The 128,797-nt window shown below is 37.3% G+C and overlaps 3 protein-coding genes across 3 annotated transcripts; all 3 read right to left on the reverse strand.

The window, feature by feature from the left end:
• Nucleotides 1-4,496: 4,496 nt before the first annotated feature.
• On the reverse strand, nt 4,497-10,097 carry LOC140164546 (uncharacterized). The gene is made up of 4 exons (XM_072187851.1): nt 10,023-10,097; nt 7,306-7,882; nt 6,680-6,762; nt 4,497-5,760 (listed from the first exon to the last, which is right to left on the reverse strand). Exons 2-4 carry the CDS (start codon nt 7,780-7,782, stop codon nt 4,848-4,850), a joined length of 1,473 nt encoding a protein of 490 aa, XP_072043952.1. The 5' UTR covers nt 7,783-7,882; nt 10,023-10,097; the 3' UTR covers nt 4,497-4,847.
• A 12,986-nt stretch (nt 10,098-23,083) lies between these two features.
• Nucleotides 23,084-106,294, reverse strand: LOC140164545 (uncharacterized). Its single transcript, XM_072187850.1, has 20 exons — nt 106,075-106,294; nt 104,314-104,451; nt 100,647-100,736; nt 96,827-96,909; nt 94,764-94,832; nt 94,164-94,226; nt 93,133-93,274; nt 90,119-90,334; nt 89,706-89,909; nt 87,476-87,547; nt 81,302-81,502; nt 41,428-41,499; nt 40,191-40,946; nt 36,305-36,369; nt 31,476-31,623; nt 27,136-27,351; nt 25,990-26,061; nt 24,108-25,104; nt 23,495-23,559; nt 23,084-23,146 (listed from the first exon to the last, which is right to left on the reverse strand). Exons 1-18 carry the CDS (start codon nt 106,204-106,206, stop codon nt 24,124-24,126), a joined length of 3,720 nt encoding a protein of 1,239 aa, XP_072043951.1. The 5' UTR covers nt 106,207-106,294; the 3' UTR covers nt 23,084-23,146; nt 23,495-23,559; nt 24,108-24,123.
• LOC140164547 (V(D)J recombination-activating protein 1-like) lies at nt 52,580-73,749 on the reverse strand. Its single transcript, XM_072187852.1, has 3 exons — nt 73,642-73,749; nt 68,527-69,486; nt 52,580-52,722 (listed from the first exon to the last, which is right to left on the reverse strand). Exons 1-3 carry the CDS (start codon nt 73,648-73,650, stop codon nt 52,702-52,704), a joined length of 990 nt encoding a protein of 329 aa, XP_072043953.1. The 5' UTR covers nt 73,651-73,749; the 3' UTR covers nt 52,580-52,701.
• Nucleotides 106,295-128,797: the final 22,503 nt, after the last annotated feature.

Raw genomic sequence — 128,797 nt, forward strand, 5'->3', positions numbered from 1 at the left:
GATATAAAATTGATCGATTGAGCCCATATTTATTAGTCGAGCTATGAGTTTAAAAATATTGGACGAGACGTAGTCGAGTCCAATATTTTAAAACTCATAGCGAAACCAATAAATATTGGGCGTAAAGCATCCAATTTTATCATTATTATGTTTTGGATTCAATATTTTTACACACTTGGATTCAACAAAACATAATAATGTTGAAAATGGGTCAAAAACTAAAGGTGCTCCGATTTCAATGAAAATGGTATGAAATTGTCGGTCATGTAAAATGAATGTTTTGTTACCTAGGAAACATCACATGGTCAATGGGTGTTGACCTTTATTGTCAGAATTTGGCAAAAACAAAGCATTCTAAACAGTGCAAATTATTTTAATGAGGTGATTTTACAAATAATTAAAAAATTATTTTTCTTAATTTCACATTCATGAGGAACAATTTCACACCATTTTTGTTAAAATCAGAACCCTTTCAAAAAAACTGCCCCCCTCCCATTTTGACTTTTTTTGATAAGTCAAGAACAGATAGTTCAAACAAACAAACATAAGCAGTACACCTCTCCAGACTGTACCTTCCTCCCCTCTCCCCCAAAATATCACTCCACTTTTCAGTTTAAGAACAGCCTAGGATAGAAACGTCCATGACGGTCAAAATGGGAAAGAAACGTTTACAAAGGGAAACGGTTAGAAAAGGGACCACTTGTCATGTGTCAAGCAATCTTTTAGAGGGGGGGGGGAAATTCTGCCTGCCCTTCTCATCCTGAACATTGAGTATGTGTTCGACTAATATTTCCATCGTAATAATTAAACAACGGTTTGTGTGCTTTATTCAAAATCTCGGGATATTGATTTTTGCAGGGTATGTTAGTTTAATAAAGTACATTACAATTGTGTAAAAAGCAGAATTTTGAAAAATATTGAGGGCGTCCTCAGCAAATGGTACAATATGGCTTTAAGTAGAGAAATTAGGGACTGTTCACAAGCAATTGTTGGGGTACCTGATGCAAAAATATTTCATGACAATTTTTCGAGCCCCCTTTTTTCAGATCTCAAAAATTTCAAGCTGTCCCCCCTTTGACATGAAAATGAAAATTATGGGTCAACCCCATAGAAAAGCATATAAACTCAATTTTCCCAGGAAAATTTGTGGTCAATTTTTCTCCCCCCTAAGAGGGTCAAAACTTTTAAGGCCCCCCCCTTTTGCATCAGAACGATCCCTTAGCTACTACTACAATTTGTATAGAACTTGGTCAATAATGCTGTCACTGCTGTTTTCCTTGTTTTTTGCTAAATGTTTTATTTCAAAAATCCCTGATGACAATTTTAATAACTTACATTGTATCCTTCACTTTTAAACAATTTATACACAACTCTTTTTTTACACTGGGGTCACTGAATAAGCCTTCAAAAGTAAGAGAGGGGAGATTGTTGCTGGTTGTGATCTTAAAAGTTAACACCATTTGTTTTAAACCAGACATGACCAACTTTGAATTCACATTTAATACACATTTTATCCCAGATCAAAAATGGGCCATGAACTAGCCCCACAGGGCCTTTTTTTAAACCAACTATATTGTATTCCAAGACACCATCCGGAGAACTGAAAAACTGAAGAACAGCTCACACTTCACAATCATTTTGCATGGTGTCTTGGAGTATATAGTTTGTTAAAGAAAAGTCCCTGTGGTAGGGCTACCATGAACTGGGTAGCAACCGGTAAATGCTGATTTTCCACCAGTTTGGGTAAGTGTGCATTGTATAGAGGCTAATGTTTGAGTAGAAAATGGCGCCGGCTTTATGGAATGTTTTCAAAGCATGAGGCCATTGGAAGTTTTGAGCAACATTGAAAGCATGATGGAATTAGCAGGCACCGTCTGGACCAAGTGATGAGATTTTGTTCCTTGATCATGAATGGACCCGAGATTGCTTGGATTTTCATCCTCAGGGGAGTAGGCCTCATCTACTTGAATCTTTTAATTCACACTCCCTGATCCCTGTGTGGAAGATTAAGGTCATGTCTTCCATAGGGGGATGTATGAATTTCAACTGGAATAGCACAATGCTCTGTCTTATAGTAAACATCTCAAAAAAAGTAACTAACCCCCCTTAAATAATGACCATTATTCAAAAACAGGTGATTGTATTACAAATCTGTAAATTGCGTTTGAATGGATCACACCACTAAATCAAGTTCCTATTCTTTTATGTGTTAAGAGGTACCTAAGAAATCATCATTTTCTCATGGTTAGAACGTGCTAGGGCATTCAAAACAAAAAATTTCTAAAAGATTGTAATTATATTCTACCCTAAAACCACCATTATTTTGGTAGTTGAGTGGCTCGATTTTTCGCAGTGGTGCATTGAACATGATGTACACCAAAGCCTACATCTCAGCGCCTCTATGCTGTGATGTCATTTGGTGCATGGAAATAAAAAACCTTCCTAAAATGTCAGAATTGTAATATTTATTTATTATTTTATGCTTGGATGATAAGAAAAACATCCACAGAGCACAACTATCACCAAAAAATGGGCACATCAGCCTTCATTTCAAACTTTTTTGCCATTTAAAATGCACCTGGTATGGTCAGCGCATAAAAACACTGGTTGTTATTTCTTCAGTCAGATAGGGTTGGACCTGATTTAGTGGTGTGATCTCTTAAGGGAGCAAAAATTGTTTAAAAAGATCATTTTACATGATATTCAGTCTTTGAATAATTCAAGTTTAAATATAATTCTGACTCAAATTAATGCAGCATGTGCATTGCTAATCATGCGCTATCTACTGAAGATAGCAACATTAAGATATGATGATCAGGCAGGGCCTTAAGTTTTTGCTTCTCAACCTTTCAGATGTTTTTAATTTAGTCACAGGACACATGTAAAAGTTGAGACAAATGTTTATATATCCAGATCCATTGTCAAGTAGGCAATGCCATGTAGGTCAAATTACTAATGAAACCCAGCATCCCTTTTTAAAGGGTTTTCTTGTTTGGTGTTTTCTTGAGAAGGAATGACGGTATTAAACAAAACTAAATTAACATTTTATCGATGACACCAGTTGAAATAGGAACGAAATCCATAATTTTAATGTCATCGTTTAGGAATAAATAATGCTCTGAATACGAGGGGGTATCCAAAAATTTTTGAACCATAATGTACATAAGGACCAGTGATTACACTGACAAAATTTCATCGGTATAGCTCTTTCACTTCTGGGTGATGTCAAAAACTTTTGGATACCCCCTCGTATAAATACTAAAACGCAATCGCGCATACCTTGCGGAGCTTCACCTAATTTCGTGCAACAAAAACCGGTGGACCATCATCACCATGATCACTTATAGTAGACCCTATCCAATAGCCGGAACGGTATAACAATTGAAATGGCAGCCATGACAGAGTTAGAAGACGAGGTTTTCTAATGTTTTCAAATCAGAAACGAGTCTCCGAGTATTTCTATTTTATAGTACTGGGGCCCGAGCACTGATGAAGACCTCGGCATCGCTGGATTTAAATGTTTTTACTGACTTGGAACTTTTGCCATGTTTAAAGACCTTTGTCTGACTCTGCATTTATTTTATAGACCTATTGGTCTAATGGCTCGCATCCAACACCTTACTTGGAAAACCACTTTTATTAGCCATGACAGAGGCTCTTGGTGGACAGATTTTTGTTGTTAAATTCGATAGGGTCTATCTAAGTTGAGAATGGACTGTCCCACTCGATTTGCGAAAAGGTCGCGATCCATTCTGGTGGACCCCAGTAACTGCCTAAAATGAGGCAAAATTGAAAAGAAATGGGGTTTCAAATTGAACTTTGGAATTTGAAAAGTATAAATCATGTTGGGTCTAAGGCTGTGCTGACACTTTTCTTTGATATCAAACTTTGACCACAATTTTTTACTTTTTCAAATATCTTTAAAAAAACAAGAATCTAAAGACAGTAGAAGCTTTTCTGATGCAGAAAATGTATTGCAAGTTTACACTGGACTTCTTATCCCCCAGCTATTTCACTGTATTGTGTCTATCCATCACTTCAACATTAATGGAACCAATTTAGAAAATTGAAAACACCCTGGGTGCACGTGGGCGCTTGTTGGGGCATGGGCGCTAAATGGAATGAATACAGTACTTGCTGCAATGATTGCATTTCCCCATGCAATTTGGTGGGACAGTCGCTTGATCATGTTGATGAGTTGAGCCGCTCTGAGTGTTCAAGATGCATTTGTGGCCATAAAACCCTGAAAGGTTTAAGAAACGCTTCTTGCATTTATCGCACTCGTATGCTGTTTTGGGAAACTACAACTACTTCATCTACACCTACATGCATTTTGTCCCGGCCCCCCAACTCAACACAGATGTTGGCAACCATAAGAGTTACCAAAAAGTGCAGAAAAGGGGTAATTTTTTACCAGTGGCAAGGACATGAAATTGGCAAAATAGGGGTATTTAAGTTGGACTGTCTCGTAGATTTGACTGTGAAATCAGCAAAATAGGGGTATTTAATTTGCACTGTCCACGAAATTTGGATAAAAGGGGTACTTGAGAAAATCGACTTAATTTTTTGGCAATATTTAGTGTCATTGAAAAAGGGGTGTTTGAAATGCTAGTCATTTGAAATGGGTGTTTGACATTCTAGTCATTGAAAACCACCAAAAAGGGGTTGTTTTTGGCCCAATTTTGTCGATGTCCTCGATTTTGTATGAAAAAGGGGTTAAATTTGATGAAAAATCATTGCAAAAAAGATTTGGTAACTCTCATGGTTGCCAACTTTTGTGTTGAGTTGGGGGGCCGGGCATTTTGTGTTCATTTAGGTTGTCGTTTGTGGCAAAACCCGTTTCACATTTACTGCACGTCCATCTGAGCAGCGAATGTTGCCTTGCGACTCATCACATGTCTGACAGCATCTACGTAAGAATGCATAATTGCTTTGTGTTCAAATAGTTTGTCATTTGTGGCAAAATCCATTCCACATTTATTGCACGTCCATCTGAGCAGCGAATGTTGCTCTTTCAAATGTCTGACGACATCTGATGCAGTTATAAAACGCATGTTGCAACAACTGCAATAATTTGGTTGGATGACTCTTGCTTGTTGAGTTGGACCACTTTGAGTGTCCGAGGGCCCATATCGCGCCCGGTGTGTTTGAAATGTCTGTTTTGTTGCCTTGATACTGCTTGGAACTGCTGTTGGTAGTAATCTTGGTGGATAAGTTCTAGTTCCTGTGACATACTGAATCACTTGTGATTCTATGAAGTCAGTTTCTTTGAAGTGTCCACTGCAAATATGGATGTGTTTGTTGTGAAAATCTTTAACACTTTGGTCCATGAAAGTTCGCCAAAGCTTGTAAACACCTTTAGGAGCTTCGAACACACTAAATTCCCCATCTTCGCTTCGATTACTGCATCCTCCAACCATGCAGCGTCGCCCAACATTCTTACACTTTCTTACACTTTGAGTGTCCGAGATGCATTTATGGTCATCAAACGCTGAAAGCGTTAATAAACGCTTCTTGCAATTGTCGCACTCATAAGCTAAAGAAAGTTCCTTTGTTTGTTGAATCCAATTTCCCGAAACAATAGAGAGTCCTCGGCACAGTGTGATACCTTTACACACTTTGGAGATTATACCTTTCCATTTGGAACGTCTTCTTATGTGCCTCCTGTACCTCTCAAAATCGGGCCACCATCGTAAACAGCACCTGCATTCAAATGGTTGTAGAATATTCTTGGTGATTTTAGATGGAGGCGCTTGGATTCTGTGAGAAAACAGATAACAAAAGGTGTTTAATAACACAATTAAATCATGCATCTGCTGCTTTCAAAGAAACTTGTGAGTGCCCCTTTAAATCATTGAAATTGATTATTAATGGTGCCACTTTAAGGGATCTGATATTAACGTTTAGCGATGTTTTCCTTGTATTCAGAGTGCAATTCGATGTCTGATGTCCACAAAAAACACTGCCCAAATGCTCATACGCCTGCCTCTTAATTTCACCAATCAGCTGACCGCAACTAGCAATCAGTCTCAAGTTACACATTCCTGCGTGGTTATAGGTATAAAGAATGATCAGTCAACAATCGGTCTTTCAAACCAAGAATTTTTCCGGGGGGGTGCAAAATGAAATCTGGGGCAATAGAAAATGAAACTTTGCCCTTGACAAAAAAAATGGAAGGGGATATTTATTTCAAATTTGGGGCCCCAACAATTGAAAGAAAAAAAATGTAAAAACTAAAGAAAAAACTAAAAAATTCAATCCATACAGAATGAAATCAAACCATCCTACTAGTAAATTAATGTAGCTCAGCAAGTCAGCCCTGATCATCTACATGTTACTAGTAGTAGTGGTGCAGCTAGCCTAGGGAGCCAATGGAGGGCACATGCCCTTGGCGCTGTCTTAGAGGCCCAAACCGACCAATTCAGCACCCTCTAAATCAATTCTATGCCCCTCCAAGTGGTGAAACACAAAATTTCCATGCACTTTACGTGCTTCTCATTTGAAATTCCATTTTTCAAGGTCATTGACCTTGATGATCTATCTTCAATGGCTTCCTCATGGTGAGTATGGGGCCTCCAAATTTTGACCTGGCCCATGGGCCTCCAAAAAGATAAATTCGACCCTGCATGGAATGCTCCCTCTTAGCGCCACCACTTCTTAAAAAGTCACATCCACCTACCTAATTTGGTTTCCTGGCATTCTGTACTTGGCTTCTATGGTTGGATTATTTGTTGATAATACTTCATGGGCTGGTGCCACTCCCTGAAGAACAGAAAATGAACAGACAAAATAGTGTAAATCTAAAAGTGACATGCAATTTGCACAACAATCATTGCCAAACTGCTCACTATGAGATATGAGTAAACAATAGTACTGTATTCGTTCCAATAAGCGCCCATGCCCCAATAAGCGCCCATCTGGGGTATTTTCAATTTGCTAAAAGCTACTAGAATGTCTCGGGACCCTTTTATAATGTAAATTTTTCTCTATAAATAAACGCCTGTTAGGAAAAAATTAGGCAAACAATGTAAAAAATAAGCGCCCACCCAAAATGACTTTGTTAAGCACCCTGGGCGCTTAAAAAAATTCCTGGTGCCGCCACTGGAGCTTTCTGTGATACTTTTTAATATTGACCTATATTGTGAGTTTTTGTCATTTTTGCCCATTTTGCAACTTTGCTGGCAAAAACCGAACCCTGCCAGGGGCAGAGACTGCAACTGACAGCTGCATAAATTTTATGATAAAACTAAGACTAACATTAACAAAAAGACTTGAGAATATACACAGACAGTGAAAAAGACTAACCTTTCTTCTTGTACATACATCCACTCTCTGCACCGTGTCTGCGGTGGTGCTCACAAATGTTGATCTTGTCGTGCAGGTGGGTGTAGTAGTGACAGGCGATGGAGACATGGGAGTAGTACTCGCTGGCATGTCCATGATGTCTGGGGGATCCAAGCGCCCATATCGCACCCGGTATGTTTGAAATGGCTGTTTCCTTGCTTTGATGCTGCTTGGAACTGCTGTTGGTAGCAATCGTGGTTTAAGAGTTCTATGTCCTGTGACATACTGAATCACTTGTGATTCTACAAAGTCAGTTTCTTTGAAGTGTCCACTGCAAATATGGATGCGTTTGTTACAAAAATCTTTGGTACTTTGGCCCATGAAAGTTCGCCAAAGCTTGTAAACACCTTTTCCAGGTTCGTACACACCAAATTTGCCATTTTCGCTTTGATTACTGCATCCTTCAACCATGCAGCGTCGCGCATACCTCCGAGACATTTTGGTGTGAACTTTGTCCAGCAAGCACAATCGTGACAATGCAATGTCCTGGACCGAATAATCCCAATACAAAATTCACCTGCTGATCTGTATATTCTGTCTAAAAAGGAAAAAAAAATGGTTTTATTTCAAACTCTATTGGTGACCCACAGGTTAAATTGCTAAAATTTACATTAAAAAAAACAGGCAATGCAATTTGACTAATTTGAAAGCAGCAGCTTAATCAGAGCCAATATTGCAACATTGAAACAAACACCAGGGCTCGAATTAACCGAAGGCCACCGAGGCCATGGCCTCCAGTGCCCTTAGACTTGGCACTGATGCCTCAGCACTGCTTCAAGTTTCAAAGTATTCTTCAGCACTAAATGGCATTGGTGCCTTTGCAAAGGATTTGTTGATGGCCTTGAAATGGATGCCCTTCAAAATTTCTAATTCGAGCCCTGCAAACATCTATACTGGTAGTCTAGTAAACTAGTATACATGCAAACATCCAACCCCAACCCATCCTCCCGTAGGCAATGAGGATAAAGAGCCTTACCCAAGGACCAAGCCTCTCATTTTTGGGGTAATTTTGTGCCGGGTACCCTATGTAATTTATGGCGGGTACCCAGGTAGACTATGCCATAGTCGAATTTTATTAAAAATATGTTATTATTAGTCATGATGAACCCATTTCGTTGAACTCAAAATTATACTGATGTTTATTAAAATTAAAGTATTCAATAGTAAAATGGTCATAAAGAATTAAGAATATCAGATGATTAGTGACAATAAAAGTAATTGAATGCAACATTATCTTGCATAATTATAATGGCTCACTTTAATACTGAACAATTCTGATTTTGGAATCTACCAGTTTATTGATAGTGAACCACGAAAATCCGACTATGGACTTGCATTGTCTTTCAGGCCTTTGGCTTTGTAATGCATCTACCTCATCACATCATTATTTTCGACATTGCTTATCTCTGTTATGCTGTTTATATGTATTGATGATGATGAAAATAAAATGAATGAAAGATATATATCATAATTCGTGTTCAGCCTTGCCATCCCGTGATTAATAGCACAGCTGAAAGACTAGTGCAGGAAGTTATAAGAAATCTCTCAATGAATGCGGTTCCTTTTTTACGCATAAGATAAACTTCCTGCTTATTATCTTTTGCAACACTCCGTGTACATTTACAATTCGCACACCAGCGGAAAAGTTTACCAACACTCAGCAATTGACCATGGAAATATCAATTTACGCGCGCCGTTATATAGCGGGTATGTATATGAATGCTAGGATCATTCATGGATGACATGGTAAAATAATAATACACAAAACTTGCAAGCATTTTTTTAAAAATATTTTTTATGTTTTGTGCTGCCATATTGGTGGATTCTTTACGGTTTATTTCTCCTCCACATATACACAATATTGCGCTATAAAGCAAAATAATTACGCTATTAAAACATGGGGAAAACATGCAAAGAACGACGTGATCGACGTCAGTTTGACCAGTGTACGCAGACTACGCACAGTACGGTGATCGTCCGGGTGATCAAAATCCTTATGGGGGCCGCCATAGGGTGCTAACGGGTGCCAACAGCGCGTCCGTTAGCACCCCTGCTACGGCTACGTGTACAGTTACGCGTTTCCAACTCAACTGTCAATCATCGGGGGTCAATCACCTCGATCTTGACAACAATGATCTAAATAGACTATTGTCAAGTCTTACGTGTAGGCGTGTAAATTAGGGTTAATTTTCGTGTTTGAAACAGTTTTTTCTTGGCCAGGATCAGGTCAGGATAGCGGGATTGTTGGTAACGTTTGGATGTAATCAATAAAAAAATGTCATTAAAATATTAAAAATAGCTGTACAACATTTGAAAAAAATGCACTGTAGCAGGCTTGAAAAAGTCTAACCGTGGATGCAGCAAGCCGCGATTTTACGGGTTATTTTCATTACTGCAACGCGGTCGCGGAGCACGGGCGCGATGCAGCCGGTAGAAATCGCGGTAGTGTTCCAGGCGGGCCTACGCGATGGCAAGGTAATGGCGGCTTCCTAGTTGTATTACTTTTTATACCGGGTTTTTATATAATATAGAGTGACACTTCCCAATCTTTATTTATTCCCTGGTACATATGGCCATTATGGGAAGTATTAAAGCTTATATATATCTGCATCTGACATTGTATTTGGGCCTACGTAGGTAAACATTTTAATGTCACTTTCGTGTTTCACTTGTCTCACCTGCATATATAACGCATTCAACACTAATAGACAATAATACACTCCAAATTCTTGCTTGTATAACACTAACAGACAAGGTTTGAGTGAACAATCGACGTCAAAAACTACAAATCTATTTTTTAAAGAAACCTAATTTTAGAGAGGTCAAAGAAATATGTTGACCTTTTTTTATACGTCCATTTCCCCAAATAGGGGTGTTTCGGTAGGAGGGGCTGGTCAGGATATCATAATTCGCCATTTTGGTACCAGAATATTTACCAGCACCCTCAGATTCTTCCAATCATAAAACTTTAACCCAATCAAACGTTACTTAGGGGGTTGGCATTTTCTTCAGAAGGGAGGGAGGAGGGTCCCAAAAATACAGGGGAGGGGGTCATAGAATTTTCAGACCAAATATAATTTTTTAACAACCAAAATAGGGGGGGTTATAGAATTATTAAGGGCTGGTGACTCAAAATTCTTTAACTTCACAATCAAAATGTGCAATTTGTACACGCTCCACACGTCTTCTTTACACTTATGATAAAAATTTTAATGCGCTCCGCGCACTTTCTTCCCTCTTACATGTCTTAGGTTTTGTCTTGAGTCTTGTGTAGATGGAGGGGGGGGGTCATAAAATTATCGACCAAAGATAGGGGGTCGTAAAATTTTTTTGCCGCGATAGGGGGTCATAATTGGGACCCCCTTCCGAAGAAAATGCCAACCCCTTACCTAAATCTTACTTTTTTTTATCAGTTTTATAGATCCCTGAATTTATTTAGGGACCATTCACAAACACTTGTCGCCTATTAAAAAAAAAAAAAGGGGGCTGAAATTTGCATCCCTCTGAAGGGGTGGGCCTTCAAAAACATCACCTTAACTTTTCTTGTAGAACATGAGTTTAGGCCCTAGGCCTACACCATTTTCTATTCATGGCCAAAAGGGGGGGGGGGCTGAAAATAGTTTTGGGATTTACTTGCATCAGAGAAGATGAGAATAGCATCTTCTCTGCTTGTATGGTCATTTTCACGGTAAAGGGTGTAACTTTGGATTTTTAACATTATAATCCGTAGTGTTCTAATAAAGCCACAGAATTCCATAATTTTTTGGCCACATAAGTCATCTAGTTAGCAGCTACCTTGGGTAGCATAATCAGCGTTGGGAGTTACTGCGTTCAGTTTTAGCAGGCTTAAATGTACTTAATATTGCCATTTTGAAAAACTATAAAAACAGTAACATTTTTGTAAAACCCTGTGTTTTCTTCAGTTAGTTCATGGATAATTTTTCTTATCCTGAAAGTACAGTCATATGTTCAGTAAACACTGCCACATTAGATTTAATTGTGAACGGCCCTGTATTTTTGAGAACCGGACTTCGATATTTGTCGTTTCGAGGCTTCATTTTCCGTTAACAATTGTTAACAAACTTTGTGGGTGTAGCTTTGGTTCATAATTCTTGGTTATTTCTTCACTTCTTCTTGATTTATAACAGTTGTTATCTTAACTTGAAATGGGTAACAAAAATTAGCCGATTTGCAAGCTTTTAAAATTTTTATAAAATCTTGACTTCAAATAGCCGTTTTTCCGTTAACTTTTTGAAGCCTCCGAAACAAACTGTTCAGCAAGCTTGTGCAAATATAAATAAAAGAGCTCATCCAATCTATTTATCAAAATGTAGCAAAGTAGATCCTCAAGTCACATGTTTTTAAATCGTGGAGATATATATCACCGTTTGAAAATGGGACCCAATACAAACTTTCCGTTAACAATTGAAGCCTCCGAAACAAATGAAGCCTCCGAAACAACAGTAAACTTAATTATCATCTATGCATATCTAAATTGGTGTGTTTCATAATGATATCTGCATTGTAATTATTACTTGATATGTGCAGAATGTCATAAATTAAAAAAAAAATTGACATTATGGTTAATGTTTGAAAAATATACTGATACCTTAAAAAGCCTGTTTCGGAGGCTTCACATGCAAAAAACACCATACTTAACAAATGAGTGAAAAAATTAATGTGTGATAAATCTACAATATCTGCCGCATAGAATCATTGATTCAATACACACAAGAAAATAACAGCTTAGATGATCCCAACACTGTTGTTTTCAAAAAAACTACTTCTGCAATGTTTAACAATTGTTAACATGAAGCCTCCGAAACAAAAAAATGACTTGCTGTGATAATTTAATTTTGTCACAACTGAAATTCAATACTTAGAAGCAAAGCATGAAAATTGGTAATTGTGATATTTTTACCTATTTTTTATGTCAACTTGTAGTAGTTAGCTAATATTTTACTTTTATGATCACCTGTGTTGTTAACTGAAGCCTCCGAAACACAAATCACTTGAATTGCCAATTCTAAAAAATAACTCCAATTTCTGTGAAACTTGGCTGGGAGGTTCCTTTCATCAAGTAGTATTTGTACATGAAGTTAGACATTCAAATTATTTTAGGAACCCAATTAAAACTTAAAAAATATGTTTAAGGTTTGGAAATTTCCATTGTAAATGACACTTGATGTTAAAAATTTTCAAAACTGCAATTACAAACATAGCAAAACATGGTATAAAATTTAACTTATATCTGTTGACTTACTTTGGAATGGAATTTCACATGTATTCCAGCTTTCATGTCAAAATTTTCTAAGGTTATGTAAAATACATTTTTTCTTATATTTTAACCAAAATGTTATGCAAATGTCAAATTTTTATTAGAAATCAAAAGGTTTAAGCCTTGAAACATTATTTTACTTGAATTTAAGTTGCTTCTATGCATGATTTCAGTAAACAGAAACATATTTAAGTGGTTTGAAATTTTGACCCTAAAAATCAAAAGTTACACCCTTTACCGTGAAAATGACCATTAATACTATAAATAGTATTGTAGGCTTACCACTCCCTGGATTTACTTGCATCAATACTAATAGTATTAATGTAGACTTACTGCAGAACTGACACCTTTAGTACAGGTTTGACGATCACGTGACAAATCGAATCTGTGACGTCAATATTAATATCGATATCAATTTAAGGCTGTTCTAGTTAAATTACATACCCATTGGCATTTTGGCTGTTCCATTTAATTTACATACTCAACATTTCCCTGTGCACTTAGTCCATGAATTGATCCTGATTTGCATTGTCGTATGGAGTTATATTTTTGTACACAACAGGGATGTTACTATTGTTTTAACTAAATGAAGCATAGGCCTACTTTTGCTTTTATCTTTCTTTGTCCTTTATTAATTATAAATTAGGTGATTTAATTAATATAATTCTTTGTTTCAGCGACCCAGGGGTAAACAGACAAACAAAAACATAGGTCAAAATCCTTCAATTTCTGTGAAAATTGAACAAAAAGTACCCAAATCCCTACATTTTATATCTCCCTGTGTTATAGACAAATTGTATACATCACATTTAAAATGACTTATAAATTGCCTTATGCTAGTATAATGGGGTCTTATACATTTGTATTGTGTGAACTTTGTTTTTAAATGCCTTTGGCTTCCAGGTTAGTTTCTCGGAGCTGGTGAGGTGTATCTGGGTGTAATTTGGTAGGGTGGTGGTAAGTTAAAGTGGCTGCCCTAAGACTTGATGCATTTTTGGCATAAAATATGCAAATTAAGTAGCTAATTTGCATATTTAACTTAAAAATGTTTTTTGGTGTTTTTTTTGCCATTTGAAGAACTGGTGAAGTGTATAGGGATATAACTTGATGAGGTTGTGGTAAGCGGCAGTTTCACGGAGCTGGTGAGGTGTATTGGGGTATAACTTGGTAGGGTGGTGGTAATTAAGTGGCTGCCCTAAGACTTGATGCAATTTTTAGCATAAATTAGGTAGCTAATTTGCATATTTAACTTAAAAATTGTTTTTGGGTGTTTTTTTTTTTTTATTTTGAAGAACTGGTGAGGTGTATAGGGTTGTAACTTGATGAGGTTGTGGTAAGCGGCAGTCGTAAGATCCGATGCAATTTTTGTCGCATAAGATATGCAAATTAGTCACCACATTTGCCTATTTTTTATTTGTCGAATTGCTTTTGGCCATTTTTCGGAACCATCTTTAACATTACATTCAAATAATAATTACATTGTAAATTGGAACTGACACCAATTTTTTTCAGGAATATCTTGTTTAGCTAGTAGTCAAAAATTATGGAATCAAAACGGAAATTCTGACAAAACTATGATATATCGCTCACGGTGATGTGCGTTAGAAAGTTGGGAAAAATCCTTCTTTAGCGAACTATATTACTTTGAAAAGCTAAAAGATTGATCCAAAAAAAAAGGCTCATGGGCAGAGTTGAAGCCTATCAAAATCGAAAATCTTACACTAAATGACTGAATTTCACGACTAAGTTTTAAAAAAAGATTTGAAAAAAAATACAGTATCAAGCATTACAGTTTTTCCTGACATTTACTGAAAAAATGAAAATTATTGCTTTTCATTTGGCGAGAAAAAAAAATTTACACTGAAAAGGTGTAACTCAAAATTTTGTTCATTTGAATACCAAATTCGATCGTTTGTATTGCCTTATTAAATGACTGAGTGAGCCTTGCAGAACAATAACAATCGGTAGTCCCGCGTCCTAACTGTGTGTGCGTGCACTCACACACGTATTGTCTATGGAGAAACTGATCGATACAAGAAATCCCAGGCCTGTTAAATGGCGTACATACTTGTTTTTGATCCAAATGTAGGCCTATATCAGGGTGTTTCAAGAAATTCCTGATTCCACGGAAAACATTAACCAAACTTTTTCCTGATTGGTCAGTAAGAGAGGACCTTCCTCCATGCAGAGATCAACTTTTTTAATGAAAAATTTAATGAGATGAGAACTACAACAGGTTGAAGTGACACCATTCCGTGCATCAGGTGTTCAAGCGCAATTATTTCGAATTTGGAGTGAATCAGACAAGCAAACTTACATAGTCATAAAATGTAACTATTTTTGAAGACAAAATGTACAGGATGTTAAGAAATTTAAGAATGTTTAAGCCTACCCCGGCCCATCTCAAATCATGCACTTCTCACTACCATGTCCATTTCATATGCTATCCATCATCATTGCTCAATGTATTAAAGATAACCTTTGAGTTGGAGCAAATTTCTCAAAATTGGTAGTGATTAATATTACCAAACGTATGCCATGATGAAATATAATAATTTTTGAAGATAAAATGTGCTGACCGTAAAAGATTGAACAATGTTTAAGACTACCGCCATTCATTTGAAATAATGCACTTATTGTTTCACCAAACAAACCATGGGTTTTGAGGTCTTATATTTTTTGTTGTATGTCAACAAAATCGATTAAATTTTCAGGATGATCTTATTTTCATGTTGTTATAAGCAAATATAATGTTCCAGATAACGCTAGTTAATAAATACATTAAGAAAAGGTACCTTCAAATTGCACTTTCTGTTAGTAATCCTTTTTGGACTTTAACTTTTTAACATGTTCTAGCAGCCCTATATAAAACCGTAACACTCAAAAGGCCATATCTCTGGAATGAAACGTCCGATTAAGATTATTTAAACGCCAAAATGTTTCTTTCATCAATTCCCAGCCAATAAGTTAGGTCTGAATCAATTTAAAAGTACTTCAATTTTTAGTGGACATGCCTACTAATAGTAATGTAGGCTTATCACTCCCTGGATTTACTTGCATTAATACTTATAGGAATGTAGGCTTACCACTCCCTGGATTTACTTGCATTAATACTAATAGTAATGTAGGCTTACCACTCCCTGGATTTACTTGCATTAATACTAATAGTAATGTAGGCTTGCCACTCCCTGGATTTACGTGCATTAATACTAATAGTAATGTAGGCTTACCACTCCCAGGATTTACTTGCATTAATAGTAATGTAGGCTTACCACTCCCTGGATTTAGTGCATCAATACTGATAGTAATGTAGGCTTACCACTCCCTGTATTTACTTACATTAATACTAATAGTAGTGTAGGCTTACCACTCCCTGGATTTACTTGCATTAATACTAATAGTAATGTAGGCTTACCACTCCCTGGATTTACTTACATTAATACTAATTGTAATGTAGGCTTATCACTCCCTGGATTTACTTACATTAATACTAATAGTAATGTAGGCTTACCACTCCCTGGATTTACTTACATTAATACTAATTGTAATGTAGGCTTACCACTCCCTGGATTTACTTACATTAATACTAATAGTAATGTAGGCTTACCACTCCCTGGATTTACGTGCATTAATACTAATAGTAATGTAGGCTTACCACTCCCTGGATTTACTTGCATCAATACTAATAGTAATATAGGCTTACCACTCCCTGGATTTACTTGCATTAATACTAATAGTAATGTAGGCTTACCACTCCCTGGATTTACTTGCATTAATACTAATAGTAATGTAGGCTTACCACTCCCAGGATTTACTTGCATTAATAGTAATAGTAATGTAGGCTTACCACTCCCTGGATTTACTTACATTAATACTAATTGTAATGTAGGCTTATCACTCCCTGGATTTACTTACATTAATACTAATAGTAATGTAGGCTTACCACTCCCTGGATTTACTTACATTAATACTAATTGTAATGTAGGCTTATCACTCCCTGGATTTACTTACATTAATACTAATGTAGTAATGTAGGCTTACCACTCCCTGGATTTACTTACATTAATACTAATTGTAATGTAGGCTTACCACTCCCTGGATTTACTTACATTAATACTAATAGTAATGTAGGCTTACCACTCCCTGGATTTACGTGCATTAATACTAATAGTAATGTAGGCTTACCACTCCCTGGATTTACTTGCATCAATACTAATAGTAATATAGGCTTACCACTCCTGGATTTACTTGCATTAATACTAATAGTAATGTAGGCTTACCACTCCCTGGATTTACTTGCATTAATACTAATAGTAATGTAGGCTTACCACTCCCTGGATTTACTTGCATTAATACTAATAGTAATGTAGGCTTACCACTCCCTGGATTTACTTACATTAATACTAATAGTAATGTAGGCTTACCACTCCCTGGATTTACTTGCATTAATACTAATAGTAATGTAGGCTTACCACTCCCTGGATTTACTTACATTAATACTAATAGTAATGTAGGCTTACCACTCCTTGGATTTACTTGCATTAATACTAATAGTAATGTAGGCTTACCACTCCCTGGATTTACTTACATTAATACTATTAGTAATGTAGGCTTACCACTCCCTGGATTTACTTGCATTAATACTATAATAGTAATGTAGACTTACCACTCCCTGGATTTACTTGCATTAATACTAATAGTAATGTAGGCTTACCACTCCCTGGATTTACTTGCATTAATACTAATAGTAATGTAGGCTTACCACTCCCTGGATTTACTTGCATTAATATCAATAGGAATATAGACTTCCCACTCCCTGGATTTACTTGCATTAATATTAATAGTAATATAGGCTTATCACTCCCTGGATTTACTTGCATTAATATCAATAGGAATGTATAGGCTTACCACTCCCTGGATTTACTTAATTAATTAATTAAATTAATACTAATAATTCAAAACAGCATGCAATCATGTGACACAACATCCAATCGGGATAAAAACAAATAAATACACAAAGTTAAAAACCCAATGTTGAATACATGTTTTGATCCTTTATTTTCAACCCCTGTATCAATGATAAGTATGATTGATATTAAATGTGGGAACATTATGAGGTGTTAAACTAACCATTTAAAATAATCTGATATTTAAAGAATCAACATTTATCCAGGTAATTTTCAGAAGTAATTCTGTTACCATTTTTTGTGTAATTCCGTTACCGTAGCCTGTTTGGAAAAACGATTGAGTATGGAGTATTCGCGAGAATATAACACAATAAATTCCTGCCAGGATATAGTTGATAACATAGGTAATAAAGACCAGAATCAACCTGAGGTCAATGTGTTATAGATTTCTTAGAAATTCTATTGAAAGTTAAGGCAAAATATAAAACCCAATTTTCTGATGTAATTCCGTTACCAACACTTGCCAACATTCTTTAAGTCTTGGACCCTTCCATATATGTGACACGATCAAGGGAATGAGTCGGATGTCGCTAACATTGATTTTGAGATATTGGCAAAGAAAGTGTTGAAATTCTTTTGTTTTCTGCGATTGATAAAGTGACATAACTTTTCAAAAGAAGTCGTATCAACTTGGGGTTTTCAGTTTCTGAAAGCTTTAAATGAATGTCCTCTTTAGAAATATATGTATAACTCATTTTCGACCACAGTCGACAAGTGACTCATTCCCCTTGATCATGTCACATATGCAGAAAGTTTTTGATATATCATTTTGATATGATAGCAGGGGTATCACCTAACCAGATCAAACTTAGTATAATCAGTTAGGCCTTAACACTAATCCATAGCATGTTACATTATGGCCAAAAATGTCTCTGAATTGTAATTCCATTACCGTGGAATTGCCCAGATAATTGACCACATTGACTCATGTAGTTAAGTCTATGTTTCACTGGCCATTGATTTCAATGGGGTGCTAATTGGAGTTACTTCTATGTGTTTATTAGGAAGTGCTCATGTTTCTCAAAATTTTGATATCAAATTCAAAATCTCATTTTCGCAAAAAATAGAGTTACATCTTTGTGTCACTGACCCCTCGACATGTGGTAGATCAATTGAAGAGCTTATTTCCAAACCGTGTTAAGTCCACCCACCTTCAAAAATTGATGTTTTGATGAAAATGGGTAGTGAGTAACTAGGGCTATGCAGCAATATGTGTGTTTTTTCCCAAAATGAGTTAAGTCCCGAAATATTGACACTCAAAGTATTGATTTTTTTCCAAAACGTGTTAAGTCCAACCAAGTTTTGTAGCAAACCGTGTTAAGTCCACGAACACTGCCCTCGTGGCCAATAATCCAATCAGAGCAAGAGAACTGTGGCAGCTTGTAGGCAAGTAGCACGGCACAGGGCTTCCAATAGTTAATCGCCCAGTTCTGCATGATTGATAACACTGCCTTGCTTTGCGTCTTCATTCTTTTTTGGTCTGCATTTAAATAATAATATTAGTAGTTTGCATGGGATTTCAGAAATATTTGATAGATACCTCCAAAAAAGCTACTAAATTCCAGTGGCGGCGCTTACGGGGAGGCAAATATTTTTCTTGCCCCCCCCCCACTTTTGAGGCAAAACCCCCAAAATCACGTACATTTCCACTTTTTGCCGTAATTTTTGCATAAAATTGGTCAATTTTGCCCCCTGAAATTCACTTTGCCCCCACCCCATGCCCCCGAAAAAAAAAAAATCCTGGCGCCACCACTGCTAAATTCAAGGTATTATTTTTAACTTGAAGGATTAAAAACTTTAAAAATAAAAAATGACTGTCAATATGGGGGGATTGTGATTATGGGATAAAATAAGTAGATATTTCAGGTCATCACTTATTGTCAGTGAAATGATGTTTATTCAATTCTGAAAAATGAAATACAATCACTAAGTTTTGAATTTTGAAATATTAAACGTCAAATTTGGGTCACAAATGAGCGGGAGGAGGGGGTTCGAGATGCAAAGTGTTTTGTGGCAAGATTGTGTTTGATAGTATAGAGAGAATTACATTTTGTATGCTTTAAATAAATTTGTTACCTTTTAAGACTAGTTTGAGAAAAATGAGATTAGTTCTGTGTTACAGATATTGTGTTTTGTGTCAAAACGTGTTAAGTCCATGCCAGAAATTGCGTTTTGTGTCAAAACGTGTTAAGTCCATGCTATTTTTAAAATAAATTAATTCATTTAAAAAAATCAAAAGTGTCTAGATTTTAACTTTACATGTTTATATGGTCCTATATATGTCACCTTCACTTCACTGTAATTTTATAGAAATCGAACTTTTTTTCATTGCTATAAAGAAAATTCCTGATTTTCTTCAAAGTGAATCTTGTGGACTTAACACGGTTTGGAAATAAGCTCTTCAATTGTAGAAAGTGCTCAATTATACTTAAAATTAATAAATAACATTAATTAATTAATTGACCTACGTTAACAATCCCGTAAGAATCCAATATCTTCAGTTTCACCAACTGACGCACGATCAACATACGCCACTATGTGAAACAGCAAAAATCGGATTTGATGACCTTTAGGCACATCATAACTTCGTAAGTCAATAATGTGGCATATGCCTCAGGAACAAGCCGAAAACCACAAAACCTCCGTTTCACATAATGACGGATGATGTGTAGTATGGTACAAAAACACATTGAAAGTCTGATATGCTCCATGTCACTGTTGTCACATAGTGGCATATAAGTTTAGAGCTAGATATATGCTGTAAAAATTATTCCTTTTTAGCTATTTAAGTTAAAGTTTAATAGTTAAATCCATTATATTCAATTTCAAACGTAATCGGTCCACTAAGAGATAACATTGGAGGAGTACCGACTATGTTATTAGTAGCATATCCTTCAAATGCATTTTTCTCTGAAATGTATTTTGCATTTATCCTACACGTACACCACTATGTGTTGCGACCAACAATTTTAAAAAAATACTTTAGCACTCACCGATGAAGCCTTTTCAACTTTTCAGTTTCTCTGTTATATACTTCTTTCATAGGCTTAGGAACCGGGGGCTTGAGGGGACTCAGCCCCTTCAATAATTTTGGTGCAGGGGCTGGAATACCTTTCAGTGCCCCCAATAATCCTAGGTGAACTTAACAAATTGTGAGTAAAATAGAGGGAAAAGGGGTCTTTGTGACCTATATTTTGCAAAATTTTCTGACTGCAACGGGGGTAACCCCCTCATGCACCCCCACCCCACCCCCAAGTTTCAGCCCCCCAATGTTGAAAATCTTCCTAAGCCTATGTCTTTAATGAACTTGAATAAAACAGTATTCGTCATAATAAGCACTTACTATCATACATGTAAGTATACATTTCAAAAAAACATTTGAACCACTAAATGAACAATTTGAAAGATCACAATGATGAAATCAAAAGCAAAGCAAAAGCATGTTTTAACTCTTAATACACAAATTCCAACAAACACATCAAATCGTAAAGCAATCCACATACAGCCTAAAACTAATACAAATTACAATCAAGATGTTGATACAGGCCATTTGATTCAGTGAGCAGAGAAAATGAAAACTTAATATGCTTCATTGTAATCAGTGAGAACTTTAATTAGTTTGTTTGGGTCAACGTTTATCCTGTTTTGTATCTGTTACTGTATTTTACTATTTATTGCTTGCCTGCTTTGTAAAATCATCACATTTGATGAGTTTCAGTCTTTTTCGCCTTGTTCTACTTGTTGTTGTTTTTAACCCCCTGGGCACTACCTGCCGATCTAATATTGCCTCTGGTCAATTACATGATATCTTCACTTTAATCACCAATCAGAATGGAGCTTTGGAAATAATTCACCCCAATTTATGTGTGGTGAAATTATTCTAACAATGTTGCTGATTGGTCCAATTGATAATGAAAACTTCTTTTTGGCCAATCGGCAGGTAGTTCTGATGGGGTTAATGTTTATACTTGTTTGTGCTGTAAAGCGCATTGAGGCACTTTGTAATAATGCGCTATATTAAGTTAAGTATCTGTTTATTATTAGGCAAAAAAAAAAAGGTTAGTCTCAAAGCTCGCGCGCCCATTTGTAAATTCGTGAGATTTGGAAAAAAAGAAATGCGAAATTTTTTTTAGTTTTTCCATAAAAAGTCGGGAATAAAAAAAGAAAAAAAAAGAAAAAAAAAGCATTTCGCATTTGTTTTCAAACCACTCGTGAGCTTTGAGACAAACCATTATTTTTTTTTGGCCTTATTATTATTTTAGATGATGGGTTTTACTGTGCTTAATCAGGTTTTGCTGGCTAAAAAAACCCTTGAAACAAAGGAAACATACATGAATTGTTTTGTTTTTTCGTACAGATGAATCAGTTTCACTGTTTCTAATGTCATCATTCTTGTTTGTTTGAATTTGTTTACTAAGACACTTCCTCTGTTTTGTTTTTGAGATGGCGGCTTTTACTGTGCTGAACAAAATCGTCTTGGCTAGAAAAACCCTTGACCTCATTTTCTGTACGCTGTTTCATCTCCGAAGGGCCGACTAGCGCCGACTAGCTTTATCTCTATGCATCGATTCATGTTCAATTAGGTTGTAGTTAGTTTCAAAACCCATTCCACATTTACTGCATATCCATCGGAGAAATGAATGTTGCTTTGTCGTCGCATGTTGGGCAAAATGTTGGACGACATCTGATGTACTTGCAAAATCCGGGTGCAAAATACATGTTGCAATAATTGCATTTCCCCATGCAATTTGGTTGGACGACAGTCGCTTGATCATGTTGTTAAGTTGAGCCGCTATGAATGTTCGAGATGCATTTGTGGCGATAAAAATCTGAAATCGTCTTGCATTTGTCGCATTTGTCGCGCTCGTATGCATCTGCATGCATAATTGTGTGTTCATTTAGTTTGTTTTTTGTAGCAAAAACCATTCCACTACATTTACTACACGTCCATTTGAGCAGCGAACGTTGCCTCTTCGGTCTGACGACATCTACATGCATAATTGTTTTGTGTTCATTTAATTTGTCATTTGTGGCAAAACCCATTCCACATTTATTGCACATCCATTTGAGCAAAGAATGTTGCCTCTTCACATGTCTGACAACATCTATGTGCATAATTGTTTTGTGTTCATTTAATTTCTCGTTTGTGGCAAAATCCATGTTGCAATAATTGCATTTTGGTTGGATGAGTCTTGCTTGTTGAGTTGAACCACTTTGAGTGTCAGAGATGCATTTGTGGTCATCAAAAGCTGAAAGTGTTAAGAAACGCTTCTTGCATTTGCCACACTCATGTGCAGAAGAAATTTCATTTGTTTGTTGAATCCCATTTCTCATATCAACAGATAGTCCTAGAATATGAGTTGTTTGCTCTTCATGTTGATTTTGGCACAGTGTGATATCTTTACGCACCTTTGAGATTGTACCTTTCCATTTGGAATGTCTTCTTAAGTGCCTTCTGTACGTCTCAAAATCGGGCCACAGTCGTAAACAGTACCTGCATTTCAATGGTTGAAGCAGTAGAATATTCTTTGTGATTCTAGATGGAGCCGCTTGGATTCTGTGAGAAAACAGATAACAAAAGGTGTTACCAAAAATCTAATGTATCTGCTGCTTTCAAAGAAACTTTGTGGGAGGGGAAGGGGGCAGGGATGCAAAATGAAATCTGGGGGGAAAATGGAAACTTTGCATTTGCCCAAAAAATTGGAAGGGAAAAAAATGCAAGAAATCTGTTCTCAAGGTCATAGGGTATCTCATACTTTTGGCCACTTGAGTGCACATGGCTTCCTCACGATGAGTTTTGGGCCTCCAAATTTTGGCCTGGCTCAGTGCCCCGAAAAAGGCAAATCCAACCCAGTGGGGAATGCCCCCGCTTAGCACCCCTGCTTTAAACTTCACATCAACCTACCTTATATGGTTTCCCTGCATTCTGTATTTGGCTTTCGTGGTTGGATTATTTGTTGATAATACTCCCTGAAGAACAGAAAATTAACAGCAAAAATAAGAGTAAATTCAAAAGTGACATGCTAACTGTACAACATTGTAGAATACATTTGTAAAGTGCCTAAACGTAAATAAATTCTCTATGCAAAGTAATGGGACATGTCATGTTTTGCAGAAATTAGAAAAAAAATTGATCGACCAATGACAGACCCATAGAGGTGTTGCTGTTGAGACCTTAAATGGCAAGTCAACTATTTTTTTAGCCAAAATAATCTCACTATATAATATAATGTATAATGGATGTGAGACATGTCCAAGCTGACCAGGTATATCAGAGCTATATACATGTATAGCTCGTGGTGTGCCTGTTACAATACTTTTATTCCAAAAACTTCCTATAGTCAATAAAAGATTCATGACAAATAAAGGGCCCTACAGTATAAGTCACGTGTGTTTTAATAACCGTAAATGTTCGCCTAATGGCACACATGGGCTCCTTATTTGCTGGCGTTTGCCATGGTGGGCCCTATTTACTCATGTTGGGTCACATTTCATAATTTTATTAAATAGATATTCACCTTCTTTGCTCCTGGATTACTTTTCAGTTGTGCCATTTGAATTGGTAGCTGTTATTCTGTGTTTCTTATATGCCAGCTTAAATAGGGTTGTTGGTTCCCTTATATCCCCAAAGCGTATGTTCTGTTTACATGTGGGACATGCAATGTCCTGGGATCGTTGATTTTGGAAAAGTATGGTTAAACATGTTGCACAAAAGAAGTGTTCACACTGGGTCATCACCGGCATGTTCAAAAGGGACGTGCACACTTTGCACTTAAATAGTTGAGCCAATTCCTCAGTATTATGATTCATTCCAGTGACGGGGAGTGCTGTGGAGTCGAGTATTGACTTGAAGATATTTGGAGTTTCGCTTATATCCTCAAAGCATATGTTCTGTTTACATGTGGGACATGTAATTTTGTGGGATCGTTGATTTTGGAAAAGTTCGGTTAAACAAGTTGCACAAAAGAAGTGTTCACACTTGGTCATTACCGGCATGTTCAAAACGGACATGCACACTTTGCACTCAAATAGTTGAACCAATTCCTGGTCCTCAGTATTATGATTCATTCCAGTGACGGGGAGTGCCGTGGAGTCGACTATTGACTTGAAGATATTTGGAGTTTGTAGGTTGAATGGAAGTGAATTTTGCAGATGAGCAAATCTGTTTTTATTTGAAGAATTCCTAAGTTGCCTACTGTCTGTAAACACACATGCGCATGTTTGGCAGTGTGTGCGTACATGTGGTTGCCACTCTTCTGGTTTGGTTAAATGTTGGTAGTGTTGGTACGCATTTGATTCTTTCACCTTCAAGCATATCCTGTAGCAAGCCGTACACATGTGAGATGGGTGCTTGTCACACACATCATTCATGCAGTTTAAACTAAATGCTGCATTTATTTCTCGGATGTATTTTGAACAAGGCTTCAGTGACTTGGCCCTCTTGTCAAGTTGCAGTCTTGAGCCACATATGCGACAAAAATGGCGTAAGGCCTCCTTATGGTAATCCATCGTGCCCTAAAAAGAAAATTAAATTGAATAAAAATATTTTAACCTGTAAGCTTCTGAGTTTGACAAATGGTATGGCTTGAGTACCAGTACCTCCAACAAAGGAAGGGAGAGGGGATAAGGGGATGTGTAAAGTGACGCCAAAAATTTGTGGTCAACGATTTTAATCGTTGACCATAAATTTCTAATCGTTGACCATAAATTTTAATCGTAGACCATAAATTGTTAAAACAATTTATAGTCGAGGCAATTTGGGATTTTGAAATTCCCCCACCCTCGTCTTGGTAGATCCTTGGGGCCAATAATGGATCTCGGCAGCCCTGTTGGGTACATGAAGCCATAACCCTTTTGTGGAAAGACAAAAGTAAATATCAAACATGGTCGCATGTCATACGGTGGGTACCCAAAAAAGGTGCAGGGATTACATTTTTCCAAAAGTTACCGCACAATTTTGATTGGCATTTCGCAGTCCCTTGTCCTACTGAACTGGTTGATGCCTCATTTTAAACCTAATTTTATATTATTTCAGTGTGCTAAAACTTAAAACAATGCAGTTTGCAATATAAAAACTACATTAATGTAAGTGAAAAATGTCAGGGGTGGAGGAGCAGGTGGCTGCGGAGCAGGTGATGTGGTAATGGTGCTTTTTGGCAATGTTTTTAAGGTTATATAATGGATTTTTCACTGGCTTGATTCCAGAGGGGCATAAGTTAATAATAGAAACAGCCATGCAGAAAAAAATGAACTCAAGCGTACTTGGTGTATCAATCTACATGCACAATGTGAGTTTGTTTTAAATAAAACCAATGTGATTTGTGCTTGTTTTTCTAACATTGCCGGAATGTTCCTTTCAAGAAATTATCACAACAATATAACTGTATAATTGTTACTTACATTTGAGCACTGCTTCATTTTACAGCATTGTCTCAACCATCCTGGGCCACCATTATACTTGGTAGGCATCAACTTCAAATAAGAAAATGTTAAGTTTAAAACATGAAATACAAAGTATAAAAAACTTATAATACAAACATCTACAACACTCAACTAAATGATGATTATTCATAAAATGATGATTTATCCAGGCCCGTAACCCCCCCCACGTGCAAAAGTATAACAAAAGTCCAAAAATATGACAATTTGCGAAAGAAAAATCGGGGGGTTTACGCTTTTTTGGTCAAAAAGTTCCAAATCTTGAGTAAAAGTCCACATTTCACAAAATCGCCCCCACCCTGGAAAAAAGGTCCTTTTTCAAAATCAGCACCCCATAAAAAATCCTGCATACAGGCCTGGATTTATCACACAGTATATATGATATTTTGAAGTAAATTTAATATTCCTTGATCATTACAACGCCCCAATTGCTTTGCGGTGCGGTGTATTGCAGATATAGACAAATCCAAGGAGCCAGGTGATGGTCAGAATTCAGGTGGCCATTACTGGGTCCCGTCTGCACAAAACTGGTGTTGTTACTGCCCAATTAAATCCCCTTAAAAATCGATGTTGAATTGTATTGTGTTGTAAACTTTCATCATTCTTTTGTCTATACGTATAACACTGGTGATAGAATGCAGTTTAATATTCCCCGCCAAGGCCACATCATTTCACATTTTAGGTGGAATAGGCCAAAGGGGGACCCACTTATGGCAGCTATTGAGGTATAGGAATGCATGAAATTGGATTCGTCTATATGTTGATTACTTTATACCGCAACTCAACACATTTCCAAGTTAAAATGTATTTAACTTTATTGTGATACCGCAAAGCAATTGCAATGTAGTATGAACGGACCTTAACTCCAATGCATACAGCATTTTAATGAGTTAGAATGATTCCTTAATTGCCTAAGCCATTGATTGCATAAGGCATATGGGTGCAGGCATATGGCTGACAGGAAATTCCAAGGAGCATAGCCATTTTTCCTGGCCTTTTTACCTGTCACTTGATCAACCTCAGTGAAAAGAATGCAACAATTCTTCCTTTGACATTTTGAATTTAAGAAATAATTACATCAATATTCCTGTATTTATCGCTACTTACATTTGAGCAATGCTTCATTTCACACTTTTGCTTGTGCCTCCCTGGGCCACCATACTTCTTCATATCCTTGCAGTATTTACACTCTCCACAATCATCTCGCAGACAGTTGTCGCATATGCCACATTTTGACCGTCGTTTGTTGCTTGATGATTTTCTTGTCTTTGAAGGTGGTCTTGAAGCCAATGACACTTTGTCCCTTCTTGACATTTTGTTTTCCTGTGTGTTATAACAAAAAAAATAGGGTACCACCGGTTAACATTGTTTATGCCCGGCTCTTGAACAATTACTCATAGATTTGAGGGCATGGTCAATTGTTTATGCCCGAGGTGAAGACACACAGTCCCAAACATTTAGTGATTGTTTTTATCAAACAATAAATAACAACTAGAATTACGTGGTTCGTAATTTTAAGGTGGCCCCCACACAAAGGTGTGTAAATAACAACGGTTTGTAAATACAAATAATATAAATATGCAAACAACATGACACAAAACTATACCGCATATCAGGCCACCATATACTATCACCATACTAAGTTTGATATAAAATTGGATGGATTGAGCGTGATACCTGAATTTATCGGTCGAGCTAGAGTTTTCAAATATCACGCGAGACGAAGTCGAGCGTGATATTTGAAAACTCTAGCGAGATCGATAAATTCAGGTATCATGCGAAAAGTATCCATCCAATTTTATCATGAATATTATGTCTTCAGAATCTTTTTTGGTCAAAACACGATTTTTAGTAAAAACAATGATTTTTGGTCAAAATATGATTTTGCTTAAAAATGTGATTTCTTTTCAAAAATGTGTTTGGTCAAATGTGTGATTTTGGGGTCAAAACTGATTTTTTGTCAAAAATGACATTTTTGGTCAAAAATGTGATTTTTGGTCATAAATGTGATTTTTGGTCAAAAATGTGATTTTCGGTCAAAAATGTGATTTTTGGTCAAAAATGTGATTTTTGGTCAAAAATGTGATTTTTGGTCAAAAATGTGATTTTGGTAAAAAAAAAATGTGATTTTTGGTCAAAAATGTGATTTTTAGCCATGGCGTGTCACATTTACAAAATATAAATCGCACCAAAAGAGACTTTTGCACATTAAGTATATGAACTATGCACTCTATGAAGAGGCTACAGATATATGAAAAAACCCTGTAGCTCCAGGTGACCGATACACAAATTTATCAGACAGCCAGGTTATGTACAAAGGTATAGGAGGCAAGATTCTGAAGACATAATAATGAAGTTGATCGGTTAATGCGTTTAAGCTGCAGAGTGGGTTAATTAATTTGCCTCCACCCGGACAACCAGGCAGCCAAACAGCCAGCCAAACAAACAGACATTTGGATGATAACACAAGCGGGGACAAGCCCCGCACATGTGTGGGGGCCAAAAAATAAGATGTAAGATTCTTAGAAACACAATTTTCCTTTGTTTTTTCTATATCGAAATAATCACCCGAAGCAGGTGGGCATTAACCCCCTGGGCACTAACTGCCGATCTAACATTGCCTCTGATTGTGATGTGATATCTTCACTTTAATCACCAATCAGACTGGAGCTTTGCAAATAATTCACCCCAATTTTTTTGCATGGTGAAATTATTCTTACAATGTTGCTGATTGCTCCAATTGATACTGAAAACTTCTTTTTGACCAATAGGCAGGTAGTTCTCATCACAGAGTTAGCATTGTATATGCCCTGTCGAATTTCCTCGACAGGGTACACAAAAAATGTATTTATCTAAAGAAGAGGCTTGGAATTTCATTTTGGTGAAATTGACATGGCCATCATTCAAGTAAAATTGTGTTAAACTTACACATGGAGCTCTGTATGTGAAACAATTTTGTACTCTGTCGCTATATTATGGCTATATTTTTCTTTATGTATAGATCTTATGGAAATAAGCTCTGAATAGATCTGTATGTGATGCATCGTTCGCGGTATGAATCTGTTTATGATATGGTCATGTTTTTTATGTTGGGCACCAGTTACGTTGCATGTGCATTTTTCAAACAAATCACATGCTTTTACAGGTTTGGTACTATAACTTCAAAAGTTTACATTAGAACCCAATAAAAGTATATATTATGAGAGCATATACTCAGACGATTTCAGAAACCATACAATGGGAGTAATTATACAGGGTGACCCATATAATATACAGGGTGTAACAAGCAAAATAAGAATGAAAATATTAATTCAGTTAGGGTGTCACCCTCGGCATTACATTGATAATGTAAAGTTTTGACACATGTTTAATATAGTTAACTTAATTGCCCACCTAGCCATATGAAACTTTTAGCGGTCAAGTACTTCAATTATGTAGATACAGGGTGGTCAAAAATCTGTCAATATTTATATAAATTTCTTTAAAACACCCCTTATCTGGCACTGGAGATGCAAATTTTCATGATTGAGGCATGTAACTAGATGTACAATAAGCTCAACAATCCAGTTTTGAAAGTTAAAAGAGAATTTGACAAAGCGTTTTCGTAAAAATGGACTTTTTGGATCAAAATTGAGCATGAGGGCGCTCTTTCAGATTTGTCGCAAACTTTCTAGGTTTTACTAGGTTTTTAGTTTACTGAAGTCAAGAGGATCACAAACAAGGTCTGCTTAAGAAATTTGAGCCTTTTATCATGTTTCGTTTGTCCGTAGCATCCTTTTGAATGTTGCCTACATTAAATCCCTATTAAATACATAGAGGTCAACGAACTTTATTAATGTAGCAACAAGTAATTAGTAATTTTTAATTGTCTAATTAACAAATACTGATGCAATGAATGCTAAACATGATATCACTTGGCCGAGATCAAATACAGAAACAAGTAGAAATCCATCAATAATGTTTATTGAAGCTCATGTGGCGGAGGATCACCATTGTACAGCATTGTGATCCTCCACCACATGATCCTCCGCCACATGAGCCACCCCTGACTAATTAGACTTAACGAGTTACAGTAATTAGTACAAATGAAAATCATTAATTTTTGTTTCAGAAATTGAAAGACCAATGTCTAAGGAAAAAATAGTACTAAACAAGCTCATAATAAATATCAAATAAACAAGCTATACATGCATGTAAACACGTCTTGATGAGCAAGAATGCAACAGAGCCGCCCTTTTTAGGTGCCCGGTATAAAAACATGACCATATGATATATACTATTGTCTGTCCAAATAACTTAGACACCCGGTTTTTAGGATATATTTAGAAAAGCTTTCACTTTGGCAAAAAGTCATGAAAGAAAAGTTGCTAAACACGGTCAGACCTAACAGAAATTATTAGTAAGGCGATGAAAAAATATTCTTCCTTGTCTACTTTTATTCAATTTTGACCGATTTACAGCAAGATATCTGGGTCCAGCCGAATATTCCTAATGACTTGAAACTTTTGATGGGATAATCTATTTACAGTAAGGGGTGTTTGAACATACATATTGATCAGTGATGCCACCCTTTTTTCTTTGATCCTTTTACCAATTCACAATAATAGCATCTACTCAAATGCATTCAACAAAAGCACATTTGCAATCTACCGCGAGAGGTCGTCTCACATGCATAACAAATACACTACGATCAAATAGGTTGATGACAATATTTGATTGAATGGACTGCACTGTGCCATGATTTCGTGAAGGACACGGTTCAAATCCTTTGTTTGGAGCCAATCAATAATTTCATGCACAACCTCTATAACTCAAAAGATGTCACAGTTGGTGCATTATAACTAATGATAGGGCAAGTTACTATGTTTCTGGAGTGTATTGTGAATTATACTCCTCACCAATAACATCAGACCATTCATAGAGAATACAATTTGTATTTTCTTGGAATTGGGCCAAGCCAAAAGCATGCACATAACAAGATTCAAATACCGCGCCGAATTGTTGTAATTGGTTGAGGAACAGCTGGGATCACTGAGTTAATGCACTAAGAATAAATATGCCAATTAGAAACACTGTCTGCATTTTATGAACTGAATTACATTTTTCATTTTTATAAAATGTTTTTGGTGAGGAGTATAATTAATTTAATTTACTATTCATCCATTCACTATCCAAAATCACAAATCTGTATAATGAGACCTTCCAAAATAATGGTACCCAACTTCTACCGGATTATTTTTAAAGTGTTGAGAAAAACCTTCCAATTTCAATAGAATTTCTGGTAAACTCTCACTCAATGCTTTGGAAACACAAAAATCCCGTTAGGTCTCAGCGAATGTTAACACCTTCCTTTCATGACTTTCTTTGAAAGTGGATATTTTTTCAAATAAGTAACAAAAACTGGGTGTCTAAGTTAATTGGACAGACAATAATATATGCGTACGCACCTTGGAGATTATCCCTTTCCATTTGGAATGTCTTCTTCTGTGCCTTCTGTACGTCTCAAAATCAGGCCACCATCGTAAACAGCACCTGCATTTAAATGGTTGAAGCAGTAGACTATTCTTGGTGATTCTAGATGAAGACGCTTGGATTCTGTGAGAAAACACATAACAAAAGGTGTTACCAAAAATCTAATTTATCTGCTGCTTTCAAAGAAACTTTGTGGGAGGGGAGGGGGACAGGGATGCAAAATGAAATCTGGGGGGGGGGAATGGAAACTTTGCATTTCCCAAAACAAGAGCACCACTGGTGCTGTAGCTCATTTGTTATGGGTTATGGTCAGGAATACCATGCGTAGCTATGTATAGCCATGCATAGATATGTATAGCCATGCATAGCTATGTATAGCCATGCATAGTTATGTACAGCCATGCATAGCTATGTATAGCCATGCATAGTATAGCCATGCATAGTTATGTATAGCCATACATAGCTATGTATAGCCATGCATAGCTATGTATAGCCATGCATAGCTATGTATAGCCATGCATAGCTATGTATAGCCATGGATAGCTATGTATGGCAATGTATAGCCATATGTAACCATATCATGGCCATGTATAGCCATGTATAGCTATGCATACAGGGCTGCCAACTTTGAAAAACACATTTCAGTATTCTCAAAATCACCATAGTGCTGTGATCAAGCACAAATCAGCATTTTGAAAATATACTTACGGTTCTCAAGATATTTATTTATTCAAGGCATTTATTTATTTGTACCTTTTGCTTGTCGAGTATCCTTTGATTTTATTTTGTTTAATACAGTTTTGTTTGTATATTTAATGTCTTGGATGCACCATCGGATAGATGAGTGCCACTGATGTAAAAGCAATTTCCAAATAAAAACTTGAAACTTAAAAACTACAACACTTTCATGGTAAATGGCATGCATAGCTATGTATAGCCATGCATAGTTATGTATAGTCATGCATAGCTATGTATAGCCATGCATAGCTATGTATAGCCATGCATAGCTATGTATAGCCATGCATAGCTATGTATAGCCATGCATAGCTATGTATAGCCATGCATAGCTATGTATAGCCATGCATAGCTATGTATAGCCATGCATAGCTATGTATAGCCATGGATAGCTATGTATGGCCATGTATATAGCCATGCATAGCTATGTATAGCCATATGTAACCATGTCATAGCCATGTATAGCCATGTATAGCTATGTATAGCTAGCCATGTATAGCCATGTATAACTATGTATACAGGGCTGCCAACTTTGAAAAACACATTTCAGTATTCTCAAACTTCAAAATCACCATAGTGCTGTGATCAAGCACAAATCAGCATTTTTAAAATATACTTGCGGTTCTCAAGATATTTATTTATTCAATGCATTTATTTATTTGTACCTTTTGCTTGTCGAGTATCCTTTGATTTTATTTCCAAATAATAAAAATTCCTTTAAAAAAGGAATGTGGCGCCCAATGTGAACTTGGACGTGATATGGTGAATTCCATGGTGTGTAGATTTGGTATTATAATGATTTTTCTAGGGAAGAGTAGAAGATGATCAAATGCAAGAGAAATGTGTTTGATTGGGGAAGGTGTTCTGACAATCCAAATATAAACTTAGTCCACCTCAAATGACCTGTAACAATTTGTGATTGACATTACTTAATTCACCTCGGATGACTTTGATCTGACATTCAACATTTTCAAGCGCTTACACCAATCATATCTATAACAATTTAACTCTTACAACTTCCTGTCAACTCTCTAATTTAAAACTCTAAATTTCTGTCTGTTTGCCTTTTCTGTCTTATTTAGTACACTACAGTTTGTTACAATTATTAAGATAAGCAAACATTGCTGGGTAGATAACAGGATTTAGTTATTTACTTAATCCAATCATGGAGGTAGTAGCTAGATTCTATGGTAATTAGCAAACAAAAGCTATCAGTTTAAGAGGACTCGTTAATTGATCTTATCACTATGGACCACAAGACTCTCATCCCAATGGCATAGTCCAATAACCTCAATTACATAATCATAGTGCAAAATTTGACCTCAAGTTGCAGAGTATGAGTTTGTGTACAAAGGATGAATGTACAAATGTATTAGGGTTTAAGAACTGTTCCCATGATAGATGAGCATGTTGTGGATCCTAGTGTATGGTCAAATGTCACCGTCTAGCGTCTATCGGGTTCTAAGGCACACAGTAAACTGGTTGAACGCATAAAAAGGTCAGGATTTATTTGGTGTTTTTATAAATCCTAATTTTGTATTTTAAACAAAGAATATCGCTCACCATTTTATCCCGTGCATATCAGAAAACAATAATAAAATAAAATCCAAGCAAATTGTGGTTTTATTTCTGAGCTGGGCATAATTTTAGCAAAACAATTGCGAAGTCAATCTAGCAAGAGTGAAATTAGAAGCTTTTCACAAAGTCATGCCTATACTGTGGCGCGCCTCCGTAGAGGGCGCCACAAAAACTTGAAACTTAAAAACTACAACACTTTCATGGTAAATGAAATAAATAAATAAATAAAATTTTGCACACACATCTAATTTTCCTGACTTCATATTTCAAACAAGTGCTGCCTTCAATCTTCAGAACAGGGAAAGGCCACTAGCCTAGTGTTTACCCCCAGCACTTCCCTGTTCAGACTTTCTGTTTGTCTGTTTTGTAATTTGTCAGAGAGGGGTTGTCATGGTCCCATATACTGATATACTAGGCCAGTGCCAGTCAAAAGGACATTTCACCTTGAGTAAATGTTTACATAACTAATTGGGTCAAGATGTGTGATATAAAGTGTAAATGAGTGAGATATTTGTTCATAGTCAGGGTTGCCAACCAACAATTTGGTAGCCCAATTAGTTCTGATTTGGGAGAATTTGAGACACTATTTGCTCATGGCTCATGCACAGAAGTAAGGGCCTATAGACAGCACAAGCCCAATTGGTGCTAAAAGCAACACTGAAAAGCAGACATTGTAGCCGCACTGAAACAGTAAAGTTGAACATCTCTTTTACAAATTCGCACGATCAAGGAGTTTGTACAGTGTTTGTAATATGAAAAGCACCACAAACAGTCTGCATAGGAGACTATTCCATGAAATTTGGTAAAACTTTTCGTAAGAAAATGTTCCAAAAATGATACTTTCCGTCCGAATTTTTTTAGCTAAATAAGTAACAATCATGAACCATCATGCAAAGATCGCCGCCTCAAATTACCAGATCCATTGCTCAAATGATGTAGCAAGAGAAAGAAAAAAACATACAGAAAAATGGACCATGCCTAGAGTTCATTGCGCTTACGCAATGAGCTAAAAATTGAAGAGAAACAAGGCGGTTCTCGAACCACAAGTCTCGCCTGCTTTCGCGACCACTTGCTTTTGTAATTGCCTGGTGAAGCGATGAACCTTGCAATGGAAGTGTTATTGGAGATATGGAAAAAAGTGAATGTTAATTATAATTATTTGGAATTCCTGCATTAAGTGCCCATACAACAGTTTTTACTAATTTGACCTCAGATGACCCCTGGTGACCCTGAAATGACCTTCTAAAAATTTGGCTTTAGATGTTGATTGTACCCACCAAGTTTCATGGCCATACGACAGTTTTTACTAATTTGACCTCAGATGACCTCTGGTGACCTTGAAATGACTTTCCAAAAAAAAGGCTTTAAATGTTGACTGTACCCACAAAGTTTCATGCCCATACAACAGTTTTTACTAATTTGACCTCAGATGACCCCTGGTGACCTTTAAATGACCTTCCAAAAATGTGGCTTTAAATGTTGACTGTACCCACCAAGTTTTATCCCCATACGGTGGTTTTTACTGTGACCTCAGATGACCTCTGGTGACCTTGAAATGACCTTCCAAAAATTTGGCTTTAAATGTTGACTGTACCCTCCAAGTTTCATGCCCATATGACAGTTTTACTAATTTGACCTCAGATGACCCCTGGTGACCTTGAAATGACCTTCCAAAAATTTTGACTGCACCCACCAAGTTTCATGGCCATACGACAGTTTTTACTAATTTGACCTCAGATGACCCCTAGATGACCTCAGTGGCCTTGACCCATTAACCAATACAAACCGGTTCTGTCTCGGGTCAAGATGCACCCACCCACCAAGTTTGAGGAACGTGCAACTCCTAATCTCCGAGAAAATAGGCGGAAGGCAAACTTGAACCAAATTTGTCACATACACACACCCCTACACACATACGGAATTTTGGTTGTCCGGTTGCCCGGGACAACTAAAAAAGTCGCCGGACAACCAAAAATACTGATTCGGTTGTCCGCCGGACAACCATAAATCTAGCCAAAAGTCACATTTGTAGGCCTACAGACAACCAAAAACTTAGACGGACAACCAGAAATTGTAATCTGGTTGTCCGTGGGACAACCATTTATTTTTCCTAAATTCGAACACTGGTGATTATATAGTCTCCTGCCTTATCAGGCGAGACAAAAAAATGAAAGAAAACTATCTCTTTCTCAAGCTTGGATAGGGTATCTCACACTTTTGGCCACTTGAGTGCACATGGTTTCCTCACGATGAGTTTGGGGCCTCCAAATTTTGGCCTGGCCAAGTGCCCCTGAAGAGCTTGGCCAGGAATGCCTGGAATGCGGGCTTAGTACGTAGGTTGTGAACTTGACATTCACAGGGGAACTACTAGTGGGTATATATTATTATGTCATAAAAAGGATATTTATATTTGTTAACATTAATTTAGATTATTATCAAAAATCTACATGTAACCTTTTTTTGGGACACCCGGTACTTCACATCAACCTACCTAATTTGGTTTCCCGGCATTCTGTATTTGGCTTTCGTGGTTGGATTATTTGTTGATAAAACTCCCTGAAGAACAGAAAATGAACAGCAAAAGTAAGAGTAAATTCAAAATTCATGCAAACTGTACAACATTGTTTGCTGTACTGCTCACTATGAGGTTTGATCAGTGAACATAGGCTACACGGTTTGATGGCTTGTTAATAACTAGTCAAGTAAAGGTGAACAATGATGATGCTATTTATCTTAAATCATGTTGGTATCTTTATAAGGGATAGACAATTGTATAATGGTATTAGAAAATCAGAAAAAAGACTAACAAATTTTCAAGAAACTTTTTATCATGAAATATGTAAGAAATAACTTTTTATTTGAAATATATGTAAATAGCGCCCTCATTTTGCACACAAATGTACAGTTAATACAATAAAAAATACTCTCACTATACAATGTATAATGTGAGACATGTGAATGTGAAGCTGGCCAGTAATATCAGAGCTATATACATGTATAGCTCATGGTGTGCCTGTTACAATACTTTTACCGGAGTATTTCGTGATCCTAACATCTTCTTTTTTTCAGCAGATATCCACAAAAAAAGCTTATCCCCAAAATTTCAGTTGATTCCGATTTTGCGTTTGCGAGTTATGCATGATTATGTGTATTACACTGCTCCATAGACATTCTGCGTGTTTCTACTGGGGAACGGTTGGCGGGTAATGCGGTTTAGTTTAGAGTGTTACCGGTTAATGTGCTCAGTGGAAACAGATCGGTTCAGAGTGATGCGGTGTCGACACCGGCAACCGTGATCCACCTCATGAGGTAGATCATGTGGTGTGACACCCGGTATTTCTGCCAGTGGAAACACAACGGTTAATGGTTGCTGGGTGTTGAACTTCTTTTACGTACATTTTATGTATCACATTGTGACCTTAAAAGCAGCTTGGAGGTCAGGAAACAGTTTCAGTACTTCCGGTACACACCACATACCTTATTTTAAGCATCAGTAGAAACGTGCTGGTTGTTGCCTGAATCGGATTGTGGGTTACCAGGTAATACCGGTAAAAATACAGAGTGCTCAGTATAAACACGCAGAATGTGTTGTAATTTCGTTCTGGTACACCAGAACGAAATTCAAATTTCATGATATCTTTGCTAAACGAATTAATCTGCAAGAAATTTTTTGTACATAAACATGATGTAGCCAGAGGTTTCCAGTGATATAAAAATCTCAACTGTTTTTTTTAAAAAGTGGGGGATGATGCTGTGGATCACGAAATGCCCTTTTAAAAGTCACATGCATTTTAGTTACCGTAAACATTCGCCTAATGGCGCACATGGGCTCCTTTGCCTTGGGGTAAATTTAATGTACAAATAGAGAGCTCCCTCCTCTGAAAATCCCAACAAGAATTAAGGGTACATGCTGTTATTTGCTGGTGGGATTTTTATTTTACAGGAGGGCACTTCTAGATTGTGCCTAAACTTCCAGTTACATGTATGTCAAGACAGCCCATAGCACCATTAGGCGAACGTTTACGGTATTGTTATTACCTACCCTACAAAAATATCGACCAGGCAAGTTTGGCATTAGCGCCAACAACAAAGATCTATCAATCACAGAAGCGCGACGGCATCGCCTGGGTGTGCATTCCCATAACGCTTAGTGCGCGATCAGGCAATCCATTTTTTTTTATTGGATCACAGACTTTGACTATGAAGTAGACAATAATGACTGCGCACTATCTGTTTTTAGATAAATTGTAGGAAATCGGATGAGTATGTTTTGGGCTGTGCTAATTTTCTGAGGAGCGCGAGGACTAGAGGAAAAATACCGAAGCCCAACACAAACCGAAGATTTCATGCAATGACCGTAAAACAGATGCATTCATTACCACCATTTTACAAATTTATATAATGAAAATTAGACTTTTAGACATTAGACATTTTCAAGGCTATTGAAAATGTATCTTCCCTTTACCGTTTTCATGCCCATTTAATACGCGATTTAAAGGTATGCTGGCTTACTCGTCATGATTATTCATGCTTGTTTTTCTCATTAAGAAACGATACGCAAACGCAGGTTATTTGTGCAAAATTGGAACAATTACACACTTTGCGGTCAATTTAATATAAATGACCTCCATATGCATTTGTGCGTTTACGACTAATAAAATATGATTGCATCACACACATCACATATATTCATGAGGTTATAAATGTACTATATTTGCATTTGGGCTATTGAATTTTTTGAATATGTCACATATTGTCCAAAAAATCATTTATATCAAGTATATAATGCACTCACTAACATTTGTGACATAGCATGAGTAAATAATGTGCATTGAATGAAATAATAAAATTGAGAAAATCATACTTAAATAGTTGAGTCAGCATTAATGAACATTTTGTTCAAAAGTAATGATTAATAGTCATGTTGCTGAGAAAAATCTAATCAATTTTGATCTTCAAACATTTTGTGCTTATATAAAAGATTTGTGACATAGCATGAGTAAATAATGTGCATTGAATGAAATAATAAAATTGAGAAAATCATACTTAAATAGTTGAGTCAGCATTAATGAACATTTTGTTCAAAAGTAATGATTAATAGTCATGTTGCTGAGAAAAATCTAATCAATTTTGATCTTCAAACATTTTGTGCTTATATAAAAGATTTTGCAGTTCTCGGTTTGAGCGGTTCTTGTGATAGACCTATTTCTAATTACCTAACACCTGTATGATATACGTCTCTCAATAATCAAGACCCAACTTAAGGGTGTGATTGGTGCTTTTGAAAAAAAAACCAAGGCAATGAAATTATGGAGCGGAGCGGGTCCAGGGGCCGCTTAAGGGCCCCTGGGGTCCAGGGGCAACGCCCGGGTGGGGGTCGAGGTGGTGAAGCCCCCCGAAGCCAGAGGGGTTTTATACACACTTGAGCACCACTGGAGATGCAATTTCATGGGGTAAAATGCAAAAATGAGAAACTGTTAAAATACTTCACTTTATATTTATTATCTGTCAATACATACTTCCAGTATCATATCATTCACATACACATGAGAAATTGCATCACCATTTTTGCACAGTACAGTGTGTCTATAAATCATCCAGTCAGGGTTCTAAGGAATTTTCATTTTTAAATTGAGAGATTTTCTCATATCTGGAAACTGAAAATTCCGGAAATGTGACATCTCTGTTAAGCATTTAGCTCTTGGTCCAGGGCCACTCCAAAAGCGACAAAAAATTATTTTTTTTTTTTTTTTTTTGAAAATCCGGATTTTTTTAATCCCAAAATCCGAAACCGGAAAAATCACACCCCTGTATAATAAACACAACTTAATCAACTCTGTTTTGTAGCTGTGATGTTTACTTCGGTACCCATCGTTCGCCTCTTCCAAGCCCTGTACTGCAACCACATTGGAGGACCCCGAAATTACTCCGAAATTGGTATCTGGATATAGGCTGTTACATGTACGTAACAAATCGGTAGAAATGTGAATGCAATAAGACCAAATATAACAAATTATAGGCCTTACCAGTAACTGATTTTTTTGTGTTAACCATTCTGGAGGACCCCGGATATAGTACTGTTCTGCTGAAATACGCCTATGCATGTGTTCCATATTTTAAAATATGTGTTGAAAATAGGCCTATATTGGTCTGATCAGATGCACCTGTAAGTCACACTGTAATGCTTTCCGATGCGCACACTGCGCCCGTTGGTACTCCGCTAACATGCCCGTTGACACACCGCGATAGCGCACTGCCACCCACGCAATAGCATGTGGACAGACTCTCCATGATTAGTATTTAGATGGTGTTTGCAATGGTGGGCCCTATTACTCATGTTGGGTCACATTTCATAATTTTATCAAATAGATATTCACCTTCTTTGCTCCTGGATTACTTTTCAGTTGTGCCATTGGTTTGGTAGCTGCTATTCTGTGTTTCTTATATGCCAGCTTAAATAAGGTTGTTGGTTCCCTTATATCCACAAAGCGTATCTTCTGTTTACATGTGGGACATGCAATTTCGTGGGATCGTTGATTTTGGAAAAGTTTGGTTAAACAAGTTGCACAAAAGAAGTGTTCACACTTGGTCATCACCGGCATTTTCAAAACGGACATGCACACTTCGCACTCAAATAGTTGAGCCAATTCCTGATCCTCAGTATTATGATTCATTCCAGTGACGGGGAGTGCAGTGGAGTCGACTATTGACTTGAAGATATTTGGAGTTTGTAGGTTGAATGGAAGTGGATTTCTCAGGTGAGCAAATCTGTTCTTATTTGAAGATTTCTTAGGATGCTTGCTCTCTGTAAACATAGTGCATGATTGGCAGTGTGTGCGCACATGTGGTTGCCACTCTTTTGGTTTAGTTAAATGATGGTACGCATTTGATTTCTTCACCTTCATGCATATCCTGTAGCAGGCCGTACACATGTGTGATGGTTGCATGTCACATTCATCATTCATGCAGTCTAAACTAAATGCTGCATTTATTTCTGGGATGTATTTTGAACAAGGCTTTGGTGGTCTTGCTGACTTCAGTGACTTGGCCCTTTTATCCTTGTCAAGTTGCAGTCTGGAGCCACATATGCGACAAAAATGGCGCAAGGCCTCCTTATGGTAATCCATCGTGCCCTGAAAAGAAAGTTAAATTGAACCAAAATATTTTAACCTGTAAGCTTCCGAGTTAGACATGGTATGGCATGAGTACCAGTACCACCGACAAGGGAAGGGAGAGGGGATGTACAGTGACGCCAAAAAATTATGGTCAAAGTAGTCATTTTTAGTCAAGGCGATTTGGGATTTTGAAATTCCCCCACCCACCTCCCTGACTTGGCCAATAATGGATCTGGCAGCCCTGTTGTCAAAATGTGCAGAATTAAATTCTGCTTCCAACGAATTTTACAGATTTGTAATACAATCGCCCGTTTTGGAATAATGGCCATTATTTAAGGGGGGTTAGTTACTTTTTTTGAGATTTTTATTTTGAATTGACAGCATATCCTCTGAATTTGATGAATATGGTGCAAATAATAAAAATGTTATGCTAATTTTTGTAATTGACATCCAATTTGAGAAAAATGCATTTGAAAATAACTGTATAATTGTTACTTACATTTGAGCACCGCTTCATTTTGCAGCTCTGCCTCAACCTCCCGGGGCCACTATTACACTTGTTAGGCATCAACTTTAAATAAGAAAATGTTAAGTTTAAAACATGAAATACAAAGTATAAAAGACTTATAATACAAACAGCTACAGCATTCAACTAAGTAATGCTTATTCATAAAATAATCCCCCCCTGGAAAAAAGGTCCACTTTTTCAAAATCAGCACCCCAAAAAAAAAATCCTTAACGGGCCTGGATTTATCACACGGGATCATATGATATGTTGATGTAAATTTAATATTGCTTGATCATTACAATGCCCCAATTGCTTTGCGGTGCGGTGCATTGCAGATATAGACAAATGCAACGAGCCAAGTGATGGTCAGAATTCAGTCAGCCATTACTGGGTCCCTTCTACACAAAACTGGTGTTGTTACTGCCCAATTGGGTGGATTAAATCCGCTTAAAAATCAATGTTTAATTGTATTGTGTTGTAAATTTTCATCATTCTTTTGACTATACGTATAACACTGGTGATAGAATGCAGTTTAATATCCCCGCCAAGGCCACATCATTTCACATTTTAGCTGGAATAGGCCAAAGGGGGGCCAATTATGGCTGCTATTGAGGTGTAGGAATGCGTGAAATTGGATTTGTCTATATATCGATTACTTTTTGCCGCAACTCAACACATTTCCAAGTTAAAATGTAGTATTTTGCGGTACGACACTGTAGACTTCAAGACACTGTAGACTTCAAACAGAAAGACACAGTGGACTTCAAGCAGAAAGACACTGTAGACTTCAAGCAGAAAGACACTGGATTTCAAGCAGAAAGACACTGTGGACTTCAAGCAGAAAGACACTGTTGACTTTAAGCAGAAAGACATTGTAGACTTTAAGCAGAAAGACATTGTAGACTTCAAGCAGAAAGACACTGTAGACTTCAAGCAGAAAGACACTGTAGACTTCAAGACACTGTAGACTTCAAACAGAAAGACACTGTAGACTTCAAACAGAAAGACACTGTAGACTTCAAACAGAAAGACACTGTAGACTTCAAACAGAAAGACACTGTAGACTTCAAGACACTGTAGACTTCAAGCAGAAAGACACTGTAGACTTCAAGACACTGTAGACTTCAAACAGAAAGACACTGTAGACTTCAAACAGAAAGACACTGTAGACTTCAAGACACTGTAGACTTCAGGCAGAAAGACACTGTAGACTTCAAGCAGAAAGACAGAAAGACAGAAGGACATTGTGGATTTCAAGCAGAAAGACACTGTAGACTTTAAGCAGAAAGACACTGTGGATTTCAAGCAGAAAGACACTGTAGACTTTAAGCAGAAAGACATTGTAGACTTCAAGCAGAAAGACACTGTAGACTTCAAGCAGAAAGACACTGTAGACTTCAAGACACTGTAGACTTCAAAGAGAAAGACACTGTAGACTTCAAGACACTGTAGACTTCAAGCAGAAAGACAGAAAGACATTGTGGATTTCAAGCAGAAAGACACTGTAGACTTCGAGCAGAAAGACACTGTAGATTTCAAGACACTAGACTTCAAACAGAAAGACACTGTAGAGTTCAAGACACTGTAGAATTCAAGCAGAAAGACACTGTAGATTTCAAGACACTAGACTTCAAACAGAAAGACACTGTAGAGTTCAAGACACTGTAGAATTCAAGCAGAAAGACATTGTGGATTTCAAGCAGAAAGACACTGTAGACTTCGAGCAGAAAGACACTGTAGATTTCAAGACACTAGACTTCAAACAGAAAGACACTGTAGAGTTCAAGACACTGTAGAATTCAAGCAGAAAGACACTGTAGATTTCAAGACACTAGACTTCAAACAGAAAGACACTGTAGAGTTCAAGACACTGTAGAATTCAAGCAGAAAGACATTGTGGATTTCAAGCAGAAAGACACTGTAGACTTCGAGCAGAAAGACACTGTAGATTTCAAGACACTAGACTTCAAACAGAAAGACACTGTAGAGTTCAAGACACTGTAGAATTCAAGCAGAATGACACTGTAGACTTCAAGACAGTGTAGGCTTCAAGCAGAAAGACACTGTAGATTTCAAGCAGAAAGACACTGTGGACTTCAAGCAGAAAGACACTGTAGACTTCAAACAGAAAGACACTGTGGACTTCAAACAGAAAGACACTGTGGACTTCAAGCAGAAAGACACTGTGGACTTCAAGCAGAAAGACACTGTGGATTTCAAGCAGAAAGACACTGTGGACTTCAAGCAGAAAGACACTGTAGACTTCAAACAGAAAGACACTGTGGATTTCAAGACACTAGACTTCAAACAGAAAGACACTGTAGAGTTCAAGACACTGTAGAATTCAAGCAGAAAGACACTGTAGATTTCAAGACACTAGACTTCAAACAGAAAGACACTGTAGAGTTCAAGACACTGTAGAATTCAAGCAGAAAGACACTGTGGATTTCAAGCAAAAAGACACTGTGGACTTCAAGACACTGTAGGCTTCAAGCAGAAAGACACTGTAGATTTCAAGCAGAAAGACACTGTGGACTTCAAGCAGAAAGACACTGTGGACTTCAAGCAGAAAGACACTGTGGATTTCAAGCAGAAAGACACTGTGGACTTCAAGCAGAAAGACACTGTGGTTTTCAAGCAGAAAGACACTGTGGACTTCAAGACACTGTAGGCTTCAAGCAGAAAGACACTGTAGATTTCAAGCAGAAAGACACTGTGGACTTCAAGCAGAAAGACACTGTAGACTTCAAGCAGAAAGACACTGTGGATTTCAAGCAGAAAGACACTGTGGACTTCAAGCAGAAAGACACTGTAGACTTCAAGCAGAAAGACACTGTGGATTTCAAGCAGAAAGACACTGTGGACTTCAAGCAGAAAGACACTGTAGATTTCAAGCAAAAAGACACTGTGGATTTCAAGCAGAAAGACACTGTAGACTTCAAGCAGAAAGACCCTGTAGACCTCAAGCAGAAAGACACTGTGGACATCAAGACACTGTAGACTTCAAGCAGAAAGACACTGTGGATTTCAAGCAGAAAGACACTGTGGACTTCAAGCAGAAAGACACTGTAGACATCAAGCAGAAAGACACTGTGGATTTCAAGCAGAAAGACACTGTAGACTTCAAGCAGAAAGACACTGGACTTCAAGCAGAAAGACACTATGGACTTCAAGCAGAAAGACATAGTGGACTTCAGGCAGAAAGACACTGTGGACTTCAAGCAGAAAGACACTGTAGACTTCAAACAGAAAGCAAGCAGAAAGACTGTGGACTTCAAGCAGAAAGACCCTGTAGACCTCAAGCAGAAAGACACTGTGGACATCAAGACACTGTAGACTTCAAGCAGAAAGACACTGTGGATTTCAAGCAGAAAGACACTGTGAACTTCAAGCAGACAGACACTGTAGACTTCAAGCAGAAAGACACTGTGGACTTCAAGACACTGTAGGCTTCAAGCAGAAAGACTCTGTAGACTTCTAAGACACTGTAGACTTCAAGCAGAAAGACACTGTGGATTTCAAGCAGAAAGACACTGTAGACTTCAAGCAGAAAGACACTGGACTCAGGGGTCGCGCTAACCTGCGTTTCTGCGCGTACAGCGCATATTTTGAAGTTTGAGCGCATATATTCATTTTTGCATACCAGTTCCGGGACCAGTTCAGGGGTTTTCATGCAGCGCAGAAAAATGAAAACATGTGAAAGAAAATAAAAGCTTCGATCTCCAATATTTACGGCCCGTCCAGAAATTATGTAACATAAAATGCAATGTAACATAAATGTTCAAGTGAAGTCTACGTAGCATTGTAACATAAATTAAAAATAGAAATAAAATACACACCGTCGGCATATTTACACAGATTGCGATATTGTCTAGAATCACTGTTATTGCAGTACTGAATGATGACACGTACGTGAGTTGGTAATTTCTAATTCTAGGATCGGAAAGAAATGCTTGGCAGGTGGTGTGTAGAGATATGTCATCGGTGAAATACTGATTTAATGATATCGGTCCGAGAAGAAAAAAATGACAAAAATTTGCCCTTGAATTATGTTTTATAGTCAAAATACTCCAGGAATTCAGTAAATATCATGATATTTGACCTAAACTTGAACTCATTTGCAATGAAATGTCATTTTTATTGAGTAAAGCATAGCTTCCATGTGCTTGCAATGGTGTTGAATTCTGCACTTTGCCGACATGGCCGAAGTTGAACTGCGTTTTATGGAATTCGGCGAACTTTTATGGCATAAAGGAACACTTTTATTAAAGTACACTGCTTGGGAACTTTCTTAAAAAGTGCGATAGTTGGTTAATAGCGAGAATCGCGGCATGAAAAGCGTGAGATTGTGTTTTTTGCTTTTTCTTGCTTAACTATGGTACAGGTAACACATCATTTTTCATTGTAACCAAAATCACAAAATCTGATACTGATATATTAAAACGGTACATTCAATACTTGACAGATTAGAGAACCCCTCATTTTAGGATTTGAGTGCATATTTTTAACACTTTCAGGGGGTTCAGGGGTTCTGAGAACCCCTGGTTTTAAAACCTAGTGCTACCCCTGACTGGACTTCAAGCAGAAAGACACTATGGACTTCAAGCAGAAAGACATAGTGGACTTCAGGCAGAAAGACACTGTGGACTTCAGGCAGAAAGACACGGTAGACTTCAAGCAGAAAGACACTGTTGATTTCAAGCAGAAAGACACTGTGGACTTCAAGCAGAAAGACACTGTAGACTTCAAACAGAAAGACTGTGGACTTCAAGCAGAAAGACCCTGTAGACCTCAAGCAGAAATACACTGTGGACATCAAGACACTGTAGACTTCAAGCAGAAAGACACTGTTGATTTCAAGCAGAAAGACACTGTGGACTTCAAGCAGAAAGACACTGTAGATTTCAAGCAGAAAGACACTGTGGACTTCAAGCAGAAATACACTGTGGACTTCAAGCAGAAAGACACTGTAGACTTCAAACAGAAAGACTGTGGACTTCAAGCAGAAAGACCCTGTAGACCTCAAGCAGAAAGACACTGTGGACATCAAGACACTGTAGACTTCAAGCAGAAAGACACTGTGGATTTCAAGCAGAAAGACACTGTGAACTTCAAGCAGACAGACACTGTAGACTTCAAGCAGAAAGACACTGTGGACTTCAAGACACTGTAGACTTCAAGCAGAAAGACTCTGTAGACTTCTAAGACACTGTAGACTTCAAGCAGAAAGACACTGTGGATTTCAAGCAGAAAGACACTGTGGATTTCAAGCAGAAAGACACTGTGGACTTCAAGCAGAAAGACACTGTCAAGACACTGTAGACTTCAAGCAGAAAGACACTGTGGACTTCAAGACACTGTAGACTTCAAGCAGAAAGACTCTGTAGACTTCTAAGACACTGTAGACTTCAAGCAGAAAGACACTGTGGATTTCAAGCAGAAAGACACTGTGGACTTCAAGCAGAAAGACACTGTAGACTTCAAACAGAAAGACTCTGTGGACTTCAAGCAGAAAGACACTGTAGACATCAAGCAGAAAGACACTGTGGATTTCAAGCAGAAAGACACTGTAGACTTCAAGCAGAAAGACACTGGACTTCAAGCAGAAAGACACTATGGACTTCAAGCAGAAAGACATAGTGGACTTCAGGCAGAAAGACACTGTGGACTTCAGGCAGAAAGACACGGTAGACTTCAAGCAGAAAGACACTGTTGATTTCAAGCAGAAAGACACTGTAGATTTCAAGCAGAAAGACACTGTGGACTTCAAGCAGAAAGACACTGTAGACTTCAAGCAGAAATACACTATGGACTTCAAGCAGAAAGACATAGTGGACTTCAGGCAGAAAGACACTGTGGACTTCAGGCAGAAAGACACGGTAGACTTCAAGCAGAAAGACACTGTTGATTTCAAGCAGAAAGACACTGTAGATTTCAAGCAGAAAGACACTGTGGACTTCAAGCAGAAAGACACTGTAGACTTCAAGACACTGTAGGCTTCAAGCAGAAAGACACTGTAGAATTCAAGCAGAAAGACACTGTGGACTTCAAGCAGAAAGACACTGTAGACTTCAAGACACTGTAGGCTTCAAGCAGAAAGACACTGTAGATTTCAAGCAGAAAGACACTGTGGACTTCAAGCAGAAAGACACTGTGGACTTCAAGCAGAAAGACACTGTAGACTTCAAACAGAAAGACTGTGGACTTCAAGCAGAAAGACCCTGTAGACCTCAAGCAGAAAGACACTGTGGACATCAAGACACTGTAGACTTCAAGCAGAAAGACACTGTGGATTTCAAGCAGAAAGACACTGTGGACTTCAAGCAGAAAGACACTGTAGACTTCAAACAGAAAGACTCTGTGGACTTCAAGCAGAAAGACACTGTAGACATCAAGCAGAAAGACACTGTGGATTTCAAGCAGAAAGACACTGTAGACTTCAAGCAGAAAGACACTGGACTTCAAGCAGAAAGACACTATGGACTTCAAGCAGAAAGACATAGTGGACTTCAAAGGCAGAAAGACACTGTGGACTTCAGGCAGAAAGACACGGTAGACTTCAAGCAGAAAGACACTATCAAGCAGAAAGACAAGCAAGAAAGACACTGTGGACTTCAAGCAGAAAGACACTGTAGACTTCAAACAGAAAGACTGTGGACTTCAAGCAGAAAGACCCTGTAGACCTCAAGCAGAAAGACACTGTGGACATCAAGACACTGTAGACTTCAAGCAGAAAGACACTGTGGATTTCAAGCAGAAAGACACTGTGAACTTCAAGCAGACAGACACTGTAGACTTCAAGCAGAAAGACACTGTGGACTTCAAGACACTGTAGGCTTCAAGCAGAAAGACACTGTAGATTTCAAGCAGAAAGACACTGTGGACTTCAAGCAGAAAGACACTGTGGACTTCAAGCAGAAAGACACTGTAGACTTCAAACAGAAAGACTGTGGACTTCAAGCAGAAAGAAGACCTCAAGCAGAAAGACACTGTGGATATCAAGACACTGTAGACTTCAAGCAGAAAGACACTGTGGATTTCAAGCAGAAAGACACTGTGAACTTCAAGCAGAAAGACACTGTAGACTTCAAGCAGAAAGACACTGTGGACTTCAAGACACTGTAGACTTCAAGCAGAAAGACTCTGTAGACTTCTAAGACACTGTAGACTTCAAGCAGAAAGACACTGTGGATTTCAAGCAGAAAGACACTGTGGACTTCAAGCAGAAAGACACTGTGGACTTCAAGCAGAAAGACACTGTAGACATCAAGCAGAAAGACACTGTAGACTTCAAGACAGAAAGTCAAGCAGAAAGACACTGTGGACTTCAAGACACTGTAGACTTCAAGCAGAAAGACACTGTAGACTTCAAGCAGAAAGACACTGTAGACTTCAAGCAGAAAGACACTGTAGACTTCAAGCAGAAAGACACTGTGGACTTCAAGCAGAAAGACACTGTAGACTTGTAGACTTCAAGCAGAAAGACACTCAAGCAGAAAGACACTGTAGACTTCAAGCAGAAAGACACTGGACTTCAAGCAGAAAGACTGTAGACTTCAAGCAGAAAGACACTGTAGACTTCAAGCAGAAAGACACTGTAGACTTCAAGCAGAAAGACACTGTGGACTTCAAGCAGAAAGACACTGGACTTCAAGCAGAAAGAAGACTTCTGTGGACTTCAAGCAGAAAGACACTGTTGATTTCAAGCAGAAAGACACTGTGGACTTCAAGCAGAAAGACACTGTAGACTTCAAACAGAAAGACTGTGGACTTCAAGCAGAAAGACCCTTCAAGCAGAAAGACAAGACACTTAGACTTCAAGCAGAAAGACACTGTGGATTTCAAGCAGAAAGACAGACTTCAAGCAGAAAGACACTGTAGACTCAAGCAGAAAGACACTCTTCAAGACACTGTAGACTTCAAAGAAAGACACTGTAGACTTCTAAGACACTGTAGACTTCAAGCAGAAAGACACTGTGGATTTCAAGCAGAAAGACACTGTGGACTTCAAGCAGAAAGACACTGTAAACTTCAAACAGAAAGACTCCGTGGACTTCAAGCAGAAAGACACTGTAGACTTCAAGCAGAAAGACACTGTAAACTTCAAACAGAAAGACACTGTAGACATCAAGCAGAAAGACACTGTGGATTTCAAGCAGAAAGACACTGTGGACTTCAAGCAGAAAGACACTGTAGACTTCAAACAGAAAGACTCTGTGGACTTCAAGCAGAAAGACACTGTAGACTTCAAGCAGAAAGACACTGTGGATTTCAAGCAGAAAGACACTGTAGACTTCAAGCAGAAAGACACTGTAGACTTCAAGCAGAAATACACTATGGACTTCAAGCAGAAAGACATAGTGGACTTCAGGCAGAAAGACACTGTAGACTTCAGGCAGAAAGACACTGTAGACTTCAAGCAGAAAGACACTGTTGACTTCAAACAGAAAGACACTGTAGACTGCAAACAGAAAGACACTGTAGTATGATGACACTGATGTAGACTTAACTCTCTTCACACGGGTGTCGACTGCAGACGACATGTTTCATTTTTTTTTTAATTCAAAAATTTCAGAAATGTAAATTTTCATGACCATATTTGGAATCAGCATGAAAAATGCATTAAAATGAGTACAAACAAGCCTAGTATTGGTTCAGTAGTTCTTAAGATAGCTCTTGATATTTTGAGAAAATATTTCAAAACTTCAACTTTTTCCGTTGAAGCGCATGGCTAGCACGAAGAGCATTAAAACAAAATGATGGCACACCTGCAATTTAAATGCGCGCAACCCACACAAGTTAGCGACTTGCGGAAAACCGCCCTGCTGACTAAACATTCAGAAGGTTCAGAAGGATGTAGTGCGGCAATGCAAAGCAATTGCGGTGTGGTATGAACGGACCTTAACTCCAATGCATACAGCATTTTAATGAGCTAGAATGATTGCCTAAGCCATTGATTGCATAAGGCATATGGGTGCAGGCATATGGCTGACAGGAAATTCCAAGGAGCATAGCCATTTTTCCTGGCCTTTTTACCTGTCACTTGATCAACCTCAGTGAAAAGAATGCAACAATTCTTCCTTTGACATTTTGATTAAAGAAATTATCACAACAATATTCCTGTATAATTGCTACTTACATTTGAGCACCGCTTCATTTTGCAGCTTTGCCTCAACTTCCCGGGACCGCCATACTTCTTCATATCCTTGCAGTATTTACACTCTCCACAATCATCTCAGTAGACAGTTGTCGATATGCCACATTTTATCCGGACGGTCCTTTCTGGATGATTTTCTTGTTTTTGAACTTGAAGGTGGTCCAGAAGCCAATGACACTTTGTCCCTTCTTGACATTTTGTTTTCCTGTGTGGTATAACAAAAAAAATAGGGTACCACCGGTTAACATTGTTTATGCCCGGCCCTTGACCAATTACTCACAGATTTGCGGGCAAAGACAAGCCTCAATTCTATTCATGCATTCCAAACATTTAGTTATTGTTTTTCATCAAACAATTAATAACAACTAGAATTATGCGGTTCATAATTAAGGTGGCCCCACACAAAGGTTGTAAATAACAAAGGTTTGTAAATACAAATATAAATATGTAAATAACATGACACAAAACTATACCACAAATCAGGCCACCGCATACTATCACCATACCAAGTTTGATATAATATTGGATGGCTGAGCATGATACCATAACATATCGGATGAGTCATAAAAATATCGGACGAGCCAACGGCGAGTTCGATATTTGTATGACAAATCCGATATGTGACCCCTCGGCACAACTAAGCCCTGAAGTCGCCAATCATCCTTTTTGAGATATTCAACCAAAATATTCTGCTTGAAATTAGCTTTAAAATGATGTATATCATGTATATAGTACTTGACATTTAAGTAGTGAAAAATCAATAAAACAGTCAATAAATCCTTTGTTTCCTATTGTTTATTGTTAAGTTCGATGGAGCATATCTCAATAGTGGCACTGGCGACATCCGGGCTCAGTTGTGCCGAGGGGTCACATATGTTATGGTATCATACGAAATAAGCCATCCAATATTATCATTATTAGGCTTTCTTAACTCCTAATAACCCTGAAAACATAAAAATGAAGTTGATCGGTTATTGCGTTTAATCTGCAGCGTGGATTAATGAAAATGTAGGCAAAATATGCAAATAAGCTCATTAATATTAATAAATATGCAAATAAGGTGACACAAAACTATACAGCACACCAGGCTACCATATACTATCGCCATACCAAGTTTGATATAATATTGGATGGCTGAGCATGATACCAAAACATAATAATGAAGATGATCGGTTATTGCATTTAAGCTGCAGAGTGGATTAATTCATTTGCTTCCACCCGGACAACTAGGCAGCCAAACAACCAGCCAAACAAACAGACATTTGGATGATAACATAAGCCCCACACATGTGTGGGGGCCAAAAAATAAGATGTAAGATTTTTAGAAACACAATTTTGCTTCACTTTTTCTATATCGAAATCATCACACTGAAGCAGGTGAGTATTAATGCTGTTTAGGGTCTGTTCACAAACACTTGTTAGGGGGGCCTAATGCAAAATGGGAGCCCTTCAAAGTTTTGACCCTCCTAATGGGCCCTGAAAAATTGACCACAAATTTTCCTGGGAAAATTGATTTTATATGCTTTTCTATGGGGTTGACCCATAATTTTCATTTAAAAAAGGGGGGGGGGTCCTGAAATTTGGGAGATCTGAAAAGGCGGGGGGCCCGAAAAATTTTTGTGAGGAATTTTTTTGCATCAGCCCCCCTCCCAACAAGTGTTTGTGAACGGTCCTTTATGTCCTGTCGAATTTCCTCGGCAGGATATTTATATAAATAAGAGACTTGGAATTTCATTTTGGTGAAATTGACACGGCCATCATCAAGTAAAATTGTTGAATATGGTGTTAAACGGCGACCAACAAGATCTACACTCTTTCCCTACTCTACGTTCTTCCGAGCTACGTCCGGCTATGGCATATAGATCTCTATGTGCTGCATGTATTGGTTATAAGAATGGAAAAAAGTTCTGAATGTGATGCGTTGTTCCCCGTACAAATCTGTTTATGATATGGATACGTAGTTACGTACTAATATATGCGTACGCACCTTGGAGATTATCCCTTTCCATTTGGAATGTCTTCTTATGTGCCTCCTGTACCTCTCAAAATCAGGCCACCATCGTAAACAGTACCTGCATTTCAATGGTTGTAGATTATTCTTGGTGATTCTAGATGGAGCCGGTTGGGTTCTGGGAGAAAACAAATAAGAAAAGGTGTTACCAAAAATCTGCATCTGCTGCTTTCAAAAAAACTTGTGTGTGCTCCTTTAAAGGGGGGACTACACCCATTGATTTTTTTTGCATTTTTTGCATTTTGTGAAGAAATTACAAAAAAAATTGGACAAAGTGGTATGCAAAATGAAGGGCAAATCTTCTCGCTTTTATTGGTGGCATCGGTATCAACGTAGCTTACATGCTTTTAAAAGTAGAAGCCAAAAGGTGGTACATCACTGATGATTTAAATTCACTTCATTTTGGAAAGCTTACTATCAACGGATTTCGTTAAAATTTTGGATATGTGTTGCTAACACGTTAGGGAAATAAAGTTGATATGTAAAATGGGAATAAGTGGTTCCTGATTTCTTTTATGACTTCATGAACTTGGTGCTCCACAACTATCAAACAAGGCGGTTCTCGAACCACGAGTCTCGCCTGCTTTCGCAACCGCCTGCTTTTGTGATTACTTTTGGTCGAGGTAAATGAATTTAGCGGTTATCGGCTAGGCACGATTATCTGGCTGATGGTGACTGTGCCCACCAAGTTTCATGCCCATGCAACAGTTTTTACTAATTTGACCCCTGGTGACCCTGAAATGACCTTCCAAAACGTTGGCTCTAAATGTTGACTGTATCCACTAAGTTTCATACCCACACAACAGTTTTTACTAATTTGACCTCAGATGACCCCTGGTGGCCTCAAAATGATCTTCCAAAAATGTGGCTTTAAATGTTGACGGTACCCACCAAGTTTCATGTCCATGGACAGTTTTTACTAATTTGACCTCAAATGACCCCTGGTGACCTCGAAATGACCTTCCAAAAATTTGGCTTTAAATGTTGACTGTACCCACCAAGTTTCATGCACATCCGATAGTTTTTACTAATTTGACCTCAGATGACCCCTGGTGACCCCGAAATGACCTTCCAAAAATTTGGCTTTAAATGTTGACTGTACCCACCAAGTTTCATGCCCATCCGACAGTTTATACTTATTTGACCTCAGATGACCCCTGGTGACCTTGAAATGACCTTCAAAAAATTTGGCTTGAAATGTTGAATGTACCTACCAAGTTTCATGCCCATCCGACAGTTTATACTAATTTGACCTCAGATGACCCCTGGTGACCTTGAAATGACCTTCAAAAATTTGGCTTGAAATGTTGACTGTACCTACCAAGTTTCATGCCCATACGACAGTTTTTACTAATTTGACCTCAGATGACCTCTAGAGGTCCTCAGTGACCTTGACCCACTAACCAATACAAACCGGTTTTGTCTCGGGTCAAGATGCACCCACCCACAAAGTTTGAGAAACGTGCGACGCCTAGTCTCCGAGAAAAAGCAAAACTTTAATCAAATTTGTCACACACGCACCCCCACACACACACCCCCACGCACACACATACATACGGAAAAGTGATTATATAGTCTCCTGCCTTATCAGGCGAGACAAAAAGGAACTGGTTAAAATGCTTCTATTTTCAATGTTGAGCTATATTTTGTATTTTTAACTTGCAACATTATTTCACTGAAACTTAATTAAGCCACAGGTAACAGGTTACCACAACCATACTACAGCAATGTTGAAAAAAATTGTATTTCTTGTCACAGTATACCACCATATTGGGTAGTTTTCCGTAAGCTTAACGTTTGTGATTTTGGTAACTATTTTATATTTATTTGTGAAATCCGTCTCAACTAGGCATTCTAAATTGTACTCACCATTTACATCCCAAGGTATATTAGTATATCCACCCATAGATTTTAAATACCGGTATTTAAAATCTATGATCCACCTTGCACTTCTCGATATATATCCAGTTAAAGACAGAATATCAAAATTATTCCTCATTATGATATCACAAACTCTCACATGTGTAGTCAAAATTGATGCTTAAATTTGACCTGAACCAATTGACCTATAACCTGACATACGGTGACCTAATAGCCTTTTCTTCTCCTAACAACACATTATAATATTATTGACTAATGACTATACATCCATTGTGTAAGTGTTTATATATTTTGCATGCACCACTAGATTTTCTATAGAGAGTATAACAAAGGATTTAATGTATTCTATTCATGTACCCTACTTGAACATGCTGAATAGAATAAATCATGGTTTGTTATGAAACACGCATCTGAGTAACTAGGATACAGTAAACACAATATATATAGGGCTAAAATGACTTACTACAATTGTTTAAAAGCACTTTTTTTCTTCTTTTTTTCATATTTTTTTTAATTTCACATGATCCGTGCATATATCGCCTAGCTATAAATGAAAAAATATTTATTTAGACCAATCAAACCAGTATATGGGTGTAGTACGCCCTTAAATCATTAAAACCGATTATAAATGGTGCCACTTTAATTTCACCAATCAGCTGACCACAACTAGCAATCAGTCTCAAGGTTACAGACTGGTCAGTGAGCAAACAGTCTTTTAAAGAAGATATTTTCTCGTGGGACGGGAATGCAAAAAATGGAAATTTTGCATTTGGCAAAAAAATTGGAAGAGGAAAAAATGAAAGAAAACTATCTGTTTCAAACTTGGGGCCCTCAACAATTAGTGGTGCAGCTAGGGGAGGCATTGCAAGGGCCGACCTACATTAATTTAGTACTGGGATGGTTTGATTTGATTCAGTATATTTATGAATTCAATTTTTTACTTTTTAGTTTTTACATTTTTTTTCTTTTAATTGTTGAGGGCCCCACATTTGAAACGGATAGTTTTCTTTCATTCCATCTTAGAGGGGCGCTAAATCAACCAGTTCAGCACCCCCTAGATCAATTCTGTGCCCCCCCCCCCAAGTGGTGAAACACAAAATTTTCACACACTTTACGTACTTCTCAACAGAGTCATTTGAAAGACCGTTTTCAATGCATGGGAGGGGATCATCCCTATTTCTCTTTTGGCCACTTGAGCATGTATGTACGTCATCCACAAGTGGAGCTCCTGCGCCCCTCCGCAGAACTTCCGGTAGTGGATGTTCTGCGCTCGGGGGCGCAGAGAATCCACTGTCGGAGTTGCTGCGCTCGGAAGCAAAATAATAGATTTTCGTATTATAATAACGGTGGATCATTTCTGCGCTCGGGCGCAGAACATCCACTGTCGGAGTTGATGCGCCCGGGCGCAGTCCCTTATATATGTAACGGTGGATCATTGCTGCGCTCGGGCGCAGAACATCCACTGTTGGAGTAACTGCGCTCGGAAGCAATATAATTCTTATTATAATACTGGTGGATCATTTTTCTGCGCTCGGGGGGGCACTGAACATCCACTGTTGGAGTAACTGCGCTCGGAAGTAAAATAATAGATTTTCTTATTAGGCCTATATTAATAAATATACATGCGTATAATAACTAGTATTAGGCCTATTATAATAACTATAACTCCAAATTGACAGCAAAATAATGCATTTTCTTATTGAAATTACGGCGGATCATTGCTGCGCTCGGGCGCAGAAAATCCACTGTCGGAGCTTCTGCGCTCGGAAGTCAAATCATAAATTATTTTCTTATTTTATTAATAAAATACAATATGCATGCGTATAATAACTAATATTTTCTTTTTATATTAATAAAAACTAATCAAAATAATAGATTTTCTTATTATAATAACGGTGGATCATCGCTGCGCTCGGGCGCAGAACATCCACTGTCGGAGTTGATGCGCCCGGGCGCAGTCCTTTATATGTAACGGTGGATCATTGCTGCGCTCGGGCGCAGAAAATCCACTGTCGGAGGTTTTGCGCTCGGAAGTGAATTATTTTCTTATTTTATTAATAAAATACAATATGCATGCGTATAATAACTAATATTTTCTTATTATATTAATAAAAAATAATATGCATGCGTATAATAACTAAACTCCGAGAAGTTTATTGCTATTAGTATAACCGAATTGACAGCAAATAATATATTTTCTTATTATAATAATGGTGGATCATTTCTGCGCTCGGGCGCAGAACATCCACTATCGGAGTTGATGCGCCCGGGCGCAGTCCCTTATATGTAACGGTGGATCATTTCTGCGCTCGGGGGGCGCAGAACATCCACTGTCGGAGTAACTGCGCTCGGAAGTAAAATAATAGATTTTCTTATTAGGCCTATATTAATAAATATACATGCGTATAATAACTAGTATTAGGCCTATTATAATAACTATAACTCCAAATTGACAGCAAAATAATGCATTTTCTTATTGAAATTACGGCGGATCATTGCTGCGCTCGGGCGCAGAATATCCACTGTCGGAGTTGATGCGCCCGGGCGCAGTCCCTTATATGTAACGGTGGATCATTGCTGCGCTCGGGCGCAGAACATCCACTGTTGGAGTAACTGCGCTCGGAAGCAATATAATTCTTATTATAATACTGGTGGATCATTTTTCTGCGCTCGGGGGGGGCGCTGAACATCCACTGTTGGAGTAACTGCGCTCGGAAGTAAAATAATAGATTTTCTTATTAGGCCTATATTAATAAATATACATGCGTATAATAACTAGTATTAGGCCTATTATAATAACTATAACTCCAAATTGACAGCAAAATAATGCATTTTCTTATTGAAATTACGGCGGATCATTGCTGCGCTCGGGCGCAGAAAATCCACTGTCGGAGCTTCTGCGCTCGGAAGTCAAATCATAAATTATTTTCTTATTTTATTAATAAAATACAATATGCATGCGTATAATAACTAATATTTTCTTTTTATATTAATAAAAACTAATCAAAATAATAGATTTTCTTATTATAATAACGGTGGATCATCGCTGCGCTCGGGCGCAGAACATCCACTGTCGGAGTTGATGCGCCCGGGCGCAGTCCCTTATATGTAACGGTGGATCATTGCTGCGCTCGGGCGCAGAAAATCCACTGTCGGAGCTTTTGCGCTCGGAAGTGAATTATTTTCTTATTTTATTAATAAAATACAATATGCATGCGTATAATAACTAATATTTTCTTATTATATTAATAAAAAATAATATGCATGCGTATAATAACTAAACTCCGAGAAGTTTATTGCTATTAGTATAACCGAATTGACAGCAAATAATATATTTTCTTATTATAATAACGGTGGATCATTTCTGCGCTCGGGCGCAGAACATCCACTATCGGAGTTGATGCGCCCGGGCGCAGTCCCTTATATGTAACGGTGGATCATTTCTGCGCTCGGGGGGCGCAGAACATCCACTGTCGGAGTAACTGCGCTCGGAAGTAAAATAATAGATTTTCTTAATAGGCCTATATTAATAAATATACATGCGTATAATAACTAGTATTAGGCCTATTATAATAACTATAACTCCAAATTGACAGCAAAATAATGCATTTTCTTATTGAAATTACGGCGGATCATTGCTGCGCTCGGGCGCAGAAAATCCACTGTCGGAGCTTCTGCGCTCGGAAGTCAAATAAATTTTCTTATTTTATTAATAAAATACAATATGCATGCGTATAACAATAAGTAATATTTTCTTATTATATTAAAAAAAATCAAAATAATAGATTTTCTTATTATAATAACGGTGGATCATTGCTGCGCTCGGGCGCAGAACATCCACTGTCGGAGTTGATGCGCCCGGGCGCAGTCCCTTATATGTAACGGTGGACCATTGCTGCGCTCGGGCGCAGAACATCCACTGTTGGAGTAACTGCGCTCGGAAGTAAAAATAAAAGAGTCTAGAGTCTAATATAATATAATATGTTTTTTAGTTTTGTTTTGGGTGTTTTTTTCTCATTTTACATTTATTTTCTGTTTTCTTTCATCTACATTCTTTTCTTCTTTTGTCTTTTGTTTCTTTCCTTTTTTTCCCGTTCACGTTTCCTTGTCGGTACTTTTCATGTAACCGCAAATGCTATTTCAGATAATTCCTATTCAAATATAATTCTGATTGACACATGACCACTTGCAATTCGGCCTTTGTTAGTCAACAGATAAGTAGGTGTAATCCATATGATTCCCAAACAAGCGGAGGGGGTCCAAAAATTAGCATAAGCGAAGATCAATGTCAATTTTAAATCCACGGCAGAGGATAATTATGCGCCGTCATTTTGTGGTTAGAGATTAAAGGAACCGATAAACGTGGTTTCATGTCGCCGCTACCTAGGCTACACCAAGGCTACACTTTTATTCTTCCAAAAAGATAATCATGCAATTATTATGAAAGTTCCCAATACATTTGGACGCGAAAAACATTGGGAATTTGCAAAGAAACAACATCATAAAGTTCACCTCTATCACTCGAAATACTCTCGCACTTTTTGGATTTGGACGGAGAGTGCGGCCCAGTAGTGCTCGGTGGTGCGGCCTCAGAGTTAGTATCATACGCAGCCAGTTTGGTTACGCTCCCTCTACACGCGGAGGGAGCGTAACCAAACTGCCTTTGTAGGAGACTACGATTTGCGACTGCGTTCCGACATATTATCATAATCGGAAAATTATATTCATAACAGAAAATCATCCCGTTTTACTACAAATAGGGCGAATTTGTCAGTTTGCTCATATATTTAAGTTGGAACATGTGTAAATATTACAAATATGCCACCAAAAAAAAAATCGGTTTTGAAAAAAAATGAAGGTATATTCTGAAAAAAGATCGTACATAAAAAACAACAAAAAAATGGCCGACCCTACTTGAAAGGTCCGTCCGCCCGTAGAACAGGGTTTCTTTTTTCGTCGCGGCCTTATCGGTTCCTTTTATCTATTAACCACAAAATGACACCTACTTATCTGGTGACTAACAAAGGCCGAATTGCAAGTGGTCATGTGTCAATCAGAATTATATATATTTGAATAGGAATTATTTGCGGTTACATGAGAAGTACCGACAAGGAAACGTGAACGAAAAAAAAAAGTTTTATTATAATCTGAGCTTGCGAGCGCATTATATAGACCTAATAGTAAATATCAATAAACTTCTCGGAGTTATAGTTATTATTATATACTTCATTAATATATTCTTGTTCATTGATTGGTTAAAAGTGGATCACATGACCAAAAATAGTTTTACCATCAGTACTCCTATCCGTAAATAGTACCTCTAAGCCGTAAATAGTATTTTCAATGTCCCGGATGAGCCGTAAATAGTACCTCCAAGCCGTAAATAGTACTTTTGACCATGCCTTCCGCGCGCGCGCATTCGATGCGACGGAACAGTTCACACACGCGAAACTGCCATAGCGTCATTTCGCGCTGCTGTAATTGGTTAGCCCGATTTTAGGCTATTCGATTTTTTGAAGGGTAGGTTGTGCTTAAATTAGCCGTGCTGTTCACTCAGGATAGAAGCGGAGAAAAAAAACGTCAAATAATTTTCTTTTAACAAATCAATGAACAAAGAACATATTAATGAAGTATATAAAACAAATATATACTGCCTTTATTCGAAGTTCTGGTTAAAACTATGGTCCCTTGTTGAGATCAATTAATACTATTGATCTCACCTCGGGCCCATAGTTTTAACCAGAACCTCTCATGGCAGTATATATTTGTATATTATACGCATGCATAGGCCTAATAGTAATAAACTTCTCCGTAGAGCTATTACAATAAAAAATATATTATTAATATAATAAGAAAATAATTTATTTAGCTTCCGAGAGCATCAACTCCGACAGTGGATTCTTTGCGCTCGAACGCAGCAATGATCCACCGTTATTTTAATAAGAAAATCCATTATTTTGCTTCCGAGCGCAGACCTAATAGTAAATATCAATGAAACTTCTTGGGGTTATAGTTATTATTATACGCATGCATAGGCCTAATAGAAATAAACTTCTCCGTAGAGCTATTACAATAAAAAATATATTATTAATATACCGGTAATAAGAAAATAATTTATTTTGCTTCCGAGCGCATCAACTCCGACAGTGGATTCTCTGCGCTCGAACGCAGAAATGATCCACCGTTATTTTAATAAGAAAATCCATTATTTTGCTTCCGAGCGCAGTTACTCCAACAGTGGATGTTCTGCGCCCGAGCGCAGCAATGATCCACCGTTACATATAAGGGACTGCGCCTGGGCGCATCAACTCCTACAGTGGATGTTCTGCACCCGAGCGCAGCATTGATCCACCGTTATTATAATAAGAAAATCTATTATTTTGCTGTCAATTCGGTTATACTAATAGCAATAAACTTCTCGGAGTTTAGTTATTATACGCATGCATATTATTTTTTATTAATATAATAAGAAAATATTAGTTATTATACGCATGCATGTTGTATTTTATTAATAAAATAAGAAAATAATTTATTTGACTTCCGAGCGCAGAAGCTCCGACAGTGGATTTTCTGCGCACGCGCAGCAATGATCCGCCGTAATTTCAATAAGAAAATGCATTATTTTGCTGTCAATTTGGAGTTATAGTTATTATACGCATGCATATTTATTAATATAGGCCTAATAAAAAAATGTATTATTTTGCTTCCGAGCGCATCAACTCCGACAGTGGATTCTCTGCGCCCGAGCGCAGCAATGATCCGCGTTATTATAATAAGAAAATCTATTATTTTGCTGTCAATTCGGTTATACTAATAGCAATAAACTTCTCGGAGTTTAGTTATTATACGCATGCATAATTATATTTTATTCTTATTCAATGGGTGCGTCTTGTAAAGAATTCACGTAATTTGATTGGTTTTCTGGTGTATAATATCTCAAAATAGTTGATAGTGATATTAGACAGGAGCGCGCCACCACGCAACGGCGGCACGCTTGTTGCTCATCAATGATCGTAGCGATAATGCGTTCAGCGTAATACACGTCGCGAGAACTAAGAACGCGATTAGGCGGCTTAGATGTTCGTGATGGTTTCGTTCATTTAAAACAACGGGATGTCCTCACAAAAGTAACTTTATTTTTTCTGAAAAAGGCAGTTTTTCTTGCAAAAATTACATTAAAACTGAATAAGAATGAGAATAAAAGATAGGATTTTGTCTTTTGCCGATCCAATATTGTGTCATAATGGATGGGGTGGCCAATATTTTTATCGTAGTGGATACCGGCTGCGCCGCATCCACTACTCAAAATATTGGCCAGCCCATCCATTATGACACGATATTGATAGGCAAAAGACAAAATCCTATCTTTTATTCTCTAATTAATAAAATAAGAAAATAATTTAGGCCTATTTGACTTCCGAGCGCAGAAGCTCCGACAGTGGATTTTCTGCGACCGAGCGCAGCAATGATCCGCCGTAATTTCAATAAGAAAATGTATTATTTTGCTTTCAATTTGGAGTTATAATAGGCCTAATACTAGTTATTATACGCATGTATATTTATTAATATAGGCCTAATAAGAAAATGTATTATTTTGCTTCCGAGCGCATCAACTCCGACAGTGGATGTTCCGCGCCCCCCGAGCGCAGAAATGATCCACCAGTATTATAATAAGAAAATGTACTATATTGCTTCCGAGCGCAGTTACTCCAACAGTGGATGTTCTGCGCCCGAGCGCAGCAATGATCCACCGTTATTATAATAAGAAAATCTATTATTTTGCTTCTGAGCGCAGCTACGCCAACAGTAGATGTTCTGCGCCCGAGCGCAGCAATGATCCACCGTTACATATAAGGGACTGCGCCGGGCGCATGAACTCCGATAGTGGATGTTCTGCGCCCGAGCGCAGTAATGATCCACCGTTATTATAGTACGAAAATCTATTATTTTGCTTCCGAGCGCAGCAACTCCGACAGTGGATTCTCTGCGCCCGAAAGCGCAGCAATGATCCACCGTTACATATAAGGGACTGCGCCGGGCGCATCAACTCCGATAGTGGATGTTCTGCGCCCGAAAGCGCAGAAATGATCCACCGTTATTATAATAAGAAAATCTATTATTTTGCTTCCGGGGCGCAGCAACTCCGACAGTGGATTCTCTGCGCCTCGAGCGCAGAACATCCACTACCGGAAGTTCTGCGGAGGGGCGCAGGAGCTCCACTGGTGGATGACGTACATAACTCACTTGAGTGCACATGGCTTCCACACAGTGAGTTTGGGGCACAGAGGTTGGTATACACTACTGTACACATAGCCGCCTGAACTCATTTGCATAAGTTTGGAGGTGGGCTGATCGTATTCTGATTCGTCGAACACCTAATTTGCATAGGTTTGGAGGTTTCCATATTTGGGTTTACCTAATTAATTATTAATGACCCGGACATTGTTTACATCATGACGTCATTAGAGCTGGTCACTATAATGCAATTGTACTTCCTCACCTTGAATATTGTAATGTTGTTTGGGGAAATTGTGGTATGTCTATAGCAAAGAGATTACAAATTATCCAAAACAGAGCTGCTCGCATTATTTGTGGAGCTCCATGGGATACCTCCAGTGCTATTGTCCTAGATCAGCTCAATTGGAAGCCACTTTCTCATAGACATCAGTATAATACCTCAATTTGGATTTATAAAATTTTAAATAACTTAGCACCTCCTTACCTTTCAACTGTTTCCTCGTTTTCTAATAATAAATACAATTTTCGCAAAGTAAAAATAATGTTTTCATCCCACAGCCTAAAACTGATTTCAAAAAACGTAGCTTATCATATAGAGGTGCAATCTTATGGAACAGTCTTGATGATAGGGTCACAAATTCACCTAATTTATTTACTTTCAAAAATATGCTGAAAGATGTTTCATTTAATTCTTTTCAGTTTTGTTTATAAGTTTATAAATTCTTTCATTTTTCCCCTTGTATGTAAGTTTATTTATGATGTTTTGTATCGCTTAACAATTCATTTGATATTTTTATGAAGTGTCGCTTGTAAACAGTTTTACAAGGTAACCTATATACATTGTAAGTTTATATGATCTTTTGTATCTTTTAACAATTCATTTGATATTTTGTATAACATATCTCTTGTAAACATGTTTTGTTAAATATTTGTTTGTACTGTAGTTTGTATCCACGGCCCCAAGGAAGAACAACCTAGGGTTGAAGTGGGCCCACCGTGGCTAAATAAAGTTGAATCTGAATCAAACATCCGACGAACGAACGTTTGCAGTTTTCTTTTTATTACTGTTATATCGTGAAATACCATATAGCTGACGTGTTAGTCCAATATGATAGGAAAATATTATAACCAATGACCCCATGTTCACATTGGCTAAATAATTTTCGCTGGAAAGGGGCCGGGACGAGTCGGCCATTTTGTTTGCAAAAGGCATGTTCTTCTCCCGCGTTAACCGGAAGTGGCAGCGCCAGAACAAATGAAGTTATTTCTGGATTTCAGCCGGAACGGTTACGTTCACTGCCGTGCATCAGTATAGGCATCAGCGTATCTAGGTTTTACTAAAGTAAAACATCTTTGGTTTGGGGCTACCAAATTTTGGCCTGGCCCGTTCCCCCCAAAAGGTAAATCCGACCCTGCAGGGAATGCCCCCTCTTATCACCCCACCACTGCTTTAAACGTCACATCAACCTACCTAATTTGGTTTCCTGGCATTCTGTACTTGGCTTTTATGGTTGGATTATTTGTTGATAATACTTTGACATGGGCTGATGCCACTCCCTGAAGAACAGTAAAAATAGAGTAAATTGTAAGTGACATGCAAAGATATTCTGTACAACATTGTTTGTCATACATTGTACTGCTACATGTATGAGATTTGATAAGTGAACATACTATATTAAGGAGGTACATTGTACTACACCCCTGTCCTATTTTGTGCCTGTTTTTGCATTTTTCTCAAAAATTATAGCGCATTGGTGACAATGACAATTAGTAAGATGTATATTGTAGGGGCAAGGACTACAACTACTACACTGAAAATTCAGCAACTCAAGGCAAGTAGTTATTGATTTATTGATCAAATATTGGTTTCCCCTCATTTTTGACTGTAACTCCACAACTGTTATGTGTGTTGAAATAAAATTTTCAGTGCAGTAGTTTTAGTCCTTGCCCCTCTTATTTGTCACCAATGCGCTTTAATTTTTGAGAAAAATGCAAAAACAGGCACAAAATTGGACAGGGGTGTAGTACAATGTACCTCCTTAATATAGTATGTTCACTTATCAAACTTGGCCTTAATATATGATTTATGCTACTTTTACACCCTTTACGTACATCTATAATAAAATATGTGTTAAAATAATAAAGAAATTAAATCAAATATATATTACTGTCTACGACTCGCTCTCCCCCTCCCTATCTCTGTCTCTCTATATAATCAACTATATATTTAAAATTCAAAGAACAGTCCTTCCAGAATAGGTAGTCGCTACTCTGAGTTTCACGCCAAGAAGGCAATCGTCAGACGTCACAAATAAACAAAAAAAGTTGTTACATATCAATTAAATTTATAAATAAATAAATAATTTATAAATAAATAAATAAATAAATAAATAAATAAATAAAGTTTAAATAGCTAGTATTTATGTTGTTAAATAAATAGATGAATAAATGAATATTACAATAAAAAATAAATAAATCGGAATACAAATAATAAATAAATAGACATAAAAAGATAAATAAATCCAATCTAATTTGCATTTAATGTTTTATTTATTATATTTCAATTTAAACTTATGACACCCACACATTGTATCCCCGGGATATAAACAAACAATTTAAATAAATAAAATAAGAAAACAAATTAGTAAAATAATAAATAAATAGGAATAAATAAATAGCCTAGGTCTAGGCTATAGACCACTTGGCATGTGACGTCATTGTCCGGCAGTATGCGCGCACATTATGGCAATTTCCATTGTTCTTTGCCCTGCAGTGTGCGTACGAATCGTAGTTTGCTAAGGGCATGTGCATTTTAAATCACCCGCCACATTTCATATAGTACAAAGCCATTGAACAGTGTAGTGGCTCGTTCGAGCATATCGATAGATGAGTCCCTCGCCTTTGTTGATAAACAGTGATGTCAAGTGGTCTATAGGAATAAATAAATATATTTATAAAAATAATAAATTAGTAAATAAATGAATGAATATAATTTATTTATATAATAATATCAGGATAATCATAAGCCTACAAATAACAAAGTAAAATACGGATTTACAAATAAGTAGGCCTATAACAAGTGAAAAAGAATATACAATTTTATTAAATAGCCGTGACCATGGCCAGTGTCGTCACGTCTTCGGCCGCAAAGGCAGCTGTGCACTGTATATCCGGGACTTTCCGGGTATCGATAATAACGGTGTTGCTGTGAATGCTAGAACCATTAACAATCGATTAACTGATGCAATTAACAATAGGACGCAAAGCTGTCTTCAACCGCTTGTCATATTATCTGCAATTCCGTGAATTTTTCATCCAAATTAAAGAAACGAAGCTCAGACAAACTGGCATTATAATAAAGGAGAGAAAAAATCAGAACCGTTCGGATTCGAACCAGCGCAGCGTGCACTAACGATTACATGTCGTAGCTCACCACCACACGCCACAACAACTCATGGCGGATCTACCGGCGAATTGAACATGTAGTGATTTTATTCTCTCGAAAATGTCTCACGGCCAATGTAATTTTTTAATTATAATTAGAGAGGGCGGCCTATCTGCTGTGTCCTGGCAGAACATCAGTCAATATGGGACATTAAATATTAAATGCGAGGATCCAGAGGATACATGCCTGAGAAAATATATAATAATTAAAGAAACGAAGCTCAGACAAACTGGCATTATAATAAAGAGAGAGAAAAAAATCAGAACCGTTCGGATTCGAACCAGCGTGCACTAACGATTACATGTCGTAGCTCACCACCACACGCCACAACAGCTCATGGCGGATCTACCGGCGAATTGAACATGTAGTGATTTTATTCTCTCGAAAATGTCTCACGGCCAATGTAATTTTTTAATTATAATTAGAGAGGGCGGCCTATCTGCTGTGTCCTGGCAGAACATCAGTCAATATGAGACATTAAATATTAAATGCGAGGATCCAGAGGATACATGCCTGAGAAAATATATAATAATTAAAGAAACGAAGCTCAGACAAACTGGCATTATAATAAAGGAGAGAAAAAATCAGAACCGTTCGGATTCGAACCAGCGTGCACTAACGATTACATGTCGTAGCTCACCACCACACGCCACAACAGCTCATGGCGGATCTACCGGCGAATTGAACATGTAGTGATTTTATTCATAGTGATACTATGAGGTACCGGGTAGTTAAGTTGAGTCAGATGATATTTACGTTGGCGCCTTTGTCTGCCTGATACGTTTGGCTTGTTGGCTTTTACAATCCTCGCTACAGAGTAACGCTGAAATAAAGTTTCGAAGTTAAATAATTGTAGGCTATTATGTAATGCAGTACATTTTTTGTACAGTACAGCTAAATGTTACCTACATGTATAGGGTATAAAGATAATATAGCTAGATATGTTTTAACCATCACGATACACCTTAATGCTTGGTCCATCTATAATAAATTACTGAGTTTGGCGAATTTGTAAGGCTAAAACTTCTACGCTTTTACGTTATTTCGAAAACGGATTTTTTGCGTTCAGAGAGTAAAGTTGTCCGCACCCCAATAAAACGTTCAATTTTGTTTTTGTTTACGTTAAGGGTGTCAAATTATGTTAATTAGTTTCAAAGGCAGGGCAAAGGCAGTGGCAGCGCACCTGCATGCTAACACAATACACCAATGTTGACATAGCCTGAATTACATGTAGGCCTTCTATCCTGTCATCGGTGTGAGGATATTATGCCTGTAGTCTCAACTATTACATGACACAGTAGAAGCAACTCACATGACAGAGTAGAAACTCAATTAACATCTATTGTTTATTCAACTAATTGATCAACATTAGCATGTATTCTGTGTTTTTATGGAGAACCTATAGTTAAAGTGAAACTTTTGAAGGACAAATTAATCAGGGTTGCCAAACCACACCATGAATAGGCCTACTCTGCTTTGTGGTAGTGCTATGTTTAATGTTATCAGCATAATGTATGATCAGGTATGATCATAACTTATATGAAATAGAGTGTAAGGAAATGTGAATAAAATTGTTTCAGCTGCACAGTGGTGTAGCCAGGACTTTTTTCAGAGAGAGAAAGAGGGGGGGAGGCAAATTTCATGGGGGGGATTGTCACAAATGGGCTAAAGAGAGTACTACAAATTTATCCAAAATGGGCTAACAAATAAAAAGTACAACAAATGCATAGAAATCTAAAATATCAGATCAGCCAGCAGGCCACAGGGGCCAAGAGGGATGTGAATAAAATTGTGTTCATCTGCTCAGTGATGTAGCCAGGACTTTTGCAGGAGGCGGGGCAGCAAGGTACATTTCAAGGTGGGGGACAAACTTGGATGAAAATGATAAAAAATGAGCTAAAAGGTACAACAAATTTGTCCAAAATGGGCTAAAAAGTACTGTAGAAACAAAGGCATAAAAATCTTAAATATCAGAGCGACCAGCATCCCACAGGGGCAAGACATGATCTAATTGCAATTTCAAGCCATTGATTTATATGGAAAAGATACTAAATATTATACTTCTAAGTTCTAAATGATCATCTCCTCTCATACCATTATTAAATAAAACATTTACATGTACACAAAATGTACAAAATTTACCAACCGCGAAATCCCCTGACCGCGAAAGACGGGTGACCGCTAGTATTGCAAAATCCCCAGACTCCCATAGTGTGTGATCCAACTAACAGTTCTGCATAATAGGGGCCTACTTGTAATGTGAACAATTTATTGGACATAAAATTGCTTGAAATGCACATTGCCTGCTTTGACCTGTTTTAAAGATGGAGAAAAAAGTTGATAAAGAGTACCACATACCTTCTTAGCAGAGGGTTTACTCTTCAGTTCCACAGTTCCTTTCTTCTTTGTCATAATGTCAACCCATGCTCCAACAGCTTCTGCCACTTTGTCTGGGACAGGCTCTTCAGTGTGGTGATCCAAAGCCAACTTGGTCATAATAGAAGCTGCGAATGTAGTAGGGGAGGGTTGTTGGCAATTGTGGGATGTACGTAGGGGAACTGTTGCTTTGCACTTCGAACATTGAATTTTGAGATTCTCAAAATGTAATTGAAATGTATACGAGATTGCTCGAACATCATCAAATTTGATGGTATCTTCACAGGATGGACAGTTGACAGTACTGGATCGTTTGATTTGAAATAGCTTTGACATGCATAAAGAGCAAAAGTGATGATTACAGGGTGTGGATATTGGATTGGACAGAATGTGTAGACATATACTGCAAGTGAAGTGAGTTCTAATGTTGGGATCATCTGTGGCCAATTGTGCTGGATCATTGGTAGAAAGTGCAGTATGATTTGACTCTTTAGCTATAAGATCTTGAAAAATGTTGTCTTCTTTTAAGACAAAGGGTAAGCGGTTGGTCAGGTGTGGCGGTGCAGGTCTGCGAGAAATACCACCACGTCTAGCTTTTTCCATTTTGTCACACACAAAGCATGGACCATTGGTTGATCGTGGGTGATGTGACCATGGCACCTTTGTGTCACCTAAATATTTTCTGTGCAAGTTTTCGTCGGCTTTGGCATGATGTAGTTTTCTAATGCACTTTCGGCATACATGTGTAGGATGTATATCTTTTTCATCCAAATTGATATCTATAGCAAATGCAAATTTTATATCTTCAGCATAGTAAGTGGCTGGTTTTGAAACTTGGCTTTGTGAAAGTGACAGTTTCTTCGCATTTGGTAGATGATATCCACATATTCTACAAAGCTTTCCTAACGATCTAGTATGAATCTCCATAGTTGGACATGTGATCTATAAAAGTATAAGGAAAGAAACATTGTACACAATGTAGGTTACATTTTTGTGTATGTTTTTAATGTCCCTGTCATTTGTAACACCAGCCCTCCAGTATAGCAAGGATGCATGCATTTATGTGGATACTATAAGGCTAGTCAAATCAGAAAATCACCCAGCACTAATGCTAATTGCAACAGAATTCTTTTCGCATGCGTCAATCTCCCAAAAGCAATACATTGGTATGGTTGTTTTAAACAAGATTTGACCCTTTGAAATTTCACCTCTGTATTACAAGCAGCCATTTTGGATTTATGCAAATTTGGCACTGTTCTTGGATTTTTGGGGACTTTGATTTGTTATTAAATATGCTTTTCTGAAATGAATGGTGATTAAATGGTTTGTTGCAATTAGAGGTGGGTTAACCCCTTATTTTTCTTAATTTGACTAGTCTATAAGACCCCCCCCCCCAAAAAAAAAATGCTTGGTTGCCCTTGGAGGCCGACCCCAAAAAATTGGAAATCTTTGGTGGTTTTTTTTTTCCCTCTTTTTCTTTTTTAAACAAGTACCGGTACGGTAAATTTTCATTTAAATTTGGTCCAAAAACGCACAATTTTGTACCGTAAATTGATCAAGCATAATGTCAATACAAGCCTTTTCAAAATTGAGGAAGAGCCCAAGGGAAAAAAGGATCGATCTACTGACCTCTAAAGGGCAACCAAACAATTTATTTTTTTGGCTTAAGTACAGGCTTTTGTCAAATGTCAAATATATTACTAATTAAAATGTATTACTAGCTGATAATTCGTTTTTTAATTGTAAAAAATGTTGGTGTTTTTGAGTCGATTGTTCAAAATGGTAAAAAAGAATACGATGTTGTGTGTACACAACTACATGTACACATGAAGTGTATTACCGTAATACGGATTTACAACAAGGCTCATTGAGAAGTGTCATTACTCCGAAGGTTCATTATTCCAAAGGGTCATTATTTAGAAGGGTCATTACCCCGAATTTAAAATAAGGTTCGTTATTCAGAAGGGTCGTTAATCCAAAGGTTCGTTATTCTGAAGGGTCATTCATTACTCTAAAAGCTCATTATTCCGAAGGATCTTTATTCCGAAATTCTGATTAACAAACAAACCTTGCTGAATGGAATTTACAACCATTATACTGAAGAATCATTATTCCAAAGAGTACTCCAAATTAATGTTATAGGACTGTTATTCCGAAATTTGGAGTAGCAACCCTTACATGTATTGTAGGTATATCGAACCTTTGTGTAAATTTAGAGTAGGGCCTACGGTAATGTACCCTTGGAAATAAAGTGCCTTATTTTAAATTCGGAGTAATGACCCTTCGGAATCACAAGCCTCATTTTAAATTCGGAGTACTTACTGGACCTTCGTATCAAATAATGAGCCTTATTTAAATTTTGATTAATGATTTGTCGGAATAACAAGCCTCATTTTAAATTCGGAATAACGAGCCTAGTATTAAATTCAGAATAACAAGCCTTGTTTTAAATTTGGAATAACAATTAGCCTTCTGAATTATGACACGACACGTCGGAATAACAAATCTTATTATAATTTCGATGTGATGACCCTTCGGAATAAAGCACCTTTGGAGTAATGACTCTTCGGAATAACAAACATTGTTGTAAATTCAGAGTAATGAACCTTCGGAATAAGGACCCTTCGGAATAAGCGTAATTGTTGTGCAAATGTGAACTGGTGAATGTTTAACTAACGGCCTAAAAATTGTTTGATTGACGTAACATCAAAAAAAATATTAGGGTAGGTGGGTAGGGTTGTTTGTTTTTACTTTAAGGTGGTAATACACCACTGGCCTATTTTGTGCCTATTTTTGCATTTTTCTCAAAAATTATAGTGCATTGGTGAGAAGTAACATATATTTTGGGGGCAAGGACTACAATTACTGCACTGGAAATTTTATTTCAGCACAAACAACAGTTGTGGAGTTAGTCAAAAATGAGGGAAAACCAATATTTGAAGAATAAATCAAGTCCTGAGTCACAGAAATTTCAGTGTAGTAACTGGATTCCTTGTCCCTATAAGGCAAAAAAAAAGTTTGTCTCAAAGCTTGCGCGCCCGTTTGTAAAATCGCACGATTTGACAAAAAAGAAATGCGGAAATTGTTTTTATTTCAAAAAAAAAAAAAAAAAATTTTCCATAAAAAAATTGGCAAAAATCAAGACTTTTTTCTCAAAATACTATGAAAAAAGTCGGGAATAAAAAAATAAAGAAAAAAAATATTGCATTTCGCATTTGTTTTTAAATTTCTCGTGAGCTTTGAGACAAACTTTTTTTTTGCCTAATACATAACTTTTGTTACCAGTGTGTTATGAGTTTTTTATAAACATGCAAAAACTGGTCACATTTTTATGAAGGGGTGTAGTACCACCTTAAAAGTTGTAAACTGCTTTTGATATTCAAAGGCCATGGAACTTATGTTATAAAAATAAAATAAAATAAAAATTTTCTATTGTTTTTTTTACAAGGTCAGGGGGTCTGACCTACTTTTAAGGTCGGTCAGGTTAGGTCATTCAAGCCATTTTTCTTAAAGGCCTGAGGTTTTTGAACATGTTTTACTGTGAATAAATAAAGCTATTATTATTATTTATTATAATGACTAGCGGGACACCCGCGCTACGCGCGGGTCCCCGCTAGGTGAGTAAATGGGAGAGCGTTCACTAAAACAGGAGGAATTACTGAACAGGTAGAATCATTGAAACGGTAAATTTTATTTATCTGAACCTGACCCTCATTAAGCCTACGTTTCCATTTGAACTTCTTTCTTTCTTTCTTTTTAGTTTTTTCTACATGGGCCGAGCCAATTTTGTCCCATTTAAAAATAATTCTGCTGCTAAGCTTGCGATTTTCCGTTGACCATGTGTTTTTATTTATTCAATCCCGTTCCCGTTATTTTCTAAATCTGTCCTTTCTTACATTTCCTTTTAGCTTCTTTTTTTTGCTGCATAGCTTGTGATTTCCCGTTTTCATGTTATTTATTTAATTCTGTCCTCAGTTTAATAGCCTTCTTATTTAAATTCCTGATCTTTTTTATAGCTTTTTTTCTTACATTTCCTGAAGAGTTTATTTCTTTCCTTCTTTAGCCTATTTTATTCCCGTTTTCATTTTGTGACTAAGTTCTATATAACCCACATAGGCCTACTCGTACAGCCTGTTTGTCCTCATTTTGTTTTCTTTTTTATTTATAGTAGGCCTACCTCTTCATGTTGTTTGTACTTTTTTAACACACATCTTTTTCCCGTATTTATTACGCTACGGTCGTTAATATCATTCATTACGTGTCTGCGTCGTTTACACGTGCCATGGCGTAGTGCTGCGTTATTCAGCGGTATCGCTGCGCTTACGCGAAACATTTCAGCATTACATACGCCCGTGCGACGCAGCAGGGCTAGCTTAGTAACTGACTCCTTTTTTTTGTTTACCTAGTATAGCAACGGACCACATTTTCACTGATTTTGAGGCCAATTCTTAACCGTTTTCAACCAAATTTTCGCATAACCATCTCGGTACATTCCTCGATCTTCCGTATGAATTTGGTGGTATTTGGATCGAAACTGACGGAGCCTTTCAAGGAGTGTTTCGTGATCCTAGCATCCTCTTTTTATGACATTTTTCAGTACATAAACACAAAAAAAGCATATTCCCAAAATTTCAGTTGATTCCGATTTTGCGTTTGCGAGTTAATATGCATGATTATGTGTATTACACTGCTCCATAGACAATGCGTTGTAATTTCGTTCTGGTGCACCAGAACGAAATTCAAATTTCACGATATCTTTGCAAAACGAATTAATCTGCAAGAAATATTTTGTACATAAACATTATTTATGTAGCCAGAGGTTTCCAGTGATATAAAAATCTCAACTTTTTTTGAGAAAAGTGGGGGGATGAGGCTGTGGATCACGAAATGCCCCTTTAAGTGCATACATAGATAGTATACGTCATAGTACAATGTAGTATAGATACATACATACATACAAGTCAACATTCCCCTATTTATAGTAAGATCATATTGGTTATAATTATGCTATCTTAATTTAAACAAGCCAAAACAGCCCAACTCAAATCTAGCAAGTTGTACCCAGTTCGGCAATTGTTCATTTCACCACACACACACCGTCATCATCCCAATATCTTCGTGTTAAAAATTGCCGTGGTACTACGTACGATGAATCCTCACGTTCAACAACTACGCATGGTGCCAAATGCGAAGTAAATAGGTAAATATATTCGCAGGCGAAATTTGCAAAAAAAAATGTAACACGGGCTGTATTAAGGGCTGTATATATCGAAGAGAGCTCGTGACCATATAATATCTGATACAGATACCTGACAGATACTGTGTGTAGCTAGTGTATACAATAAATACGAACGGTGCATTCTGGTTTTTGAGAATGATATTGAAAATAAGATAGATGGAAACAAAAATTCCTTTAAAAGAATATTCGGAAATTTATAGGATTCACACTATCCCATTTGGTCCCATCCGGCTATCCCACTTAGTCCAAGGCCATTTAGTCCAGTTCCCACTTGGTCCAGTCCCATTTGGTTCAATCCAACTTTGTCCACTATGTCCCAATTGGTCCTCAGTGTCCCCGGGGCCATATCCCACCCACTGGCATGTCCCACCCCGTCCCACTAGCGCCGTAGTAGCGGGCCATGTCCCAATAGGTCCATGTCCCCAGTGGCGTAGCCAGCACTTTTTCAGAGGGGGGGCAAGGGGACAAGACAAAATTTAAGGGAGGCACCTTTTGGTGAAAAAATCAGTTAATGTTACAAATGTGCGTGAAGCGCGCGAAAAATTTTGCCATATTGAAGCTAAACTGTTGAAATATGGTATAGAAAGTGAATAAATTTTCGCGCGAAGCGCACAAAAATTGGCACTTTTTAGAATAAAATGGCAAAATATAATGTAAATATGGTCAGAAACACAACTGCCCCCTTGCCCCCACCCTTGGCCACGCCACCATGTCCCAGTCAGGGCCATGTCTATGTCCCGGGGGGGGGGCACTTCAATATGAAATGGATATAGGTACTAGGTGTAGGGCTGGCACTTTCGGCAAAGGGGGACAAGACAAAATTTAAGGGGGACACCTTTTGGCGACAAAATCAGTTAATGTTACAAATGTGCGCGAAGCGTGCGAAAATTTTGCCATATTGAAGCTAAACTGGTGAAATATGGTATAGAAAGTGAATAAATTTGCGCAAAGCGCGCAAAAATTGGCACTTTTTAGTTTAAAATGACAAAATATAATGTAAATATGGTCAGAAACACAACTGCCCCCTTGCCCCCACCCTTGGCCACGCCACCATGTCCCACTCAGGGCCATGTCTATGTCCGGAGGGGGGGCACTTCAATATGAAATGGATATAGGTACTAGGTGTAGGGCTGGCACTTTTGCAGTTAGCAGCATTCAGTGAGAGGAAAATGTAAAAAATACGGGGTCATTGGGTGAGAACATGACCTTTTTTAAAATGGAACCTTTGGGTGAGAGCCGAATTTCTAGTTCTAAATGGCTTCAAATTTCTTTGTTTTTTCAAAATAAGTACCATAACAAAATCAGTGATTGGTCCATATCCCACTCAGTCTCACTAGGTCCATGTCTCACTAGGTCCATGTCCCATTAGGGCCATGTCCCCCTAAGCCACAGTCCCATTCAGCATGTTCAGCCAATGTAGCCTACGTACCGGGGCCTATGTGTAGGCTACATGAAAAGATGACAAGATTTAGAAGAACAGAAATGGGAAAAAAGGAGATAAAGAACGGGATCTATGTCAAATAGGGATAGTGTCCACTTGAGGCAAAAATAGGCACAATCTTTGTCCCATTGGATTAACCTACAATGCTAAAATGCAATACACACGAATGGACACAGGAAATTTTACGTTTAGGCTTTTTCCTCTGCTTTACCGGTCCCTGCCCCTCTGATAATTCTAAGAACACTTTTACAAACTTGCCCCTATTTTAACTTGGAAAATAAGTCACAGAATTCTAAATATTTAATTAACGGTCGACCAAATTTGTGACCCCTTTTTATCCATTTCGAGGACAGCTTTACTCCTAATTTTCTATTTTGCAGGCAAACCCGACGTTGAAACTTTTCTTTATCAAGGGAGAGAAATCAGCTCTTATAATATGTTTAAGGGACCTTTGGACTATGTTTACCTGACAAGAAGAAGGTTGGATTTGAGGAGCATGTGCTTGGTTCAGAAAGGTATTTAGAATATCAAATGAAAATTCATACTAGCACCTATGGGCACCTGTAACGTGTGAAGATGTTAACCTTTCGTGCATGCTTCACACTTAAACAGCCCCCCACCCCCACACACACCCCTACTCGCCTTCACCGACAACCGTGGACCCTTTTTGTGTGTGTGGTTGTTAACAGTGAAACCGTGGACCCACACACACAGACATATCATAATCCAAACATAGACTTCTTTGATATTTCACCGCTAACCGTGGTCCTGGTATTACACCTACCCCATATGCAAAGTTATGCTGTATAGCACCCTCTGCCGCTGTCCTACGACCGTGGACGTCCACGTTTTGCAGTTTCTGGTTTTTCACTACATAAGTGTGGACTCAAAGTCCACGTTTGTAGGTGAAAACAAGCGCACACCCCTCAGTCACACCTACACACCTGCATTTCAAACATGGTTATTGTTATTTGTCGAAACTAAATGCAAAAAACAAGAGAAATGACACACACTACCATACAGTACACCAAAGAATTATGGTACCAGTTGTGTCCACCCTGTATATCCTACATAAAGACAAATATGTCAAAATTAAAACAAGCAGCCAATATCTGTATACTCTGTATAATCAATGAAAGCACAACGTAAGTTTAACAAATTAATCAATGGAAGCATGGCGCTAGTTCTCTTGTTCGTGAATGCTTTGTGTACAAATCAATAGAGCATGCAATGGAGCAAATTGCAACTTTTAAATTGGTATATTCCTTGGGTTTCGTTGTGTCTTAATTTCTTGAACAATTTTAACGAATGAGGTCATAAATTCAAGCTAAAAGTTGCAGCTATTGGCTGCTGTTTCAAATTATGACACACTTGTCTTTGTTTAGGATTATACAGGGGTGAACATAACTGGCACCTTAATTATTTGGCTTACTGATATGTGAAGGTAATTAGCAGGAGTTTTTGTTTTTCATTTTATTTTCTGTGGCATCATAATAACAAAATTGATTGTATGATAAAATTATATATTCTCTTGCTACCTAAATACAGCCTCTTGAAATCAATCTGAAATTACAATATTTTTGGGCGGGTGGAGGAAAAATGACAATTATGATTTTGCGATGTTCGAGGCCTAGCAGAGAGGATCTAGAACAAAAGACGCTACCACTCATTCATCAAACTCGGCAAAATTCCTAGTTGGGAGACAATTTGTTATCCTTTCCATTGAGGCCTCTGAGAATTGATATGGAAACTTACTTTTTATACATGACATTTGAGGTGTGATTAAGCAAAATCAGTCTGAAGTCGGACATATTCAACTTTCAGTTTCTTAAAGGATTGTAAACAGCATTTTGCAAAGCTACATTTTGGAGGAAATGCCATTGAATTTGGACAAGTTCAAAAGATATGAGCAGTTAAAGACTTTCTAAAACAAGAGGAAACAAAAGGAAATACTTCCTTTGTTTGGCTATATTTAACATGATCTGATTGGGGCCAAAGGCGGCAAATTTGAAACTGAGATAAAGGTACAAATATGGAGTAAAAAACAATAAAATACATAGACATTAAAAAACTTTTAAGTTTAAAATAACTTAAGAACCAAGTATGGTAGACCTTTGGTGTTTTCGGTAATTGATAGCCTATTGTATGTATAACGTGATAATTGTAGTAACTCAATTTTCAAAAATGACTCCTTTGGCCCCCATGGAGTAGATTGTGTCACATGTTACAAAATCAATATTTCCAACTTCCAATTGATATTGCTTGATCACATGACATTTATCTGGAACACTGACATGATGAAAGAAGTTGCAAAGCACAGTAATTATTTGTCATTTTCAGAAATTGCAATTTTTAGTATGCGGTTTTATTCTTTTTATTTAAAATCACTCTACCATGCTGGGGGCTCCATATGAGGGAAGCAAATATGGGTCTCATTTTCAGTCAGGCCTCTGGTATAACAATGGCCGCTTTTGGTTGACCTTTTCAGTAAATCCCATAATTCCTTGCGGTTAGACCCCAGATGTCGTCATTTGATGTCCCTAGCGAACATTGTTACTGCACATTTCAAGTCAGTGTGACGTCACATGACGAAATCCCAGGTTGTGTTAAATTTGGCCAAACATCTGGACTTGGGTATAAAAACCATACAATTTTCTTGAAAATTTAGTATAAATAACAATAAACAATTTTGCCAAGAACATCAAGAGACACATTTTATGGGTCCACTTTCTGCCTCTCCTTTTAACAATAGCAAAATGGCCAATACATTCTGGGGCCCGTTTCACAAAGACATACGATTGATCTTACAATTGATTTAATAGCGGATTACATTGAGTGGTCAGTGACACAAAGGCGTAACTCCATTTTAGCCATTGATGAGTTTAAAGATAAATGCTCCACATTGACCCATGTAGTTAAGTTTCTGTTTCACAGGCCAGGTTTCGCTGGCTAAAAAAAACCTTTGAAACAAAGGAAACATGGGATTCATGTATTGTTTCGTTTTTGTGTACAGATGAATCAGGATCACCACTGTTTCTAATGTCATTCTTCTATGTTGTGCTTGTTTGAATTGGTTTAGCAAGACACGTTTCCCCTGTTTTAACTACTAGATGGCGGCTTTTACTGTGCTGCATATCCATCAGAGAAACGAATGTTCATACATATGTGTTCATTTAGTTTGTCATTTGTGGCAAAACCCATTTCACATTTACTGCACGTCAATCTAAGCAGCAAATCGTGCCTCTTCACATGCCTGACGACATCTGAAAAAGTATGCATAATTGTTTTGTGTTCAAATAGTTTGTCGTTTGTGGCAAAACCCATTCCACATTTATTGCACCTCCATCCGAGCAGCGAATGATGCTTTTTCACATGCCTGACGACAGCTAATGTCGTTGCAAAACACATGTTGCAATAATTGCATTTTGGTTTGTTAAGTCTTTCTTGTTGAGTCCAACCACTTTGAGAGTCCAAGATGCATTTGTGGTCTTTAAACGCTGAAAGCATTAAGAAACGCTTCTTGCATTTTTCACACTCACGCGCTAAAGAAATTGCCTTTGTTTGTTGAATCCTATATCCTGAAACAACAGAGAGTCCTATAACATGAGCTGTTTGCTCTTCATGTTGATTTTGGCACAGTGTGATACCTTTACGCACTTTGGAGATTCTACCTTTCCATTTGGAATGTCTTCTTATGTGCCTCCTGTACCTCTCAAAATCGGGCCACAGTCGTAAACAGTACCTACATTCAAATGGTTGTAGATTATTCTTGGTGATTCTAGTTGAAGGCACTTGGGTTCTGTGAGAAGACAGATAATAAAAGGTGTTTAATAACACAAATAATGCATCTGCTGCTTTCATAGAAACTTGTGAGTGAACCTTTAAATCATTGAAATTGATTATAAATGGTGCCACTTTAATTTCACCAATCAGCTTACCGCAACTAGCAATCAGTCTCAAGTTAAACTTCCTGCAAGGAGGAAAAGAGACTGATCAGTCAACAATCAGTCTTTTAAACCAATATATTTTTCCAGGAGGGCGATGATATAAAATGAAATCTGTGGCAAAATAATGGAAATTTTGCATTTGCTAAAAAAAAAAAAAAATGGAAGGGAAAATCTGTTTCAAATTTGGGGCTCCCCAACAATTGAAAGACAAAAAATGTAAAAAGTAAAGAAAAACTAAAAAAAGTGAATATACGGAGTGAAATCAAACCATCCTACTAGTAAAATATGCAGCTCAGCAAGTCAGCCCTGATCATCTACATGTAGTAGCAGTGGTGCAGCTACCCTACCCAAGGAAGGGCATATGCCCTGGTCTCAGAGGGGCCCAAATCGACCAATTCAGCACCCTCTAGATCAATTTTATGCCCCTCCAAGTGGTGAAAGACAAAATTTTCACACACTTTACTAGAGCTCAACATATGGCATTTGTCTACCGATCCGATATCTGATATCAACATTGTAATATCGGCTTATATCCGATACGATCTGATATCGTTTAAAAAAATGTTTTTGGCGACTTTGGAGAACCACTGGACCTATTTTGAAGTGCTAGGATAATTCACAGTTGATTTGAAGAAAAAAATTAACTTTAAATTTTAAAAAAATTTACCGATATCCGATCCGATATCGATGATATCAATATCTGGCCGATACAATATCTGATACGATAATCAGTGGAGCCCTACACTTCTCAGTAGTCATTTGGAAGACAGTTTTATCAAGGTCATTGGATAGGGTATCCAATGACCTTGGTAACCCTGAATACTTTCAACTGATTGATCTATCACATGCTCCATGTGGGGGGGCATCCCTATTGTTCTCATTATTTTGGCCACTTGATGGCACATGGGTTTGGAGCCTCCAAATTTTGGCCTAGCCCAGTGCCCCCACGAAAGTAAATCCGACCCTGCAGGGAATGCCCCCTCTTATCACCCCACCACTGCTTTAAACTTCACATCAACCTACCTAATTTGGTTTCCTGGCATTCTGTACTTGGCTTTTATGGTTGTATCATTTGTTGATAATACTTCATGGGCTGGTGCCACTCCCTGAAGAACAGAAAAGGAACAGCAAAATAGAGTAAATTTAAAAGTGACATGCAAATTGTACATTGTTTCCCGTACCCACTCACTATGAGATATGATGAGTAAGCAAACGGTGGTTTAGTTATAGTACCGTCTCTTGAAAGTTGAAATTCCCCTGGACAGGGAAGAGGCTAATTGTCTCATTGTAACCCGTACAGATCTCAGGGAGCTGATCCTGGTTGTGATGGCCATTTGTGGAATGTCCATAGGGTGAGCGCTCTAGAAGCTGTAAAGTCCCTGAGTATGGCAAGCCATTAGGGTCACAATGTGCAGGTAGCTACGCGCAGCTTATTTAAAGCTATGTGCAACCGTTTGACCAATCAAAATCGTAAATTTAATCACATGGTTGGGTCTTTACCTGCGCGTGGCATAGTGCAATTTGTCCTCTGTCACAAATATTATGTTAATTTTTGTAAGCGTTGACACTATTTTTATTCCCAAAATTTCCAATTTATCAAAAATCGACAATGGCATAGTTATTCTTCAGTGAAAAGAATGCAACAATTTTTACCTTTGACATTTTGATTCAAAAGAAATTGTCATTACAATATAACCGTATTTTAGGCCATCTTAATTATATCCTGTGTCTCAAAGCTGCAGCGCGTTAGTAAAATGGTGCGCATAGTCCTCTTTGAAAATCAAGAAATTTTTATTTAAAACTCTTTATTTTTTTTAACAAAAAGGCGAAAATAAAACTCAAAATTCGTATTTGATTTCATGTTTTTGATTTTTTCGCAAACTTTGGACACAAAAATAACAAAAGAGAAGAAGAATGGTTTGTAGCAGTGACTTTATTGTCTGCTATTTCAACATTTGCCACATTGGTTATTTTTTGCACAAAATGCTTGTCCGAAATCTTGTACTGACACATGAAAAATTTATAAAAAAAAAAAAAGAAGTAAAAAACACCGATTCCGCATTAGGTTTTCAATTTCTCACAAGCTTTGAGACACAGGATTTAATTAAGATAGCCTTTATCGCTACTTACATTTGAGCAGCGCTTCATTTTGCAGCTCTGCCTCAACCTCCCTGGGCCGCCATACTTCTTCATATCCTTGCAGAATTTACACTCTGCACACTCATCTCCCAACAAGCGACATTTGCCACATTTTATCCGATGTTCCCTGCTGGATGATTTTCTTGTCTTCAAAGCCAATGACACTTTGTCCCTTCTTGATATTTTGTCTTCCTGTATGGTATAACAAGAAATAGGGTACCACCAGGCATTAACATTGTTTATGCCCGCCTCTTGAACAATCACTCATAGAACAGGGGACATGATTAATTGCGCCATGAGTTGGGATACCTAATTTGGCGGTGGAGTAACACTTCTCCGCTTTAAGTGATGTTTATGATGTCATATTTTCCATAATACTTGTCAAACAATAATAAATTTGGTGTCATTTTAAAGAGTAATCTATACTCTTTCCATAGCAATAAATAAAATTGGTTCATATTGTTTCAGTTTTAATTAGGATTAATTAATTAATGAATTGGTGATTCCAGTGGCGGCTAGGGAGCCATTTTCACACTTAATTTTAAAGAAACGGGAAGGTCCATGTGTCATAAAAACACAATTTCTGGATTAACAGACCCCAAATACATATAAAAAGACACCAAAATAAAATAAAAAGCTTTAAAATAAGAAATTAATATCATTATATTACAAATATATATTTTTGAGCCCCCCCCCCCCCCTTCCTGAAAATGGTATTTTGGCCAGCACCAGCTCATTTCTTGGCCAATTTTCATTAAAAAGGTGTCAAAATGCTCAGGAAAACAAGCCTCGAGTAAGATGTTACTTAGCTGCAAGATGAAAGCCATTATAATTTTCAAAATTTCCATGTGTTACCGAAAGGGGTCCCAACTCATGGCGCAGGACCTTGAATGAAAACCCCATTCATACATTCCGAAACATTCAAACCTCATAACAATATAACCCTATTTTATTGCTGTACTTACATTTGAGCATCGCTTCATTTTGCAGCTTTGCCTCGACCTTCTGGGGCCACCATTGCACTTGTTACGCATCAACTTTAAAGAAAACTAGTGCGCCTGTTGCTGTAATAGCCCTTTAGCTATTAGGGGGTATGTGGGCACTTATTGGGGTATGTGGGCGCTTATTGGGGTAGGGGCGCTTATAGAAATCATTTTCAGCAATGAATGCTGGGAAGACACTTTAGCATATTTGCAGCAATGCATTCTGGGTAGACATTTACAGTGCATTTCAAATTGGGCATGTAGCCAAAAGCTGAATGGAATCTATGAATGAATGACCTTGTTCACCGGCTTGGGCAGCTTGAAACTTGTTGTAGATCGTCTACTGGATTCTTTTTATCCATGTGCACTTGCTGCTTTGTATCCACGTGGGGTATTTTCCCCATGACCTTTGACCTTGACCTCCGATGACCTTGAAACTACCGGTAAACAGCGCCTGCCCGATACCCATCTATGTGTGAAATATCGTAACGATGCGTCGAAGCGCGGCGGAACGCATAGCCGGACAGACAGACAGACAGACAGACAGACACACAACGGCTATTATTTTAGTAGTACTAGTGCACCTGTAGCTATGAGGGCCCTGAAGCTGTGACAGCACCAGCAGCATATGATAGCATATACTGTGTGAAGGTTTATATCAGCAATTTCAAACATATTGGGGAATCCCACATATTCCTACTCAGTTGCTTCCAGTGTACCTGCAGCTACTACAGATACATTATGTCTTTGAACTCTTGTCCCTTGTGGTCTCTGGCAATACTCCAGGAATGAATGAATGAATGACCTATTCACCCATAAAAAGCACCATGCTGCTTGGGCAACTTGAGACACGTTGGGAGTCGTCTAGTGGATTCTTTGTATCCATTTGTTTGTTATCCACTTAAGGAATTTTTCCCCCTAGATGACCTTTGACCTCGAGGGGGCCCTTCGAAAACCACCCGATCAACATGCTTTTCCCGTCACCTATCCATATCTGAAATTTCGGCTCGATGCGTCGAAGCGCGGCTGAACGCATAGCCGGACAGACAGACAGACAGATAACGCTTATGATTATTATAGTATAGACTAGTGCACCTGTAGCTGTGAGGACCCAGAAGCTGTAACAGCACCAACAGTATGATCAGTGACTGATAGCATACTGTTTGAAGGTTTATAGCAGCAATGTCAAACATATTGGGGAATCCCCCATATTCCTACGCACAGTTGCTTCCAGTAGGGAGCCTTGTGTGCTACCTGCAGCTACCAGCTACTACAGTATTTCTTTGAAAGCAAAATATTGTCCCTTGTGGTCTCTGGCAATGCGCCAGGAATGAATGAATGACCTATTTACCCATAAAAGCACCATGCTGCTTGGGCAACTGGAGACATGTTGGGAATCGTCTATTGGATTCTTTTTATCCATTTGTTTGTTATCCACTTAAGGTATTTTCCCCCTAGATGACCTTTGACCTCGAGGGGCCCTTCAAAACCACCGGTCAACATGCTTTTTCGGTCACCTATCCATATCCGAAATTTCGCTTGATGCGTTGAAGCATGGCATAAACGCATAGCCGGACAGACAGACAGAGCTTACGATTTTAGTAGATTAGATTAGATAGATAGATATAAAATACAAAGTATAAAGGCCTTAGACACAGCTATAGCATGTATATGTAAAGTCTGCACAAAAAGTAACTCAGCTGTTATAAATACGCCTATAGCTTCAGAACTAATAATTGAAAAATGTCGCTCAATATTAACAACACAGTAGTGCTTTTAAAGAAAAATACCTGAATTTAAAAGTTGCAGTTTACAGCGATCAATGGTTTTTACGCAAGCATTGTGGCACGTAACACCCTCTATTTACCTTCGCACTGACTTCAAATCAATACAAATAGCTGCAACTTTTAAAATCGGGTAATTTTCTTTAAAAACACTGCTGTGATGTTAATATTGAAAGAAATGGGACAAATGGGGTATCAAAATGCGCGCAAATAAATCGTCCTTCTTTCTATGTTTAAATATTGTGGAAACAATTATTAGTTCTGAAGCTATAGGCGTATTTACAACAGCTGAGTTACTTTTTGTGCAGACTCTATGTATAACGCAACTGAATAGTCTGTGCCCCCAAAATTTTATTTTGCCCCCCTGATCAAGAAAGCTAGCTACGCCCTGAACTACTCCCCATTCCAGAAAAATACAACTCACTATTTTTTTTTTTTTTTTTTTGGATTACAAAAAATTTTTTCCCATTTTGCCAAATGAAACATGGCTAAATCCTAATCCTTTCTAGTTCTAACTGGCATTGAAACTCAAATTTTAATATTTGGCCAATTTTTGGAAACAATGGCCAAAAAACATGCATTTTAGCATGTTTTTCATATGCTGTGACAATCAAGCCCAAAAACATGTACTAAGACTAATTTCAGTTCATGCATTCTAATTTTTGGAAAAGACATATTTCATTTTTATAACCAATCGTTTAATCAAAGTAACAAAAAAAAGTGAAAATTGTAGCAAAATGTCAGCATACATGTATATACTCAAGATTTTTGAATACTTAGACTTGTTCCAGGTCTTTCATTTTTGTGACTTGATTGTCAAAAAAGAAGCCAAAATGCAAGTTTTTGGCTCTTTTTTCAAGAAATTATTAAAATGGCTAACTTTTTCTTTTATCTCCAGTTTAAGGTGGTACGTACTACACCCTGGCCAATTTTGTGCCTATTTTTGAATTTGTCTCAATAATTATAGCGCATTGGTGACAAGTAAGATATTTATATTATAGGGGCAAGGACTACAAATACTGCACTGGAAATTTTATTTCAGCACAAACAGCAGTTGTGGAGTAACTGTCAAAAATGAGGGAACCCAATATTTGGTCAATAAATCAATAACTACTTACCATCAATTGCTTAACCCTAATGCCCTAAGGGCTTTTCGCCGACGGGAAGGGAAAGAAGGAAAGAATAAAGAGAGAAAAGAAGGAAAGAAGTTGTTTGCTCTGGGTGGGATTCGAACCCGAGACCCCTCGCATGCCAAGCACTGGGTCGGCGACACTTTGCCACGGGTCTTGGGCTTCGCTGGCCAGCGAAACCGTGCCTACATATCACTTAGGGCGATTGCGTCATCACACCACGTGGAATGCAGGCACGAACAGCGCATATATCAAGTAGTATTTTGTAGTATTCAGGCGGGTTAGGGTTAATATAAGCCATCAATGATGCCTTAAGTTGTTGTTTTTTTACTTGTAAGGCTGTAAATTGCATTTGAATTTTGATATTGGTGATGGAACTTTATTTCTTCTTTGCATTTTTAATTGAATTCTTTTTTTTTTTTTTTTTTGCTTTTTTTGCTAAATAAAATTAGGGTTGGGCCTACAAAATTGCACAAAATGCTTGTCCGAAATCTTGTACTGACACATAAAAAAAAACTCATAGAACTGAGGACATGATTAATTGCGCCATGAGTTGGGATACCTAATTTGGCGGTGGAGTAACACTTTTCCGCTTTAAGTGATGTTTATGATGTCATATTTTCCATAATACTTGTCAAACAATAATAAATTTGGTGTCATTTTAAAGAGTAATCTATACTCTTTCCATAGCAATAAATAAAATTGGTTCATATTGTTTCAGTTTTAATTAGGATTAATTAATTAATAAATTGGTGATTCCGGTGGTGGCTAGGGAGCCATTTTCACACTTTTAAAAGTTAATTTTAAAGAAACGGGAAGGTCCATGTGTCATAAAAACACAATTTCTGGATTAACAGACCCCAAATACATATAAAAAGACACCAAAATAAAATAAAAAGCTTTAAAATAAGAAATTAATATCATTATATTACAAATATATATTTTTGAGACCCCCGCCCCTTCCTGAAAATGGTATTTTGGTCAGCACCAGCTCATTTCTTGGCCAATTTTCATTAACCCCATCATGCACGAATTAAGTTTTAAATTCACAAAAAAATTTATATTGTGTTATTTTACATCTAAAGGGATTACAAGAACATACCCAGTGTTAAATTTTTTGGGCGGTGTTCCATTAATTAATTATGCACATGTCCTCATATGAGGACACTGCGCAACAAGGATGTCAATATTTACAAATATTTACATGCTACATACATCTACATAGAAAAATTTAAGACTTTAGTCATTTTCTGAAATAATAGAGAAATTGGGGTAAAATGTAAACAACTTGGGCTGAAAATGATGTAGAAATATTATTGGACTTCACAAAATAAGGAATTCAGGCAAAAAACAGAAACAAGTGACATATCTGCAACCATGTACATGCATACAAATGAATTGAAGTTCACGAATTACAACTTGTGAATTAAATTTCATGAATTACAACTTGTAATTAGAACTTAAATTCAACTAGATGTTATTCCTAAGCTAATTAGAGTTCAACAACTCAAGTTGAAATACAATCATTATTACATCCACTCTGTAGTAGGCCTATTGCATTCTATATGTATGTACTTTCCTATACCACCATGGTAAATGTTACACCTGTAAATGCACAGTGTCCTCTTATGAGGACGGGAGGGCGCTATAGTAAGACACCACAATGGCGCAGTGTCCTCATTTGAGGACACATGTTTTTTTCACTATTTTCAAGTATTCTAAAATATTTGTCACAATATAGTTGTTTCCATTATGTTCTATAACATCTATAAATACTAATAAAAAATTATAGTCACTTTCCTACGTCATAAAACAGGTAAAAAAATTGGCCGAATCTAGGGATCATAAAAAATAGCGCATGGCTGTGAAATCCCAATTGTAGAAATGTGCCTGGGGGTAAATAGAGCCTGTAGGCATTTATAAAAGCTCAAAGTGTATACTGTCCTCTCTTGACATTGTAATGCAACATTGCACATTGATGAAGGGGTATTAATACATTTTTCATTGTGCATTTATTATCCGTCCTCATATGAGGACACGGTGCGTGAAAGGGTTAAAAAGGTGTCAAAATGCTCAGGAAAACAAGCCTCATCAAGTAAGATGTTACTTAGCTGCAAGATGAAAGCCATTATAATTTTCAAAATTTCCATGTGTTACCGACAAGGGGTCCCAACTCATGGCGCAGGACCTTGAATGAAAACCCCATTCATACATTCCGAAACATTCAAACCTCATAACAATATAACCCTATTTTATTGCTGTACTTACATTTGAGCACCGCTTCATTTTGCAGCTCTGCCTCAACCTCCCTCGGCCGCCATTGCACTTGTTAGGCATCAACTTCAAAGAAAATATATAATACAAAGTATAAAGGCCTTAGACACAGCTATAGCATGTATATGTAAAGTCTGCACAAAAAGTAACTCAGCTGTTATAAATACGCCTATAGCTTCAGAACTAATAATTGAAAAATGTCGCTCAATATTAACAACACAGTAGTGCTTTTAAAGAAAAATACCCGAATTTAAAAGTTGCAGTTTACAGTGATCATGGTTTTTACGCAAGCATTGTGGCACGTAACACCCTCCATTTATCTTCGCACTGACTACAAATCAATACAAATAGCTGCAACTTTTTAATTCGGGTAATTTTCTTTAAAAACACTGCTGTGATGTTAATATTGAACGAAATGGGACAAATGGGGTATCAAAATGCGCGCAAATAAATCGTCCTTCTTTCTATGTTTAAATATTGTGGAAACAATTGTTAGTTCTGAAGCTATAGGTGTATTTACAACAGCTGAGTTACTTTTTGTGCAGACTTTATGTATGACGCAACTGAATAGTCTGTGCCCCAAAATTTTTATTTTGCCCCCTGACCAAGAAAGCTAGCTACGCCCCTGAACTACTCCCCATTCCAGAAAAATACAACTCACTATTTTTTTTTTTTTTTTGGATTACAAAAAATATTATCCCATTTTGCCAAATGAAACATGGCTAAATCCTAATCCTTTCTAGTTCTAACTGGCATTGAAACTCAAATTTTAATATTTGGCCAATTTTTGGAAACAATGGCCAAAAAACATGCATTTTAACATGTTTTTCATATGCTGTGACAATCAAGCCCAAAGAAATGTACTAAGACTAATTTCAGTTCATGCATTTTAATTTTTGGAAAAGACGTATTTCATTTTTATAACCAATCGTTTCATCAAAGTAACAAAAAAAGTGAAAATTGTAGCAAAATTTCAGCATACATGTATACTCAAGATTTTTGAATGCTTAGACTTGTTCCAAGTCTTTGATTTTTGTGACTTGATTGTCAAAAAAACATGCCAAAATGCAAGTTTTTGCCTCTTTTTTCAAGAAATTATTAAAATGGCTAACTTTTTCTCCAGTTTAAGGTGGTACTACACCCTGGCCAATTTTGTGCCTATTTTTGCATTTTTCTCAAGAATTATAGCGCATTGGTGACAAGTAAGATATGTATATTATAGGGGCAAGGACTACAACTACAGCACTGGAAATTTTATTTAGAGGTTAATAACTGCGCATCGGTTATTTGGAGGCATTGTGAAAATCTAAACATTTTGCCTTTGGAACCGAGGAATATCCCGAGGGCGTAGCCCCGAGGGATATTCCGAGGTCCAAAGTAAAATGTTTAGATTTTTCACAATGCTCGACATATTATCGATGCACAGTTATTTACCTCATTCATAACCGTCACTTTAATCTCTTCACCTTACAAAATAACACAAAAATTTGCTCAAAAGTTTATAAAAATAGATGATTTTTACATCTTCCCTTTCCAAAAATCGATCAGGCTAAAAAACACGACGACCAATAACAAAAGTGCATATCACAATATGTTCAAATATGGTAGCGCGTAATCCAAATACGGCAGCCAGCTCGCGCGCAGTTTGTTCGACGCACAACAACACGCAAACGCCGGTCAATTGTGTGCGACATTGGAACAAATATACGCATTTTGCGGTCAATTGTGAGATATTAATAACCTCGATTTGCGTTCGCGTTGTCACAAATAACTAAATGTAATTGGATCGCACACATCGCGTTTATTAATGAGGTTATGAATTAAGCACAAACAGCAGTTGTGGAGTTACTGTCGAAAATGAGGGAAACCAATATTTGGTCAATAAATCAATAACTACTTACCATCAATTGCTTAATATAAGCCATCAATGATGCCTTAAGTTTTTTTTTTACTTTTAAAGCTGTAAATTGCATTTGAATTTTGATAAAGGTGATGGAACTTTTCTTCTTTTTATTTTTAATTAAATTCTTTTTTTTTTTTTTGGCTAAAGATAATTAGGGTTGGGCCTACAAAATTGCACAAAATGCTTGTCCGAAATCTTGTACTGAGACATAAATTTTAAAAAAAAAATACAGTAAAAAAACCCGCATTCCGCAATAGGTTTCCAATTTCTCACAAGCTTTGAGACACAGGATTTAATTAAGATGGCCTTATCGCTACTTACATTTAAGCAGCGCTTCATTTTGCAGCTTTGCCTCAACCTCCCTGGGCCACCATACTTCTTCATATCCTTGCAGAATCTGCACTCTCCACAATCATCTCGCAGACAGTTGTCGCATAGGCCACATTTTATCCGATGTTCCTTGCTGGATGATTTTCTTGTCTTCGAAGCCAATGACACTTTGTCCCTTCTTGACATATTCTCTTCCTGTATGGTATAACAAAAAATAGGGTACCACCAGGCATTAACATTGTTTATGCCCGCCTCTTGAACAATCACTCATAGACAAGAAATTGCTAGGAGCATAGCCTTTTTTTCTCTAACTTGATCAACCTCGGTGAAAAGAATGCAACAATTCTTCCTTTAACATTTTGATTAAATTATTACATAAATATTCCTGTATAATCGCTACTTACATTTGAGCACCGCTTCATTTCACACTTTTGCTTCCACGTCCCTGGGCCACCATACCTCTTCATATCCTTGCAGAATTTGCACTCTTTACAATTATCTCGCAGACAGTTGTCACATATGCCACATTTTGACCGTCGTTTCTTGCTTGATAATTTTCTTGTCTTTGAAGGTGGTCTAGAAGCCAATGACACTCTATCCCTTCTTGACCTTTTGTCTTCCTGTATGGTATAACAAAAAATAGGGTACCGGCTCGTGACTAATCATGCACGCTATTATATAGCGTGTAACATGTAAACATCTCAAAAAAAGTAACTAACCCCCCTTAAATAATGGCCATTATTCAAAAACTGGCTATTGTATTACAAACACAGAGGACTACAGAGCGCGTACCACCAGTCAAAGTCTCCGCATCATCCGATAATGAGGGCCGATTGTTCCATGAAATGCGACAGGCGAGACTGCTATGCAATTACCGCGTATTTTCATGGTCTATCGCGTAATCACGAAAGCACGCAACGCATACGCGAAGGCACGCAGCGCTGGCGTACGAGATTGTTTGACACGACACAATCGAACAATCGGCCCTCATGAATATGCAAGAACTGGTAGCATACAATACACGGGGACTTTGACTGGTGGTACTTTCTCTGTTTATCTCTTTCCTCTATGATTACAAATCTGTAAAATGTGTTGGAAGCAGAATTTATTTCTGCGCATTTTGACACCTCATTTGATACGATAGCCCAGAAAACAATAAAACACCGATCAATTTAATGTAGTGAGGTCCAGATTTGAAAGTTGCACTTACAACAATACAAAAACACTCAGATTATCATTACACAGATTTCCTTCCATTATACTGAATAAAATCAATAGAATTTACTGCAACTTTCAAATCTTGGGTTACATTGATTTAAATGTATGCCATGACGTCAATATTTAGTCAATTGCTACAAATGAGGTGTCAAAATGTGAAGCAATAAATTCTGCTTCCAACGCATTTTACAGATTTGTGATACAATCGCCCTTTTTTTAATAATGGCCATTATTTAAGGGGGGTTAGTTACTTTTTTTAAGATGTTTATGAGTTTATTGTTTTGGGATGTTTTCATGGCAAGAATATTCAAATAAATGAAGACAATTTTTAATATACGTTGACCTGATTTTGTGCAGTTTGTGTGTGTATAGGGGTGTGTGTGTGTACGTCACACTGTTATTTTTCCTGAGGGTTTTTTTTTTAGTTGTTTTTATACTTTACACTTAACATAAATTCCGCGAAATATACAACTCGCATAATTTCATAAAATCCTAAAATCGCAAAAAAATTCTTATATCTGATGTACTTAGAGAATAAAAGATAGGATTTTGTCTTTTGCCTATCAATATCGTGTCATAATGGATGGGCTGGCCAATATTTTGAGTAGTGGATGCGGCGCAGCCGATATCCACTACGATAAAAATATTGGCCACCCCATCCATTATGACACGATATTGGATAGGCAAAAGACAAAATCCTATCTTTTATTCTCATTCTTATTCTGTTTTAATGTAATTTTTGCGAGAAAAACTGCCTTTTTTCAAAAAAAAATAAAGTTACTTTTGTGAGGACATCCCTGTTGTTTTAAATGAACGAAACCATCACGAACATCTAAGCCGCCGAATCGCGTTCTTAGTTCTCGCGACGTGTATTTACGCGAACGCATTATCGCGCGATCATTGAGGAGCAACAAGCGTGCCGCCGTTGCGTGGCGCGCGCTACCTGACTAATATCACTATCAACTATTGTGAGATATTATACACCAGAAAACCAATCAAATTACGTGAATTCTTTACAAGACGCACCCATTGAATAAGAATTGCAAAATACATGTTGCAATGATTGCATTTCCCCATGCAATTTGATTGAACGACAGTCGCTTGATCATGTTGATGAGTTGAGACAGTTCTTGTTTGTTTGTGGTGATAAAACATGGTTGTTTGATTGCATTTAGTCATTTTCAAACAAAGTTGAAAAATGATGGCGCTATTTATCTTAATTAAATCTTGTTTGCATCTTTACAAGGGTTAGACACTTGTATAATGATATATTAGAAAATCAGAAAAAGACTAAGCTATGGCAAGGACATTTTCAAAACACTTTTTATCATGAAATATAAGGTATAACTCTATTATAATAATATTTGGCTAATTTAAATTTAAAACATAATAAATAGCACCCTCAATTTGCACACAATGTAGTTTATAGAATAAATTACCACAAAATAAAGAAAAAGATGAATAAATTGATATAGAAACAAAAATCTATGTTAAAAATAGCTTAAAAAAGATACATGTATATTAGTGTGATTAGCTGTTGGTATTGTCCAGGCCTAGAATTGAACATTATATAATGTTTTGTTAGAAAAATTAATAAATAATCACATCAAACAACCGTGAAAACTCTGACAGCTTTAAGAACTGCTTCTTGCATTTGTCACACTCGTATGCTGTATACATAACTACTTCATCTACATGCAAATTGTTTTGTGTTCATTTAGTTTGTTGTTTGTGCCAAAACCCATTCCACATTTACTGCACATCCATCTGAGCAGCGACTGTTGCCTCTTCACATGCCTGATGGCATCTAAATAAGGGTCGTTTTATCTTTTCAGTTTTCGTAAGTCTATTGTTCAGATACGAAAACGCAAGGGATTAAGTAAGTTTACTGTAATCTGACTTCATTGATAACTTTGAAGTACCAATCAGCTTATTTAAATAGAGGGGAATGCCTGTGTCAATAAAGGCTGGAGAGATAAGATTTTTTAAATCATTGTTTTGTGTTCAAATAGGTTATCGTTTGTGTCAAAACCCATTCCACATTTATTACACCTCCATCTGAGCAGTGAATGTTGCCTCTTCACATGCCTGACAATATCTATTGTCGTTGCAAAACTTTGTTTGTTGAATCCCATTTCCTGAAACAACAGAGAGTCCTATATAACATGAGCTGTTTTGGCAGTTTGATACCTTCACGTACTTTGGAGATTATACCTTTCCATTTGGAATGTCTTCTTATGTGCCTCCTGTACCTCTCAAAATCGGGCCACCACCGTAAACAGTACCTGCATTCAAATGGTTGTAGATTATTCTTGGTGATTCTAGATGAAGGCACTTGGGTTCTGTGAGAAGACAGATAATAAAAGGTGTTACCAAAAATCTAATGTATCTGCAGCTTTCATAGAAACTTGTGAGTGCCCTTTAAATCATTGAAATTGATTATAAATGGTGCCACTTTAATTTCATCAATCAGCTGACCGCAACTACCAATCAGTCTCAAGTTCCACATTCCTGCGTGGAGGAAAAAAGACTAATCAGGCAGCAATCATTCTTTTAAACCAAGATTTTTTTTTCTAGGGGGACGGGATGGAAAGTGAAATATGGGGCAAAAAATGGAAATTTTGCACTTGCCAAAAAAAATTGGGAGGGAAAATCCATTTCAAATTTAGGGGGGGGCAACAGTTGAAAGAAAAAAATGTTAAAAGCAAAGGATAATAAAAACTAATAAAAAAAGTGAATAATACTGAATCAAATCAAACCATCCTACTAGTAAATTAAAGGAGGATTTTGTCATCCTAGCATCCTCTTTTTATGACATTTTTCAGTAGATATCCATGCAAAAAAGCTTATTCCCAAAATTTAAGTTGATTCCGATTTTGCGTTTGCAAGTTATGCATGATTATGTGTATTACACTGCTCCATAGGCCACTGTTGTAATTTTGTTCTGGTGTACCAGAACGAAATTCAAATTTGGCGATATTTTTGCTAAACGAATTAATCTGCAAGAAATATTTGGTACATAAACATTATGTAGCCAGAGGTATCCAATGGTATAAAAATCTCAACTTTTTTTGAGAAAAGTTGGGGGACGAGGCTGTGGATCACGAAATGCCCTTTTAATGTAGCTCAGCCCTGATTATCTACATGGCAGTGGTGCAGCTAGGGGAGCCAAGGGAGGGCATATGCCCTGAGTGCTGTTTTTGGCGGGCCACCATCCTAAACAGTACCTACCTGCATTCAAATGGTTGAAGTAGTAGAATATTCTTGGTGATTCTAGATGGAGGCTCTTGGATTCTGTGAGAAAATAGATAACAAAAGAGGTGTTACCAAAAATCTGCATCTGCTGCTTTCATAGAAACTTGTGAGTGCTCCTTTAAATCATTTAAATTGATTATTAATGGTGCCACTTTAATGTCACCAATCAGCTGACAACAAGTTACACATTCCTGCATGGAGGAAAAAAGACTAATCAGGCAGCAATCAGTCTTTTAAACCAAGATTTTTTTTCCAGGGGGACGGGATGCAAAGTGAAATATGGGGCTAAAAATGGACATTTAATTTGCAATTTTTTTTTGCCAAATAAATTTGGAAGGGAAAATCTATTTCAAATTTGGGGGCCCCTAACAGTTAAAAGAAAAAAATGTTAAAAGCAGTGGAAAAACTAATAAAAAAGTGAATATACTGAATCAAATCAAACCACCCTCCTACTAAATTTTGAAGTAGCTTCAGCCCTGATTATCTACATGGCAGTGGTGCAGCTAGGGGAGCTAAGGGAGGGCACATATGTGCCCTGGGTGCTGTTTTTTGGCGGGCCACCATCGTAAACAGTACCTGCATTCAAATGCTGAATGTTGAAGTAGTAGAATATTCTTGGTGATTCTAGATGGAGCCGGTTGGATTCTGTGAGAAGACAGATAACAAAAGGGTGTTACCACAAATCTAATGCATCTACTGCTTTTATAGAAACTTTTGAGTGAACCTTTAAATCATTGAAATTGATTACAAATGGTGCCACTTTAATTTCACCAATCAGCTGACTGCAACTAGCAATCAGTCTCAAGTTACACATTCCTGCATTTCATTTTTCATTTCATTTCATTTCATTTCATTTCATTTCATTTCATTTCATATTTATTCAATTCATATTTATTCAAAATAACTTCGTGGCAAATAGCCAAATTGCAAATGATTTTGCTTGTACGATCACATTTTGGCAGAGACTGAGCAAATTTCACACTGTGATTTTTCCTACGGTCAGAAAGAGTCTGAATTCCACATTTTCAATTGCATCAGTATATGAGTTGTATTTCTTGCCAAGTATTATTTTGCAAGCCCTTTTTTGCACTTTTTCAAGAGAATTAACCTGTTCACATGTCAAAGACGAATCCCATACAACATCACCATATTCTAACAATGGCCGTACAATGTACATAGCCTTTGTAAATAACTGCAAGTTCATCGTAGGTAAAACCAAATCTAAATCAAAAAGAGTATGGAGCATATACATGCGGCTATTGGTGTGTTTTTTTTGTATTTCATTAATTTATTTGTCCCACTTCAAATCATCCTGGATCCAAATGCTAAGAATTTTAGCAAATTTAACAAACTGAAGAGGCACATCGTCAATAGACGCAGTGGGTGCAGGTGGGTCATTCATGAAACGAACCTGAAGCCCTTGACACTCGAATGGATTTAGTGTCAAATTATTATTTTTTGACCAATCAACAAAACTGTCAAGATCTTTTTGCAGTGTACTCTTAGTAGTATATGATACATTTGATGCCAAAGATAGGTCATCTACATACTTCCACACACTACATGTAGCATCAGCCTCTGATGCTGCATCATTGATAATGATTTGGAAACCCAAAGGGCCCATTTTTGTGCCTTGTGGCAACCCCCATTTAAATTTTTGTAGTCAGATAAAGTTTGGTTATATCTGACACACTGTTGTCTACCAGAAATGAAACTACAAATCCATGGAATGAGAGATTCTCTCACACCTATATGAACAAACTTGGAGATGAGTAAATTGTGGTCTTTGAGGTCAAAAGCTTTTGAAAAATCCGTCACGACAACAGTTCCCACATTTTTTGATAAATTAGCCCCAGTGTGTAGAAAATGTACCAGACTAACCAGATAATGTGAGGTTGAGACTCCTTTAAAGGGAGTCTCCGGCAATCACAACATTATGCCTTATATGTAAGAAAAATTATTATCAAGCACGAATCAAGTGGTTTTATTTAAAAGAAACTCATATTGGCCATAAAAACGAATAAAAACATCCGTCTTTCAACACGCGATATTCACAATGCAGGGATACAAAATGAAGTATGTGGCAAAAAAATGGAAATTTTGCATTTGCCAAATAAAATTTGAATCGAAAATTAACAATTAAAAGGAAAAATATGTAATTAAAGTAAAGAAAAAAACTAAAAAAGTGAATATACTGAATCAAATCCAACCATCATACTAGTAGATTAATGTAGCTCAGCAAGTCAGCCCTGATCATCTACATGTTACAAGTAGCAGTGGTGCAGCTAGCCTAGGGAGCCAATGGAGGGCACATGCCCTGGGCGCTGTCTTAGAGGAGCCCAAACCGACCAATTCAGCACCCTCTAGATCAATTCTACACCCCTTTTGAAGACCCATTGAATCAAGGTCATTGGTAACACTGATTACCTTCAATTGATTGCTCTATCACATGCTCCATGTGGGGGCATCCCTATTGTTCTCACTATTTTGGCCACTTGATGAGGGCACATGCCTTCCTTACAGTGAGTGTGCCTCCAAATTTTGGCCTAGCCCAGGGTCCCCAAGAAGTTAAATCCGACCCTGTGGGGAATGCCCCCTCTTAGCACCCCACCACTGCTTTAAACTTCACATCAACCTACCTAATTTGGTTTCCCGGCATTCTGTACTTGGCTTCTATGGTTGTATTTTTTGTTGATAATACTTCATGGGCTGGTGCCACTCCCTGAAGAACAGAAAATGAACAGCAAAATAGAGTAAACTAGAAGGCTATATATTTGTACACAAATACGGCTATACCCACATGTTATCGGTGTGCCCAAACTTACATTTGGCAGAAAATGTGTAAAAAGTGAAAGTCCAAGTCACAAGCTTTAATTGAATGTATGTTGCACTGTCGTAGCACTTAAAATAAAGAAATTGTAAAAAAGTCCCCTCCCAGGGGAGTCGTCTCTCTTACTCTCCAAGTCTCCATAGGTTGATGTTGTCAGTATCTCTTCCTCACAGTGAGGCTATGCAATATGATTAGGGGAAACTATTCCAGAGGGAGTATGTAAATTAAATGGAACAGCCATTTCAGAGGGAGTATGTAAATTATACGGAACAGCCTTTTTTGGGGCCATTTCAGAGGGAGTATGTAAATTAAATGGAACAGCCAATGGGTATGTAATTTAACTGGAACAGCCTTAACGCTTCACGCTGGTATTTCCAATTATGATTTAATACGATCTGTCTGTTTAATCCTACGTGTGTGGGGTGGATGGGTGTGTGGGTGTTAGTAACAATATAATTCTCAGGTGCTATCTGTGTAGATATTCTGAGCCCGGAAGCTGCTTTCTTTGATGAGAAACGGCCCGCCCTTTGTTTTAACATTTGGGGCCCTGGGGCCCATAATATTTGACTTATGAGGCCCATGTACATAATTATGTTAAAGTATAATTCTCTAGTGCTATCAGTAGACTCAAGCTGGCCACTGTAGCTACTTTATTTACTGAGTAACGGCCGGCCCTATGTTTTAGCGTTTGGGGCCCTGGGGCCAATATTATGTGATATATGGGGCTCATATGTACATATAACAATGTAATTCTCAGGTGCAATCTGTGTACAAACTCTGAGCCATAAAGCTGCTTTATATGATGAGAAACGGCTGGCCCTTTCTTTTAACATTTGGGGCCCTGGGGCCCAATGACTTATGGGGCTCATGTACATTTGACAGCGTTCGAGCTTTGACTTACGTTTGGCGGACAGAATGGTGGGAACTTAAAGTGAAAGATATCCTACTTAAAGGAACATTTTCTGGGGTGAAATTTTGTGTATAAACTGAATCTGACATAAAAAATGCATAATTGTCAACTTTATGTCAAAATTTTCCCCATAGCACTGTACAGGCATATTTCTGCCCGAAGTCCTCAAATTTGAGCGAAAAAAAAAAAAAAAAAAATAAGTCCTTCAAAACTGGGACTCTCAGGGCTAAACAAACATAAACTTGCTCTAGAGGGAGGTCTTGGCTATAGCAAGTTTATATTTGTTTAGCCTTAAACCTCACAGTTTTGAAGGACTTATTTTTTTATGAAGGCCTTTATTTTTTCACACCCCTTACCAAATATTAGGGGTAGGGGTAACATATTACTACTTAAATTTTTGTCAGTACATTCAAATGTGTCAAGTTTTATACCACTATACTACATGTAGCTATTGAAATACTGAACATAAAGACACAAAAAGCATCTCAATAGCTAATATTATATACCTCATATATAGATTCCTGTCATCTGATTGGTTGAAAGTGCTGTCATTGAATTAACTATGCCCGCAAAATGAACTATGGACCGGTCCATGGAAATGAACTATGGACCGGTCATGTGCGTCACAACCAAACTGCGCATTTTTCCCAGCGTAATGATTACGCACGCATTAATGTTTTCACGCGCTATAATTACGCAGAAATCGCAGATTGTAATCTGTGTGCCGTTCGCATTGAAACTATTAATTTCTCTTCCCAAAATCGATGCTTTTAACTAAACAGATGACAAGAATCTTAAGATTTGGTATATAAAACAAATATTGACTGCTTTTTATTCGGGGCATGGTTACAATTATAGGCCCGCCGTGATCTCAAAACCAGTCAATATTTGTATACCATTGAGGAGCTCAAAATTAGGCGAAAATTTCATTTTTTCCCAAATCAATTGTCACCCTGACCCCCAACTTTCTAACCCTGTTACAAAAATTAAGAAACAGATTTATCCCATTTAATGATTTGAATATCACAAATGTACCTTTGTCACATAATTAGCATAAAAAATTAGGCACTACTCAGTAGTTTTCATGTTCATACACTCACAGGAAATTAGCAAGTCAAAATTTTTGTCACCCCAAAACGGCCATTTTCGGCCAAAATTGGACCAAAAAATGGATTTTTCTCAAAATCAGTGAAAAATAAGGGGTTTTAAGTGCCAAAATCTGAAAATATGTGACATTTTACCCCTAGTCAACCACCGGTCAAGTTTTGATTTCATCCCTTAGTAATCATGTCAAATTGATAGTACAAAAAAAGGTTTAAAATCTTACATATCAGGGTGACCAGGAGGGCAAAACTTCTCATAGTGGGGAAGCTGCACGCTTTGTCCCCCCTCCTCCTTTGGCTATGCAACTGTGCCAGTTATATCAGAGCTATTTATACCAGCTCATGATGTGCCTGTTTACACAATCTTTATTCCAAAAACTTCCTATAGTCAACAAAAAATTCATGACAAATAAAGGGCCCTATTATATAGTTTAAGTCATATAGACCTTGTAAGATACACAGGGATCTTAGTTCAATTTTACGGCAAGGCCGGGTTGGAAACGCTCTATATCTTGGCTCCACGACATGTCATAACATTAGCTTATTAATGACTCATTACTATACTCACTCCGTTGCACGAATTTCAGGTTCTTTTTGCAACAATGTTCTTTAATCAGCTAAAATAAGCAATTTCAGTAAGAACGTTATCGTGTCACACAACTTTGCTGTAAGCTGCCATTTTCCAACAGTCTTTTTTACCAGTCGCAAATAAACAAATCGGGAAAGAGCCTCAAAGAGGCGAAGGACGCCATCAAAAGTCAAAAAGGTGTTTTGGACGTTACATCCTTTTCATATCAAGATCGGAAAAGTTCGGAAAACCGTGATATTTATTTAGTAAGCTAGGGGGTCAAATTGTACCCAAACTGGCAGACAAGAAATGTCATGAATTACGACACCCTTTTGCGCGAAAATACAGCTTATTAAGCCAATGTGAACATGGGGTCATCGCGAGAAATATTTACCTAGCATAAAAGCTAACACCTCAGCTACTTGGTTTTTCACAATAAGATACTAATGGAAAGAAATGGATAATGTCCGTAATTTTTCGTCAGTTAAATTTTTTTACGGAACGTGTTTGTTTACGTTCATCACCTCTTCCATAGTCAGTCTCTTACACAACGCTACCACCACACGCTTAATTGCACGTTGAGTATCCTTGGCAAAAGTACCTCTCTTGTCCCTAAATTGACCATCGAAAGTTCATCGTAGTTATGATGCCTGTTACACATTGGAACTTCGCACTGTACATGATGCTGAAGAGGTACTTTTAGACGCGCGCGACAGGGGAAATTATTTCATGCTTCGGGTTTTATCGGAATTACTCAGTATGAAAAGGTCTATTAAGATGAGTAAGTGTTCCAAGTTTGGAGTTGCATAATAGCATGGTCTAAGTCACTATTTATAAACCTTTTTATGGTTTATTGAATACATTTTGAGTTATAATTTTGAGTTCAACTGATTGCATTCATCATCATTAATAACATGTTTTTATTTATCAAAAATCAACTATGGATGGCAGAGTTATTCTTCAGTGAAAAGAATGCAACAATTCTTCCTTTGACATTTTGATTTTTTTAAAATTATCATGACAATATAATTGTATAATTGTTACTTACAAATATTACATCTGGGCACCTTTTCATTTTGCTGCTTTGCCTCAACTTCCCTACGGCACCAATATCCATGTACTTGTTAGGTATCTTCAACTATAATATAAATAAGAAAATGTAAAACATAAAATACAAAGTATAGACGAATCCGACAAGCCAAGTGATGGTCAGGATTAAGTCGGTCATAGCTGGGGGCCATCTGCGCCAAACTAGCTTAGTTCATTTGGATTGCGATCCAAGACGCTCACTATTGCGAGCGAATCGGAGCAAGTAGCACTTGCGCCGCGTCACAGGAGCGGTTAATGTTGCACGTCTGTGATACTGGCGTCACGTAAATTGGATGGAAGGCCCCCGCCTATGGCCACCAGTGAGGTGTAGGAATGTGTCAAGTCGGATTCGTGATTCGTGTTTAAAGGCCTATACAAGCTGCTATCACTAGGATCCCCAACATGCTCACCTATCAGGGCACAGTTATTTAACCCCAATACATTTGTACATTATTTAAGGCCAGTGTAATGGGAGAGAACATGGACCTTTTTGAGTATCATTATTTCTGAATTGTGTGTCAAAAGTATATAAAACTATACATTTTTGGAAAAGAAATGAGTCAAGGAATCCCATGGTGACGTCAGATTTGTTCAAAAATCTCGAGTTTTGAAAAAAATCACAAAAATTCACTTTTTTACCCCAATTTTTTTGTGACAACTTAGAAAAAAATCCGTTCGGAGTAAAAAAAAATCAGGTAGCTTTTCATAAAGAAGAGGTAAATATTAGCAAGTTGTATTTTATCAGTTTCAAGTGAAAGAATACATCTTAGTGTTGATAAATATCAAGAAATCTCAAATTCGGGCGTGAACGAATGTGTCTTCCATTAGTCTGGCCTATGACCTTTGAAAATGTGGGTACAAAAACTCATACTCTGCAACCAGAGGTCAAATATTGCACTATGAGTGTTTAATTGAGGTTATTGAACAATGCCATTGGGATGAGGCCATGATTGTGGTCCATATAGTGTAATTAGTACTATATATTACATGCAACTACTCCCCATTCCAGAAAAATACAGCACACTAATTTTTTTTGGATTACAAAATAATATTATCCCGTTTTGCCAAATGAAACATATGTCTAAATCCTAAGTTAGTTCTATCTGGCATTTAAAATCAAATTTTAATATTTGGCCAATTTTTGCAAATAAGGGCCAAAAAACACGCATTTTTAAGGTGTTTTTCATATGACTTGTACTACATGTAATGTAAGACTAATTTCAGTTCATGCATTTTAATAAATTTTGGAAAAGACATGTTTCATTTTTATGACCAATCATTTAATTTTAGTAACATAAAAATAAAAATAAAAATTATAGCAAAATTTCAGTATAAAGTCAAGATTTTGAATGCATGGACTTGTTCTGTTGCATTGGTTGCTTCCTAGAAGCAGGGGTGTGAGTGAGCTATATTTAAAAAAGAGGAAATTTGTTCAAAAAGAGGAAAAGCACTGAAATATGCTCAAAATGGGCTGAAAATGAAAGAAAAAGCTACAATTTTGCCTCAAAGAAATTTCCAAAAAGAGGAGTTCAGCTTAAAAGAGGATTTCACACCCCTGTATAAGCCATCAATGATCCCTAAAAATAATAAATTGCTTAATACAACAGCATAAACATAAAAGAAACCTTGAATAATTGTATACTAAGCCTTATTGATTGCTATGTGATTGTTTAATGATTGCTTGATTGTTTGGTACAGGCATATGGAATGGCAAGAAATTGCTAAGAGCATAGCCTTTTTTCTCTAACTTGATCAACCTCAGTGAAAAGAATGCAACAATTCTTCCTTTAACATATTGATAAACAAGGACCGTCGGTCACCGTAGCGGTCGCTGCGGGACAAGGAATTCAATTTTGCAGTTATGGTGTCTTTGAAGCAGGTTAAGTTTGACCCCTATTTTGACCTGTAACCCCTCTGTGAGCTTAACCTTTGAGGGCGCTCATCTTAAAAAAGTGCCAGAAAGGGTATTTCCATCTACACCAAAAAAAAAAAATCAAAATTTGAAAAATTGTGTTCGGAAACCAATTTCTGACACTTTTGATGTCCAAACGATTTTGGAAAAAGCGTCTTGACATCAAAAGTGTTCGAAACCGATTCGGACACTTTTGATGTCCAAACAATATTTGGGGAAAAAGCGTCTTGACATCGAAAGTGTTAGGAAGCCGATTCCGGACACATTTGATGTCCAAACGATTTTCAGGGAAAAAAGCGTCTTGACATCAAAAGTGTTCGGACACCGATTCCGGACACTTTTGATGTCCAAACGATTTTCGGGGAAAAAAGCATCTTGAAATCAAAAGTGTTCGAAACCGATTTGGACACTTTTGATGTCCAAACGATTTTCGGGAAAAAGCGTCTCGACATCGAAGTGTTCGAAACCGATTTCGGACACTTTTGATGTCCAAACGATTTTCGGGAAAAAGCGCCTCGACATCGAAAGTGTTCGAAACCGATTTCGGACACTTTTGATGTCCAAACGATTTTCGGGAAAAAGCGTCTTGACATCGCAAGTGTTCGGAAACCGATTTCGTACACTTTTGTTGTCCACTCGATTTTCAGGAAAAAAGCGCCTTGACATCAAAGTGTTAAATCCCCTAATTTCCCTTAATTCTTGTCAATTTCCCTTAATTCACATGAATTTCCCTCAATTTCCTTTAATTCTCTTCAATTTCCCTTAACTTCCCTCAATTTCCCCTCATTTTCCCAAAGTTCCCTTAACTTCCCTCTATTTTCCCAAAATTGCCCTTAATTTCCCCCCATTCCCCTCAATTTTCCCCACATTCCCCTCAATTTTCCCTTATTTGCCCACAATTTCAATTAATTCACCTGAATTTCCCTTAATTTCCCTTAATTTCCCCAAAATTGCCCTTAATTTCCCCATTCCTCAATTTCCCCAAATTTCCTTAATTCTTGTCAATTTCCCTTAATTCTTAATTGCCCACAATTTCAATTAATTTACCTGAATTTCCCTCAATTTCCCTTAATTTTCCCAAAATTGCCCTTAATTTCCCCCATTCCCCTCAATTTCCCTCATTTTCCCCACTTTTCCCCAATTTCCCTTAATTGCCCTAGGCCCTCTCCCTCACCAAGTACCATAGCCATGCGACAAACGATGTTGATGCAAATAATGCCAGAAGAGTATTTGCATCCAAAAATCTAAATTTCAAAAATACAGAAAATTGTTAAAAATCGTGTAATGCCCCTTTAATGACCTAATTAGCATATTTCGGGACGAAACTCTTTTCCACTATGGGGCCGGTATAGGCCCTCCCCCTCACCAAGTACCATAGCCATGCGACAAAGGATGTTGACGTAACAGCATTTTTAGCGTTTGTTGCTAAATTGTTGAAAATCGTGTAATGCCCCTTTAATGACCTAATTAGCATATTTCGGGACTGAAACTCTTTTTCCAGTATGGGGCGGTATAGGCCCTCCCCTCACCAAGTACCATAGCCATGCGACAAACGATGTTGACGTAACAGCATTTTTTAGCGTTTGTTACTAACGGACGGACGGACGGACTAACGGACTAACGGAGAGACATGGTGACTTACATGTACATAGAGCTGCTACCCGCAGCTAAAAAGAAATTATCACAACAATATTCCTGTATAATCACTACTTACATTTGAGCACCGCCTCCTTATACACTTTTGCTTGTGCCTCCCTGGGCCACCATATTTCCTCATATCCTTGCAGAAGTTGCACATTTTACAATCATCTCGCAGACAGTTGTCACATTTGTCACATTTTATCCGTCGTACCTTGGGCAAAAATTAAAATGCATTTTTTTTACATGAAATTACCGTTACATAAATTCCACAAAATTAACAACAATTTCATAAAATCACAAACAATTCTGTACATGGCAATAATACCTTATGTACAGTACCCCATACACCGGCTATAGTGGGTGTATAATTAAAGCCACGATTTCTATGTGTTGCAAAATTTAAATTCCGTGCTACAAATTGGATGATTTCCGTGATTTTCCATTTTCCAGCACTGAAAAGGTAAAACAAACATGTTTTAAAAAGTGTATTTTGTCTTAACTTTTACTGTAGTACATTTTGTATGCATCGTAGGCCTAGAATTAATGGTAGAATGGATTGTTTATTGGTTGTTTACTGCTAGATAATCACTTTTCTTTGTTTTATTTTGCAAATCAGCACACAAGTTAGACATTTTACACAGCTTTTCACTATTTTGTGACATTTTCAAATTCCTGTGAGCAAATACCGAATTTCGTGAATTTTCCGTTTTTCCGTATCGCGGAGAAATCGTGGCTTTATGTATAATCACTGAACCTAATCGGCTCTAGTCTGTATGCCTTCGTCGAGGCAGTAATTTAGACATTGTTAATAACTTATGAAACTTGAATACATTTTCAGAAAGGATATGACACAAGGATATTCCAACCAGCCAGGGGTAGCGCTAGGCTGCATTTTGGGGTCCCGGACCCACCAAAATAGAGTTCGGACCCCCTGTTTTTATATTTTCTGTGAGTTCAGGGGTCCCTGCAGACCCCCAGTTTTTCAATCTAGCGCTAACGCAGACATACTATTTATGCTACATTTGTGCAACTCGGACTCACCAAACTCTACTTCGGACCCTCTACTTTTTAATTTTCTGCAAGTTCGGGGGTCCCTGCGGACTCTGGAATGTTTTGTTCTAGCGCTACCCCTGCAACCAGCTGCATAACACCAATATCATGGGGAGTGGAAATACACATAACTTGTGTTTTATGACCTTTACATGTCATTCTTTTAGTTTTTTTGGCCCAAATTGTTTTGTACCACGGTCCACATAACATACAGTAATAAATCAGAAAATACATATTAATCATAAATGGTACATGAAATTGTAAACAAATGGGAAAACATGTAAAATTAAGATAAAAAGACATTACACATCAGGTTTTATCAAAAACGACTGCTTAAATTGAGCAATACTCATTGACTCAAAACTACAGCTACTACCATTTGGAAGGCTATATTCCACAATTTAGCAGCATGTGAATGAAAAGTTTTCATGTCATTCTTTTGGTTTTTTGACCAAAACTGTTTTGTGCTACGTAACAAAAAAAATTCTTTAAGTAAAGAAAATTTTTCATTGATATTTAAAAACTAGATATAAATATCTAGGACCTGTTTTTACCAGGGGAATCCAGGTTCTTCGATATTATGCACGGGATGTACAAGAAAATATTGCCCCGCCCCACTGGGACTAAGCAAGGACTGTTACATGTTTGTAACACAGTTTCCAAAATTATATCCCAGCTAGCCCCAGGGGAAAGGGACTGCAAATGACAGCTGCATAAATTTTATGATAAATCTAAGACTAACTAGTAACAGTACAAAAAGACAGAGACAGTGAAAAAGACTAACCTTTCTTCTTGAAGGTCTTGTATCAGTATATATACTGGTCAACGCTCCAAGTGGAGCCAGATGGTCCGACAGGTTGTTGTGCACAGCCACAGGTGATGGAGACTTGAGAGAAGGACTCGCTGGCATGTCCATGATGTCCGAGGGATCTGAGGGCCCAAATAACGCCTGGTATGTTTGAAATGTCTCTTTCGTTGCCTTCTTGCTGCTTGGAACTGATGTCCTGTGACTGAATCACTTGTGATTCTACAAATACGAAGTCAGTTTCTTTGCCACATTTTATCCGCCGTTCCTTGCTTCACCGGTTTCTTGTTTTTGAAGGTGATTTAGAAGTCAATAACACTTTGTCCCTTGTTGACATTTTGTCTTCCTATATGGTATAACAAAAAATAGGATACCACCAGGCATTAACGTTGTTTACGCATGGCCCTTGACCAATCACGCACGCTGTCAGTGATATAGCTCTTGACCATTCACATACGCTAGTCGATTCAGTCTATCTAATCTAAACAGAGAAATAATTCTGCTTAACCCCATAAGAACTACCTACCAATTGGCCAAAAAGAAGTTTTCATTATCAGTTGGACCAATCAGCAACATTGTTAGAATGATTTCACCACACACAAAAATTGGGGTCAATTATTTGCAAAACTCCATTCTGATTGGTGATCAAAGTGAAGATATCATGTAATTGACCAATCAGTGGCAATGTTAGATCGGCAGGTAGTGCTCAGGGGGTTAATTATACAGAGTGTGAATACTGCTGTGATAAAACTGATTTATAAATGGCTTTATAAAAGACCAATTTAAACAACCCTCTTGGCATACAAGGCAAGTGACCAGTTAGAGGAGAATTTGTGACATTCGATTTACACAGGGATTTAGGCTAATGAAATGATATAGTTTCCCGTCACATTTTTTTCAGTTTATGAGGTCATGATTTTATTATTCACTAGCGGGAGACCCGCTAGTTGAGTAAACGGGAGCGGTTAGTAAACGGGAGTGGTTAGTAAACATGGTAAACGGTGATGATAATCACGGTGTCTTGGTGTAGATCATCTTATTCATTTAGTATAACAATGATCGTGTTAGCTTGATAATCATAAATATCCAGACCTGTGATAATGTTGTTACTCATTTAATTCATAAGATTACTTTTGAAACAGCTCGTGACAAAATGATTGATTTTAACTTTATCCCAACAAACATAAAACATTAAGGTTAGAAGAGGTTGCTAGAAAACGTTTCAATTTCGGGTTATAATCGTAAGCAACATTAAAAGTTGTTGCAAAACATTTTAAGCGATTCCGTGTTGTTAATAGCAAGGCCTATATTCTAGCCAGGATTTAATTATGTAGGCGGGGGCATAGAATTTCCCAAATGTGGACATTCACCCACACCCTAACACTTAACCTTTTCGGGCTATACTGAACAGTTCTGTCCCTGTTGGCTACATTTTAACATTCCCTCTGAAAAGTGGACTTTCTTGCAAATCTGTCACCCAATGAACCCCTTTTCATCAGCTTACACCCATGATCCCCCGAAATGGCTTCAAGGCCTTTACTCACCAAGTTTTCAATTCAGGGACACAAACCCCTGCACGGCGGGCGACACAATGGTGCTTCGTGGCCATTCAAAAAGGTGGCGGCAAAAACTTCGAGTGTGCCCCCCCCCTTCGCCGCTGCCTAGGCCTACGCGCGGAAGCCAACATTAAATGCGTCCATACCATGCGCGGCAATGCGTGTGAAACTATGGTGCCGTGTACGCGCAGGTGCGTGACTCGCCACTTACTGCATTTGACGCGTTTGCTGTCATGACCTAATCCATAAGGTTATTGACCTCAACGGCCTAGCAACCAACCATTGTTTTTGTTATTTCCATAGTGATTGAATAGTTTTGCAAAAATGAACGTCAGATGGTTTAATGGCAATATGTACCCGATCAATGTACGCAAAAATCAGAGCTGAAAGTGAAAGCATCTCGGCGCCTGCTTCTGGACAAGATTTAGCGACTTCCTTTTATTTATATAGATTATTTTGGAAAATTGCATTGTCAAAACTTTCATTTATAATTATATCATATATGACCATCTTTCAAAACAGGTATTTTAAATGCTTAGATCAGCACTGCAGACATTTTGCAACAGATTGAGAAAAGATTTGAATTTGTTTTTATTAAGGGGTACTACACCCTGTCCAATTTCAGTGCCTATTTTTGCATTTTTCTCAAAAATTATAGCGCATTGGTGACAAGTAAGATATGTATATTATAGGGGCAAGGACTACAACTACTGCACTGGAAATTTAATTCGGCACAGTGAGCAGTTGTGGAGTTGCAGTCAAAAATGAGGGAAAACCAGTATTTGATCAATAAATCAATAACTACTTGCCTTGAGTTGCTGAATTTTCAGAGCAATAGTAGTAGTCCTTGCCCCTACAACATGCATATCTTAATTGTCACCAATGCGTTATAATTTTTGAGAAAAATGCAAAAATATGGCCAGGGGTGTAGTACCCCCTTAAGATGAAAAGAAATGTGCAATTTTTGTAATCACTAGGAACATGATCAGTAAGGTACAGTAATCCTTACATTTCCATTATTTACTACATCCTCCTCTACCCCTACAACATAGCACTTAATGTTCAGTGCCTATATGGGACCATGACAACCACTCTCTGACATTACAAAATCCACTCAGCGCTATGCACCTCGTTGCGAAGGGTTCCGAATTCGAATCGGGAATAAAAATATCCGATCTTTGCGATCAAAAACACAAAATTACAACTTTAAACATACCGTACTAATGGCAAAAGACATTATTGCCAAACAATATAGAATACATTCAACGTCAGCTTCTCAAAATATTGGAGAAATATGCTCAACAAACATTGGGAAAGTTCGCAATCTAATTCCCATTCAAATGCGTGGGAAACTGAAAGATTTTGTGTGTGCGCGTTGAATCAACTGATTATATCTTTGCATCCATATGGGCTACTAGTCCTGCCAGCAAGACTTCAGTCTTTATCATAAACATAATGACATATACGGACGAGTTACAGTTACTGGAACTATAAGGGCTACAGACATGGTTAAGAGCTCTTTTGAAAGATTATTAATTCTGCTAATTGTTATTAATCATTTTGAACTCTTTACGATTGGTTTAGTCTATAAAATGCAAACTTTTATGTACAAAACTACCCATTTTGATATTAAACACTGTAGTACATGTAAGCAATGCGGATGTCTTCAAAATCTAAAAGTTGCTGTAAATTTTACTTATCCCATCATAGTCAATGTTTACACTTTCTGAGAGGAAATTTGATGAGGAATCTAAATTATGGGTCTAGGTAAAATGTTTCAGTTCAAAATATGTTGAATTGTAAAAAAATTTGAACATATTTTGGGACACCCTGTATTCCGAGATTACCAAACAGCTGTGATTTTTTCTTCCAAAGTCAGTAGGCTCCCCCTAACCTCTAACCAAATCAATGTTGTTTACTTTCAGTTTATGAAGTCCTGCAAGTTAGTAATAAACAATGCATTAAGTGACCCATTTTTTATTTGGATTTTTTTTATTCCACCCTGTATAACTTCAAGGTCACCCTGTACAATCGGTTGAATGAAATGTGTATATTTAAATTGGTTTTGCCTTCAGCTTTCCAAAAATGTATACTTTTGTTAGTTCAGGGTTGATAGGTTTCAAGTTAGTATATTACTAAAAATTCAACAATTGTTACTGCAGAAAGACATTTCGTCAGGAGAGTACCGTATGTCCATATCACTGATTATATCTTGTCTTGTAAGTGATTATATCAGGCTCAAAAATCTAGTGCCCCGCCGGGCCAACATTGTTGGAAGTTTACTGGCCCGACGCAAAATCCACTGGCGCAAGGCCACCGCGCCACCGCTTAGGGACTGTGCAATAATTATGAGTCCTGGGGAGGGTAAAATGGGGGGGGGGGGGCAAGAAATTTTTGGCGAGCCGAAAGGGGGGCAAGCAATTTTGGCAAGCCGAGAGGGGGGCAGGCGATTTTGGCACGCATTCTCGGGCGCCTTTTTAATAAAACGCTCTAAAATGGCTTAGGAAAACGGTGCAGAAACGCTTAAATATGCAAATTTCCCTGCTCACTGCGCTCGCAACATACATCTAACTTAAGTTAAATGATCTAGACCATTTAAAGTTTGGAATTTGGGATCCCAAAAATTTGGCATGTTCATGGGGGGGGCAAGGAATTTTTGGCGGGCTGAGAGGGGGGGGGGCAAGCAATTTTTGGCAGGCCCAGAAGGGGGGGGGCAAGCGATTTTTGGCAAGCCATTTGGAAATTTGAAATTTGAATTTGAAAACTCAGCGTCCTGTACCTCACTCTCAGTCGAGGTGGAGCTAGCCTAGCTAGGGAAGAAAAGGCAAAATTTGTTTTCTATGTGGAGAAAATTGACTGGAATGAAAGCCCCGCTGAAAGCCTCTGTACAAACCAATAACCGGAGCTCGGAAGGATTACAATGTAATGAGGGAATGCACTGGATCATTGGATGGAACAACCCGAACCCCGCCGGCCCCGTCTAGTCACGATTATCGCACTTTCAGTTTCCCACGCGTTTGAACGGGAATTGGATTGCGTACTTTTTCGATGTCTAGTGAGCAAATTTTTTCAATATTTTGAGAAAATGATGTCAAATTTTCTATTCTGTATTGTTTGGTAATAATGTCTTTTGCCAATAGTATGTTTGAAGTTGTAATTTTGTGTTTTTGATCGCAAAGATCGGATATTTTCGTTCCCGATTCAATTCTGAACCCTTCGCAAGGGTGCCGATTTCGCAGAACTTTGACGATAATTTTGCCTTTTGGACACTAAAATGCTTTCGATCCTTAATTTTGTTTCAACCGAGTCTTAAATTAGCAAGCACAATACGGTTGGTACCACTTTTATATACATTGATGAAATTTTAAAGATTATTTTTCAAGTTTATAACCGGCGCAAATCGTTAAGTGTGTATTTCCCATTGACATCCAAAATGGGAAATACGAGTCTGATGGACATAGGAACGGCGTCCATGAGACTCAGCGAGTCTAGCCCCGTCCGACATCACATGCATGCATGCTGCGTTGGTAAGCTTATAATGGTACGTAACATTTATGTCACTTTCGTGTTGCACTTGTCTCACCTGCATATTTAACGCATTCCAAATTGTTGCTTGAATAACACTCACAGACAAGGTTTGGGTTAACAATGGACGTCAAAAACTACAAAATCCTATTTTTAAGATACGTACTTCTACATGTTTAGCGCAACCCCCATACATATTTTTATTTTTATAACGCAAATGATTTTAGAGAGGTCACAGAAATATGACCTTTTTTATGCGTCCATTCACCCAAATAGGGGTGTTTCTTCAGGTGGCTGAGGAGGGGCAGGTCAGGATATCATAATTCGAGGGTTCAGAACTTTAAAACTCATTTTCTTGCCATTTTGAGATTTTGGTACCAGATTATTCACCAGCACCCGCAGATTCTTCCAATACGATTGGAAGCATCTGCACCAATCAAACCTTTATTTTCCTGGGCTTATTTTGCAGATATACCGGTAGCACAATCTATGATAGCCAAATTTATAGCCAGAAAGCCTCAACTCTGAGTTCCGAACTAAATTTGGTCAAATACTACAAAGTCTTTCTGGCTTGTACTTATTAAAATTGCTATTCCAAAGACAGTTTTACCTGGGCCACTGAACAATTAAAAGGCTTTAATACCACTCCTTGGATTTACTTGCATTAATACTAATAGTATTATAGTAATGTAGACTTACCACTCCCTGGATTTACTTACATTAATACTAGGCCTAATAGTAATGTAGGCTTAATACCACTCCCAGGATTTACTTGCATTAATACTAATAGTATTATAGTAATGTAGACTTACCACTCCCTGGATTTACTTACATTAATACTAGTAGTAATGTAAAATTACCACTCCCTGGATTTACTTGCATCAATACTAATAGTAATGTAGACTTACCACTCCCTGGATTTACTTGCATTAATACTAATAGTAATGTAGGCTTACCACTCCCTGGATTTACTTGCATTAATACTAATAGTAATATAGGCTTACCACTCCCTGGATTTACTTGCATTAATACTAATAGTAATGTAGGCTTACCACTCCCTGGATTTACTTGCATTAATACTAATAGTAATGTAGGCTTACCACTCCCTGGATTTACTTGCATTAATACTAATAGTAATGTAGGCTTACCACTCCCTGGATTTACTTACATTAATACTAATAGTAATGTAGGCTTACCACTCCCTGGATTTACTTGCATTAATACTAATAGTAATGTAGGCTTACCACTCCCTGGATTTACTTGCATTAATACTAATAGTAATGTAGGCTTACCACTCCCTGGATTTACTTACATTAATACTAATAGTAATGTAGGCTTACCACTCCCTGGATTTACTTGCATTAATACTAATAGTAATGTAGGCTTCTCCCTGGATTTACTTACATTAATACTAATAGTAATGTAGGCTTACCACTCCCTGGATTTACTTGCATTAATACTAATAGTAATGTAGGCTTACCACTCCCTGGATTTACTTGCATCAATACTAATAGTAATATAGGCTTACCACTCCCTGGATTTACTTGCATTAATACTAATAGTAATGTAGGCTTACCACTCCCTGGATTTACTTGCATCAATACTAATAGTAATGTAGGCTTACCACTCCCTGGATTTACTTGCATTAATACTAATAGTAATGTAGGCTTACCACTCCCTGGATTTACTTGCATTAATACTAATAGTAATATAGGCTTATCACTCCCTGGATTTACTTGCATTAATACTAATAGTAATGTAGGCTTACCACTCCCTGGATTTACTTGCATTAATACTAATAGTAATGTAGGCTTACCACTCCCTGGATTTACTTGCATTAATACTAATAGTAATATAGGCTTATCACTCCCTGGATTTACTTGCATTAATACTAATAGTAATGTAGGCTTACCACTGCCTGGATTTACTTGCATTAATACTAATAGTAATGTAGGCTTATCACTCCCTGGATTTACTTGCATTAATACTAATAGTAATGTAGGCTTACCACTCCCTTGATTTACTTGCATTAATACTAATAGTAATGTAGGCTTACCACTCCCTGGATTTACTTGCATTAATACTAATAGTAATGTAGGCTTACCACTCCCTGGATTTACTTGCATTAATACTAATAGTAATGTAGGCTTACCACTCCTTGGATTTACTTGCATTAATACTAATAGTAATGTAGGCTTATCACTCCCTGGATTTACTTACATTAATACTAATAGTAATGTAGGCTTACCACTCCCTGGATTTACTTACATTAATACTAATAGTAATGTAGGCTTACCACTCCCTGGATTTACTTACATTAATACTAATAGTAATGTAGGCTTACCACTCCCTGGATTTACTTACATTAATACTAATAGTAATGTAGGCTTACCACTCCCTGGATTTACTTACATTAATACTAATAGTAATGTAGGCTTATCACTCCCTGTATTTACTTACATTAATACTAATAGTAATGTAGGCTTACCACTCCCTGGATTTACTTACATTAATACTAATAGTAATGTAGGCTTATCACTCCCTGGATTTACTTGCATTAATACTAATAGTAATGTAGGCTTACCACTCCCTGGATTTACTTACATTAATACTAATAGTAATGTAGGCTTACCACTCCCTGGATTTACTTGCATTAATACTAATAGTAATGTAGGCTTACCACTCCCTGGATTTACTTGCATTAATACTAATAGTAATGTAGGCTTACCACTCCCTGGATTTACTTGCATTAATACTAATAGTAATGTAGGCTTACCACTCCCTGGATTTACTTGCATTAATACTAATAGTAATGTAGACTTATCACTCCCTTGATTTACTTGCATTAATACTAATAGTAATGTAGGCTTACCACTCCCTGGATTTACTTACATTAATACTAATAGTAATGTAGGCTTACCACTCCCTGGATTTACTTACATTAATATTAATAGTAATGTAGACTTACCACTCCCTGGATTTACTTACATTAATACTAATAGTAATGTAGGCTTATCACTCCCTGGATTTACTTGCATTAATACTAATAGTAATGTAGGCTTACCACTCCCTGGATTTACTTACATTAATACTAATAGTAATGTAGGCTTACCACTCCCTGGATTTACTTGCATTAATACTAATAGTAATGTAGGCTTGCCACTCACTGGATTTACTTGCATTAATACTAATAGTAATGTAGGCTTACCACTCCCTGGATTTACTTGCATTAATACTAATAGTAATGTAGGCTTACCACTGCCTGGATTTACTTGCATTAATACTAATAGTAATGTAGGCTTACCACTCCCTGGATTTACTTGCATTAATACTATTCGTAATGTAGGCTTGCCACTCCCTGGATTTACTTACATTAATACTATTAGTAATGTAGGCTTACCACTCCCTGGATTTACTTACATTAATACTAATAGTAATGTAGGCTTACCACTCCCTGGATTTACTTGCATTAATACTAATAGTAATGTAGGCTTACCACTGCCTGGATTTACTTGCATTAATACTAATAGTAATGTAGGCTTACCACTCCCTGGATTTACTTGCATTAATACTAATAGTAATGTAGGCTTACCACTCCTGGATTTACTTGCATTAATACTAATAGTAATGTAGGCTTACCACTCCCTGGATTTACTTGCATTAATACTAATAGTAATGTAGGCTTACCACTCCCTGGATTTACTTGCATTAATACTAATAGTAATGTAGACTTATCACTCCCTGGATTTACTTGCATTAATACTAATAGTAATGTAGGCTTACCACTCCCTGGATTTACTTACATTAATATTAATAGTAATGTAGACTTACCACTCCCTGGATTTACTTGCATTAATACTAATAGTAATGTAGGCTTATCACTCCCTGGATTTACTTGCATTAATACTAATAGTAATGTAGGCTTACCACTCCCTGGATTTACTTGCATTAATACTAATAGTAATGTAGGCTTACCACTCCCTGGATTTACTTGCATTAATACTAATAGTAATGTAGGCTTACCACTCCCTGGATTTACTTACATTAATACTAATAGTAATGTAGGCTTATCACTCCCTGGATTTACTTGCATTAATACTGATAGTAATGTAGGCTTACCACTCCCTGGATTTACTTACATTAATACTAATAGTAATGTAGGCTTACCACTCCCTGGATTTACTTGCATTAATACTAATAGTAATGAAGGCTTACCACTCCCTGGATTTACTTGCATTAATACTAATAGTAATGTAGGCTTCCCACTCCCTGGATTTACTTACATTAATACTAATAGTAATGTAGGCTTCCCACTCCCTGGATTTACTTGCATTAATACTAATAGTAATGTAGACTTACCACTCCCTGGATTTACTTGCATTAATACTAATAGTAATGTAGGCTTCCCACTCCCTGGATTTACTTGCATTAATACTAATAGTAATGTAGGCTTACCACTCCCTGGATTTACTTGCATTAATACTAATAGTAATGTAGGCTTACCACTCCCTGTATTTACTTACATTAATACTAATAGTAATGTAGGCTTACCGCTCCCTGGATTTACTTACATTAATACTGATTAATACTATTAGTAATGTAGGCTTACCACTCCCTGGATTTACTTACATTAATACTAATAGTAATGTAGGCTTACCACTCCCTGTATTTACTTACATTAATACTAATAGTAATGTAGGCTTACCGCTCCCTGGATTTACTTACATTAATACTGATTAATACTATTAGTAATGTAGGCTTACCACTCCCTGGATTTACTTACATTAATACTAATAGTAATGTAGGCTTACCACTCCCTGTATTTACTTACATTAATACTAATAGTAATGTAGGCTTACCGCTCCCTGGATTTACTTACATTAATACTGATTAATACTAATAGTAATGTAGGCTTACCACTCCTTGGATTTACTTGCATTAATACTAATAGTAATGTAGGCTTACCACTCCCTGGATTTACTTGCATTAATACTAATTGTAATGTAGGCTTACCACTCCCTGGATTTACTTGCATTGATACTAATAGTAATGTAGGCTTACCACTCCCTGGATTTACTTGCATTAATACTAATAGTAATGTAGGCTTACCACTCCCTGGATTTACTTGCATTAATACTAATTGTAATGTAGGCTTACCACTGCCTGGATTTACTTACATTAATACTAATTGTAATGTAGGCTTATCACTCCATGGATTTACTTACATAATACTATTAGTAATGTAGGCTTACCACTCCCTGGATTTACTTACATTAATACTATTAGTAATGTAGGCTTACCACTCCCTGGATTTACTTATATTAATGCTAATAACAATGTAGGCTTACCACTCCCTGGATTTACTGGCATTATAGTAATGTAGGCTTTCCACTGTGTTTGTTTGGTGTCTTCGCAGTGCTCAAGAAGGTGCGTTTTCAGGGCACGCTTGGTTTCACCCACATATTGTTGACTGCATTTCTTACCACTCGTGAGATAAAATGATGTTGGTGAACAAACATTCGAGAGCGTGTTGATAGGGTATGTATAGTGAAGTTTCATTGGCCATTGTGTGTTGGATGACCTTCTCGTCATGGTTATGCTTGCAAGCTGCACACTTATTACATGAAGTGGTCTGCAGTTTTAGTTGAAGGGACCCTGAGAGACAATCTAACACAATGGCCTCATCCCAATGTCATAGTTCAATAACCTCAATTAAACAGTCATAGGGCAAAATGTGACCTCAAGTTGCATAGTATGACATTTTGTACTCAAAATTTCAAAGGTCATTCAATGAATGTACTAATGTATTGGGGTTAAATGTTAAATGACTGTGCCCTGATGGGTGAGCATGTTGTGGACCCTAGTGTAATAAGCATGTTTTTGATGTTGGTAAGTCTTTGGTACTCACTCGGACCAGTCACTTTCTTCAGGCGGTGTTAAAGGGCCTCAGATCTCAAAATTATGATGGCTCTCTTGACTTGTTTGTTGATGACATCGTTCGGGTATCCTCTGTTCTAGAGATGTTATTTGAGTGAGCAGACCTTGGTGTTGAGTGTCTCCTAATTAAGAGGAACATATCAGCTGAATGCTAGGCTGTACGGAAGGCTTTCCTTGGTGTGCTTATGGTGACATGAAGACCAATGGAGGTACTGGTCGATATCAGTGGGTTTAGAGTAGAGGTCACGTTCAAAGTACCCTTCTTGGAGGCTCGCAAATCTCCATGACATAGAGGAAAGAAATACCTGAACAGATTGGTCAACTGTGTCAACTGATGGTAGGAAGCTTGGTATTGCAAGACATGGTGAAGTCCATGTGAGAAAAATGCCATCTATGTGCCTCAACCAGATCAAAGGTTTATAGGTGGACACAGAGAGTAACTCTTCCTCGAGGAGGCCCATAAAAAGGCAGGATCCTGAAGGCCGTCTGGCCCACACGTGCCGAGATTTGGACTGGGGAATTTGATCTTGCTTGGATTCTCATCTTGGAAAGTAGCCCTCACCTACATCACTTTTTAGGGGGTGTGCCATACTGAAAGCATGATGAACATGCTTTAACAGATTTTTGTGGCTTAAATCGTGACTTTTCTCTAGTTCGAAGGGTCGCTAGTTTGAAGGTTCTTTAGTTCGAAGGGTAGCTAATCTGAAAACCAAATTAAGTTCGCTAATCCGAAGGTTCTCTTGTCCAAATATAGAATTAGGGTTAGGATTAGCGTTAGGGTTAACGAGCCTTATTCTATATTCGGATGAGAGAACCGTATTTATTATTCGGACTAGCGAACCCGATATTCTGATTAGTGAACCTTTTTCAGAATTCGGACTAGCGAATAGTAAATTACCATTCGCTTGTAAGCCTACATTTATATTAGTATTAATGACTAGGGAACCCAGACTAGAGAGTTGTCACCGCTTAAACAGCTACGCATCCACTCATGACACACCCAACATGGTTAGGGTTATTTTTCGAATATATACCACAAACAACAAAGGAAATGACACACACTGCCATATATGTGAAGGTAATTAGCAATTTATTATTCAGGAGTTTTTGTTTTTCATTTTATTTTCTGTAGCATCATAATAACAAAATTGATTGTATGATAAATAATATATTCTCTTGCTACCTAAATACAGCCTCTTGAAATCAATCTGAATTTACAATATTTTGGGGCGGGTGGAGGAAAAATGACAAGAATTATGATAAAACATCTAAAATGTCATCACTAGTTTTGTGATGTTCAAGGCCTAGCAGAGAGGATCTAGAACAAAAGACGCTACCACTCATTCATCAAACATGACAACTCCTGGTTGGGAGACGTTATTGTTTTCCTTTACACTGAGGCCACTGAGAATTCATAAGGAAACTTACTTTTTATACATGACTGTGTGATCAAGCAAAATCAGTCTCAAGTCGGACATAATCAACTTTCAGTTTCATATAGGATTGTAAACAGCATTTGCAAAGTTACATTTTGGAGAAAACCCCATTGAATTTGGACAACCAGTTCAAAAGATATGAGCAGTTAAAGACTTTCGAAAATAATATTTCCGACTTCCGACTGATTCTGCTTGATCACATCTCATTGATATGGAACATTGACATGATGAAAGAAGTTGCAAAGCAAGGTAACTGTTTTTCCTTTTCCTATTCAATAATTGCAATTAATTTTTAGTAAGCCGTTTTACTATTTTCATTTAAAATCACTCTACCAAGATGTGGGAGGGTCTCCATATGGAGAAACAAATATGAGTCTCATTTTCAGGCTCTGGTATAATAATGGCCCCTTTTTGGTTAATTTTGGTATAAATACTGAAGCCCAAATTTCAAATTTTTGCACAATTGCATTAAACATGGCTAAAAAGCTGGACCTGGGTACAAAAATGATCTAATGTTTTTGTAAATTAAGTATAAATAACATTTATACCAATGTCCCAAGAAAATTAGACCCATTTTATGGGTTTACTTTCAGATTCTAGGGACTGTCTTTTGGAATTTGCAGGAGAGAATTAAATGGCTCTTCTGGAGCCTTCAAGGAGAGCTGTTTAGAGCATTTACAATAGAATGTAAAGAGAGAATAGTCAACTATGGAGAGCTAAAAATCACTCTCAGATTTAATATCGGATTTTTAAAGAGAGCAGTAGAGAGCGATTGCTCGCGCTCTCCAGAGAATCTCAGAGGCACATCCAAACCTCGGGGGACCATGTCCTGATTTTGATGGAATTTCAAGGTGCAAATCATATTGGCAAATTGCAATCTCTCTGAAAAATCAGTTATGGAGAACAACATATTATTGAGGTATGTCAACATCACCTTTACTTGGTTGTTTAAGAACATTTTATAGAACATTGTATTTTGGCAGTTATACTACTATTACTAAGTAGATGATTTCCAGCCTTACCATGGCACTATTTAAGGGATTTCCCACTATGTATGTTACGTTGCGACCACAATAGCTAGTACCACCGTAAAATTTTAGTAAATGTAAATTTTAGTTATGAAAGTAGCCAATTTCAACAATGTTTTGGTGTTCGAGAGAGTTGAGAAGTCCAGCTTATTTCTGGGGGAATCGTGCAGACCCCGTCAAAGTAAGAGTCTCCGTCAAAGTACTTATATGAAATCATGATTAATGGACGGTAATTGCCCCTATTAGCCTATTGCACGGTTCCACCATATGCGGGAGAGCCTCGAACTGGCAATACACATGTAAGGAAGTATTACGTAACTTAACGCAATGTTACATGACTGGTTGAATTCCCATTCATGCATGCTGCCAGATCGAGGCTCTCCTCGCATATGGCGTAACCATGCAATGGTGAATACTCTCATTTTTAATGGTTACCTAGATTTTCAACAATACCATGACACTATTTAAGGGATTTCCCACTATTTTAAGTCTTCTTGTGACCAGAATAGCTAATGTCACCGTATTGTAACCAAGAACTCAGCAAATAACATTTAGAATCCACATATGAAGCGGATGGGTCTACACAGTAGGCTTAATAATAACCTTTTTGGTTTCGAACAAGGGTTGAAAAATTGAATCCTTTTTTAACCCTGAGTTCTGCAAATTGACCACATGTAACACACCCATTGAGTTGAACTGACATCCAAGGGACAGGTTTGTTCATGCAACTTGCAACATACATTACATTTTGTTACCTGGAGAGATTTGATCATGTCTCACCTCTTTATTCAACCAAATTAATGGTAATAGCTCTTGTAGTGAGGGATCAACATTTAACCACAAATTGCCTCAGGCAAAACTCACTTCCTGGGAACCAAATACCACACAAGGTCATTTTTATGTAACTCATTGACCCATTTGTGTTATATACTGCCTCTAGCTATAATGACAGCCTTGTGATCTGGTCAACTCATTGACAGATACGCACCTCAGGAGGGAATTCAATTTTGATCAATTCTCTCCAGGTCTGGTCGTGAAACATAATGAGTGTAGCCATTCAGAATCCCATTATAAACCAATATAATGATATACTACATTTAAACTACACCTTATTTTCTCTACAATTGTTTCACAAAACAGACCAGTATGGCAAACAACCAAACTATCCATTCAGCTTTTCTTATTGCATTGATAATAAATCAAAAACATATTTTTCATCAAATTTTTACATAATATGCCTCCTCTAAGTCTCCCTACAATCTCAATTCATTTTGCTTTTGTTTACCTTACTTTTGGAAACAATACATGTACAGATTTCTACCTTTTTTCATCTTTTTTTGAAAATAAACCATCTCTATTTATAAACACTTGTATACATATAATGGTATAATTATTAGCAAGAGTGAAATTATTTTGTAAACAAAATGTGTACATACAAAGTATAGACAGAGCACTGGGCTATGCCAGTTGAAATCCATACACCCCCTTATGGAAGAGATGACTTCAACACAGGGGGGTGTGAATTTCAAATGGATTACCTGAATGTGAAATCCACACCCTGTGTGTGGCAGATTAACACCATGTCTTCCATACAGGGCGTGTGGATTTCAACTGGAATAGTCCATTGTTTTGATATATTTATGAATTTCATTGAAATCCAACAGAAATATTCATTAGAAAAAATTCATTGGCAGTTTCATGTTACAATCGTACAATCGCACTCTACGATGTACTAAAATTAATTTCTTAAGTGTTCCGGGGACGGGACAATGATCATAGAGAGTCAGTTGGCGCAGCGATTGTTCCCTCGCCTTGTACAACTGCGGTCCCGTGTTTAAGCCTCTGGCGCGGCCCAAGGACTTGTGTGCACTTGGTTTATCCTTGGTTTAACTCTCTCGCAGGTTTTCACCAGGATCTCCGGTTTCCTCTTGCTTTATCAAAATTGGTGATTAGTTCTTCCTTAAACTTCCTTCACCCAATGGAATTTGGGAGAGCTGCACAGATAATCTATGGATGTTACAATCTAAGTGCGGATAGGTTTGCGCCAGGTTCGGCCGCAACCAGCCTAGTTGATGTGATCTGATTGTGATGATTCACCATGGCAATGAAATTACAGCGCTTTGAACCCTCCGAAATCTGGGAAAATGATCGAGAGTGATTGTTACCAATTCTGTTCATGTTCATACTTTTGTACACTCAACGCACAGTTCATAATGAACAATTCGGACATTTAGTTTCGATCACATTTCAGCATGTTGTGACTCTTATTCTGGTGATTAATTATGAGGTCACTTTGACAAACATCGGACAACCATAGTTGATCACCACTTTCCATTGGTATTGACCCCTTCTGAGCCACCAAGTAATGTGACCTTTACTTCTTATAACAGAGTTCAATGACCTCCATCAAAAGTGTTACAAGACTGACTACTGTAAAAATTGGTCACATCTGCACTAATCAGTTTTTCACCAATGGTTTGGGCAAAAAGTGAAAGAAAATAAACGTAAGTGTTGAAATTATTGCAGTGCCAGGAGACGGAGAGCGCAATTAGCTGCCACGTGTAGATGAGTACAATATACTGTGTGTAAATGGCCAAATGTTCACATGGCAGCTCTTACCCACTTCTGGCGCTGAGCAATCATTATGGTCGACAACAAAACACACACCATGGCCTAATATCAAAAATCGGGATCAAACTTGTCATTCAATACAAATTTGGAATGGGAAAAACGAAAAGGAAAATTCATTTTTAGGGCATATTGGCTAAAGATAACAGTCAAAAGCAAGCATGTACAATATTAAACTTATTATATCTGCATACTGCAACTGTGTAACTGAACATGGCAGCATAATATTATAAGCCTTTTAAGTGTTTTTATAGCAACTTATTACTATTTCAACGATTCAAATGGTAAGATTTCTATTTAACCTAAGGCCTATAATATTATTTTAAACAAGCAAACAAGCAACCCATGTTTTTATGTAAGAATATAACACTTCAGATGTAATAATTTAATACAAGTTTTCTTTTTTAACTTATATAAATTAGTGCTTTTGTCAGCATTTCTTACAATGCAACTTAAAAAGATTACCAAATTGTGTAATAATATTGTAATAATAAAATAAAAGCAATGTGCCAAATTTGGCAATTCCTTTAGAATATTTTTAAATTTTCTGGAATCATTGAGTAGTGATTAAACATACTTAGGGCTACGACAAATACGTGATTATAGTCAAAATATGCACCTTTATTTTGTATAAGCTACGATTTCCCACCAAAAAATGCAAAATCTTTATATTTAAATGCATTTACAGCCAAAAACCGAGATTTGAGCCACAAGTAACATGATTGCGTATTTGTCATAGCCCTAGGAATGATATCGGAGAGATTGAGTTACTCTTATAATTTAAGTGAAAAATCCCAAATCTGAGAATCATCTGCACCACATACTTCATTAAGTACGGACAGATGTGGACAGTTTCAATTGTTGCATTAATAAGCAAAATCAGTCGGAACTTGAAAATATTAAATTTTCAGTTTTAGGATAGTAAAAAGCATTTACAGATCTGGATTTTGCAGAAAACACCATTGAAATTGAACAACCAGTTCCAAAGATATGAGCAATCAAAGAGTTTCCAAAACAACAGGAAACAAAATTTCCTTTGTATTGCTATATTTCAAAATCAACATTTCCGAGTTCCGACTGATTTTGCTTGATCGCATCACATATTTCTTCTTGGCGAGGCATTGCAGCTCTAAATGTGTGTGTACGCCAGCGCTTTGAGTGAATGCTCACGATTTGAAGCTGTGCCTGATGAATTATGCAGACGTCACTGCTTCACCAAAAAAAGTAAAATAAAAAGTTTTCAAGTTTAATTCTTCCAAGATTTCCCATTCCCATATTTATTGTACACTCACTAACAGACTGTTACCTCACCTATCAATACCAACATCTTGCTCTCAGTAAATATAATGTTCTCACACACTTACATTTCATGCATTAACTTAATGTACTACATAATCATGTTTTTAATTTGCCATTCCAATATTACCCATGGAGATGTAACTACAATTATTTTGTAGTAAATGCGTAAATGATTATCTAAATTTGAATCGCATAATAATGATTTTGAAAGTTGTATTTTATGTTAAAATACTTCTTCAATGATTTGAAATCTAATTTGAATAATAATAGTGTTCATCATAATAAGCACTCACCGATGACAATGAAGCCTTTAAAAGTTTACAGTTTCTCTGCTAATTGAATTCACTGTCGTGCTTCTCGATTGTAATTTGTATTGATTTTAGGTCTTGGGTGTTTGCTCTACAATTACGAAAACCAAGATGTTAAAGGTGTACCGGGGTCACCGAGCCAAGGGGGCAAAATTTCCAAATCTGACCCACAATTAGGATGACTTTAACAACTTTAAAGGAAATCTGTACCATAAACTAATCAATGGCTAATATAGTTATATACCCCTAAATTAAACATACCAGACGGTCTATATGAATTTCGGAATATTCCTAACAAAGAAAAAGCACTTTTAATCCTTCGTTTCTGCGATTCATGGAAGCCGCCATGATAGCTGCTTGCGAATCCTTTCTGCCACAAGCGGTAGTGTAACCTTTCACACAGACCCTCAGCTACCTTCGGCGAGCGTGTGTTGCTGTATGGCATTCGCGACCCCACAGCGTATTTTGGTTTTTAGTGCTGTTTTTACACTTTTCGTTCTCAAAAGACATTGTTGATCATAAATATTACTTAAAATACATTTTTTTATGTTATTCTGTAGTTTTATGGGTAAAAATTGTCGCGTTTTCTTTTGAACGAATGTTGAATCTGAACTTTGGTAGTATTCGCTTCGTGTCACCAAAGTTCACGAGGTACGAGGCTTGTGTCACGGATTTCGCTGGTTTCAAAATCGGGGTACTGTTACAGCGTAATAAAAATCCATCGGGTATCAATATGGCAGCCACCATGGATTGCAAACTGATGGCCGATCGTCGTAAGGAATTAAGAATTTCTCCTTTATTTGGACGTATATAAGCTTAGGACTTTTACTGTTTGTCGTTTTTATTATTACTGCAACTATATAGCCATTGATTAGTTTATGGTACAGATTTCCTTTAACACTAAATTGGGCCTAAAATGATGCATATTTTAACTTATGGTTAATTGTGCACCGGTATTTCAAGCCTGGGGGACTTGGGACTTTGCAGAGCTAAAAACTTTTTGGGCCTAAAATGATGCATATTTTAACTTTTGGTTAATTTTGCACCGGTATTTAAAGCCAGTGGGGACTTGGACTTCGCAGAACTAAAAACTTTTCAGGTTTAATACAAAGATGAAGGAATCATAGTATCAATTAAGAACAATGAAAACCAAAACTTGTGTTAGGTCTATTTTTCTTATTTTTACATAACAATAGAGAAACAAAAAGGATTGTTATGCAGAACTAAAAATTTGAAAAGATCTAATACAAGGATAAAGGAATTATATCAATTAAGAACAATGAAACCTAATTCTATATCCCATGTTATACCAAAACTTGTGTTACATGTGGGTATATTTTTCTTCTTTTTGTAGACCATAATTAATGGTTTTGAACATTAACTTGTCTGAGATTTGCTACCATTGTTGCTGCTGTGCCAAAATTGACTGGAACAAGTACCAAGTCAAACCAAAGTGGAAACAGGTTTGTGGACTAACATAAAAGCACACATGAAAACAACTGCTAATCCACAGTCTTCCAAATCGGCATGAATCGCCCACTTTTTCTCGCTTTACAAAGATGAAACCTACCTTGTGTCGTATCAGATTTGGGGTATGGTAAGATCAAATTTGACACAGCAATGTCGTTTTTGATTGCACAAGATAATTACAATTCTATTTCAGTCTTAATTACCTAATTAGTTACAATACAAATTTTAAACTTGGCGATAACATTTTAATGTTCATCAAGGCTGTAACCAGATTTTTTTCAATGATTATAATATGCATCGACTCATATCCCACTAACATTGGGTAGCAAATACAGCCATTATGCATTTTCCTTTCCTCACTCATGTTACTGTGAAATAGTAGGTATCAAATGGTTGAGTTGGCTGATCCACCCAATTTTAGGCTTGGGAGGGGAACACAGTGATGCAACATATTCTTTCTTATGCTTTCAAGGAAATTTTAACAATAACCATATCAAATCTGAAACAATAAATGTAAAACATAAATTACATTTTAAAATAATAATAATAAATAATGACAATAATAATAAAACATATGCAACAAAATGACCCTTTTAGGGCAAAAAATTTGACTTATGAAAATTGTGATTATCTTTTTGTGCAAAACAAATATATATAAAATATGGGATTATTTAGGGAACTGTATTATATATTACACTGAGTTCCAAAAAAAATGAATATTGCAAAGGACTTTTAAATGTTGCTGGTTTCAGTTTAACGGCCAGCACAACTATCTGGAAATTTACCATTTTTATGTCCAATTAATCCCCTAGTTATTACTTTAATGTGAGCAGATTAGTGGCTAGACATAGGATTGATTGCACCATAACCCACAATGCAAATTGATTCTGACAACCACAGACTACTACAGACTATTTGTAACCAGTCAAAGTCCCCGTGTTTTGTATGCTGTGAATTCTCGCATATTCATGAGGGCCGTGTTTAACAATCATGCCAGCATTGCCTGCCTTTGCATATACACGATAGAGCTTTGCATGTCTTTGGGTTTATGCACACCATAGAAATACGCGGTATGTGCATAGCAGTTTTGCCTGTCGCAATTCATGGAACAATCCGGTGATGCTGAGATTTTGACTGTTTGGAGTTTGTCTGTTATCTCTTTCATCCATGGAGACTACCTTCATTTTATGCCAAATATATGCAAAGTCCCAATGCATGATGGGATCACATATAGGGATTTAAATTTCTTACAGCTTTGTGTTAAAAACTTTCTCACTTTATCGGCCAGGTCAACAAAATTGGCCTTTAAACTATATTGAACTAAGTACAAGCTGATGACAATGGGACAAAACAACCTCATTCTTCCACATTGTCCTTCGCACTTAAATGTTAACCAATATTGAAAGTTGCATTCTGTACATGATGATAATGAAATGGTTAATGATTACTGTATAAGTACGACTTAATTTTCTTGAGGATTTTATTTTCACAAATATCGCTAGCGGACATGAAAACGTGAAAATAATATCACAAAAATATGTATTTAATATACTTGACAAAGTTTGCAAAATATAAAATATGCTGAATTCCCCTTGTTACAATAGCTAAAAATCTGTATGCGAAAATTGCAGTGTATGCAAGCTCTTCTTGGATATTTTTAGGGCTGGTACGAAACAAAAAATAACTGAAATGCAAGCTAAAATAATGTATTTGCTGTAGCTTTCATTACCTTCGAGTAGAACAAGTGCTTAAAATATATAAGCAAGAAAAAACTGTGAAGATCTGGTCTTATCTGGATAAAGAATAAACTTGCTGTTTTTGAATTGTCAGGATTTATGATACAAGCAAAAAATCCTACAACAGCTACAGCTTAGGAATGGCTTGAAAACTGAGGGCGCCGCGGCAGAACGGGTGACTGGGTCTTGTTTCTAATGGGCTATTCCATTTAAAATGAACACTACCCCTGTGAAAGATTTTAGAAATATGTTCCACAGGGGGAGTAAGAATTTCAAATGGAATTAGCACATTAGGCAGCTCCATTTGAATTTCATACACCCTCTGAGAAAGATTCAACCTAAATCTGAACCTGAGGGAGGGTGAGTTTTCAATGGAGTTGCCTATTGTGTTTATCCCTTTTACAATTTATACTCCCGCTGTGGAACATATTTCCAAAATCTTCCACAGGGGTAGTGTGGATCTTAAATGGAATAGCCCAATATGCTGAATGCGATTAAACCGCTAGTTCAGCCAGGGTGCTGACAGTCAGGATTAGAAGCCATCCCTTAGTACTTAACCCCATGAGAACTACCCGCCGATTGGCCAAAAAGAAGTTTTCATTATCAATTGGACCAATCAGCAACATTGTTAGAATAATTTCACCACACAAATAAATTGGGGTGAATTATTTGCAAAGCTCCAATCTGATTGGTGATTAAAATGAATATATCATGTAATTGACCAATCAGAGGCAATGTTAGATCGGCAGGTAGTGCTCAGGGGATTAAGTACGGGCTAACTGCCCTTACCCTTCAATCTTAATTTGTAATACACTCTAACACACAAATATTACTCTTCTTAAAGGCTGAGCCCCCTGATTTCAATATATAAGGCCTACTAAAAAAATTCCTTCACACACCGTTAATAAGACAATCTTGCTATGCGAGTGCAAAACAAGTTTTGAAATACAATGCTGCCTGTAGGATTTTCTGGAATGTCCTGAAGAGTTGCTGCAGAAAAGGGTTGTTCTTGTTGATAATAACTTTTGACGGCGCAATCGACATAATAAGCGCATTCCGATATGCTTATTTGATATGTTTCTTGCAAATTATGATGAAAAATAGCTGCTGCGTGTTTTTTTATTATTATTTAAAGGCAGCAATTGGACTCCAATCCTCTCTTACACTCACACACAATATCTAAACTTGACACCGAGCCCAGCAACAAATCAACTCATTAAACGAGATTGTTTCGCTACACTCCAAGTATCCGTTCATCCCTGATCCGCTACCGCCACCATCTTCCTCTTCTCAGCATTCTCCTGCATTTCTTTGTCTAGCGCCGACAGCAGTTGGTCGTAGCACGTCTTGCAGACTCTCTCTGGTTTGTACAGCTGTTCCTTTGGGATGGGGGTGAAATAATTGCTGCATCTGCCACAAAAGATGTGACCACAGCTCCTGAAGAAACAAGGAAATAAAGAGATTTTAATAAGGGTAGACTAAGTATTGTTGGTCAAAACAACCAAAAAAAATTGATTTTCATTATAATATAAATCAATATGTTGAAAAATAACACTTTGATGTTTTGCAAAAGTTCATTCTACAAATCATAGACTTTGAAAACTTGCTTGATTTATTGTTGTTAATGAGTTATGTACGTTTTACAAAAGTGTTGTTGTTTCAGCCCTCTTTAAAACAGAACTCAAGAACCACAGGACCTACAAAAGTATATCTGTGATATTTGAATTCTTCTACATGCTCGCTATAAAATGATCAATGCAATTTTTGCCAAAGCTCACT

The sequence above is a fragment of the Amphiura filiformis genome, chromosome 11 (genome assembly GCF_039555335.1).
Source record: "Amphiura filiformis chromosome 11, Afil_fr2py, whole genome shotgun sequence".
NCBI classification, from domain to species: domain Eukaryota; kingdom Metazoa; phylum Echinodermata; class Ophiuroidea; order Amphilepidida; family Amphiuridae; genus Amphiura; species Amphiura filiformis.

Excerpts from the sequence above, each read along its gene's own strand:
- LOC140164545 (XM_072187850.1), bottom strand. The coding sequence starts at position 106,206 with ATGGACATGCCAGCGAGTCCTTCTCTCAAGTCTCCATCACCTGTGGCT. Across the intron at positions 90,335-93,132 it reads GGAAAGGTATAATCTCCAAA|GAAGACAAAAGGTCAAGAAG; the intron begins GTACGTGAAGGT and ends TATACCATACAG. Across the intron at positions 31,624-36,304 it reads ATGCCGGGAAACCAAATTAG|AATCCAAGCGTCTTCATCTA; the intron begins GTAGGTTGATGT and ends GTTTTCTCACAG.
- LOC140164547 (XM_072187852.1), bottom strand. Across the intron at positions 52,723-68,526 it reads GTAAACCCTCTGCTAAGAAG|AACCCAACCGGCTCCATCTA; the intron begins GTATGTGGTACT and ends GTTTTCTCCCAG.
- LOC140164546 (XM_072187851.1), bottom strand. The coding sequence starts at position 7,782 with ATGTCTCGGAGGTATGCGCGACGCTGCATGGTTGAAGGATGCAGTAAT. Across the intron at positions 6,763-7,305 it reads ATGTATGTACAAGAAGAAAG|GGAGTGGCACCAGCCCATGA; the intron begins GTTAGTCTTTTT and ends TCTGTTCTTCAG. Across the intron at positions 5,761-6,679 it reads ATGCCAGGAAACCAAATTAG|AATCCAAGCGCCTCCATCTA; the intron begins GTAGGTGGATGT and ends GTTTTCTCACAG.